The sequence below is a fragment of the Lepisma saccharinum genome, unplaced genomic scaffold, assembly GCF_977018435.1.
Source record: "Lepisma saccharinum unplaced genomic scaffold, izLepSacc3.1 HAP1_SCAFFOLD_32, whole genome shotgun sequence".
Lineage (NCBI taxonomy): Eukaryota > Metazoa > Arthropoda > Insecta > Zygentoma > Lepismatidae > Lepisma > Lepisma saccharinum.
In genome coordinates, this window is record NW_028142898.1 from 5,210,309 (window position 1) to 5,354,487 (window position 144,179).

Below are 144,179 nucleotides of genomic sequence, written 5' to 3' on the forward strand. Positions count from 1 at the left end.
CTTGAGGGCGTAGTTTGTTTCGTATTCCACCACCGGCATTCTCAATTCCATGCTCCGAATGATGCACTTGGCTGCTTCGGGTAGAGTGTTGGCTATCGGCGTGGTGCCGTCCGGACCCAAAGTAGCGTATCGCATCAGTGCATCGTTGTCGTTGGCTGCTCTTCGAAACGTGACTCTCAGTCCTCCCTTCCACATGATCTCCTTGTAATCGGAGAAGAAACCAGGCAGCAGACGCATGGGAAAGAGCACCGTGTGACTTGTTGTCGATATTTTGGTCCCCGCTTCGAATCCCCCGGCTTGGTAGTATGCTGCGTCCGTTTTGGATAATTTCAACGTTCCCACTGCCGTCGACGTGATGCCTGGATAATCTATTCTGTCAATGACGGTGTTGTGTTTCCTCACCTCCACCTGCGAGAACAGGTGAGGCACGAAGTTGTCTACGAGTATCAAGTTTGCTGCTGCGGGAAACGTGTCTCCGCTTTCTTTCTTCACCACGTCGAATTGAAGGTAGAGGTCTGCTCTGTGAGGATGAATAAACCCATCGCCTACGTCAACGTCGTATTCGATCTCCCTGTTCGCTTCGTTCAGATTGGCGAACGTGCGACGGTTGGGAGGGAAAGATTGCAATTCGTAACTTTCGATTTGCTCCATTTCACTATGTATGGTTATTTATTATACGTTGATCTCCACGATGGCAGTAGTTGTTGCACCTGCGAAATCCACCACGTCTCCTTTCTCGTTCGTCACCACCAACTCTATGTCGTCTATGCGGTTGCGACATACTGGAAAATAGATCGGCGAAGAGGGCGTGTAGATGATCGGTTCCATGAACTCGGAACTTGGTTTGAAAGTGGCTATGATTCCCGTCTGCTTGTGACTTCCTAACAATCCGTCCGAAGATTTCGTGATCATACCTTCCGCCACGTTGCAGTGTACGTTCAGAGTCTCTATGGCCAAAAATTTAGGAATGTTTGTTGCCACGTGCTTGATGCCAGCTTCGAGTTTTGTGTTGTTCTCGAAACCTAAAAGTTCTCCTATGGTGCCCAGGTCCACAGTCTCCGTCGCGGATAGGATTTCCACTCTGTGCGTGACCGAATTTTGAGAAAGGTACGTGCCTTTGGGTAATTGAGCTTGCAAAGTGGAAAGATTGTATTGGCCTGGTGTGACGACGATGTGTTCGCTTCCGACGCTAATTTTGTTGTTGTGCTGCGTAACATTAGGTATGAGGTACATGCTGTAGAATGCACGCAGAGCCACGGATTTAGGATAGACAATGTCGTCGTGCAGTGTGAGTTTCAAGATTGAAGATTCACTCGTGAGATGGAACACGCCCATCCTAGTGATGCTGTTTGAGGTTCCACAATGCTTTCTGGAAATCCTCGATCGTAGGGTTATTTATTTTAGAGAGAAACGCGAGCACGGAGAGGCAGAGATGGCCGCAGTTCACGTCTCCGAAATCTTGAATGCGTTCGTCGTTGTAGTATATAGAGGTTTTGTTTGTTTTCAGATAATGAATTAAATTTGTAGGTGGAACACCTCCGAAAGAATCGAAAACGAATGCTTTATCATTGTCGTTTTTGTGGTAACATATCCAATGCGTGCCTGGATTTTCTTGACCGTCCAAGTTGACTACTCCACATTCTCTTCTTTTAACGCTTGAAGGTAGCGAGTCGGACATGAAAACTCCTCTGAAGTGTTTGATTCGTAACGGTTCGATCAGAGATTCAATGTCTCGGTTGGTGAGTGCTTCTGTTTCTTTTTTTTAAACTTTCTCATCACGCCCTTCCCTTTCTTCTCCATGGCCAGGTTGTGACGTTTCTGTTCTTCCAATTCCGCTTTGTTCTTCTTCGAGTCGATGACGGTTTTCGCGATGGCGGCACTTCCGCCAGCCAAACTTCCAACGGCCCCCAATGCTGCTAGGATGGCCGGGATGCTGAATATGAAACCTCCGATCTTTTGCTGTTTCCGCGAACGCTGCAATCTTTTCAATTGAGGTGTGCTGAGCAGCAATTTCATTCCATGTCCTTTCGACAAGCAAGAACGTTTCTTCTCGCGTTGTTTCTTGGTGAGTAACCCATCGAGGGCACCTAGATTTTTAAGATTGGAGTATGGTATCTGGTACACGACACCCTTGGGCTTCATGTTGATGCTCTATGCGTTATTTTCGCAGTATGTTATTTATATATATTCTGAGATTTTTTCTTGTGTAGTTTTTTACGGTATGTTATTTATATATTTTCAAGGCCTTGCAGTCGCTACACAAATTCTATTACGTGCTTTGTTTTCTTGCCAAAAAGTTCCTTTGTCCCCTTGTACACGATTTTTGTTTTGTTCTCGATTAAAATAGATAGCTTCTCGTCCGATAACATGTTAGCGTATCGATCTGGTAAAAATAAACTGTATTGTGCGTTGAGCAACAGGCGTACCTTGGGACCATACTGGGTAGAAACGATTGAACCGGAAGTTATCGTGTAAGATTTGTCGACTTCCAATTCCCGAATTTTTACATACTCAAATGACAAATTTAGCATTTGTTTTAATGCTTGGAGATCACTTATTTTTTCGGTCGTCATATCAAAGAAAAATTTCAAAGTGTTAGAGAGAAATTTAATTGTTTTTCACGATGTGTGTTATTTATATATACCGAAGATTATATTTTTCACGATGTGTGTTATTTATATATCAAGTTTTTTTTTTGACACGTATATATATTATTATTTTTTAACAGAGGAAGAAAGTTCGTGCTTCGGAAAACGCGAGGATGTGCGTAGTGATATCTTTCCTCTCCTGCATAGACTTGTACCAATCATCAGTATACTGTCTTCTTCCCTGCATCGCCTCGTACAGTTCGTCCGACCTATCGTCCAATTTTTGCCCTGCAGCCAAAAGCAGAATGTCGAGATCACCGCACCTCAGGCCGCTGATCTCCCGAAGAAGGTCCTTGAGAACCATTTCACAAGGGATGCGAAATTCCGGCATTGTTCTTGCTATGTTTACAAGTTTATTAACATCTCCGTTAACTACCTTTTTGAATATTTTAGATAGTAGCTCGGGTGGCAAATTAGTTATGCAATCCATGTTGTTTTTTTACGGTATGTTATTTATATACCCCACCCCAATTTTTGTTTCGTGTTCATGGCGATGGTGGTGCCTAGTGCGGCGACCCGTTCACCCAACGATGCGTCTCTACTCACGAATCTTTCGAAAGCTGCGTGCTCTAACTTTCTGTCTGCTTCGTGACGTGCATCCAGATCCGTCTGCGTGGTGTTGTAGGCGATGTCGTGATCTTTGCATGCGGCGTCCAATAGATTCACACCCTTGTCTCCTCTCTCCAATCTTTTCTCGAGTTTGGTACCCGGTCCGCAGTACTGGTAGCCAGGTAGATGCATCTCGAAAGGTAACTTGTTGATGATGTCGTTTACGAGTCCCTTTCCTTCGGCCACGTTCCAGAATTTCGGAGGCAGCGTGTTGATGATTTTGATGAGGTAACCTATGCCCTTGTCGTCGTTCACGATGAAGTTGGAAAGTTTCGTGCTGATCATGTCCACGATGCCAACCTTCTCGTTGTAGAAATTACGGTTGCCTGCATTCTCTTCGCCGGCTATCACCAACAATCGGTCCACGAGTTTCCTCACATCGTCCACCCAAACGAATTCTTTGGGTAACGTGTTGTAGCGTTTGACCCCGCTGCCTGTTTTGACCTGGTTCCAAATCGGTTTGATGAGATTCCTGTACTTCTCGCCGCTGCTCGATTTCACCCTATTCTGCGAGGCGTCGTTGTTTTGGTACAAGGCATCCGTCATGATTAGAATTTCCTTGTAACTCTGGTAATCTTCGTCGGTGTAATCTTTCGGCTGCTTTTTGGCAACGAGTTCCCACAGTCCCACCGTACCCGGATACCTGTTCCAACTATCCTTGTCGCCTAAATTGACTTTAATGTCGTTGCCTTCGAAGGTCACCTTCGATTTCCCAATCTTCCACACCACACCGCCGCCTTCGCTGGTTTCCATGCTGGGATACAATCCGAACACTTCATCCTTGTCGAATTTCCCCGTACTCAGGTAGTCTCGTGCCAAAGGCCCCAACTCAATTTTATCCGAAGACGAGGACGTGCTACCAATAGCTCGACGTCGTGCCGGTGCATCCTTCAGTTCGAACGGCGTCGAAGGAATGCTCGAAATGGGCGTGGGTACGGCGTAACTTTTAGCTGCGAGCGGTACGAGTTCATTAATCAAATTTTTATTTTGTTCCGTGACACTTTTAATTTCTTTACCTAGACCACTGATGGCATCGATCACAGGTTGATCCTGACGTTTCTTCTCTTCGTAGAATCCGCGATTTTCGGATTTCCAACCTTTGAAGCGTTTTGCGAGGTAATCGCGAAGCTTAAGATTTTCGTCTTCGATTTTTCGTTTCGTCATGACGTTATTTATATATGTCGTTTCTCACAACGTTGCAACGTTTAGAAAGTCGTTGATTTTGTTTCTGTATTTTCCGTCGTTGGGTTTCCTCGTCATGTCGATCGTAGCGAATCCGAAATCGTCACCGTTCCAGCAAGTAGAGCAGCAGCCTTCCGAAAATTGATTGTAGTTCATGTCTCCGCCTACGTAGTCATCGTACGCATGCTTGAGGTTGGTGTGATCTTGACGAAACAAACATATGAAATTAGCGTTGTCGCGTACTAACTGTTTTGGAATTTTGGAAAACGTTTGAGCTAGGTAGAAGCAATCCATTCCTTTGTGACGACCTTGCGTGAAAAAGTTGCGAATTTCATTTTGATTTTCCAGGATGGCATCGTCGAACACAACAACTGAATTTTCACGACAATCGTCGAGTGGTTTTATTTCCGAAGCAAACGTTGCAATGTCCAGACCATCGTACAGTTTCATCAGTTGCTGGTATTTGGATTGCTCTAAACTTTTCGAGAACACGTACAGGTGCCTGTTCTTCCAATCTAACCAATTCGGTGCAAGGAGAAAATTGTCCACGAGCAGTGTCGTTTTTCCACACCCCGAAGGTCCTACGATCAGACAGCGGATGCTGTCGGGGAGCAACTCGCCGTTTTTTTTCTTCCTTCCACTTTCCGAATCAGGTAAACGTTTCACAACATTCCACGTACTCATAGAATCACTTCGTTTGAATCGATCCAACTTGTTTCCGGAAGTCCCAGCCATTTCACCAAAAGTTTGTTGCCTCTCTTGCGCAAAACTTTTTCGATAAGGTACGTGTCAGGGTATTTAGTTTTAGAGAGTTCCTCCTCGTAGAAGCGCCCCAATAAAATTTCACCGCCACTGTCTTTTATTATATACGTGTGACGGTTCCCGGGTAGAACTCGAACCACGGTAAAAAGTTCAGTACTCCAGTTTCGTGTGAAACCCCTGTCGAACGTTCGCTTCAATTTACTAACCCTCACCTGTTCTCCAATTTTGTATTTAGCTTTTTTTGTCGTGGGCATGTACTTTGGACAGTAAACGCTAGAAATTAAACGTTGCTCGTCAGACCTGGTAACGTCAGCTGGCTTCATGCCTATCGTTGCGTGCCGTGTGTGATTATAGTCGTTAACAAGTTCCGGGAGAATAGTGACCCACTTGTAGCTTCCCTGAAGCGTGAAACGTGACCACATGCGCGATTTCAGAGTGCGATTGAATCTTTCCACGATGCTGGCCTTGACGTCACTGAAGGTCGAGTAATGATGAACGTTGTGTTTCCGAATAAACTTTTGGAATACGGCATTGTAAAATTCCTTCCCTTTGTCCGTGTGCAGAAACCGAGGTCGTCTGCCGCCGCTTTCGCGAAAAATTGTCTTGAATGCTTCCGTGACGCACGTTCCTGTTTTCGCCTTCAAAGGTAGAGCCCATGCGAATTTCGAAAATGTGTCTATGACGGTGAGGAGGTACTTGTTGCCATTGTTCAATTTATGCACGTTTTTTAACTTGCCGCTACTCATTTCGACGAGGTCGCTTTCCCAGAGGTCATCGATTCCCTTGGTTACCACAGCCAAACGTTCGTAGTTGCGGCGTGCAGGTTTATGCAATTCTTGGACGATGGCTTGCCTAGACATTTTTTATTATTTTTAGAGATTACGTTTCAAAAGAAGCACAAGCGTGATGGGATTCAAAGAGGGTGGCACTTCGCTCGTGTTTTGAATGATCAGCTTATCGCCGGCACTCACGTCGAAAACAGTAAGATCTTCGTCTTCGTGTATTTCATATATGTTGCGCGTTTCGTTCCAACGCGCCAGAGGAATGTTTCCTGCTTTCTGGACACCACGATTCGATATCAAAGTCATGGTGGGAACGCTAGCTTTTCTGCCGTGAGACCAGTACGAAAATTCGTTTATCTGAATCGTGCCATCGAGGAGGAACTTGTAGTACGGATGATAAGGATGTAGCATGTACAGTTTGTTACCTTCGACGAAGGTGGAGATTCTCTGTTGATTGGGAACGCTGTTGATTTCGATGGCTTGCAGAGAATGCAGTTTAGCGAATTTAGTATCGATGCTAACGAGGTTGCTGTGAAGCTGACCCAGTGTGTTTTGTACGGGCACCAAATGCTCGACTATGGTATCCGTTACGGTAGAAAATGACGGTTTGATTTTCACTTCCACGTTCAACTGCTTGTAGCTTTCGTTGAGTTCTTGCAACTTGGCACCGAAAGAAGCTAGCGTCGATTCCTGCGTGGATTCCAGCACTCCAACTTGATCTCTGATATTGACCACAAGGTTCTGAAGGTTCTCGATTTGATTCAATTTCGAGCTCTTCTCGGTAAGATCGTTCACGATGATTCGCATCTCTGTAAACTGCGTGTGAAGGTCGGCGACGCTCTGCGAAGTGGGCAGCGTCGACACCAGCGAAGCAAGTTCGTCTCGAATCTGTTCCACGTTCGCTGTTTCCGTTTCCAGTCGTTTCAGCATACGTGATATGTTCCTTTTCAAAGCGTGTAATTCTTTGGAGGTGGGGAGATTGGCCACTTTACTCTCGAGATCGCTCAATGAATTTTTGATGTCACTCGAATCGGATAGTGCCGTCACCGCCGTTTTCAATTTTTCCAAATCTTCACTTGAAGGCACGCTCGTTCGTAACGATTCCAAGTCACCCTGTATGTTGTCCAGTACGTGATGAAAATGAGCGAGATTCGTTTCGACGTTCAAATTTTCTAAATATTCGATCTTCTGCTGAACCGTGCTCAACGTGCCTTGAATGCTCGTCAACACACTTGCTTCAGCGTGAATATTTTTAATTTCTTCGTTGATCAATTCCAAGGACGCCTGAAGCGTAGCGATGGTGGTTTGAATGTGTTCGAAATCTTGATAAGCCTCCAGTTGAATTTTTATGTTCGCGACGCTTTTACCGATGACCTGCAGTTCGTCCGACGATGGTAGGTTCGTCATTGTATCTTCCAAAGTCTGCAACTTGGATTTGATTTCTTCCAACGTGCCAGTGAATTCTTCTTGTAATTTAGAAACAACGACCTGCAAGCGTTCTATATCAATATCGTTCACGACGGTTTGAAGTTCAGAGAAATTTTTTTCTATTGCGGAAGTTCGCTCTTCGATTTCGAGTTTCAATTTTTCCAAATCTTCATTTTTCGATTGAAATTGCTGTAATTTGGCCAAATCATTTTGAAGCGAATCCATGCTCAACTGTATATTTTGAATGTTGTCGTAAGAAGGTACGTCAACATAATTTTTTATCAGTGTTTTCAGTTCGGAATCGATTTTCAGAATGGGATCGAGACATTGCGTTTGGAGCGTAGCGATCTCAGACTCTAAACTTTTGTTTAAGGTCTCCTGCAAAGCGATCAAATCGGTCCTCAACTTCTTAACTCGAACGTCCAGCATGAGAATCTCTTCTGCATGGTCTACACGCTTAGTGTTGCCGAAAATGTCGTTAATGATTCGTAATTCTACGAAGAGAGGAATAAGTTTGTCGTAATCTCCTAGGAGTTCCACGTAAAGATAATCTCCTGCAGACACATCGTACGACATGTTAGAAAGTAGCTTGTCGTGCTTCATTCGAAAAATGTTCTTGCCGGTAGAAATTTTGATTTCGCCTGCGTTTTCCGGATTCACGGTGATTTGAAGTTTCCCGTCGATCGGAATTTCATAGAAATGTAAATTGTTATTAAAAACATAAAACATCTTGCCCACATCGTTATTTATTTCCGTCCAAATGCTGTTGAGGTGAATGATTAACAAACCGCTGAGTTTAGATAACACGGAAGGTAAGAGGTTATTGGAATTTGGCGCCGCAGTGTCCATGTTGCTTTGTTTGCGAAAACCAAAGAGATTCATTGTTCTTGTTAGTTATTTAACACATCGTGCTTTTTTGCTATTCTTCAAAACATACGCAGGAAGAGAATGAAAGAGGGAGCCCTCGGGCGATGAAAAGTTGCAACCTGTTATTATGTTGTTAAGCCCGCTCAAACCGAGGCTCATTAAATTCAACTCTTATTTTTCATCGCCCGAGGGCTCCCTCTTTCATTCTCTTCCTCCGTCTGCCATTCTTCTTCAAAAACACAGCGGACTTCATGACTATGGGGTTACGGTTAACACACGTCACATTTATCGCTTTTATTGTAGTGCCCCCACTCTCGCGTGTGGATTTGACAATCGAGAACGCGTAACTTGTTGTCTCTGCCATCCAATGCGACCTTGGTTACGCGCGTCGTGTACAAATCATGCAATTTACTTGCAATGCGATGATCGGTGCTAAGTTGCCTTTTACCATGAAAAAGGCATTCTTTGTAGTTTTGCATGCTAAATTTGCTGGTACTTATTTTTCCTACCCCCTTCGCCTTCTTGATCTCTTTTTCTTCTGTAATCTTTACACAGTACATTTTGGCACGAAGCCCCGCAAATTCCCTGCTGTAATTACCAGCCGCTTCATCTTTGAACTTTCCAATCGTCATTTTGTTTTCTGCCGAATGTAAGTGATGGCCTGATGGTAAGTTGCTAAAATCAAACAGATGCTTCATCTTAGTCAGATCATGTTCGAGGCTTGGTGTTTGGATTAGAAAAATGAAGCTATCCGTGTCAATGTAACATATTTGGATGTTATCTCCATAAAAAGGTTGAAACTGATCGTAGTACGATTGGTACATGTGCAATTTTGATAGTTCAAGGACGGTGGCACCTATGGCAATCGGCTTGTTGAGCATCACTTGCTTCTTGTTCCTCTCAACAAATACTAGATTCTCGTCGAAAATAGTGAAGTTTTTGAAGTAGGGTGACGCGACGATCTTCTCAAATTTCTTTTCGTCCGTGACCAACGTTGCGTCGATGTAATTACGCACGTTCTCCATCGTCTTGCCGTAGATGGCGTTATTGAACAGTTTGTACAGATCCTTGTCTGCAGGTGATGTCGATTGTGCTCTGCGGCGCGTGTTCTCGGCTATGTACGGTTCGAGCCACTTGCTCTGTCGGAACTTCAATCCTCTATGAACTTTCTTCAACTGCAAGCCGTGACTTATGTAAAATTGGAGGAGTCGGTAGTGCAGAACGTAATTCCGCTTGTTCTCCATGCTTAGTATGAGTTTTGGCTCCGATCCTCCAGGTGGCTTCTCCTTGGTGGGGGCCAGGGCCAATCCGTGATGTTTCTTGTGAAGCGTTTCGGGATAATCGAGATCCACTTCCAAGAAACAGCCCCATTCATTATCTTCGCTCCAGCTGAGAAAATCTTCGCAGGAGAGTTCCTCTTCGGTCATCCACCCGTAGTCGCTGATGGGAAGACACTGGGACATGGAGTGGCCGTACAGGTTGTTGACATCCCAGTAGACAATATAGGTGTTGGGCTTCGATGCATCGTAACCAGGCGTATGAGGATTGTTTGCTTGAGCATGGCGTCGGGGACATTGGACGATGCCACCCCGTATCGCACTCTCCATGAAAGCATACTGTTCCTTCTCTGCGACGAGGCCCAGTTCCACGTTGGTGTATTTCATCATCGATTCCCAAGTCAATCCCGGCGTGGTGAAGAAATACGCAGGATCCAACTTGTATATCGCGATGCATCTCTTACGAAACGATTCGAAAATATCCATCAGAAGTGTCACATCCAATTTCAGATAAAGATCGTGATAATCGCGAAAAGTTTGGCAATTGAATGCCGTCCACACACTACGAGCGTGTTCGTAGTCCTCTTCGGAACAGACGTCCTCCGTGAGAGAAGAATAAAATACCTCCCGGGGTGGAAGTTCCGTCTCGTCAAATTTGTCGAAATTGTTGACGTACTCGTAGGGGTAGACACCCTTGCGACGCAACAGATTCAAATTCTCATCTCTCCCCGAAAAACATTTTTGCTTGGTGGCCACAAGATCTTCGTCGCCAAGTTGAGATGCAAGGCTTGCGAGGCTGGAGGACAGGAAATTGTAAGAGTCCAGGATTCGCACTTCCACGCTTCCTCCTTCTTGGAGAGGGATCCACACTCTCACCACAATATATTTCTCGCTCGTTCTCGGGATGATGTTGATTCGAGAAGTTATGTTGTGGAGCTCTTTGACGAAGAGATGTGTGTCGTACTTCTCCGTGTAGTGCAGAAACACGGCAACAAAATGCGACTCCTTAATTTTGAGATTGCACGAATTACAGATGGTGCTTAGAAATAATCCATTCTGGTGGTTATGGTGGACGACCTTGTAATTTTCGGCGGTGAAAGCCTGGTTACACTCCTCGCATCTTGTCGCCGCGTCATGTCTCTGTTGTTGTTCTGTTGTGAGAGCAGGTGGAGAAACGTAAGAGCCTTTCAGGCTGGGTGCAAGTTCTCTCGCGCATTCCGCTATCTTCTCAACAAAATGTTTTGCCGCATCAGGTCCGCAATACAAGATGACATCATTCAATTTTTCTCCGTAGATGGAGAAACTGCAAGGCTCGTGGTGAAAAATTTGGGTCGTGCTTGAGGTAGAGGGATCAGGGTCGCAAGACGTCATGGGAACTTGGAAGCTTTCAAAGTCGGCATAAAGGACGACGGGATGGTGGAGAAGAGCCTGGTGTTTCTGAAATTTCATCTTGGTTCCGGGTTCCGGCATGACATCTTCAGGTTCTGCATTCACAGAGCCAAAACACTTGTGCTGTTCTCTCATCTTCTTACCCCCGCGAAAAATTCTCAAACACCGATCGCAAATTTCGATCTTATCGCGATTCTTGCTGATCTGCCTTCCTACTAATCCTGAGAAATTCCGTATCAAACTGTAACGGCCATCTACAAGCAAGAGTCGAATTACATTATTCTGGCTTCTCGCAGGTCTTAACACACGAATATTGTCGCAATCGTCAACCCCAAACACAGAAATATCGATATATTCTCCTTTTTCCTCCCTATAGTTTTTTAGAAATTGATTGATCTTATTCAGGGGCACAGGATAGGAAATTCCTCTCATCATATTCTCGTATCTTCCCTCGTATCCTCTGTAATTGGACAGACGTTGGGGGTCATTATTATTTGCTGGGTGTAATGCAGCGATGACAGACCATAAGAAACTCTTCTGATCATTACTTTGTATGTTCAACACTGCATTTTGCTTTTTTTGTTTTTTTGTTTTTTTTTGAGTGCTGCGTAATGGTTTGAAATTGCAGACTCGAAGTTCTAACATGTGGTTGTGACCGCAAAGACTCCATCCACTTCCTCTACCTTCAAACTCTTCTTGTTTTTGTGTCAGGTGCTCAAATAGCCGTGTCACTATCTCGTCAAGATTCTCGTTATTGTCATCGTGTAAGCTTTCACACCCTACGTAAAAGCTGAAAGTGCTTGACTCGGACGAGACAACTTTCTCATACAGCAGGGTCAAGACGAGATGAATTTTAATTGCAACATTGACGAGGCAATCACGTAATTTATCGACTACCAGAGATTTCACATTGTTGAGGAAGATGCTCGAGTCACATTTTTCATCGCTTCCAGATTTATAAGTCATGATGCGTGCACTTTTATTCAAAGCACCAACTTCATGCCCATCAGTGCGAGATTTCTTTGCCGGCGAGACTACGTCATCATGATCCGGTAAACGACATTTTTTCAAATGCCTAGCAATATTAGGTTTAGAAATCAACTTTCCACAGTTGCAACATGCCACTTTCTCGCCAAGACCGGAGGGACCTGGTTGCGGTTCCATTTTTTCTCTCTGTTATTTATATATATATATATACAGAGAAATTTTTTTGGGGGGGTTGTGGTGATGGTAGTGGAAAGCGCACTGAAACAGAAGGAAAAAAAAGTTGAAAAATGCTAGATATTTTTTCCTTCCACATATATATTAGACGCGAACAGTATGTATGTATGTATGTATGTGTGTGTGCACTGTTGTAGGAGGTTAAAAATATGGGACATGTAAGTGTGTGTCAATTTTTTATGGCTCCTCTGAATATGTGTATGTCAGACGCAAAACAAAAATATTAATATATCATGAAAATAAAAACTTACCTTTCAAGAGAGGTGGAGAGAGACTTCAAAATAAAAACTTGTAGCTCACTAAAACTTCCACGATGATATATATATATATATACTGCCAGACAAACAATTAAGAATACTGAACTGCCACGATTGACGTTCACCTTTCAAGAGAGATAGAGAGACTTCAAAATAAAACTTGTAGCTCACTAAAACTTCCACGATGATATATATGTATACTGCCAGATAAACAAATTAAAAAATACTGAACTGCCACGATTGACGTTCACTATGATAATGATGTACAAAAGAAGAAACTTGTACGTTATATAGGAACTCCTCTTTTTTTTCTCCTTCTCTCCTCCCTACTCCACGCGACTCTCTTTGGTGAAAACACAATAAGGGCTATGGTCAATATCCTAGCAAATAAAACCCTTGTTGACTGATTTATTCATGCTATATTTTTTCAACAAAAACTTTTGTGATATGCACAATATCCTGTGGGGGACAAATAACAATAAACGGGACGTTGATAGTTCTACCCATGTATGTATTGTCGATCATTTCCCCCTCGGCCTCTATTCCACGCCCCGTCAGGGTGTGGTGTGTGAAACAAACGATTCCCAGTATAAAACTCAAAAAGCGGAAGATGCTGCTGTGTTTGCTTCCGCCACATCCCCCTCTGATTCTATTGTTATCGGGGATGTGATGGATTCTTCATTCAGAACCGTGGGAAAGCTGAAAAAAATAGAATCTCTTCGGGCGAAAAAGGATGCAAGATGAATGGGTTCGGGGAGGGGTTGCTGTGGATAGTTTGGTTCGTGATGAAAATGTTACATTGAGCGACGAAACACAATTTCTCCACAGGGACAGGAAAAATTCTACCGGGCGTCGCTATCCACGCAAACATTAGAAATTGCCTGAATGCCTTGGGGGGGCTTGGCATAGGATTATCGATTTTCGTTTTTAGAGAATAATCTATGTAAGATTCTAGCATCAAGAATAAACAACATTGATTAAATTTTTGACAACATTCGCAGTACAAATCTAAACTCGTGATGATTTCGCCGTTACCATGTATCCCTGGCGAGGTTAGGGGCCAGGCATCCTAAAAACAACAATTATTATTTTGTTTGTTTGTTTGCGTTACAATACGGAAATAATAAGAGGCATACGCGCGCGTGCGTGTATGTGTGCGTGTGTGTGTGTGTGTGTGTGTGTGTGTGTGTGTGTGTGTGTGTGGTACATCGTTCCCTCCCCGAGAGAAGAGGTTTACGAAGATCACGATATATATAAACATTTGGCCCCGTTCATTCCAGCACTCCAACTTCATCTCTCTAAAATGTTGACGACAATATTCTAAAGGTAGAGAGAATGAGAGAATGAGAGATTGAGAGATTGAGAGAATAAGAGGATGAGAGAAGAGGTTTACGAAGATCACGATATATATAAACATTTGGCCCCGTTGATTCCAGCACTCCAACTTCATCTCTCTAAAATGTTGACGACAATATTCTAAAGGTAGAGAGAATAAGAGAATGAGAGAATGAGAGATTGAGAGATTGAGAGATTGAGAGAATAAGAGGATAAGAGAAGAGGTTTACGTAGGTCACAATATATAAACATTTGGTCCCAAACTTGGAAAATTACGATAAAGTGCACTCATCTTTCAAAAATAAGAGAATGAGAGAATGAGAGAATGAGAGGAGAGGTTTACGTAGGTCACGATATATAAACATTTGGTCCCAGACTTGGAAAATTACGATAAGGTGCACTCATCTTTCAAAAAATAAGAAAATAAGAGAATAAAAAAATGAGAGAATAAAAAAAAATATAAGAGGATGAGAGGAGAATAAAAAGAGAATGAGAGAACAACGAGAAAGATGAGAAAGATGAGGAGGATGAGAGAACGAGAGCTCATCTTTCACTCATCACTGCCTTTTTGCCCCCGCGAAACGTCGTCAGCGCAATAAATGGGGCGCGGAACAGGAAGAGAAAGTGAGTTTTTTAACTTTTTGTGGTCGTTTGGTCAAGAAATCAAAGTTGCGGTGGGAGTCACAAAAATACTCTACTTAGTAAAAAAATATTTAACCAGAAATCAACCTCTTGATATATTACCAAAGCAATTACCAATCTTTGTTTTTTAATACGGCCGATACTGTGCGTAAATGCAGTCAGTAGCTACCCCCTGCCCCCAAAATGATATGTTTATTGTCTCTTTATATATATATATATATATATATATATATATATGGTTCTAATTAATTACTTATTTGCCACATATGAGAGATGGAATCGACATAGGAATTCGAAGCCGAATTTATTGTGCTAAGAAAATGAGTCGACCGACGTTTAACAATCATTACGCACTTTAACTTTTCCAGGCAGTCTTAACCCTCGAGTACTCGCGCTGCATCCCGTAACACGGATACTCGAGCGGGTGACAGTTGTCACCCATAAGGTATTTTATTTATTTCGAAAAGACTAATTATAGTATGGTGGATTTTTTTGTTTTGTTATATTTACAATCTATTCTAGTGACACTTAAAAGTGGTTTTTGTATTATTTTTGCATCAAACAGGTGTTGTAAGAAAAAAATTACCAAATTGTTCTTTAACAAAATTTTTCATGGAAAAAATATCTTAAACTTTAGGCTACCATAACTTTTTTTAATGCAGGGTAACATTGTAAAATTCCATGCTCATCTGAAAGACAGCTTTATTGGGAATCCATAAACATATATATTAACATATATTTGGCTAATATTACAAGGCAAAAGAAATCGCTAAAGCGTACCCTGCATTTTACATATAGAAAGGGTATAGTCACAACAATGTTTGTTGCTCATAATATTTTTTTTACGCATATTGTAGGTTGAAAATTTCAATGTAATAACTAGGCCTATAATGTCCTTATTTTGTTTCACATTTTGGATATCAAGATTGAAATGAATGTTTAACTACAGAAATACATTTGTACATAAGAATAGGCTACTAAGAAGTCAGCAATATTTTACAGTTGCAATGGTTGTATTACCTTAGTCCCATTCCAAGCATTGAGTACAAACAATTGATGAATGATCATTACAGGTATGACGGTCACATTTTTCACAATGTTTTCTGGTCGTTTTGTCTCTCGCCCTCCCACACAGATAGCAGTGGACTCTACTGTTACCTTGTTGTCTGCGCTCAGACTGAAGAGTTTCTTCGATTACAAGAAGGGCCTTTCCTCTTCTCTTCAGATGTACAGGGATGAAAGAAAGCTGCATTAGACTCTCAATAAGAGGTTTTATGAGTTCCAAAGCCAAACTTTTCAGGAATTCTTGTCTTGCAGGTGGTTTAGCTGCATTGTTGAACTTGTAAATGATTGAGGCCTTGACCACAAGTTTTGCCCCACAAGTTCTAGGACTTCTCTGATAGGCGCAAGCCCTAGGACTTCTCTGATAGGCGCAAGCCGATCCATTTATCTTCGCTGCTGACGATCTCTGATGTCATCAAAACGAAGACATCGCATGAGAAAATGAAATCTATTCTCACTCATGGTAGGATAACAGACTTCCACACCAGTCCCTGCAGAGTTGTCCCGCACCTGCATAGTTTTTTTCCTGTTACTCCCCAAACAGCCGGTTAGTAGCAAAATGCCTATGAAAGCACGAATTTCAACCACATTCGTGTGTTTGGCGTCCCTGTCTCTGCTAAAATGCTCCTTTATATGGTCAATATAAACGTTGGTTGATGAAGCTATAGTTCCAATAACGTTAAAAAGTACAAAGCAATCAAGTGCACTGCGTGCTTCCCTACCCTGTCCAGTTGGTCCTGGGAGCCGCAAAATAATGTTGTCAGCTCTGGTTCGTACATTTCTGGGCTGAGGGGATAGTTCTTCCACTTCATTACATTTTTAAACTGGTCTCTTACCATGCATAAATTTGCAAATGGGATGTCCTCTTCATCACTGGATTCTTCTTCCGCATTTGGCGCCAGGTCATTTTCGACATTTTCCACTTGGTCCTTTTGTGGTGTCAAAGAGATCCTCCTGGACATCTAAATGGCCATCTCCACCATCGTCACTATCATTTTCCACAACATCGTCCTCATCGGAACTCTCACCAAGCAATACCTCTAAAATAAGAGAGTTATTACAGAGTCGTGGACGCTTTGGTGCCTTCATAACGCCGTTAATCGCGCGGGGGACAAGTGTCACCCAACTGACTTTCAAGCGCAATAACACGGGCCACTCCTCACTACAACATACAAACGCACACTAGTCAGGTAGCTGGAAATGTAGGCGGAAGGTACTGAAGCCCCTACCACTTTCCTCCTCCACACTACTTGGCGGTAACGAAAACAAAGGGGCTGGGTGACAATGGTCACCCGCGCGAGTACTGGAGGGTTAACCGAGATATTTAAAACAACGTCTCGTAAGTAACGAAAACGCTTTGATCGTTTCCGAATAGAACCTTTCAATAAACAAATTGATAATTGATAGATTGATCGAGTTCGTGTTTTAAGTCCACTTTACATACAGTATAGTTAATCGGGACAAGACCTACAGTTTAAACTGGAATCCCAACCGTTTTATGATTCAACTGTTTATCGAACCCCCCGGGACCCCTTGATTACAAGGCGACGACGTTACCACTACGCCAAAAGGGAGTACCAGTAACCAATATATATATATATATATATATATATATATATGTGTGTGTGTGTGTGTGTGTATATATATATATATATATATATATATATATATTATGACTACAAAGAAGAGTAACAGTGTAAAATTTTTGCTCTATTAGACACCCGATATTAACACACTTTCAAACAATATCTTGTACATATGAAGCAAATTAAAATTGATATGTGAGGGCATATAAGTGGGCACGGGGGTTGCCAGTGGTGCATGAACATCTCCAAATGCGTCCACAAAATATTAAGAATGTAGAATCAACCATTATAAAAATAATGTTGTTGTCGTGCACGGGCGGTGAATGTTTTAGTCTACAAGACAAAAGGGACCCGTGTCTCTTGTCGATGTGGAAGCACACTGTAGCTTGTCGCCTCCGTCAGAATTCTTCCCCTGACCCCCTTCAAGGAGACTTCAGATCGAAGCGACAAGTGGCAGACGATAATCGACAGGCAACACTGGCATGGATATCAGCAGGATTTTTTCCAGGGAGGGGCAAGGAATGAATTTTTTCCAGGGGGCAACTAAGCCACATTTTCCCCAATGTTCTCTCAACAAATTTTGCTTAAATTTGAATTTATCATGTTCGTGCATTAATTAACACATATTATTGTGGCTGAAATGAAATTATATGTGTGAAATATATAATTTTTGGTTGATTTTCATTTTCCAGGGGGGGCACGCCCCCCTTGACCACTTTCCGGAAGTCCATGAACACTGGCGACTTAAATCTAAAGCAAGAAATTCACCGCTAATGCGCGAAAAACCTAATGCATCGAGCCGAAAGCGATATGTGGACCTATCCCTGTCGCATCGATGCGAAAGATCGAATTGATTACTGAGGGTTCACTTCCAAGCGATACGTATCTCTTGTCGCTTGTTACCTATTGCGTTTCGCTTGGTAGCGTTCCAACAAAATTCACACCGTTGCGGCATGATAGGCCGCAAAAGTCTGATTTGATTTTTGAAATCTTCAAACAACACAAGAAAGTATGCAAAGTAAAAATTAAGAGTAAGCGATTAGGGTAAATGTGATTATTATCTCAATTCCACAGTGAGGAAAAGACTCCTTAAGTACGCCACTGACTGCGCAGCGGTCTGACTGCACCCTTCCCGCGAGAGAAACTCTTCTCCCCCCCCCCCCTTCCTAATGTTCTGCGCCGAGACAGATACGTGCAAGCTACGTGCTCTCAATTGACGCCGTAAAGCGCATTTCACAACTTTTGCCCAATTCGGTATGGCACGTAGCTGCTTACACACAGGAGGAAATCATGTGACCTACAAGATTTGTGATTGGTTCGACGGGTTTTGCAATATTGATTGGGACCCACAACATATGTAATTGTATTAAAATTACAACACGTAAATTAGACAGGTGATATTGGTACCAGGTTCCAACAAGAATAGTAACAATTTTTTCGTGAGGAAAACTGCATAAATGATAATGTTCAAAAACCACGGTGGTATTTGTAATCACATGAGTAGTGTAATTGGTGATATTATAAACCCGAGAAAGTATGAGCCCCCCTCAGGCAGATTTGGCTACACTTAAAACTAGCTCAAGATGTGCATATGAGTTTATTGCTCAAGTGTGGTACTCTGAATAACCCAAGATTTTTGTAAAAATGCACTCGGGAATTTCCCGTGAAAGTATGACCCCCCTCAGATGATTTGCCTACATTTACAAAAGCTGCATCTGCCCGATTGTTGTCCATAAGCTTGTTAAAAATATGCCCTTCTTGATATTGTTTTGGCTACACTTAAAACTAAGCCAAATATGCTTTTAAGAGCCACCCACACCCACCCACACCCACACATATTTACTTCTGGTCCACTTCCGGTCCACTTCCGGTCCACTTCCGGTCACTTCCGGTTCATTTCCGGGCACTTCCGGTCCACTTCCGGTCACTTCCGGTCCACTTCCGGTCCACTTGTGGCCTACTTCTGGTTTATTTCTATTGCATCATGTTGTGCAACAAATTATTATCCAATATTATGCATAAATTATTAGGCATGTGTTGTTTTCTGATTGGTTGGTTATGATATAATGTGATGATGTGGTATATTCTGATTGGCTTATTGTTTCAGATGTTTTCAATGCGGTCCGTGCTTAGGCTATATAAAGAGATTATGCATTACATAACAGCTAGTATTGTGAGAGTGGCTGAGGAGTAAGGGTATGTTGTTGCAGTGCTCCCCATATTTTTTAAAAAACACAAAAATATAGCAGATTTGTATAAATTGAATTATAGGTTTGTTTGATTTAATATACAGAATTTTTTATTATTTATATCAAACATATTTCTAATATATTGAACAATGGGTTTATATCTGCCCCAGTTTGTTATACATGACACATGGTATTAGGTCATTGCCTTTATAGGACATGCCTGTGTAGATATGTATTTGTGGTGGCTTAGTGCTTCTCTAGATTAATACTTATTCTACCTTTGTGCATGTAGGCTATCAGCTTTATACAACCTGTCATAGTTTTATTAAGTATAGAGTTTTGATTTGAACCCCAAGAAATTTTATATAATAAACCAACAACAAAAATACCAAAGCCAAAAATATTAAGACACTAAGTATACACACTAGGTATACAAAGCACACTGCTGAACCCAACTGATATTTTTTATTAAGCATAGAATTTTGATTTGAATCCCAAGAAATTTATATAAAAACCAACAACAAAAATGACAAATCAAAAATATTGTTATCAATGCAATAAGAATATATCCAGCCCTAATTGGGCTAAGCACCAAAGGAATTGTAATCCAGACAAATACAGAACACCCACAAAAATATGCCCAAAATGCCATAGAAAATACAGCATGGAATACTTCACATATAAACATATGGGTACTTGTTCTGCACAGTCATCAACATTGCCTCCACAACCATTTTCATCTGGTCTGAAAAGGAAGCTTGAAACACCTGTTAATGCTAGACCGGCAAAGCAGCCACGCTATGAACCCATCCATACCAGTTTTAATGGCCAACTTAGGGATCAGCGTTTTGTATCAGAGCCAAGATGTGACATTAAGAATTTTTTGAACAGTGTAAATTCTGATGTGCAGGATATTCTAAATGCACAAAATGGCACTTATAAGCTGTCCCTCAAATTGTTTACACAATATAAGAAACCAAATGGCACAAAATTTACACAGCCCCACATAACAGAAACTGTAGCTATATATTCAAATACAAATTGAGACAAAATAATAAGCAGTTTGATAGATCAATTGAATATCAAACACTCTGAATTTGCTAAAAAAAAGAATCAGGATGGAGACTAATTCGGAACTCCACACAAGCTCTATGTTAATATTTCTGAATTCAGCCCATTACAAGGATCTACATATCTGCCATTACCTGCCAATATTAAAAACAAAAGAGCCGTGGTTAGCATAGAAAATAATGATGAGAAATGCTTTTTGTGGTGTATTTTAGCTGCTTTGTTTCCAGTTTTAAGGCATCCTGAGAGAATAACTTATTATAAACAACATGAACATGATTTTGATGATGCTATGGAGGGCTTAGAATATCCAATGTCTGTTCAGAATATTGATAAATTTGAAAAAAAAGGCCAGGGATATCAATGGTAAACAATTATCTATTAATGTATTTATTTGTTCTACTTGCCGTGGCAATTCCTTGATAGCACCGCTCAGAATCAGTACACTTGATGATGATTCTACTGTCCCGATTGATCTGCTCTTAATTGAAGGGGATGACAAATACCATTACACTCTGATACACAGTCTTGAAGCTTTAGTCAGAAAACAACATGGCAAATCCAATACAATATTCAAGTTGTGCAGAAGATGCTTGACTGTATTTGATGGTAGAAAAATGGTGAATGGGGTTCGGGAACAAAATGCAGAAATTGCTAGAAACAAGTTAATTGAACATTTAAAATTCTGTGGCAACCATAAACCTGTTCATATGGTGATGCTTAGTCCAAGTGAAAATGCCAAATTCAAAAAATTTGAAGCCTTGTTGGACGACCAAGCATATATAGTCTGTGATTTTGAATCAAACCTCAAACCCCTTGCATTATGCAGCCCACATCCTGATGAATCTTCAATTACATCATACCAGTTACATGAGCCTTCTAGTTTTTATTATGTGGTTGTACAGGATGGTTTTGTTAGTGAAGAATATTTATACATGGGAGCAGATGCCATCAAAGAATTTGCACATAGAATAGAAAATAAATGCCATGACATAGCATCTAATGTCTTATTAAAATCAAAACCTATGTTGGCTTTAACAGAGGATCAGATTGAAGATTTCAACAATGCAGAAAAATGTCCGGTATGTGATTCTGAATTTTCAGATACAAATATCAAGGTGCGTCACCATTCTCATACAGATGGTAAATTCAAAATGTCCCTGTGTAATAGCTGTAATATTAAGATCCAGAGACCAAAATTTGTCCCTATATTTTGCCATGGTGCATCTAATTATGATTTCCATGATCTGATCAGGTACGGGGGGTTTGACAAGCAGAATTTACATATTTTAGGAGAAAATGATGAGAAATATATTGTTATTAGCAAGATAATTAAAGTTAATGGTGTTCCTATTCACTTAAGATTTCTTGATTCATACAGAAATCTGTCGGCTAGCCTTTCTACACTGGCCAGTCATTTATCTGATGATCAATTCAATATCACATGTGCTTTGCTTCCAAATCAGGACCTGAAATTAATTAGGCGGAAGGGTGTATACCCATATGACTATGTTACAGATTTTTCTAAATTTGATGAGTGTTCTCTGCCACCTCAACAAGCATTCTACAGTAAACTCAGGGCATCCGGAATTACTGATGATGATTATCACCATGCCCAGTTGATGTGGAGCAACTTAAAAAGCCAGACATTTGTTGATTATCATAAGGCATATTTAAAGCTTGATGTGACTCTCTTAGCCGATATACTTCAGGCGTAGCATGGTCTGCAATGTTTTTAAACACTAAAATGCTATTGGATCTGATCCAAAGTCAAGATATGTATCTGTTTATGGAACAATGTATAAGAGGAGGCATGGTGCAATGTTCTCAGAGATATGCCAGAGCAAGTAACAAGTATATTCCCCATTATGATCCAGCACTGCCATCAAATTTAGTACTGTATGAAGATGCCAACAGCCTGTATGGTTATGCTATAATGGATAAATTGCCATATGCAGGGCTTGAGTGGTTTGAAGATTTCAGTATTGAAGATCTTCAGGATTTTGATGGCAGTAACTATGGCCTGTTCTTAGAAGTTGATCTGACAATTCCTGATGATTTAGGCAAGAAATTTTCTGATCTGCCCCCAATTCCTGAGGTTAAGTGTTCACCTGGCTCTAAACAGAAGAAGCTCATGATGACTCTAGAGCCAAAACAGGATTATGTCATATATTACAAAAACCTCCAGTTCCTAATGAATCATGGTGTTCAAGTGACCAAAGTTGGCAAAGTCTTAAGGTTCAGGCACTCAAGATGAGTAGTGTTATTTGTGGTATTACTGGCACGAGAAATGATGAACCCCTCTCAGGCAGATTTGGCTACACTTAAAACTAGCTCAACATGCCCAAATGAGCTTTTTGCTCAAGTGTGGAACTCTGTCTAATCCATTAATGTATTTACTTGTTCTACTGGTCGTGGCAATTGCTTGATAGCACCTCCCAGAATCAGTGCATTTGATGATGATTCTGCTGTTCCGATTGATCTGCTCTTCATTGAAAAGGATGGCACATATCATTATACTCTGATACATAATCTTGAAGCTCTAGTCAGAACACAACTAGACATAACTCATAAAATTTTCAAGTTGTGCAGAAGATGTTTGTCTGTATTTGATGGTAGAAAAATGGTGAATGGTGTTTGTGAAGAGAATGCAGAAATTGCTAAAAACAAGTTAATTGAGCATCTGAAATGCTGTGGCAATCATAAACCTGTTCATATGGTGATGCCTAATCCAAGTGAAAATGCCAAATTCAAAAAATTTGAAGCCTTGTTGGAACACCCAGCATATATGTAGTCTGTGATTTTGAATCAAACCTCAAACCCCTTGCATTCTGCAGTCCAGATCCTGAGGAATCTTCAATTACATCATACCAGCTACATGAACCTTCTAGTTTTTATTATGTGGTTGTACAGGATGGTGTTGTTAGTAAAGAAGATTTATACATGGGAGCAGATGCCATCAAAGAATTTGCACAAATAATAGAAAATGAGTGCCATAACATAGCATCTAATGTTTTATTAAAATCAAAACCCATGTTGCCTTTAACAGAGAAACAGATTGGAGATTTCAACAATGCAGAAAAATGCCCGGTATGTGATTCTGAATTTTCAGATACAAATATTAAGGTGAAACACCATTCTCATACAGATGGTAAATTCTTAATGGCCCTGTGTAATAGCTGTAATATTAAGTTCCAGAGACCAAAATTTGTCCCCATATTTTGCCATGGTGCATCCAATTATGATTTTCATCATTTGATCAGGTACGAGGGGTTTGACAAGCAGAATTTAAATATTTTAGCTGAAAATAATAATGAGAAATATATTGCCATTAGCAAAATAATTAAAGTTAATGGTGTTCCTATTCACTTAAGATTTCTTGATTCATACAGAATTTTATCGGCTAGCCTGGCTACACTGGCCACTCAATTATCTGATGATCAATTCAAAATCACATGTGCTTTGTTTCCAAAACAGGACCTGAAATTAATTAGGCGGAAGGGTGTATATCCATATGATTATGTTACACATTTTTCTAAATTTGATGAGTGTTCTCTGCCACCACAACAAGAGTTTTACAGCAAAATCAGAGCATCTGGAATCACTGATGATTATTATCACCATGCCCAGTTGATGTGGAACAATTTAAAATGCCAGACATTTGGTGATTATCACATGGCATATTTAAAACTTGATGTGACTCTCTTAGCTGATATACTGCAGGCATTCAGAAAATCTTCTATGCAAAATTATAAACTGGATCCAATGTATTTTTACAGTGCTCCAGGCCTAGCATGGTCTGCAATGTTTTTAAACAATAAAATGCAATTGGATCTGATCCAGGATCAAGATATGTATCTGTTTATGGAACAATGTATAAGAGGAGGCATGGTGCAATGTTCTCAGATATATGCCAGAGCAAATAACAAATATATTCCTGATTATGATCCAGCACTGCCATCAAATTATATACTGTATGTAGATGCCAACAGCCTCTATGGTTATGCCATGATGAAAAAACTGCCATATGCAAAGCTTGAGTGGGTCGAAGATTTCAATATTGAGGATCTTCAGGACTTTGATGACAGTAACTATGGCCTATTCTTAGAGGTTGATCTGACAATTCCTGATGATTTACACAACACATTTTCTGATCTGCCCCCAATTCCTGAGGTTAAGTGTTCACCTGGCTCTATACAGAAGAAATTGATGATGACTCTAGAGTCGAAACAGGGATATGTCTTATATTACAAAAACCTCCAGTTCCTGATGCATCATGGTGTTCAAGTAACCAAAATTGGCAAAGTTTTGAGGTTCAGGCACTCAAGATGGTTGAAGCCATATATTGATACAAACACAGAGCTTCGAACATCTGCAATGAGCCAATTTGATAAGACCTTGTTTAAATTGATGGTCAATTCAGTGTATGGCAAAACAATAGAAAATGTCAGAAAACATATTGATGTTAAAATAATTACTGACCCCAGCCGGAGCAAAAAATTGATTGCAAAGCCCAACTTCAATTACAGAAGAATTTATGATGAGAATATGGCACTTTTCAACATGAAAAAACAAAGATTAAGTTTGATAAGCTTATTTATGTAGGGGCTGTGATATTGGAATTGGCCAAATTACACATGTTAAAATTGTATTATGATGTGTTGAAGCCTTTTTATAAGGATCGTGTAAAACTGATGTACATGGACACAGATAGTTTTGTTCTTGATATTCAAACAGAAGATGTTTATCAAGATATAGCACAGCCTGAATTGTTTAAATATTTTGATACCACTGAACATTCAAAAATTAAACCCCACAACAAAAAGGTGCCTGGCAAGTTAAAAGATGAGACACTTGGTGATGTTATTGTGGCATTTGCTGGGTTAAGGGCCAAGATGTACAGTTTTGAAACATGTAGTGGCGCTGTTGCCAAAAAGGCCAAGGGCATTGGCAAAGTGACTGTGGACAAAGAGCTTGAATTTGAAGATTACAAAAATTGCCTCAAATCATGTAGCACAATCAGAACATAAGAATCCAGAATTCAGAGTGTGGATCACTTGTTGACTAGCAATATTGTAAGAAAAGTGGTTCTGGACCCACATGATGATAAGAGATGCATTTTGTCATGTGGCATACATACTCTACCATGGGGTCATTGTGATTTGAAATGTGGCAAACAATGCCAAATTACAGAGCATGATTTGAAATAAATAAACATGCCAATGAACTTATTTGGGTTCAAAAAACAGGCTATTATGGACCTTACAACACCAGCACCCTCTTCTGATATACAATCTATGATATCTAAACTAAGTGGTTTGTTAATTATTCATCTGAACAGCATACTTACAGATGTTGATGATAAAACAGGTAAAATATTGTACATATTTAGCAATAATTTAAATCATTACCAATTACCTGTAGGTGGTCTATTACAATTTATTACAACCCCCGAGGGTAATGTCAAAGTTTCAGTAGGCAAAAATTTTTACAGGATTAAGCACTCAAACATGATTTCTGGCACTATATATACTGTTTCTGCTGGTGATTGTTTATATATTGAGGTCCCAGGATCCTATGACAAGCTTATAACTTTTTTATAGAATTAAGAATTAGATATTTTATAATAAATAACCACTAAAACAAAAATGCCTAATGATATATTTGGCCATACAAGGCATGAAGATCACAGTGATGAGATTCAGATGCTTGATGTCAGAGTCAAGAAATTTAGAAGTGATTTACAAGCTTTACAAACCACACTCAATGCCAGTCTTCAACTAGAAATTACAAATTTACAATCACAATGCATGGACCCTCTTCTTAAAATTGATTCAGAACTCAAACTGCTGCTTCAAAAATATACTGACTTGGCTACATTGGATAATTTTCAAAGTTTAGAGGAAGTTGTAGCAGCTCTTCAAGCCAAATTTAAGACTCAGGCTACCAACTCTGAGCAATTGAAACAACAATTAGAAGAACAGATTAATAATGTCCAGACACAGCTCCAAACAATTGTCAAAAGCATAAAATCACAAGAAGATTTTGATCTAGTAATTTCCACTCTAAATGAACAGATTCAATCACTACAGATACCTAATTTGGACCCCTTGAACAATGCCATTGCTGAAGTTAAAGAAAAAATTGAGACACTTGAAAATTTTATGAACAACTTGCCATCTTCTGATGTTCTGAGTGCTATAACTCGTAGTGTTGCTAACATCAAGCTGCAACTTGAAACATATGAAGATTTTGGAAAAATTCAGAGTACCATAACCCATCTTGAGGGTAAAATAGCAGCAGTACAAGGTGATTTGACAAATGTACAAGAAACTCTAGAATCCCGATTGCCTTTTATTGTAGACACCCTTGTCAGTGTCCAGCAACAGATCACAAAACTTGAAAACATCAACACTGGATCTGAGCTATGTCCTTTTCATCACTTGATCGATGATATCCAAACAAAACTTGAAATTTTACAACAATCAACACCCACTCAGGCAGACATAACCCTGCTCCAAGATGCTGTGCAAAGTGTGGCTGATGCTTCTGAATTAAATAATGTGAAATTGGCACTTGAATCTTTGCAAAATACTGTATCACATCTGCCTACATCACAGGAACTTAAAAATATTAAGAGAGCTGTGAATCGCATATTGAAATCAGAAGATATTAAGAATATCCAAACAGAGATCAAACAACTTACTCAGACAGTGGCCACTCTACCAACTAATCAACATATTAATGAACTTTATGCTTTGTTTGAGGATATCAGAAGACAAGTCCATGATCTTACAGCTCAAAATTCAAAATTGGCAGTTGTTGAAAATTTACAGCAAATTGTAGCTAATATCAAGCAACAGCTAGGGACCATGGAATCCATCCAAGCAAATGCTCTGTCTGTTTTTGCCACACAGCTACAAGAGATTGTGCAACAATACAAAAAAACTTGCTGTGGACATAAGAATCAAACCAGGCCACGATGAGATTGTTAGGACTATCAACGAGCACCTTGAATCTGTAATGAGTAGATTGCTTACAGCAGAAAAAAAAAATAACTGGCCTAATCGAGAATCCTAAACATACAGTAATTCTTGAATTGTACAGCACCATTTACATCAGGTGGCAAAATACATATGCTCTCCCCTGCTCAATTTTATTACAAGTTTTTTGTTGGGGGCACACTTAGACCAATCAAGATCAAATATTGGCTTCAACCACAGGCACACCACTACCCTACTTTATCAATAACAAATGCTGACAACAAACCAAAAGTCATCAGTGTAGAGTTAGAGGATTTTACAGACCCCAATACATTAGAAACATCTTATGCTGAAGATGATGGCTCTCTTGAATTTAATATACAAATAGGAGACAAATTATATTTAGAAAATCCTGTAGTATCAGCTGCTGAACATCCCATAGTTGCAATATTCTTGTTTACATACTATGTCTAGGCAAATTATTGTTGATGAATTACACAGACAAGCCAGACATAATTATAAGAGACTGCCAGTGGTTACAAAAAGCATAGATGATTTATGGCAGTGTGACTTGGTTGAGATGGCAAGTGGACAGCTGAAAAACTTAGACAAGATCAAGAAGGGCTACAAGTATCTACTCACTGTCATAGACACATTTTCAAAATATGCCTGGGCTGTGCCACTCAAATCCAAGACTGGAAAATGTGTTACAGAAGCCTTCAGGACAATCATCAATCAGAGTGGAAGATCACCGTGCTATCTACAAACAGATAATGGCAAAGAATTCTATAATTCGGTGTTCCAACAATTTATTACAGTGATCTCAAAGCCTCTATTGTAGAAAGATTCAACAAAATCCTATAAAATCATATGTATAAATAATTTACCCTTCAAGGTAATTATAAATGGCTCAGTATCCTACCAGAACTTTTAGATAGATATAACAACTCGGTCCATTCCACAATCAACATAAAGCCTTCTGAGGTAACTTAATCTGATGAGCAAAAATTGATCAGTACTGTTTATTATATTAGATAGCAGCCAACAACAAGAAAAGCCAAATACAAGATTTGTGATCAAGTAAGAATCAGCAAATATAAGCACTTATTCAAAAGAGGCTTTACCAGAAACTGGAGCACTGAATTATTTACAGTGGTTCAAGTTAAACCTGGGACCCCTAACACATATATAATAAAAGATCACCGAGGAGAAATTCTCAAAGGCAGGTTTTATGAAGAAGAACTCAGCAAAACTAAACAGCCGGACACATATCTCATAGAAAAAATCATCCGCAGAAAAGGCAACAAGATACTGGTGAAATGGCTAGGTCTCCCAGAACACAGCTGGATCGAGGCAGACAAAGTGATACTATGAACACCTGGGATGTTATAAAAAGACTGCCAGAGCCTGAACAGCAGATTAAGAGAAACGGCAAGCTGCTGCCTGATAATATTTGATGTCCTATTGTTGGGCCATCGGCTTGTGGTAAACTACACTAATGATTGATAATTTTTTATTGGCACCCAACTGGTTAGACTGGAAAAACAAGCACTTGTATGTCTTCTCTAAGAGCTTGGAACAATTAAAATATCAGCAGCTGATGAAGCTATATTATGGACTGGATATAGCCACTTTTGAACCAGATGTTTAGCCAATCCATGAATGTCTCGATAATTCTGTTGTTGTGTTTGATGACATTATACTGGATAATCAAAACAAGGTTAGAAATTTCTTTACACAGGGCCGACACAAAAACATTGATTGTTTCTACCTGGCACAGACTTTTTCTAAAATTCCGAAGCAGCTGATCCGAGACAACAGCAATTTTATATGTGTTTCATCAAGATCATACCAACCTCAAACACATACATGATGAATATGTAGGTGGGAACTTGAACTACAATGATTTTTCCAAGTTTTGCATTAGGTGCTGGAACCAGGACAGCTATGGGTTTGTCACAATTGATATGACAAGGTAACCAAGTAGTGGTAAATACAGAAATAAAATCAACAATTTTCTAGACATTGAAACATATATAAATAACCATGAAAAGGCCAATTATTGATGATCTTAAATTAAGAGATTATCTTGTAAAATTATTTAAGGGATGGAAATCACAGAACCGAGGAATTTATGAACAACACAAACAAACAGAACAGCCTATTATTGATGCTATTAGTGAATTAGGTAAAAATATCAAAAAAGTTACAGAGCAAAATCAAAATTTGATCACAGAGTTTGTACCTGTAGCTGCTAGGAACATATTAGATTATTAAATCACCCCAATTTCTAGTATTTATACATCTAGTCCTGTTCCTCCTCGAAGAATTGAAGCTACTCAGGATCCTATTGAATTGGGTCTTCTTATTCAAAAATATTTAAGCACACCTAAAGACAACAAAGATAAGGTCTTTGGCTTATATGCAGACACAGAGCGTGATGGTAGTATCATACATAGAATTGGCAATTTTAGAGTAACATTTATGGGAGATGATCTAATTGTATATTCAGAATCCCATCTTGGAGAAAGCGGTGGTTTTGTTAAGTATCCTGGAACACGTGGGTTGTGGGAACTGATGACTAGGAAAAGGCCTGGCAGCAATACAGATCAAGATTATGAGCATTACAAAGAAATATTAATAAAATCAGATGCTCTATACCAGAACAATGATCCCACACAAAAACGAGTCAAGTCTAGCAGTGGAGCAAAATACAACAACTTAATCAAGCCCATATGGTCACAGATCAAGACAGGTAGTGGAATCAAAGATTACAACACCCTGCCTAAAGAATTTGTGTGGGTTGATGATGTCAGGAAACTTGTAGATAGGTTGCTGGTGATAGCTGGGGAAGAAAATGCTGGCAACCACAATTTTTACAATGAAAAGGTTGGAATTATGGACATGATAAGCACCAAATTGTCTAATTTTATAGTTAATGACACTAAGGGCAATGGATATCTTATAAAAATTATTAATACTCTACCTCCCAAATTTTGGAATATCTCTGAGGGTCGGGGGCTGTTTAATGACATCATAAACAAGCTGCCATTTGAACTACACATACCAGGCTATCAGTATTGTGGTCCCGGTACAAAATTGGACCATAGATTAAACAGAGGTGATCCTGGTGTTAATCCCCTAGATGCTGCTTGTAGAGACCATGACATAGCATACAACACACATTCTGATCTTGATAGGCGACATGTTGGACAAGAAATTAGAAGAGGCTGCATTTGGTAGATTTGTAAGCAAAGATGCTTCTTCAAGTGAAAGAATAGCAGCATTGGGGACCACCATAGCTATGAACACCAAACAAAAATTGGGGTGGGGGTTGTGATATATTAAATAAATTTAAGCCACTTAATTAAGCTATGTAATCCCAGAATATTTATATATGTAATATTCACGTACTCGAGATTTCATCCGTGAATATTACACGTACCATTGAGTACGATTATAGAGTCCATTTGTTAAATAAACTCTCCAACCCAATAGACGGTAGCTCCTCGTCGTCTGCTTCGTGTCTCCGTCTATTGGCCATAACAAAAAACTACTCTCTCCTTTTCTCTCCCCCCTTTTTTTTGCCCCGTCGATTCCGATCGGGAACACAGCAGTTCGCATTCAGACTCCGCGTTGTGCCTTATCAGCCCGGCAGCAGCGACACGGGGAAAGCTCGCCTTGAACTTTTACTTCCTTCGGAAACCTATTGGGACCACAAAAATGGAACACGTTCAGTAGCAGCTGCAATTATGGTCTCAAGTGGAAATACTTAACTGTAGTTTTTGGTACCAGAACAGTTGAGTGTACTTGGTTTACGACTAGAGCTCCGAAGGAATACATATAAGGTAAATTGGACTTCTATCAAATATTCCCGTTGTCTGCTTGCTTGTGGAACTGTTCCTATTTTTTTTTTTGAATTTTTGCACACGTGATCGACGTATGTTATCCCTCCTTTCAGTTTTTAGACTTGTTCGGTTGTTGCAATAACGAATACTGTGAATTTGAGTGACTGCACGATTATTACTGCTAATTATCGCCGCAACGAAAACTTACAAAATGCCTTCTAGTGTGAAGTGTTCGTTTTGAGCACGCTGCCCGTAGCAAACGACGGTAGTAGTAAAAAAGGGCTTACTTAAATGCAACCACTCCTTTTTTTTATTTTTGGTTGAGCGCGTGTTAAGTGGCAGAGGAACCATTTTGACAGTTAATAGTGTTGTTGAAGAGCTACGGGGAGTTTATCCTGAATTGCTTTAACTACTTCCCCTTTTTTGGTAACTCGTACAACACACCCCGCTCTTTCCGGTTTCAATCCAGTACCACCAAATAACCAACACGGTAGCATCAACGGCCATGCAATAAAAAGTTGTATTACAAAAAAAAAGAGAAAGGAAAATAATTGTAGTCTATTACTGATAAGACTGGTTACCATTCTTAATGCTGTTGGTATTTGTATATTTATAATGCACTTGTTACGATCGTAATTACTCCTTGGGAGACCGAAATGTTAACCAGAGTCCTGATGGACCTTTTTATAATAGTTATTGAGAACTGAAATTAAACAGATTGTTAAGAGGAAGTTGAATTGTACTTATTTGATTAGAAGTTTTACCCCAGTTATCTCTGAACAATCTTTTGCTCTGATTGATTAGACTATCGCATAATAAGTCATGATATGTCTTGCTCATGGTAACCTCATTTCCTTGTGTTTTTTCTTAACAGGACTAAATCTTAGAAACTCCGCATTTAACTCTATTAGCGACGTGTGAGAAAGGTGCAAGTCATTAAATTGATACGCAACTGTTGTGTTGCTGAGTGTTACCCAATTATTTACGCTAGAGTGTTCTTGGTTTTTTTTATTTTTTTTTTATACAAGCCTTAATATTCTTATTTCTTGTAGCATTATTGACAAAAATAAAGTGAACGGAATCATTTGATTTCGACCGTTCCATTGGATTCCAAAGTATACTGGAACCTGACGTGACCTTTCTCTGACTTGCCTTGCGTTTGAGAATATAGGCCTAACAGAAACGTCGCGTCAGATTGTGTTTGTGACCCTTGTGTGGGCGTAGGCGTTGACAATTGTAATTTTCCGCGCGCTTCCAGTATAATTTTACCATCAATTCGGGCAAGTCAGCGTCCTCCCCAACACAAGCGTTACATATAATAAACCTACAATGAAGGCCAAGGGTGTTATGTATCAGATACCTTATGCAGGTCTTAAATCTCTTAAAACTATTGATAGCCTTCTAACCAAAAAGCAGCGCAAGAAAAAAAACACTTGTCTTGCCAAGGGCCATGGTATGAAATTATTACTTAGTACCCCTCAATTAAAAAAATTACAGCAATCTAGAAAAAAATTGCATACAGGTGGCTTCATATTTACTATCCCGGCCATCTTAGCAGCTTTGGGGGCTGTTGGGAGCTTGGCTGGGGGATCAGCTGCTATAGCAAAAACAGTAATAGATGCCAAGAAGAATAAGGCAGAATTAGATGAATTGATGCCCCATAATCTAGCTATGGAAAAACAAGGCAAAGGTGTTAAGACAGCCATGAATAAGTTTTTTTTTTAAAAAAAAAGAGCCGCTTACAAACCAAGATATTGAAGCTTAAAACAAACCACTGGGCATCAAAAATTTTAGAGGTGTGTACATGTCTGATTCTTTGCCAGAACAACCACTCAACAAAGAGTGTGGCATAGTTAATTTGGATGAGTACAAAAATCAGGGCACTCACTGGATCTGTTATCTTAAATATTTAAAAGGTGAGGCATTTGTGTTTGATTCATTTGGAGGTATTCCACCAGAAAATTTAGTAAAATATCTAAAATCAACTAATCTTTATTACAATAATGCCCATGTTCAAAATTTCAAAGATGTTAATTGTGGACATCTGTGTTTATCTGTTCTTAGATATCTGTCTCAAATAAATAAACCATCAATTTAAGATTTTCAAAAGGCCCTGTGGTATCTGAAACATCATGGGAGTATTCCATCTCACCAGCTAAAATTCAATATTGAAACTTAGATTACATGATGATATAGTGTATCCCAAAACAAGCTCTGAGAGCATTTTATGGCATGTACTTGATCCCCAATATTACACACCACAACAACACAATTGCATTTGGTGATCAAAAAATTGTTATCACTCCAGGGCAATATAATCTATCTTCTCTAAATGCTCAGTTACCCAGAGGTATAGTGTTAACTCAAAATTCTGTCACTCACAGAGTAGAGATTGTGTCTGCTATAGAAACAGTGGATCTGGGTACTATAGGAGAGCTGTTAGGCTTTGAGAACAACACAAAACTTGAACCAGCCATTAAACACACTGCTATCAATATACCTAAATTCTTAGCCATAGAGACTCTGAATATTCACTGTAATGTGGCCGAGGGTATGATCACCAAATCAGATGGCATAGGCACTCACAAACAAACTGGCATCATTGCAACATTCAAACCTAACTCTCAATTTATGGAACCGATCATCTACACTCCATCACCAACATTATATTTTCCTGTGTGCCATAATAGAATAGATTACATTGAGTTGATGGTCACTAATGAAAAAGAAGAATTAGTTGATTTTGCTGGAGCCACAACAACTGCAATCATATAAATTAATATTTAAATAAAAATACATTCAAAAAAATGGAAAATATTGAGACTTATGAGCTACAATCATTCCCCCAAACAGGAGGACTTTTGCAAATTTAAATCAACCCAACACAGAGATTGAGGTTGATCTTGATGTAGGAGATGGCTTTATACACCCCCACAGAGCAGATCTATACATCAAATTTGATGTTGTAAAGCTCGATGGTACAGATTATCCGGCAAATTCAAATATAAGATTGATAGACAATTTTGTGCCACATCTGTTCTCTGAAATTGAGATCAGAAAACATGGTGTTGTTATAAACAGAGTAGATTATCCTGGTATTACCTCTATAGCTTTGGTCACACTAAAATTATCCAAAACCGAAGCATCATACTATGACGGTTATTGTCATATGGTATCATAATAATACAAGAATGTAATGAATGCTGAGAACATTTAAATATTTTACTTACGTCCGTAAACCGGTATATTACGAAGTTCAGAAAATAACGCTAGATGGCACTATTTGTAATTCATTATAAATTGCAAAATTCTTAAATCACATTGTTCGTAAATGTTATTTCGAAGTTAAATTCAAAGTCATGGTATTGCAAGTGCCTTTATAACAAGTTTTAATCTCTGGTTGTTGCAGATCTCATTGTCATAAAATTTACCGCCAAAAACAGTTTGCTTTCGCTATGCACAAGGACATTTTGATGTGTCGGCGGCTGCACGCAAGGACAATTTGCAGTGATGGCGAAAACCTATAAAATTTACAGCGTAATATTCTCCATTATTGTGCTTGAATAAAATAACTATAATCAATTAAGTCTTTATTACATTAAGATTATTAATACATACATATATGAATATTTGTACTTAATATTATGTTCAGTAAAACTTCTTGTGTCACGCGGAAAACGTGATATATAAAGAAAAAAGAGGGACGAGTGAATGGAAGGAAGAAGGAAGGAGAGAAATAACGGAACGATGTGGGAAGGAATCCTCACTGATTAACTTACGGAAGATAAGTGTCCGACAGAGAAGGAATGTACTGTACTTTGTACAACAGGAGATCGGCCGTTGGATCGAGCAATTGATGGAAGTAAGGTGATGCGATTAGGCAGTTCCATGACAAAGGTAGGGTGTGAAAAGGATCACGTGACCCACCGTTTCAGGAGGTAAGCTGCAGCAGTTTTATCACTTTTCATGAGCTCATGTTTATATACTTCAAAGGTAGATCTACCTAAAGTACGTTTCGAATAAATCATGCTAGCGTGTGTATCTAGTGTGGAAAATAAATCGAAAATTTAGCGTTCCGTATCTCGTGGTCGACAGCTAATGGCGGGCGATGCCGTTACATGTAAAAATGGAGTTTTCTCCAATAATTTGAACATGATCTGATACAATACATCCAGAGAACCTTGAATAAGTGCTTATCCTTATAATTTTAAATCTGGGTAGTAATCAGAGACAAAATGTATTTTATTGCGTCTGAATATTTGAAGGTCACATGTCGTAATGCAGGTATGTAGTCGGCAGAAAGACGAATTAGTGAAAATTTTGCACGGTTAGTAAGAAATGTGCAATTGCTTAAAATTGTCTGTGTAAAATTATCTGGGTTAATTATATAAACTTGACGAATTATAACCATGAATGAGGCAATGTTGCCAAATCAGACGCACGGTGAAGATATTTAATTCTAATTCAGCTGTTCGTACTAAATTAAGTTACGAGCTGAGTGCAAGTGAATATATAAACAGCTCCTGTTAATGATCAGGGAGAGGTGTAATTTCTCATATGAATAAATGTTTAATTATTTCGAAACTCCTATTTCATTCTATATATGCTTGTAAAATCGGTATGTGATAATTGCATGTTAACATATTTTAATATTGTGTGTTTTCTTTCAGAGGGAAGAACTTTGTGTGTCTTGCCAACGTAACTCATATTATTTCATGCTTGTAATTGGTATGGCAATCAGCTAGGGAAAGGTCAGGTTGTTGGGTTACTACAAATTTTGGTATTCCGTTAGACAGGTTTGAACGGTATGGAAGTAGACTGGATAAAACATGTAAACCGCATCACATACATTTGTACTAGCTCTGAATTTGATATCCAAGACTGAATTATATGGTGGCTGACAGGCATATTCTTATTTGAATATTGATCTTATTGAGTAAACTTATATTGTTCACATAAAAGGAATCCCTTTCGAGGTCAGTTGTCCTCCACAGTATATAACAAATCAGCGCTGCCGGCGTTATACTAGGTAAGACTCGTGGGAGCTATCTGAAACATAAATTTGAAGTTGCTGTAATTTTGGTGTTGAGTGGATTGTTTGGATGCTCTCATGACGTGATTGGTGCAGGTGGCCCTCGCCTCTGATTACGGAGACATTAATTGGGTTCTGGACCATCGTAATACTACAAAGTAGCTGGATTTGAGGCTGGTGATAAAATTATATCTGAAAGCCACACTGTATTGTTCCCCATGCGCCTGTTGCCAGGATTCTTCTCAGATTACAAAGATATTATGTGGAAGGGTGGTTTAAGAATCACATTTAGAAGAGCTGCCAATGATAATAATGCTTTGATGAGGTACAGTACATTAAACTCTACTGGGGAAGCTCTGCCTAATACCCTACCTGATGAAGGCAAGTACCTTATTCAGACTATGGAGCTAAGAATTCCAGTAGTTGAATATGAGGCCAGTTATGCTCTTAAATACAAAGCAGATATCCTAAAAAATCCACAGGTACCTTTACAATTTTATACATATCAATGTGTGCAGAAGCCTGCCACTGGAAGCTATTATGAATTTGATGCTACAAACTCATTCTCCAGTATACAATATGACATGCCAGATTTTGTGGTGGTACTGTTTCAAACTGGAAGAAACAAAAATCAGGAAAGAAATTCAAGTAGATTTGATAACTGCAACATCAAAAACATATATCTTAAAAATGGCAGAAATGAGGTATTTCCTAGAGAAAATTATAATTTAGACATGTCCAAGGATGATTTCCTTAAATTATATGAAGCATTTACAGCATACAAAAGGGTCACTACTGGCAATACTGACATGTATTACACACCAGATGAATTCAAAGCACAGAGACCCATGTTTGTCATCAACACTTCAAAAAGAAAACAAGTTGTGGTTAATGACAGGACAAACATTAAAATTATCTGTGAATTCCATGATACACTCCCTGATGACACCAAATGTAGTGTTATTCTTATAGGTGAAAAATCATATGTTTATGATGTAAGAAATGAGAGAGTCACAGAGCAATTCTAGAAGGCCTCTGCAAAATGCATTGTCTTAGTACTAGATATACAACTTGAGCCTGGAGCCCAATTGAAATATTCGGGTTAACATATTAATACTCTGAACTGACTGTCAAGTATTACACTAGAAGCAATAAGCTCATATGAGCATCTTGGCTTAGTTTTAAGTGTAGCCAAAACAATATCAAGAGGGGCATATTTTTAACAAGCTTATGGACAACAATCTGGCAGATGCAGCTTTTGTAAGTGTAGGGAAATCAATCTGAGGGGGGTCATACTTTCACGGGAAATTCCCGAGGGCATTTTTACAAAAATCTTGGGTTAGACAGAGTACCACACTTGAGCAATAAGCTCATATGCACATCTTGAGCTAGTTTTAAGTGCAGCCAAATCTGCCTGAGGGGGCTCATACTTTCTCGGGTTTATAATATCACCAATTACACTACTCACATGCATGGTCTCGACATTTTAAAATGACCTTGATTATGCTAATTTATCAAATTATAGTGGTTCCAACAACATATGTACACTCACTCGGGCCTTATAAAACCACGTTTACACGTATGTGTGTGTGTGTGTGATTGTGGGTGCGTATGATTGTGAGTGAGTGTATGTGTGTGTGTGTGTATAAACTATCCATAAAGGCACTGATAGGTGCACATTAAAAACAACAGGTTACCAAATTTATAATATGTGTGGGTTACCATAACTACAGGATTTTTATTTTATAGAGACGAGCAACGTCTACAGTTGTATATGGATTGGTTATTATTATTGTGATGAGTCACGTGTAAGTTTTACACAATTAAACCGGTGTTGTATATAAGGGTTCATATTCCTTTTACAATAAGCCTAAGCAAGAGGGAAATAAACGACGTCATTTATGTCTAAGTCTTTAAGGTTTGAACACTATGGAAGATTTAGAAGATGTTCTTCCAGATTTATTTATGTATGAAGTACAAAGTGCAGGATTTGAATCGCATTAAGTAAGGGTACTGATAAGTTGGAATGTCTTAACTTTTCTTTACAACTTAGTGAACAAATGCTTTAGATGTTAATGTTAGTGGCTAATATTATTAAGTATGATTCCGACATGTCCAAAAACATTTGTTCAGTTTCAGTCTGATACTGAGGACTTTAAAGATTATTTGCTTCGTCTTGAACAATTTTGTGTTGTTCCAAAGTGCCTTTGTTGATTTCTACGATCCGTGCAACAACTTTTAAGGTATTGCAAAATGTGCTGGTTTTTGATCGAATATAGTTACAGGCTTGTTCAGTGCGCAAGGATATGTTGTTGTCAAGTTGTAAGTTTTAAAGCAATAACGATGTTGAAATATTTAAATTTAGACGATGCCTTCAAGAATAGGTTGAATCAGTAGTAGACTTACTGCTAAGACATAAACAACATGCTATAAAATGTAAATATGAGCAATATTTAGAAAAAAAGTCTTAGTTGACCAAACGATAGTGGGAATTGGGAATTGTATCCAAGGCTATAAGATAGAAGTTTATTTACTATGCTTCACTGACGTTTAGTGAAACTCAGGATAGTAACTTTGCAGATAGAAGCATAAAAATGGAAGTTAGATTGTTTGTACACAATCACATTTCTAACGATGTTTAGTGAGCAAGGCAGTTGGGATATAGTAAATGTAATATGTCAGGCAACAGATCCACTCCAGTTCCGTTTTGGAACCAATCTGCCAAGCGAAATTCCTTATCCTAAATTCCCCATTCACAGTATTGTAGTAAACATTTCCACTCTTGAACTTGATTGATTTGGTGTTCTAAGTCAACGTTATGCACAGTAAAGATAATTGGAAGTGGACCTACAGAATAAATTAGGACCCGAACCACTATGTGCCTCCACCGGGTTTCACCCTTGTACTAAATGTACACGAAGTCATGGAGTAGGTTTATATTCAGCAATTAAATCTGCGTGTACTTACTGTGGGGTAAAAGGCCACTGTCACTGACGTTGTAGTAAGGAACAATAATCGAAAGATTCTACGATAAATAAGTTTCAACTACTTCAAGATGAACATTTTCTAAGGAAAGCTCATTATTAGGCAAAACGCAAGGCAACGTAGATATCTTATCGTTATATCATTTAGAGGAAGTTAGTCCTAGAACAAAATTGTGACTCATTTTTCAACACAATACATGTAGTTACAGCAAAGCCTCATCTCGTAACTTTAAATATTAACGGTTGTATTATGCAATGTGAAGTTGATACAGGATCAGCTGTTACGCTTTTAATTCAGATTATGCAATAAATGTTTTGAAATACGTCTATTGAGTCTACTTATATCGTGATTACAGGTGTCGAAGGTAATCAGTTATCTGCTTGCGGCCAGGCATTCATAGATCTCAACCAGGTGGCAGCACGTACCACCTTCCGACTGTTCAGAAAAACTACAAAATCATTTAATCAGACGATCGTGGTTGAATAAAATAAATCCTACATGGCGAAATCAATTAGTCAATAGTTATGAGAGTTATGAGACAAAACTCTACATAGTTATATAAAAGCCAGATGAATTATTCTCACAAATAAAAAAAATCTTTAAGTTCAGTGTTTGGCGGAAATTTGTCCAATCCTATAATTTCATTCAACGTAGGCTTTTCATTAAAACCAGGAGCTATTCTTGTTTCAGAAATACTTATGATATTCCCTACGTTATAATCACAAAGGTAGAAGCTGAGATAGAAATAATTGTCAAAATTGGATTGTGGGAACCAATTGCTTTCTAGGATTGGACTTCGGCACTCTTAACTGTATTGAAAAGAGATTAGACGCTAAGATTTTGAATTGCTTTTTCTGCTATGATTAATGGAATAACAGAAAATTTAAAGTTTAACTACAGCACACCTCATGAATTTTTTTGTTAAACTTGTCAGATTTAGATTATTTTCAGTTATTGATTTGAAAATGGCTTATTTTCAGTTACTGCTATCAGATGCTGCACAGAAATTTACTATTGTCAACACAAATATTATTTTATTTAGAATCAAAAAGGTTATTTTTTGGAATCCCTATAAGTGAAGATATTTTTCAAATGACATTGACAAAGATTCTCTGCGAAACACCAGGTTTGCTTTCTATTACGACGATGTCATAATTGCTGGAAGAACGAACAATGAATGTTATGAGAGAACTTGTATAGTCCTCTCTGAGTTACACAATGTGAAAGCTAATTTATATAAATGTATTTTTTTATCCAGCACGTTTAATATTTTGGATACTTAAGTAATGAAGAAGACAGTTCGTTTCCGATGAACATACAGGCTCTATTACGCTGTCCTGAACCAAAATATGTGACCAAAGTTTGATCTTGAAATGTTTTTTTTTTTTCCAATTCTAGCCTCCAAATTATTTCAGATTACTAATTTGCTGAAGGAGAATGTCACATTTAACTGGTCAAAGAACTGCTTAGATGAATTTCACAATATAATTTCAGAAATAAAGAAAATTGAACCAATTGTTCCATTTTATCCGAATAAGCGAATTGTTTTTATTTGCGAATGTTCACTGTATGATTGTGGAGCTCATCTGTGCCATCACATTAATGGTAAACTTCATACTATTGCATGCGCATCTTCTATATTAAATAAAACGGAGAAGAAATACGCTCAAGTTGAACGTAAGGCAATGAGTGTGGTATTTGGTACCAAGAAAATTTATACATTTATACTAGGACAGAAGTTTGACATAATATGTGATGCCACTGCAATAAAATACATATTTTCTTCGGACAATGCTTGTGTCAAAAAATACGACCAATGGACTTGTTCGTTGGTTTTTATTATTGTCAGCATTCAAATACAAAATCACATCCTCATCTAAAGTTCAGTTGTTGATATGTTATGTAGTCTACCATTACCAAAAGGACCCTTCAATTTATGATGATGTTGTTCAGTATTGCCTGGTAGAAGAGATAATAGGACCAATGTCAAGAGAGAAAATCGGAAAACACACTGGTAAATATATTCTACTTAACCAAGTAATTACATTTATTCAGAAAGAATGGACTCAACGCTAAACGTTAGAACTGACAGAGGATGGTTTGTTACCCTTTTTGGAAAGAAGGCAACTTATTTTCTATGATTCCAATTTTGAGATGTGGATGGGCAACCCAGTAAGTCCGTGTTCTCTTAGAAATTCTATATTACAGTAATTCCACAAACATCATCCTGGGGTAAATCAAATTAAGAAAATGCTTACCTCACAATTTTGGTGGCCAAACATGTCTAAACTTATATATATTCTTGCAGAAATATGATATTTGCCAGGCTTGCAAACGTAAAGTTCGGAAGGCACGGAGCAATAAATGAAAACGTGCATCTACTGTTTTGGAAATACTTCATGTAGATCATTTGTTTCTTAGCTGGTCGTAAATTCTTAATTATTGTTGACACTTTCAGTCATTGTTTTTTTTAGGCAGTGCATTATCTCGATTCTTCGTAAATTATAAGATGTATACAATATTGTTATTTGGTGATTGGCTTACCTAAAACATTGATGTCTTTAATAGTCTTAAGTACGCGAATATCTGTCAAGAGTATAGTATTTAACATTTGATCATTCCGCATACCAGAGTCCAAGTAATGAGTTGGAAGAGAGGTACGTCAGAACGGACAAAGATCATCTATACAAGATACGTAAGCAACATCCTCACCTCACGTAATTTTGCATTTCTGGGAAGTCAAGAAAGTGACCAGAGGAAGATTGTGGAAGAGTTTTAGTCTGTTTATTACAATCTCGTAATTTTGCAAAACCTGCGTTTTCACTGAAAGTGGAAAATCGTAAATTTTGTTTCACTTGTCTATATGAAATTCATATGTTGCATGGCACTCACAAAATCTTGCACATTCGATGGATGCTGCAGTGCTGCTTCCCCCGAAGTTCAACAACACTCCCCGCCAATTGCTTATGCAAAAGGAAGGAATGCTACCTTGTTTCTGTCCAATGATGGTACTACTACAAACAGGATAGTTAGAAAACCTACCAGTTACAGAAAACCTCCAGATAGATGTCAATGTAATTACATTTATTTGTAATGTGTTCATATTTTATTTTTATTTTTACTTATTTTAGTGCGGGAGAAAAATGATAGGGGAAAATTACAACAAAAAGGAACCAAGATTATAGTCGGTTTGGGTTCCAGAAGTACAAGATTTTGATTATATAGAGACAAACATAAACAAAGGTGTATATGGATACGATATTATTATTGTGATGAGTTATGTGTAAGTTTTACACAATGAAACCAGTGATGTTATCGTTCGATCTTGTACGTAGTGAGTTTTATATCTCATACAACAATTCTAAGCAAGAGGTGACGAGATGACATTGGGTACTTTATAACTTCAAGTCAGACAACACAACGCGCAATTGACATAAAAAATGTACAATAGCCAATTTGTTTAACCAAAGCATCAGATTCCTTTTGTGTGTACTACTCCACATGAACACGGCCACTTCTGGTAGCGCGTAAAACATGTAATCTGAATTACAACGCTGCCCACACCCTGCTTAGCATATCTCTGACAACTTTGGTAGTACATCTCACACGTCTAAGGCCCAATGTGATGGTTCACCATGTTGTTAAAAAAACTGTTGGCTAAGGATCAGCCAATTATCTCATGAAATACTGCTCCAGCCCGTCGAAATCAGTAGTAGTATTGAGGGCTTTCTTCTGCAAAAATGAATGAGCCTGCACTGCGGAAAAAACAAACATCACCAGATATTAACTTTGGATTTTCGTCTTTCACCTTTGTTACCTATACACCTTCACGGCGTGGTGCATACCAAAGCGGAGTACTTTTATTTACATATGTTACCATATGTAGATTTATTGACACCCATATGCTTGAGTTATCATTATTGACTTTAACACTCACATGAAAAGAGGATTGATCGAAAAATTCTACCTTGGTTAGAACGTTGTTATCCCCATCCACACGTAAGATTGTCGTCACCAAATTGCATATAGTGCGATATGTCAATCCGTTAAGAGGCTGTAGCACTTGCAATCGGTAATGATACAAATGCTGCTGCTTTCGTATTTCCCTTCGTATTGAGAGGTGTCTGCAATACCTTCCGAATAGACTTCTGAGATGAACGTTTGGAAGATAGACGTATCCGTTATTAACTTACTCCTGGCCCGCCTACATTGTGATAAATATCTAAACCACCTGTATGTAGGTTGAACCACGTTGAAATGGATGAGAGGGTGCTGGGTGGCTTCTTACATCGCGTTCTAAGGTTTTTCTGCACCTGAGTGTTCTATTTGGTTTCAATGAACAACGATACAAACAGCCATTTTTCCTGTGCATACGCCAATTTCCAAATATAGAAATGAATCAGCTTCCTTTGTCACCTGGAACATACAAGAATGTTATTCAATACATGCCAAAAAAGCTAGATTTGTTGAATCCTCTACAACAAAGAACGAATTATATTCCTCTTTGTCAATTTTAAGTTGTGCTGTATGATATCAATTTTGTAAAGTTTATATTTACACAATGTGCATATGTACATACACACACAAGTACATAAATGCATCTAGGTCAAAACACACATACACACACACACACACACACATATATATATATATATGTGTGTGTGTGTGTGTGTGTGTGTACACGAGGACTTTAACAAATGATTTGTTTTCAGTGAGCGTAATGTGAGCAAAAGAGAGATGCTCAAAGAATATATACGGATAGTCGCAAACGCGAACATTTCAATATATGAATCAATGAGGAAATTTTCTGGAGAAGCAGACAATCTGATAAATATGACTATGAGTAGCATAAGGAATCAGGTATATCAGATAAGTTATTAAAAATGCATTTGGATGTATGTTGTTATTAAAATAGATCTAGAACATGCATTTAAGTACATAAACACAAGGGCAAGCGCACACTTAAACCCACATTAATACAACACACTTATCCACAGTTATTCATAAGGAGAAGCATTTTGAAACCTTTATTTTGGTCACATGATAAAAAATACAATCGTGTGATGTGCATCACCATAGAGACAAAAAATCGAAATCTGTGTGTTGTGTCACAAATGACAATAATTAGTACTTTTGCAAACTAGTAAAGTAAATATAAGATTTCACATGGGAACAAATGCAACACAAGTGTCTTATGCCTGATTGTGCTGAATGGAATAGTGAATATTATTGCTATTTAAAATCCGCATAACAAATAGTTCAGAAAATACAGAAAGTTTGAAAATGGCTGCGAAATTAAAGCATTTATTACATTGTTTAGAAACGTTCTACATGATCTACAAATGCTTCCATAATCGCTTCCATAATCGCCATCTTACGTGAAACACGAATCAGAGATTACAGCTGCATATGAAAATCTGCCATTTTTTGTGATTTCGTAACATTACTTGAACGATACACTTGAACTAATTCTCTCAAGACACATATAAAACAAGCAGTTACCTTTCGTATGTCAAAAGGAAATTTAGGACGAATGTAGGATTATAATTAGGGTGTAGAGTTAGATTATTGTCTTAATTGGCGCCCAACATGGGCTGAACTCATCCACGACATATGCTCCATACCTCATGAGATTACAACTATGAAACACAACATCACATTATATAATACACCACATAATGAATATTTACAATATGTACATATCCATATATACCAATCACCCTGTTGGACTCATTCAGCAAGGAAATCTCTCATGTGCACCCTTGGCAAATTGATTTGTCTAAATCTCAAAATGCATGACCCTAAGGAGACAGATGATCATCAAGTGTGGTAGCCCTCCGCAACATTATGCCTACTTGACTATTATGTGACTTGACCTACAAAGATAACTAATGTCAATATTCCCCTGATCACACACTCTGTTGAAGCCACTTGTTCATGGAATTCACTCACATGAACGGACAGCGTAGGCCTGTTATATTATGTATCACAAGATCCCACAGATAACTCTATCACGTATACCTAAATTTGATACCTAATTTGAAATTGAATGATTCACCGAACACACCCTACAAAAATTGGTTGGAATACAAATTTCGAATAGCCTAAGTATCCTTACTTAACAACAGTAACAAGCCTGATTCAGGAAGGAATATCTCCATACAAACTCAGAACTGAATTTCTTGCAGTCCAGAGATAAGAGTTGAGAACACGAAATTTAGCTTTCTCATGTGCCGGTCCACCGTGAAATTCTGTCTTCTTGACTAGCTTGCCCGCCGCTGACACAAGTTCACTTGACTTACATAAAGAAAACCAAATACACACTACTCTTATCCACTTGTACCCTCATCTTGAATTCCTTTCAGGAAATTTCCTTGCTAAAAGAAATCAACTAGCTTCTGCAGAAACTCTCCCGTGTGGTCTAAATGCATATCTAGGATCCTCCTTACCCAAAACATCAAATTGTTCCTGTAACAATTCCATACTTTACAATTTTCAATACACTGATTATCATTCCTATCCCATGTTACACAATCGATCAACGAGAACTTTGATTTTTTTGGCTTTTAAAGAAAAGGTAAGGCATTAAGTTTTATTCAATTTATCCTGTATTTCGCTGAAGCTTGTCAAATTGGTTATGACGAACTTGTCATCCCATGTGACGCAACTAGTGTCGAAACTTAACAACGGTATATTTGAGATACCTTTTTGCATATTTAGCCTTAGTTTCGCTGGGGAAAGCGCAGTTTGAGAAGATATGGAACCATTCAGAAGATTTAAGGCTTTCGCTATCTTCTCTGGCCGCTTGGAATGGTTAGAACCACAGAACAACCTCATTAAACGATTTAGTTCTGAGTGATAACGTTCAACTAGGTTCGAGCACGGATGATAAACAGGTCTATACGTAACCTGAACTCCCGAAACTTTCATGCCTTTCTGAAAAACGTTTGATTAAAATTGTGTTCAGTTTCAGAAATTATTTGTTTTCGAACTCAAAGATGTACAAAATAAATTTCAGTTAACTTATTCACCACTGTCACTGCGTTACTATTTACAATAGGGTATGCTATTGAGTACCTAGATGCAGCATCCAAGACCGTAAGCAGAAATCTCACACGTTTAGGTACTATGTCGAATGGACCCTGCAAATCGATGAATAAGACCGTCCTGGCTTATCCGTGATATGGGATCTAACTACGAATTTTGATAAACATATGTTAGGTTTAATGCACTGATATATCTCACGGTATTTTTATGTAAGACTTTGTCAGATTTCATCCCCTTCCTATGGAAAGCACGATAAACATGAGACAATGTTTTAGAAACAATGAAATGTCCCGCGTTGTCATGGAAAGCTATCAATTTTTTGCCAATTAATTTAACAGGAATGCATATCCAAAAATGAGAATAGATGTGAAAGTATTTAATATACTACACGTCATTATCTAAACTCTAAATTTGTCACCATTACCTGGAACGAGAGTTTACATTTTTACTTTCTCCCTTCAAATGATCAATGATTTCCTTTAGACTAACATCATCGTTCTGCAACGTTATGAAGTACTCTATTTTAAAAATTTCCTGACCAGACTGCGAAACAGCAGAAACATTAAAAAGAAATTATGGATCGGGCACATTTAGAAAATTTTATACTTAGAGTATCGGACAAAATGTTGTACATGACCTTAAAATACTGCACCACAAAGGATTACTTTTGAATTTGTAAGAACCATATTCTTAATCTGGAGTTCCGAGATAGGGCAGATTCTAACCACATAAGACATTTGTGGTCAAAAACGACAACGAACTGACAACTTTTGAGAAAATATAACTTTTTTCAATGGTATACAAAATGGCTTAAACCCCAATTTCTGTTGATGTTTAAGAATCTTCACATGCCTTAAGCAATCAACTAACAAATCCTAAAGGTTTCATATTCACCTATCCCAACGAGAGATGCATCGGTTTGAATGTAAAACATACTCTTCAAATCAGGATAGTAAAGAGTCACCTCCTGGATAAATAATGCTTCTAGGAGCTTCAAAGTTGTATCTGCATCCCCAGTTTACTGCCATTTCCTTTTATGCTTTAGTATTTCCTAGAGCGGATGAGCCACAAGTGCATAGTTGGGAATGTACTTGGAAAACACCCTAAAACTCTTTATAGCTGCTTCAAATTGTCATGGTTAGAACCTACACGTTCTAAACTTTCTAACACCAATCTGTAACGCTTTAGTTGTGAGTCAAAATAATTTGATTTGATGATGGTGTCATCTACGTACATACATCACCACAAAATCCATAAATGAAACAAAAATAAACTATATATAATTGGTAAAATATTTCTTCAGTTGCAAAGGCCGTGTATTTGAGACTGCTCTCAAGCAAAGGAACCTGCAAATACGCCTTCCCTAAGTCGAGCGATGTAAAGAATTTACAGTCCAGAAATGAAGTTAAGAGATCGTTGATCTTAATAGGAGGAAGTTACATGAGTTTGAAGAGTTGATTTACTTTCTTTAGATGGACACATATACGAATTCCTCTTTAGGATTTGGATCTACAAGCAGAGGCGAACGTTATTCATAATCCGAAATTTCAATTACCTCCCATGCCAACATTTGATTTACATGTTCCATAACCTTATCCCGATAATCACAGGGAATGGATAATGTGTAGCAACAATTGGCACATCGGTGTCTAATTCCATTCGATGTACATATTTCCGCATAGACCAGTTCGATCCGTAAACATTTGCTTAAAAGTATTTAACATTTCAATAAACCGCGAATTTAAGTCTCTTTCCAAATTCAGTGAATCCCTCACTTTGATATAAAAATTCAATTATTAATTTACTGAAGCCTCATTATTTAACGAAATCTTTGCTACAGACAAGTCTTCTCCAATACAATAAACTTTTCTAAGATTTCTAAGATTTGAAATTCAGGCTATCATTTGTTCCGATCATAACGACCACCTACACACACAACTTTGAACACAACCTACGCCTGTCACTCAATTGTTCTGTGGTTTGACCACTGACCGACAAACCCTATTCTACGATTTCCTGTTCATCAAATTTGAGAGGATAATTGCCAAATTTCTAAGCAAGTCTGACCAACATACTCTCCCCAATTAATTGCTTGTTCTCTACTAACGCATCAACAGAATAAGACACATCTTTAGCATCCGCACGAACCTGAGGGGACGCAGAAGAGACCCTGTTAAAAGGAGGATAAATAACCAACATACCCACATCACCTCCTACGATGTGAGTCGTTCTACGTTTACCAATGTAGAATCTTCTGTCACGAGCCGGCATTAACTGATAAATCACCAAAAAGCAGCCAAGTCCCCGGTGACGAGAGCTCGTCAGGACAGTAGAAGATAGTTAACATTTTGTTAATGGTTATGTGATATAAAATAGATAATTTTAACTCTAAAAAACAAAAATATGAGTTTGTCGTAATCTTAGATACAAAATTAGTTTTCGAAAAATTAAAAATTGAAAATTTTGAAAAAGTAAAAAAAATAAAAATGTGAAAATGTTGAAAAAATTTGATTTTTTTTTCAAAAAATGAAAATTTTGAAAAAAAAAGAATTTTAAAAATTTTTGAATATTTTTTTTAAAAAATGAAAAATTTGAAAATAAAAAAAAATTGAGAAAAAATTGATTTTTTAAAAAAATTTTGAAAAAATGAAAACAAAATTTTGAAAAAAAAAGAAAAATATTATTTTTAAATTTTAAGTTAGTTTTTCGGTAGGACCATATGCTACCATATTACTCTAAGATCAAATACAATTTAAGATGGACCATGTTTATTTAATATAAAATATGTGAAAACTTAGCTATCCTTTATTTTCTAGTTCCTCAAGTACTATTATATTTAAAAATAATTTCTACTTAACATAGTCTCCTCTTTATGGGAATACGCAGACTATAGCTGCTTTATTGAGTAAGTGCATATTACTTTTAACACATCCTCTAGTGTCATCCTACTTTTAAGTTATACAATGTAGAAAAAGGAAATTTCCTCTATGCTGAAATAATTGGCGATTATGATAAACTAATTCCCCTCTTTATCGAAATAAGAATAATCTATCTTGTCATGAATATATAAATACCGAAACAAAAATAAAATAATAAATAAAAAATGAAACAAATAAATAAATCAAAACAAAATGGACATAATTGGAAACAGAAGAAGGTAGGAAATACCGGATAACTCCAGCGACATCGCCAAATTAGACGAACGTCTTAAGAAGCTTAAATCTGATTTATTAATATTACAAAATTCTTTGAATGTAAGCCTGAAATTAACAATCTACAGTCTGAATTAATTAATCCCATAATGAAAATTGATGGGGAACTCAAGTCTTTACTTCAAAAATATACTAATTTAGCGTCTCTCGACAATGTTGAAAATTAAAGAGAATTTAGCTAAATTAAAAATGATCTTGAGATATTCCGTCAAATTCAAACAACCACTTCGGACTATCTAAAGCAAGAACTAAGTAACCAAGCGAATACTATTCGTACCGAACTAATTTCCATAATTGAAACCATCAAGACTCAAGAGCAATATGAACTGCTCAAGCATTCTCTAATTACTTAACCAATTTTTAATTTTGGAATTCCCTCACTGGAATATATTATATCCGAATTGCAAACAGACCAATTACATGCAGCCAAACAGAAGTTCAATCCAAATTAAAAAATTAGAAGACTTTATCAATAATTACCTTCATCTTTCGAAATAAATTCCATTGCTCGCAGTGCTGCCAGTATCAAATTGCAGTTAGAAACTTACGAAGATTTTGTAAGGATACAGGGTACCATAGCTCATATTGAAGACACTTTGACAACCATAAGAACGAATTGACAACTGTACAGGAAACTCTGGAATTTAAATTGCCAAGCATAACCGAATCTTTAAATGTAATTCAACGACAGATCACAAAATTAGAGAATCTCAACACTGAATCTGAACCATCTCATTTTCACCATCTCATAGACGACATACAGAACAAATTGCAAACACTACAACAGTATACCCCTACGCAAGATGACACAGAGAAACTGAAAAATGCTTTAACCAGTGTAGCAGGTGCTACGGAATTAGATACTGTCAGACAAGCTTTGACCACACTTCAAAATACCGTAGCTAATTTACCGACTTCCCAGAAGATAAGATCCGTAAAAAGAGCAGTAAATAGAATATTGAAGACAGAGGACATCAAAAATATTCAAGCGAAAATTGCAGTAATTCAAGATACTATTGCTATTTTGCCTACCAACCAGATAGTCAACAAAATTTAATCATTGTTTCAAGAAAAATGTGTTGGGAAACATATTATTGTGCTTAATTCCATAGAGATTTTTCCTACATGGACCACAGCTGCATTAGGTGGTGAGATAGGGAATCTCATATGATGGATGGTTGTTGTTAAAAAAATATAGTTGCTTTCCGGTATTCTCGTCTACCTGGTACCATATACTATTAAGTTGAATAATGACCAACCCTCTGAATTTACGATGAAGATCGGAAATCACTTGCATGCTGCTGTCTGAACTTCTCTCTATTTGGGGAATATGTTGCTCCTTATAGCCAAATACATTCATTGGCATTTTTTATTTTGGTATATTTTTATCATTTTAATATAATATATTTGTTACTAATTCTTATGATATAAAATATTTTTTTTATGATAAGCAAGATCGACTTTGGTTTCATTTTAAAGAGTACGTTGAGGCGAAGCAAATAAAAAAAAGCACCATTCTACGTTGTATAGTTTTCGAGATATGAGTGTTTTAATAATTTGCAAATAACCACTAAGTCAAGAAAACTGTAAGACAAAATCTATTACTTATTATCTTTCTTTATTACACGCAAAGTAACATATAACAATCTTTATCCAAAGTTGAATCTGTTTAGATTGTCATGTCATCGATCCCCTGTTCGCACACTACATATGTCAGTGTTACAAGCTAACATTGATTTATCTTTGCTCAACATGCATGACCTTGCTCTTCATTCATGTATTCATTCAGTTTTTTGTCTCTCTAATATCGACATAATATTTCTAACAGGGCATTGCATACACCTGCATATTACAGAGTCCCTCCAAAGGGGGAAGAGTAGCTTTCTCTTACACAATATTGCCAACTAGCAGCAAATAATTGTACTTGTAGAAACATGAAAGCAGAATAGAAGCATGTGTGTGTGTGTGTGTGTGTACGTAAGTGCTCGCTATCAAGTTGCAATAGAGAGTACTAATATATCTTCCATAACTGAGTATGCGTAACTTTCAACGAGCTAGTAATATTAGCAATGCCTCATTGTTTGTACATACACTTGCATATTACACTTTTCCAAAAGGGGGAGGGAGGGGGTTACTAACAAATATAATTATGTGTGTGTAAGTGCATGCTATCTAGTTGCAAAAAAAAAGTACTCTTAAGTTGACGTAGCTAAGTTTGTAGAGCCCCCAATGTTACTGCTTAAGATTTTTTTTAAATTAGAAAAAAACACTACGGAAACCTATGACCTTACTTAGATTCATTCATTCTTAACAGTTAAATGCCTCAATATGCACACGCTCCCGTAAGTACGTCAATCTTCACACATACACTCAGGAATGTTTAGAATGCAAAGAATTCTCGTAACAAAACTATTGATTTGTCTAAGTAAAAAAAACTAGATTATATGAGAATTCCTGCATGTCACACAAGTTAGGTTCCCAAAAAATACTTCCCATACAGTGATTTATATCACCAATGCCATCTAGTTGGAAATAAATGTACTTGGAGAACATGAAAACAGTAAGTATCACTAGATGCTGCCATCAAGTTGCAAAAAAATGTACTTGTTGGATGAAAGATTAATTACTCAATGATTTTATATATCGCCCGATAGTAATACGATTAGCTGAAGACATATGACAGAGCGCTCTCGAGTTCACGTAGCTAATTGCTAGGGCCAAAATATTACTAATATATCTTAAACTTGTATATTTCTTGTACCGCCATGATGTTACTGATTAGTTACAAGCACAAACAATATCATAACACTGGAGTTTATGAGAATATGCAAGTACGGTATCTTCGGTTCAGATATAAATGGACCGAATGTATAGTGGGGCATTTTGCAAAAAGATTGATACACACGAGTCAATTATTTTTTACAATAAAAAAATAATGGATTTCGCTTTAGTTATTGGAAAAAGTGAAATTTAAAAAACTGGGTTTCATAGGGGGAAATTATTTAAATCTTAGAATTTTTATGCAATAAAATTGGAATTTAAGCTCTTACGTAAAACAAATTTTCAATTTCTACATTTGGAAAATCAGCTAAAATCTTGATTTTCAATTAAATTACACTAGAAAACACACTATGAAATTGTTAGATTTTGGGGTGGGGTGGCTCTATAACTACTACAACAGCACTTTTTCTACCTCGTTTATTCTAATTCCGTTTTCATCTTTCTTTATTATCGTTATTTTTTGTTGCATTACTTTTATTTTACTCTACTCGCGACAATAAAGAGAGACTTGAAAATAACACGCATTCGAACCCGAGGTCCTCTCATTCTAACGCTTTGTGATAATCACTTCGTGACTAACGTCAAAAACGCGTTTTTTTTTAAAAAAAATTCAGGAATATTTCACATTGACATTGTAAACTCATTTTATTGTAAACGTGGACAGTTCAGTCAAATAATATTTACGCTGCAATCTTTAAGTTAGCCCTTTTCCTACAGCCTGAGAGACACAAAATTATCTTCATTGGTTAAATGTTTGATAGTAAGCAACACTGTCGGCTGGGCTGGTTTCCGAACATTAACTTCGGTTTTACTTCCACATTTCGATCGCCTACGAAGCTGGACTTCAACTGAAACGAATGTGCCACTTTTGTGAACACAAGTGTTCATGTAGTTCAATTATCGCAATTCCATGATCACTGAGTATTTTACTGTTCGACATCATTTTTGCTACTAGATGCTTACATCAACTGGCAGACTGCGAAATCAGCAAACATCCTCGCAAAAGTAGTATCATCAAGGAAGACATATTACATGCTGATGTAATGAGCAAAGTACAATTTATTGCTGAAGCAGAGGCAGAATTGAAGACTAAAAATGTTAAACGCTGTAAGTGTTCTAATAATTCAAACACCTTTTTCTATATTAAACTGTGAAATGTGCCGTGCTCTATAATGTAGTAAACGTGAAATGTGGCTGGTAGCCATCTAAGTTGTTCAAAGGGCGTGTAAAGAGGTCACTAGCGTGCACATTCTTACGGGCTGATGTGTTGAACGATGCGAGTTCCCAACACTTTCGCTTTTTCACTTACAACGTTTACCACTTTTAGTCCTCACTTCATTGACGTTATGCAGCGTGGAGGATTTACATTGCGTAAATGGTGTTCAAACAGCACCACAGTGCTAGAAACAGTTCCACCAGTCATGCATGAAATGAAGCTTCCTGTCGAAATTTACGATTCAAAGTGAAGACTTTAGGCTTATTTTGGAATTGTACTACATATAAATTACTGATCATCAACAAATCTTTTGAAGAAGCGAATTGCAATTACCAAACATCAGTTGTTGCGTCAATATTTGACACTTTATGTTTTATTTATCCTATTGCTAATACATTCAAATCATTTCATGAACAAATGTGGATGAGCAATGTTCAATGGGATGAAGAGCTTCTACAAGACCTGTGTCAGAAATGGCAAAAGTTGCGCAGACAAATCCCTGCAACTAAATATATTGAAGTCAAGAACGTTGTTCTGATTCAAAGAACAGTTTGTAATATCCATATACATGGATTCCCAGACGCATCTTCATATGCCTACGGCGCATGTTTGTATGTGCAGTCATACATACGGCATTCATTCACACGGTGAAACAGCAGTAAACTTACTTTGTCGTAAAGGAGGTAACACTACTTCGTCTTGAATTATATGCAGCATTAGTCCTAGCAAGATTAGTTTACAACGTTCTACCAGTCTTAAGTCTGAAAGTAGACGAGGTATATCTCTGGTCAGACTCACAAATTTTATTGGCATGGTTAGCAACGTCATCCAACAAATGGAAAAACTTTGTAGCCAACCGGGAAGCAGAGATTCAAGACATTAATCAAGGCACCGATTGGAAACATGTTCCTTCAGCAGATAACTTCATGAGGTATTGATACCACTTCAATAGAACAAAACCATTTATGGTGCCATGGGCCACATTGGTTAACAGATATAGATAAACATTGACCAGAAAAAGTAGGAATTCGGAAGGGAATAACATACCAGCAGTATCAAATTTACCAGAATTCACTTGAGCAAACAATCGAACAGTTCTCCAAACTCTCAAAATTAACTGGAGTGATAGGTTTTTGTCAGCGATTCATACATTACTGCAACAAAGGTCTACAACAAACTAAAGGGAAGTCTATTACAAAAGAAATGCAATCAGCATTCCATACATGCATCAAGATTGTTCAGCTATCAAATTGCAAGTCTGACATTCGATATCTTCAAATGATCCAACAAATTGCAGCCAACAGCATATTGGCGAACCTGCATCCATTTTTGGACTGTAAAAACCTTATCCGTGTTCAAGGAAGACACAAGACTAGCAATTTGACTTATGAAACTAAACATCAATGTTTTCTACCTTCGAAAGGTTACCTGACAGCTCATAATAGAATCGGAACATTTGAGACAGCTTCAGGCAGGACCAAAGTAAGTTTGGGCATCACACCGTCAAAAGTACTGCATTGCACGAGCAAGGTGTACAATGAAGCAAGTTTTTCACAATTACCTTGTGTGTTACACGTTGAAGGCAAACATGAACAAGCAATGCAAGGGTCAACTTCTGTCACTTAGAGTCACACTGTCTAGACCATTTCTCAACGCTTGTGCAGATTATTGCTGAAAGTTTATCTTGAAATCGCATTCATCACGCAGCAAGGTTCATCGCAAATCATACGTGTCTTTTATAATTTGTCTAGTCACGAAGGCCATACATGAGGAGCTAGTCTCCAATCACACCACAGACGCATTTTTCTCAGTCTTGCAAAGATTTACATCTCGTAGAGTTAAATGTGCCAATCTGTACAGTGACAATGCCAAGAATTTTATCGGAGCAAGGAACAAACTGAAGGAGCTACTTAATTTCGTGACAGGAATTCACACGAAATATTCATGAGTACGTGAGTGCTGAACCCTTCATTCCACCTAACTCACATTTCGTAGGAATATGGGAGAGTAGAATACGCTACATGAAGTACCGTTTAGTGAGGGTAGTAGGAATTTGAGCACTCAATTTTGAGGAATTAGCAACTTAACTCACCCATATTAAAGTATGCCTAAATTCAAGGCTTTTGACTGTTTTATCCGACAATCCAGAAGATATAAGTGTTCTCACTCCTGCACATTTTCTCATTGGTTCAGCCCTTACTTCCTTTCCCGAGGCAGACCTCACTGGCCTCCCAGAGAAGCGACTGTCCAGATAGCAGAGACTACAAGGTTTTCTTCAAAATATTTGGCAGCGATGGTCCAGGTAGTATTTAAACGGTCTTCAGGAATGTTTCAGTTGGACCAGAGTACAAGAAAACTTCAAACCAGGTTTGATAGTTGTCATCCAAGACGACCATTTGCCTCATTTATCATGGAAATTGGGGAGAGCCACCAGCGTTCAAACAGGAAGATACGGCTTGTTGCTAGTAGCAACAGCACATTCAGCTTTAGGGATCTCAAGAGATCGATTCACATACTAGTTCCAATCCCTCAGTGCAAGAAAGACGAATAAAAGCGAATTACTTGGTCAAACCTCGTTTGACGTAGAGGGTAAAATGTCAGATCACAATTAATATGTTTGACACTCTGAAATCCAGAAAAGCGACTCTAGACCATTGCGCGGGATACGTTATGGCGCACATTTGCAGTGCTTCATTCCGTCCACCACTTTACATTACAACAAATTACTATAAGCATGTAATATTTTGTTTTTGGTCAATATATCTTCGTCTCATATCAGCGACTGTTAATCCACCAACCATCCGAGTTGAATGAACCCAATGCAATACAACATTATTATAGCCCATTCCAGAGGCAAGGGTTTGTACTACAACGCGACGCGCAGTAAGTCATTTCATTTTCCTTTCGCGTGCATTGTACAAATTAGACAAACTCAGCTCAGGCCGACAGACATAGACATTTTGGTACATCTGTGCCGTACCCGCATTAAGTACACAGTACCGACCACCCATCATCTTAAAAAGGACATAACTCTCCATTCAACACATAACATGTCAACGGGTATCTCGAAACGAATTTGCATCGAGACACGACTCTAGATTTTACTTACAGAGAAAAAACGTACCTATATATGTGTGCGTTTGTGTGTATAGTTTACTGGCAAGTGGATAAAAATAAAACCCACAGGAGGAATTGTCCTATCGAACATGCTATTCGTATTTATATTAATTTGGACTATCAACATAAGATAATGCAGGATTCACTGTCTACTCTTTTGTGAAGGGGTTATGACTGGTCACATACGTAGATATAAACGATCCTACGGGAAAAAAATACATTTGAATTGGAGATCTTGATTTATCGTCAAGTAATCAATTTTGTCATGTTTTAGAATACTGTGTGCAGTTATTGTCGACGGCCAACAACGGTCTGACCATCATTCATAATGATCTTCGCTATTGGTCTAATATTGAAAAAAGGCATGTGAAAATAAACATACACGTTGATCCACACACACACGAATCACCTTATTGCCATGCATCATATTGGGGTGTAAAAGACACAGGTTTCTCGTCTCCCTTGTAGATATCAGTATTTCGCACATCATATTAAGTATACCATCTATACAGGTTTATTTGCATATATGCATTAGATGGACTTCTAGGAACCTGCAGTTTTTTTTAAAATATTTATTTACAAGTATAAATTAATGAATGCATAACGTTAAACTATTCCTCTATATATTCACGCGCTGGTGAACTTATCTCTTTTAAGCAAAGTAAATTTCTTCTCATGTGACGGGTATGAGCACGTGCAGAACATTTTTAAGAAAAGTGTAACCACGTAACTTGCCGCTCGATGCCAGGTCTAAATTCGCGGGTTTCAAAAGGTGAAAGCTTCTAACGAAAAAAAAAAATAACTGTACCGAAGAAAGTACAGAGAGGAAAGTACAGAACTCACATAATTGATGCATAGAAACTAATATAGAACGACAAAAGGAGGGTCTATAAAGTTTGTACGTTGAAAGGTACTTGGATAATTTGGTAATATACTGACACTAATTCGACATGGGCACAAGCCAATTTCTTGCAGGTCCCCCTCCACTGGACTCAAACATTATGTATTGAAGCTAGCGCGAATTTTAAATTTGTACACTTATTTGACAAAAAATGTTATAACTCGTAGACAATTTGACCAATCTCCTTCGGGTCCCTTTTTTCAGCTAGAATATCAGGGCATCCAACCGTGCAGGAATCAAAACGCCAAAGCCAATAAGAAGCGCGACGCCCAACTTTCAATGAAAAATTCATAAGAATGTTGAGTTTGCCCCCTCTTCACCCGCTATTTTTGAAACGGGAGGCAAATTTTAAACTTATATTCGAAGAATGGTCCTTTCTCAACCGAATGAAAGTCATTTCATGTTCCTTGGTGCATTACATTATAGAATATGTGAAAAAACTCCCCATTTTTATGATTTTTTTCAATGAAAGTTGGGGGCCGCGGCCCACCCAACCCCTCTTATTGGCTTCGGCGTTTTGATTCCAGCACGGTTGCATGACGTGATGTTCTAAATGCAAAAAAGTTACGCCAAGTAGATTGCTCAAACAGTATCCGAGATATAATGTTTTTCTGAAATAAGTTTAAAATTTAAAAATCGCGAGCAAAGGCGGCGGCTAGAGAGAGGCTACTTTCGAAAACCCGCTCGGCGGTCTAAAGGTTAATAATCATAATTGCAAGCATCTATCAACTAAGGAATCGATTGATTTTTTTTTAAACAAGTTTATTTGCCGCCTTTGGCTCAACGCAACCATGAGGACGAGTGATGATGTCACGATATTGATTAAATGACGCCCACAAGTAACACAAATGCCCAGGCCTAAGTTAGAATCGGGAACCCATGATATCGTAGCACCCTGTGCTATCCACTCCTCCACGAATTTTGGCCAATTTCCATGAAACAAAGCAAATTCTGCTTTGTGACTTAGCGGGGAGTCATTATTCAGGAATCTCTGAAGACATTCATTCAGCATCTATTCTGTTAATTTTACAAGGTTTATCAGCGTTCTTATTTGTTTCTATATCATGGTAGAAAAGGAGTATTCGAACGTAAGGAAAACAAAAAATCTGGTAAATAAGTCACATCATTGGTGTCGTAACAAATAGGGAGACGCTCGTCTAGCTTTGCATTGTTTATTTTCTCCCCTCCGCATTCTCAATGTTGTCTTTCATATTATGTACTTTGAAGTAAGAAAATACCACCAACTTCCACTCCATTCTGCTTCCAAATGACGATGAGCTTCCCCCCGTGAAGTAATTGGATATATTTGCTTTGCTGTTAGATATTGAGCTCTTCAATTATTTTTTTCAGTATGTTCTTCCATCAACTTAGATAGTAAAATTGGACATGTTGTTGCATTATTAATTACAACGAAAGTCTATCCTTAACCTTTACCTTACACGAGAGGAAAAAAAATGTACTATTTAACAACAATGCGGTTGCTGTATCCCGACAATTTTCTTTAGGTGTATTTCCTCACTCGATAGGTCCCGAAGCTTAACTTTATATCATACGAGTGTGCTACTTGATATGAACAAAAGTGCACAATGAAGGAAGTATGTACTAAAGAATAATATAGTACTGAGACGAGGATAGATGTGGATTGAAATTTTGGTAAATAACGTTTGACAATTTAATGTAAACCCATGGTCTTATTAGTTTTATCACACATTATTAAATTGTCTTTTAGTTAGATGTGTAGTTATATAATTTGCAGAGCAGTCAATAGTTATGGGTGCAAAAACAAAAAAAAAATATATATGGGAAAATTATTTCAGACCATGGCTGCAACATGAAAAACCGGATCTCAGATGATAACTTCAATGTCGTTTTTGAAATCAGTGCTCCTGAATTAACATTGTATTAGTGTTTATTCCATAATATTTTGCATGTTGAACAGTTTAGGGGGTCAATCTTACCTGAGATTCCATAAAATCGATTGTTGCTTGAATTCCCCGTGTTACTTCACTCCGAGGATTTTGTATACATTATAAAATATTGGTATTGTAGATATAAATATAAATAAAAGATAATGCTATGATTTAATTAAATGTTGTTGTTTTTTTAGGTCATATCTATCAACGAGGAGAGATACTTACGGTTATGGGACTTCTCCGACTATAACATTTATTTTCTGTACCCTAAGATTATCCACACAGAATATGGGCCTTGCTATGCTTACAACACACTTCTGGGAAATTTCGAATGGTACACAGTAATGTGTGTTTTCTTCTTATAATTAAGTTTACTGTTACACATTGACGCACCCGAGCTAGATTGTCAAATATTCTTCAACACAAAACTTTTCGAAACATGTGAGTGAGTTTGTGTATGAATGTGTGTGTTTGTGTGTGTGTTTGTGTGTGTGTGTGTGTGTGTGTGTGTGTGTTTGTGTGTGTGTTTGTGTGTGTGTGTGTGTGTGTGTGTGTGTGTGTGTGTGTGTGTGTGTGCTTGTTTTTGTGTGTGTGTGAGAGAGAGAGAGATAGAAAGAGACATTACTCAGATATATTCTTGTTGGAACCGGCTTATGTTTAAACACATTTCTTAATGTGACCAAATAAATTTTCGGGACATTTTGCCGGTCCCAACAAGGAAAAGGCCATTGCGAGACTTGTGAGACCCCTTGCGACCTGTAAGCGAAGTAACTTGAAGTTACGATGTAGTCTACATTTGTTCGATTAATGTGTTAACATGTGTGTTACACTCAGCCACCTGCAGCTGAAATATGGAAGCTTTACGTCTCTTTAAAATCGTGGTGTTTAATCGCATCTCTTGGAACCAGAATCTACTTCGCGTGTATTTGTACCTAACATTCTTGGGCTTTGAAGGGCAATCAAAGGTTCGTGGAGCGGCGGATGGGACTCCCCGCTCACCTAACCGTCTTGTTGCTCCCGAGCTGTCAAAGTTGAGAACATAAAATTTTGGAGCTTGATCTGTTATTCTATTACCTTCTAATCCTACAATTGTAATTGTAATTGATATGTGTCATTTTACTTTGTTTTTTTTGCCACTTTTGGCTAATTTTGGAAGATAGGGATGAATGATGATATCATGAAATTGATGAACCGACTCACACAAGCATCCATGGCCAGACTGGGATTCGAACCTGAAAAACCTGCCGATGTGCTTATCACTTCACCACGAAGGTCGGCTTTAATCATGCAATCAAACAAAATGCTACTATATCATTTCTTCCTGCAACTGTGACACTTCTGTATGTGCCTATATCAAATTATTAGTTGGGTTTCATTATAATACTGGTAAATACAGATGAATCCATTTGTAATACCCATTTTCTCCCATAGCCAATAGACAAAGAGTAGTTTATCAGATGTTATCATCAAAAAATCTTTACTTGTCTCCTTTCGGTCATGATGAAGAAATAAATAGTTGTTGAGAAAAATGAATTATTATTATTAAAAAAATAAGAATGAAGATTTCCTGACCAAAGCGACAAGCGATCAGGCAAAAGGGAGGGGGTAGTCATATCGGTGACACAGTTATCTCAGTCTACAAGCAAGACTTTTTATCAAATGCGCATTAATGACTTTCATAAGCGGAAGGCAAGAAGCGACACGTATCGCTTAGAAACGATGATGCAACATTTCGAAACGATGAAGCACGTCTCGCCTGTTGCTTCCGTTTGTCAATATCCTGAATTGGGTCGCCTAGGTCTGGTGTTCTGGCTTTCATAGTTTATGATTTCTTGAAGACTGAAGTGGCTTGTCTTTATATTCGCTTGTCACTTTGGTATGAACTACAGTGTCACTTGCAGCCGGTTTAAAATCACTCTGTAAGAAAGCATTCAACGCGTAGGCATGACCACCAGACCGAAGCAAAACAATAACGTCCCCAGTGAGTGAAACATGCAAGTGGCATGTGTAGTTTATCTGTCGCATTTGTTCGAAAATTATATTTATTTAAGAATTTGGTTTCGAAAGCTATTTATTGCTTCGGTACAAAAGTTCAATTGGGACGAAGCGACGAGCAACGAGGGATTTCACAGTTTGAAACCCGGGCAGCTTTAAAATATAAGCAAGCATTTACTGCAGCTGCGAACAAGCAGATGCCATCATAAAACAACAACAGAATGGGATATTGCACCTTGTCATGTCGCTTCAAATGGTTCGAAAGTTTCATTTATTACAAAGGTTTTTTTTCCACGTGACGCGTGTCGCTTGAACTGCTTGATCGCAATCCTTAACTCCATTTTATTTCATTGTAGTTATTTTATTAACAGTCGGGTTTGGCAACATTCTCGCCTCTGCATCCACGGCGAAACCGTGCATGCCTTTTTGCGACGTTGCTACACGTATTTGACGTCAACTCTTCTCGCTCGCTCTGTTTAACGTGCGACTTCAAAAGAGGGGAAACTCACCACCTTACAACGTTGAAGAGGGAACACAAGCACCTCCCTCTTGCAGTGAGTTCACCGCACATTTTCTCCCTGTGTCTGTTGTCACGGTATCTCACACTTGATCTCTCCATTGCGTAAGTTTCACAAAGTAGGAACTGTGTCCTGCTCCTCACTTCGGTTTGCGTGTGTGTGTTAAAAGTTCAAATGTAAAGATATAACATACAAATACTTACGCAGAGATATTCGCATTATTGCGTATATTATATGCGTATAATGCATTTTACTATACATAAAACAACAGAGAGAACAATGAAATGTACATTTGATAATGATCCCTACGAAAAACTTTGACGAAGGGACAAAACCTCGAGTTGACATTGATTTCATTCAATTTTGATAAATAATGTCTGGAAACAACATGTACTTGCCTTCTATTTATTTATTTATTTATTTATTTATTCATTACGTCTTGTTTATCATGGCGAAGTTAAGGCTTTGTAGCCTTTTCTACCATTTGACCATGTTTACATCGAAAATTGATCATTTGAAAATTTGAAAACAAAATTTAAACCATTACATAGAAAATTAAATATTATAATAAAGAAAGAGAAATATAAAATTACAAAGAAAAAAATACAAAAAAAGGAATAAAAAATAAAACTTATTAACGGGATTAAAAACGTAACCTATACACACGAGCATACAACAAAACACACACACACACACACACACACACACACCCACACACACACACACACACACACACACAGACACACATGGTAATGTTGGAATAAAAGTCGCCCATATTTTATATAGAGTTCCGTCAACCTATCGCTTGGCATGGCCACTCAGATCCTCTAGCACTAATTTCCATACACAAACGTAACTTCCTGTAGGTCAGTGAGACATGCTGACATTTAATATAAGCTACGAAAACCTATGACCCTAATTCGATTCATTCACCAAATCATCTGCTTTGAGTCTCCGATGCTCTGGTGAAGTCTGTTCATGTTCTATCGATCACAAGTGCATCCCCTTGCCAATCCAGAAAAGGTAAGAATAATGGACAGGAACCTTCTATTTATACTCTTAAGCAACTAGTCATCAAGGGTCACATGACCCACCTCGTAAGGGGGTGAGGGTGGGCTTGACATTCTTAACAGGTAAATGCCTCAATGTTCACACACAGCTGTAAGTGCATCAATCTCCACACACACGCACACACTCAGGAATGTTTGGAATGCAAAGAATTCTCGTGACAAATCTGTTGATTTGTCTCAGTAAAGAAACTGGGTTACATGAGAATTCTTGCAAGCTTTGTGTTAGTATTCAATTTGCTTGAAGTTACTGGTTATATAATATATATCATATATATTTTAATATAGCTTTTCTTCTAAAAATACACATATATATTTCATACGTAAATTAATCAGAATATACATTTGAATATATATATATATATATATATATATATATATATATATATATATATATATATATATATATACACATACATACATACACACACACATATATATACATATATACACATACATACATACACACACACATATATATACATATCTACACACACACACACACACACACACACACATATATATATATAAATATATATATATATATATATATATATACAGGGTGTTTCTAAAGGTCGTTTACAACGCTTGGGAGGTGATTCCTCACACGAAAACAAGCAAAAAGTCTAAGTTCCATTTTTACGACTGAGGCTTCGTTTCCGAGATAGGAGCCTCGCAAAAGGTGACAAAGTGAACGTCACACCTGACTGGGACGAATACTATAACAGATAGAGAGGCGGTTCCAAGGGAATCATAAAGGAATCGTATGTGCTCAGTCCGGAAGTCACTATGAAAAGTTCACTGTACGCATGCACAATGGAGTCCTCAAAGGAATTGGGGATTTCCAGCAAGAACAATACATGGAAAGGGTATGTAACGCAGCAAGAAGGACCGTGACAATGAGAAATGATTTCAAGACAACACATCCCGACCTCAAACATCAAAACATGAGCACCGAAAACAAAATCCGAAAAGTTGAGCACGGTTGCATACCCCAGTTACACGCGAGGAATGAACGAATCATGTCATGTGGCATACGAGAGACACATTACTCCACCAGGAGGAGGGAAAGGAAAACAAAATATCAGATGATTGCGACAACGTGTATTTTTACACGCGACAACTACGTAATATCCCCCCCCACACACACAACAAACAACAAATGCTACAATGTCTTATGCACAGACAGTGCGTGTCACTGTACACCAACTGAAGATGTCACTTTCACCACACAAAGGGAGTGGGGAGCAATACCAAAAGTGTTCGCACCCTGTCATTGTGACGTAAAAGAGACCAGTTTTGGAAACGCTGCACAGGAAAGTCTGGCTCTCGTAGTCTACGTTTGACCTTCATGACTGCTGTTCCCGCGAGAGGAGCTCGAAGGGTTGGTTCTCTCCGGCAGTCGTTCCAGTCGTGTTGCAGGTGCTTGGATATGATCAGCAGTTCGCTCTAGGTTATCATAAGCATTGAAGAGTACTAGTATGTTGTATTGAAAGAAGTTGACGTGGTGGAGTGGGCAAGTCAAGTATCGCAACAATTGGTCTGTGGTGTTCGTACGGTGATACGGCCAATTTGTGCAGTGTGCCAGTGTAAGAAAAACAACAATACTTTGCAGTTCCAGCTCTCTATTACACAGATGGCTGCGTATACGACCCAGCAGCTAGCAGACATGCATCTCATGTGTGGGGAGGCACGTGGTAATAGCCGTGAGGCAAGGCGTCTTTATGGAGAACGCTTTCCACATAGACGTTTACCGTCTCACACCTTCTTTCAGGTAGTGGACAGTCGACTGCGTGAAACAGGGTCAGTGTTACCACCGCGGCAAGAAGTTGGAAAACCCCGAAGTGTACGCACACATCAGTTTGCAGAAGATGTGTTAACAGCGGTCGCAGAACATCCTGGCACCAGTACGCGAGTGCTCGCTCGGGCACGAAACACGTCTCATGTGAATGTTTGGCGAGTGTTGTCAGAGGAACGAATGCACCCTTTTAAACTGCAGAAAGTACAAGAACTGTTACCTCGTGACTTTCGCCCTCGTATGGAGTTTTGCCAATGGTTGTTGCATCAGCTGGACACAAACTTTCACTTCGGGGCAAACAAATTGTGGACAGATGAAGCCATTTTCACCAGGATGGATGTCTTCAATAGTAGAAACAGTCATGTATGGGACTTTGACAACCCACATGCACTTTTTGTGGCCCATCACCAGCACAGGTTTTCAGTGAATGTGCGGTGCGGGATAGTACATGATCATTTAATTGGACCATACATTCTCCCTGTTCGCCTGAATGGTCGCACGTATCATGCATTTCTTAGTGAGGTTCTGCCTGAACTGTTGGAGACCGTACCTTTGGCACTGCGGCAAGAAATGTGGTACCAACACGATGGTGCACCAGCTCATTTCGATTGTAATGTACGACATTTCCTGCATGACGTGTTTCGCAATAGGTGCATTGGTAGGGATGAGCCTGTGTCTTGGCCACCGAGGTCGCCAGATCTCAACCCTCTCGAATTTTTCTTCTGGGGAGAAATGAAAACCCTCGTATACGACACACCTGTCACATCAGCTGAGGACCTCGTTGCTCGCATCAACGTCGCCGCCGCGACGGTAGCAGATACACCTGGCTTGTTTGCTCGTACTCGACAATCCTTGATTCGTCGCTGTCATCTCTGCGTAGAAGTAAACGGCAGACATTTTGAAAACCGTCTGTGATTATTGCCCTCGGCAAATCTCAGTGAGAACACTCTTGGTATTGCTCCCCACCCCCTTTGTGTGGTGAAAGTGACATTTTCAGTTGGTGTACAGTGACACGCACTGTCTGTGCATAAGACATTGTAGCATTTGTTGTTTGTTGTGTGTGTGGGGGGGATATTACGTAGTTGTCGCGTGTAAAAATACACGTTGTCGCAATCATCTGATATTTTGTTTTCCTTTCTCTCCTCCTGGTGGAGTAATGTGTCTCTCGTATGCCACATGACATGATTCGTTCATTCCTCGCGTGTAACTGGGGTATGCAACCGTGCTCAACTTTTCGGATTTTGTGTTCGGTGCTCATGTTTTGATGTTTGAGGTCGGGATGTGTTGTCTTGAAATCATTTCTCATTGTCACGGTCCTTCTTGCTGCGTTACATACCCTTTCCATGTATTGTTCTTGCTGGAAATCCCCAATTCCTTTGAGGACTCCATTGTGCATGCGTACAGTGAACTTTTCATAGTGACTTCCGGACTGAGCACATACGATTCCTTTATGATTCCCTTGGAACCGCCTCTCTATCTGTTATAGTATTCGTCCCAGTCAGGTGTGACGTTCACTTTGTCACCTTTTGCGAGGCTCCTATCTCGGAAACGAAGCCTCAGTCGTAAAAATGGAACTTAGACTTTTTGCTTGTTTTCGTGTGAGGAATCACCTCCCAAGCGTTGTAAACGACCTTTAGAAACACCCTGTATATATATATATATATATATACAGCACTGCACTGCACTGCACTGCAAATAACTCAAGACAACTATCAACACATCTATTCCCATACAGCACAACATGGTTTTAGATATGTTACGGATACGTAACTTGTGAAACATTGTAACATTGCAGCAACATTGCGAAACATTACTGTGATGTTTCAGGTATGTTTCAGCAATTTAAAAATGTCCGCGAATCTAACATAACATTCGTAATGTTACAGAAACATGTCAGTGCAACATTACAGAAACGTGTCAATGTAACATTGCAGAAACATGTCAATGTAACATTACAGCTTCATTTCCGTAAGGTTTTTGATATTTCAGCTACATTACAGGGATATAATTTTACATTACGGTTATATTGAATGGAATCAGTACTCTATTCACGAGTGAAATATTTAAGGAGGCTTTTTGGGGTTAAGCCCCTTTATTTCAATATTTATTTGTAAATTATTTCCTGATTATAAAATTCACAATGTTTGATACCTAATTAGGAATGGTATTTAATTATATTTATTTTACCTCTCCTCAAATGACCACGTATCTCAATTTCTACAATTATTCTCGAAGGGGGAAAAAGTGCATAAAACTACGAAATACACATTCACTCACACCAGTCAACAGTTACAACTAAAAAAAGAAAAATACTCGTATTGGCCACCAAATCCTAAACTACCTACCATTTGTGTGTAAAGTTTTACATGCAATAATAAGTTATCCGTTGTTTGTTGCACCCTGTCACAAAGAAGGTGGGATTTGAGTGATGTGATCAGCATAATGCTTTCGTCCCCTCTACTAATAGATGAGAGGCTGGAAGCATTTTAGTGTTGTATGAAATTCAATCATGATTCTATGAGTCACGGCCGTCTGAAAATTCTACTCTAATGTCATATCTGTATAAATGAAAAAATGTTTCCTGGACAGAATACATGTTCCACAGGTATGAGTAGTGGGAAAGGCCATATTATAAACTCGATAAAGTATGAGCCCCCCTCAGGCAGATTTGGCTACACTTAAACCTAGCATATGAGCTTATTGCTCAAGTGTAGTATTCTGTCTAATCCAAGATTTTTGTAAAAATGCCTTCGGGAATTTCCCGTGAAAGTATGACCCCCTTCAGATTGATTTGCCTACACTTACAAAAGCCACATCTGCCAGATTGTTGTCCATAAACCTGTCAAAAATATGCCCCTCCTGATATTGTTTTTGCTACACTTAAAACTAAGCCAAGATGCTCATAAGAGCCACCCACACCCACCCACACCCACCCACACCCAATCATATTTACTTCCGGTTTAAGTTTAATTGGACACCAGGCCCAACTTGTATATCTAGTACTAAGACAATGTAATATGCAGAGGCTTTCTAGAATTGCTCTGTGACTCTCTCATTTCTTACATCATAAACATATGATTTTTCACCTATAAGAATAACACTACATATGGTGTCATCAGGGAGTGTATCATGGAATTCACATATAATTTTAATGTTTGTCCTGTCATTAACCACAACTTGTTTCCTTTTTGAGGTGTTGATTACAAACATGTGTCTCTGTGCTTTGAATTCATCTGGTGTGTAATACATGTAGGTATTGCCAGTAGTGACCCTTTTGTATGATGTAAATGCTTCATATAATTTGAGGAAATCATCCTTGGACATGTCTAAATTATAATTTTCTCTAGGAAATACCTCATTTCTGCCATTTTTAAGATATATGTTTTTGATGTTGCAGTTATCAAATTTACTTGAATTTTTTTCCTGATTATTGTGTCTTCCAGTCTGAAACAGTACCACCACAAAATCTGGCATGTCATATTGTATACTGGAGAATGAGTTTGTAGCATCAAATTCATAATAGGTATCAGTGGCAGGCTTCTGTACACATTGATATGTATAAAATTGTAAAGGCACCTGTGGATTTTTTAGGATATCAGCTTTGTATTTAAGAGCATAACTGGCTTCATATTCAACAACCGGGATTCTTAGCTCCATAGTCTGAATAAGTCACTTGCCCTCATCAGGTAGGGTATTAGGCAGAGCTTCCCCTGTAGAGTTTAATGTACTGTACCTCATCAAAGCATTATTATCATTGGATGCTCTTCTAAATGTGATTCTTAAACCACCCTTCCACATAATATCTTTGTAATCTGAGAAGAATCCTGGCAACAGGCGCATGGGAAACAGCACTGTGTGGCCCTTGCTTAATATTTTATCGCCAGCCTCAAATCCACCTATTTTGTAGTAAGAAGCCTCGGTTTTGGATAATTTTAGTGTGGCCAAAGCTGTAGAGGTAATACCGGGGTAATCCACTCTGTTTATAACAACACCATGTTTTCTGATCTCAATTTCAGAGTTTTGACAACAAATTTTGAGTATGTTGTTCAGTAGGGCACCACAAGTTTATATCCCCCTGCTGGAGTGGCACAGAATGCATAGTTCTCAAAATACGGTTAATACTGCACTTTCTGAAAAATTCTATTTATAGAACAGACATAAATTGGACATTTGCAGCTTAAATATTGCATCTATCAGGAAAATTATAGAGACAAAAAATGTAGAGAATCTTTCCTAGAATATGCCTGCAAAATTTTAAGTCTCCAGCACTGATAGTTTTTGAAATAATCACAAATTCAAACAATTATTGATTTTTTAACAAAACTTCTAAACAGCCTCTAGATTTCAAATATGCAACCCCCATGCTCCTATCTTGAAAAATAGGCAAGTTTTTCAAGATCTAGAGAACGGCAAGAGATTTTTGAAAAATTATAGAGATCAAAAAGTTGCATCTCGGTATGCCCATGTTAAAGCAACAAACCCCATGTCTCTAGCATTCATGGTTCCAGAGATAATCAAAATTAATAGTTTTTCCAAAATTTAAGTATGTTGCTCAGTGGGACCTAACAAGCCTATACCTGACTGCTAGAGTGTCTGAGCATGCATAGATTTCAAAATATTAACAATTTTGTTAATATTGCACTTTTCAGAAAATTCTATTTATAGAACAGACATAAATCAGAGATTTACAGCTTAAATATTGCACATATCAGGAAAATTATAGAGACAAAAAATGTAGAGAATCATGCCTAGAATACGACTACAAAATTTTAAGTCTCCAGCACTGATAGTTTTTGAAAAAATCACAAATTCAAAAAATTATCGACTTTTTAACAAAACTTCTAAACAGCCTCTAGAGTTGAAATAAACAACTCCCATGCCTCTATCTTGAAAAATAGGCAAGTTATTCAAGATCTAGAGAACAACAAGATATTTTGAAAAAATTGTAGAGACCGAAAAGTTGCATCTTGAGATGCACATGAGAAATCACGAAGTCCCATGTCTCTAGCATCAATTGTTTCAGAGATATCAGAGAAACAAAATTATTATTTTTTTCAAAATTTGAGTATGTTGTTCTGTGAGCCATGCCGGGTCATCCCATCGGCCCAGAATGAAATTATTTGTATATGGGCACCTGTGTTAATACTGAAATTAAAACTGTAGGCCCTAACTGAGTCTCTGGATTGAACATGTGTCAAATTACACAGCAGGCAGTTTATAATATTTTAAGACAGAACTGAGAGTAGAGTATCATGTTTCTGGATTGAACATGTCTCAACATTATTACAAAGCAGGCATGTTATAATATTTTAAGACAGAACTGAGAGTATCATGTCTCTGGATTGAACATGTCTCAACATTATTACACAGCAGGCAGGTTATAATATTTTAAGACAGAACTGAGAGTATCATGTCTCTGGATTGAACATGTCTCAACATTATTACACAGCAGGCAGGTTATAATATTAGAGAGTATCATGTCTCTGGATTGAACATAGATAAACATTATTACACAGCAGGCAGGTTATAATATTAAAACTATAGGCCCGGACCGAGAGTATGATGTCTCTGGATTGAACATGGATAAACATTATTACACAGCAGGCAGGTTATAATATTAAAATTATACGCCCGGACCAAGAGTATCATGTCTCTGGATTGATCATGGATAAACATTATTACACAGCAGGCAGGTTATAATATTTTAGAACAAAACTGTTTCTGGATTGAACATGTCTCAACATTATTACACAGCAGGCAGGTTATAATATTAAAACTATAGGCCCTAACCGAGAGTATCATGTTTTTGGATTGAACATGTCTCAATATTATTACACAGCAGGCAGGTTATAATATTTTAAGACAGAACTGTTTCTGGAATGAACATGCATCAACATTATTACTCAGCAGGCAGGTTATAATATTTTAAGACAGAACTGTTTCTGGATTGAACATGCATCAACATTATTACTCAGCAGGCAGGTTATAATATTTTAAAACAAAGCTGAGAGTATCATGTCTCTGGATTGAACATGTCTCTGGACTGAACATGCATCAATATTATTACTCAGCAGGCAGGTTATAATATTTTAAGACAGAGCAGAGAGTATCATGTCTCTGGATTGAACAGGGGTAAACATTATTACACATCAGGCAGGTTATGATATTTTAAACAGAGCTGAGAGTATCATGTTTCTGGATTGAACATGCATCAACATTATTACACAGCAGGCAGGTTATAATATTTTAAGACTTTGAACATGCATCAATATTATTACTCAGCAGGCAGGTTATAAAAACAAAGCTGAGAGTATCACGTCTCTGGATTGACATTATTACTTAGCAGGCAGGTTATAAAAACAAAGCTGAGAGTATCATGTCTCTGGATTGAACATGTCTCAATATTATTACTCAGCAGGCAGGTTATAATATTTTAAGACAGAGCTGAGAGTATCATGTCTCTGGATTGAACATGGGTAAACATTATTACACAGCAGGCAGGTTATAATATTTTAAGACAGAGCTGAGACATGTCTCTGGATTGAACATGTCTCAACATTATTACTCAGCAGGCAGGTTATAATATTTTAAGACAGAGCTGAGAGTATCATGTCTCTGGATTAAACATGTCTCAGCATTATTACTCAGCAGGCATTTTGTTATAATATTTTAAGACAGAGCTGAGAGTATCATGTCTCTGGATTGAACATGGGTAAACATTATTACACAGCAGGCAGGTTATAATATTTTAGGCCCGAGTATTAGGGATTTACACAGCAGGCAGGTTATAATATTTTAGAACAGAACTGAGAATATTATGTTAGGATTTAACAGGTATAAATATTATTACACAGCAGGCAGGTTATAATATTTTCGAGTATTAGGGATTTACACATCAGGCAGGTAATAATATTTTAGAACAGAACTGAGAATATCACGTTGGGGGATTGAACATGTTACCCAGCAGGTAGGTTATAGTACAACAGGCAGGTTAAGAACTGTAGGGCAGCATTGTTTTAGGATGGCCATGCAACACTGCCCAACACTGCAACTATAGGGAAGATAGGGTGGAGGAGCAGATGGAACTAACTCTTCCTTGTATTCCATGCTTGGGTGTATATAGAATATTTACCTGCTCTAGGAAGGCACAACCACTCGGTAGGTAAAATTGTGATGAAGTGAATTCAAACAGAGCCACGGCCTTATATTAAAGTACCCTGCAAAGCTCTGGAAATCAATTTATGTTGCATGTTCTGAACAGAAAAGCCATTTCTGTGGACACTCTTATCAGCCACATCTTGAGGCTTGAAACAATACCTTCCGTGTTGGTGCCTCCATGATTCATACATTTTTGTGGACACTCTTATCAGCCACATCTTGATGTGAATCAATACCTTCCGAGTTGGTGCCTCCATGATTCATATATTTCTGTGGACACTCTTATCAGCCACATCTTGAGCTGTGCTGGTGCCTGAATACAATTGTTCTGTAGAAATTTTTATCAGTTACATCTTGAAGTTTTCAATACATATGATTCATACACGCACAGAAATGCCTGGCTGTTGTACATGTTTTTGAAAAAATCGATAATTTTTTGAATTTGATTATCTCAGAAACTATAAGTGAGGGAGGGAGACCTGGAATTTTTTTCAGATTTCATGCATATACAATTCTCTATGTTTTGTGCCTCTATAATTTTATCAAAAAACTTGTAATTCTACTTATGTGCTTGAATAACTCAAAAATGATGCATGTGACAAGCACGGGGGTTTGAGATTTGAACTCTCCTGGCTGTTATACATGTTTTTGAAAAAATCAGACAATTTTGTGCCACATCTGTTCTCTGAAATTGAGATCAGAAAACATGGTGTTGTTATAAACAGAGTGGATTACCCCGGTATTACCTCTACAGCTTTGGCCACACTAAAATTATCCAAAACCGAGGCTTCTTACTACAAAATAGGTGGATTTGAGGCTGGTGATAAAATATTAAGCAAGGGCCACACAGTGCTGTTTCCCATGCGCCTGTTGCCAGGATTCTTCTCAGATTACAAAGATATTATGTGGAAGGGTGGTTTAAGAATCACATTTAGAAGAGCATCCAATGATAATAATGCTTTGATGAGGTACAGTACATTACACTCTACAGGTAAAGCTCTGCCTAATACCCTACCTGATGAGGGCAAGTGCCTTATTCAGACTATGGAGCTGAGAATCCCGGTTGTTGAATATGAAGCCAGTTATGCTCTTAAATACAAAGCTGATATCCTAAAAAATCCACAGGTGCCTTTACAATTTTATACATATCAATGTGTACAGAAGCCTGCCACTGATACCTATTATGAATTTGATGCTACAAACTCATTCTCCAGTATACAATATGACATGCCAGATTTTGTGGTGGTACTGTTTCAGACTGGAAGACACAATATTCAGAAAAAAAACTTAAACCGGAAGTAAATATGTGTGGGTGTGGGTGGCTCATATGGGCATCTTGGCTTAGTTTTAAGTGTAGCAAAAACAATATCAAGAGGGGCATATTTTTGACAGGCTTATGGACAACAATCTGGCAGATGTGGCTTTTGTAAGTGTAGGCAAATCAATCTGAGGGGGGGTCATACTTTCACGGGAAATTTCCGCAGGCATTTTTACAAAAATCTTGGATTAGACAGAGTACTACACTTGAGCAGTAAGCTCATATGCACATCTTGAGCTAGGTTTAAGTGTAGCCAAATCTGCCTGAGGGGGGCTGATACTTTATCGAGTTTATAATATGGTTTTTCCCACTACTTGTATGGTTTTCAACCTATATGGTGTTCGAACTTTCACAATTACAAAGCAATATTACAAATTAATTGAAACATCACAAATTGAGCACAGGTCTTCAAATATAACTTTCGGATACTAAAATTTACTATGTTGCATTCTCAGCATTTACGTATCTCAAATAAAAATTCAAAATGAATTTAATAATTAAATAACAAACTTGAATGCTTGTAATTAGCAAAACCTTGTACATAGCTAATGGAAACTCTGGTAGAGGCACTTTGAAGTGATACGGATCCCATTTTGAATTGTAGGTCACGATTAGCCTATTTGTGCAAAAGTGGACTTAAAAGATCAATTCAAAGAACCAAATAAATGTAAATGAGCATACTTTGATACATTTTTTTACACCAGCGAGTGATCAGGCACTATCCATGTCACCATTGGACTCTAAAAATTGGACATGCATCACTTCAAAGAAACATTATTATAAAAATAATATTTTTTCATAAAATATATTATTTATTTGTCTAAATTTGTCAAAACACAATTGCTTCTGTTCTGTTAAGAAGTATTTCATTGCAGGTTCTCCGCTATAACCTCTTGTTGGAGTGCAGTAATATTCACTTTTTCCCGAAAGGAAATAATGTCATAATATCAATTCTGGTCAGAATTTTCATTTCAAAAAAACAATATTTTGCACAAGTAAAATAAACATCTTAGCCTTGAAAAAATTACAAAGAAACATCAAGAATTTACATTCTTCATGTCAGCATCATTCAGTTTTTTTTAAATAAAAATAACCTTGGAGAATGCCGTAAAACCGATTGAATTTTGGCAAGAAAATTGCTTTTACTTCATATTATTTGCTCAAAACTAGCAAAAAAGATTTTTAGTGAATGCTCAATATGTTATGTAATATCCAAATATTTAATAATAGTGAAAATCAGTGTTTCCATCTACTTTTTTAGAAAATTCCTCAGCATTCCGTAGAAAAAACGTCATATTTCATCTTTCTTTTAACATGCCAAATTAAATCCAACATCTGCAACGTGTGCAATCGTGCAGTATCATAATTAGATTTTAACCTTTTATTTTATTTTTGTCAATAATCCATAATTCTACCTACCTAATTACGAAGAATTGATGATTGTATGGATGTTTAGCATAAATAAACTAAATATTAAAAATGTTTTACCTCTTGAAACTTAATAATAACAATTGAACCACAAATGATCTAGATCTATTATATTAAACTTGAATTGTTTCATAGATTTAGAAATATTGTAACTTGAAATACAAATTTTGTCCAAAAATGATCATTCTTGCGAAATAAACTAATCTTAAATCAGCCATAAAATACTCAATTATTGCTAAATCTGCATAAAAACTAACTGTTAGAGTCATAAACATCAAAGCCTTGAAGAAAATTGCAAAGCAGCATCAAGAATGTACATTCTTCATGTCAGCACCTTTCAGTTTTTCTATAAAGGTAACCTCGGAGAATGCCGTAAAACCGATTCAATTTTAGCAAGAAAAATTGCTTTAACTTCATATTATTTGCTCAGAACTAGCATAAAGATTTTTAGTGAATGCTCAATATGTCATATAACATCCAAATCGTGAATATTAGTGAAAATCAGTGTTTCCATCTACTTTTTTAGAAAATTCTTCGGGATTCCGCAGAAAAAAAATCATGTTTCATCTTTCTTTTAGCATATCAAGGTAAATACAACATTTGAAACTTGTGCAATCGTGCAGCATCATAATTACATTTTAACCTTTTATTTTATTTTTGCAATAATCTATAATTCTACCTACATAATTACGAAAAAATTATGAATATAGTATATGGAGGGCATCACAAGCCTCATGAGAAACAAAACTAAACAAGACTACATTGGAGAAAAAGATAGAGAGGATTAACATAACTGAGTAACCTAACAAGTGATTAAAAGAGAAATATAATTAGGAATTAAGTTTTGTCACACAAAAAATTACCCATGTGGTGATTGGTGGCTGGAAATTTTGGAAAAGCTAGCTTTGCACATTATCTACCTAACCTTATAAGCAGCATGAACAGATGAAAGTATTTACCCATGTGGTGATTGATGACAGGGAATATAGGAAAAGCTAGCTTTGCATATTATCTACCTAACCTGATACGCAGCATGAAAATATGAAAGTATACAACAAAATCTCTTCTGATTTTGCATGTATTTCATAACAAGAATTTCTCACATTATAGTGGATAATGAGACAGGTCAAAATACTTATATAAACACTAGCTTGATAGCCTGGCATAGCTAATCATTTTTTTATAATATACACTGTCTAGTCATGGCACTGTGACACAACTAGTAGTCATGGCATACTGTCACTTTCAGAGGGCTGTGCTTTTTTTAAAGACAGTATCATGTTTGTTTTGTTTATAATTGCACTTCATTGTAAACCGAATTTTGATTATGACTGCTATGTTCATTTGAGCTATTATTAAAGGTTTTTCAATAGGATAATTTTATTCTTGATAGTTTGTGCAACCAATCGAGAGCTGATCTAACAAGTATGACCGTGGCTGTGGTGCTGCCGTAGACTTACATTTCGTAACGATGGCGCAGAACAAATTTGTTGTTTCGTAATTTGTATTAAATAGAGGCTCTGAACGTAACAACTTACGTGGTATTCTACGCCTCTTCACTACGCACAGGGAAGTGAGAAACAACATTTTTTTAAAAGAAGAGGACAAATGTTGTGCAAAATTAGGGGGGGGGGTCATATACCGTAAACGAAAACTATATAGCTTTTTTTTAACAGTAAAAACATGCAGGGAAATACTTTGAGTCTCGATCATTCACTTTTTCACTACACAAAACGCAGGCAACTTATTTCTCGGGATTATAGTTTCATGAGGTGGAGAAGTTCAGTGCTTCCTTACGTCCACATATTTTAATTAAACAAACAAAACAAAATAATTCTTTAAACACTGGCTTGAACTGCCTTGTTTCCACTCATTTTTCTACACACGTTACACAACACAGATCAAATATATAGCGTGCATAAGTATAACACAGATCAACACACTTTGGCATTAATAATATTCAACTTACCGCTCAATAAACATTATTCTTCATAACATGTGCACGACTCGCGGTCAGCGGTGAAGGTAACAACATGGCCGCCACAGAAAATGTCCCGGATGGCCGCCACTCATGCATGATGACTGAATCCAACGTTGCGGAAATGTCTCTGAAACATGTCTCAGAGATGTAAGAAAAATGAGACTTTGCAGAAACAAGATGTCACGGGCTGCTAATTTAATAACTAACTAATTAACTCAACTGACTCAACTGAGCTGAGCTTAGCAACGCAACAACGAAGAATCTCTCGCCTCACCTGCTGGGCGAATTAAACATTACATGAAATATAATACGGTCAGGATAAGTGCCTAACAGTCGGAGTTACCAAGAATAAACCTAGGAGGATTTGATTTTAAATACCTGAAATGACGTTACATAATACTACGGTGTTTCTGAATATACACATATATTAAAGCACAGATAAAAACACAGTACATCTTGCCCTCTTTCACTCGATCTCACATTCATACTCTCATTCCATGGCATATGGCGACAATATGACAATTACAAAGGTTAGATTAATTACTACTTTGACCATACTCTTGCTATGTCTGGCTACATTGCCTTTTACAATTTATCGTTTAGGATTTTAAGCATAAAGTGAATAATTGTTCCTTGTGCGAACCCCTTCTATCTTTTCTGAAGGTATAAATATATTCAATAAACTATTGTTTGCTGTTAACATAAACTCTCATCTTTAACATTTGATTACTCCGCCGGAATACAGATGCCTAGGGATGCCATAGCACTGATTTAAGTTAAGCAATGATTTGATTCACGCAGATTCGCGGTAGATAGTCGTCATCTTTCTCACACACGCACATGGTTGGATCTTACCTTCGCTGCATTCCCTCTGACCTGGGTTGGGTGAAAGTGGTCCTACAGTTTTGGAAGGCCTCCCCACACTCCATCGTTGCACCTCGCGGTTATCCTGGTTGGCGAAAGTGGATCAGTCGGCAGCTCCATCTGGCCTCATCGGATCCTGGCTTCACTCGTTCACTGTCGACTCCATACGACAACTTGCGCCATAATAGGTCAGTTCTTCGCGGTCACTCGTAAGTACAGATACGTGACTTGGGCGATGAGACGAACATACGCGATGAGCCATTCGCGGTTTCACATGGATATCAAATGTTATTAACTTTCACTACTTTGGACGTTGTTTCGGACGATTGACACGGGTGGACGTGTCTGGCGTTATTCTCACATAACCACACGTATGTGCACGGATGCGTTGACGGCAAGGGGGAGAACAACCCCCTGGTTCTATTCTGCTCTACTCCATGGCTCTGAAACACTCACTCGAGGAAAAACAAATCCAGACCTCGAGTCTGCTTGCAACTCGCAGCTCGGTCGCGCGTAGCTCACACTCCGGTGGCGATTGTAGGCAAACTGTGTAAAACTGTTTCAAATCATCCCTTTTATTCCAGATTTGAACGTAGTGACGCGCTACCCTCTATGATCAGGTGCTTGTTTATTGTTTCTGGTGCTTTGACCGTTGTCCTCCTATCCTGGTCAATGCTCACTCCGGTCCTTAACCTTTGGTAGCAGCCCCTCGCGCAGAGATTAGGCTAACTCTTCCTCCATTGTAGTCGGTCACGAAAAGCAAAGGCATCTCAGTAGGGTAGCTTCTCCCTTTCAATTCAGCGATGAATCTTTAATAATTCATAACTCCCGTAGTTCTGTTCTGATTAGGCTCAAATCTTGGAATCAGTACTTTCATGAAGTGTTCCTCCGCTGGTTAAAATCTCATCCAATTCGGTCCATTGGTTTAGAAGTTGCATTTTTCTTGTTATTCCCATAAGAATGCATGTAAATCCGAATTCGGGCGAAAAACGGTGGTTGAGCAAGCTAGTGCTGGCTAAGACAGTTCGCTAGACACCTGTATTCGCGACGGATATTAATAATACCAATTGCAATTAATTCCTACTAACGGGCAATTAGATTAATTACTTGTCACTCAATATTTGACCGTTATAAAGACAATGAAACTATAACATTGCAATGCTTCAGAAACAAAACTGGGACTTGTTGTGATGCTTTCTGTAACGTCAACGCGAAACCAGAATGTTAGAAACGTATATGAAACATTGTAATATTTCTGAAATATGTCTGAAACTTGGTGTGCTGCATGGGATTTATCTTTTAAAATCTAGATAATTGTAAATGTATGCTTGAAAATATACTGATTTAGACTCGTAAAGTGAATTTTGCCCTATAAAAATGAGTAGTCGAACTTTAATAAAAAAATACATAATTATTTTGTATGCTATAAAAATAGTGAAATTTAGATATTTTGAATATATTTCCCTTGAAAAATTAGCTGAAATCGGTGCAAAATGAAAAAATACAAAATAAATGTTGCCAAACATAGCAAAGTTAAATTAAATAATTGAACTTTGATAAAAATAACATGATATATTTTTTAATCTATAAGAATGGTAAAATGTGGATTTTTTGAATATTTTCCAATTGAAAAATTAGCTAAAATCGGGGTAAAATGAATAAATACAAAAAAAATGTTCCATAACACAGCATTATCTCTACTGGGGAGTCTGAGATAACATGGTTCCTTCGAGAAATACGCTTAAATCGAAGAGTGTGCATGGTTACTACTAAATGTTCGGAAAAACAATTACAATCCCAGCTCAAAAATTACTTACAGATTTTCTATATCCGGAAAAGTCCGGATATATGTATAGAAATTATTACTTTGTGAAGTTTTATCGATACAATAAGTGTCGGTAATTTGTTGGAAGTAACAAGTTTCATTAAAGAAATTACATAAACAGTCATAATTGGATTGATTGATTTTTGGTGTTTTAAGTCCACTTTATGCACAGTAAGGCTAACCCTAACTGGACCTAAATTTTTAAAATGGAATACGAATCACTATGTGCCTCCATCGGGTTCGAACCCGGGACCCCTTGAATACAAGGTAATGACGATACCACTGCGCCATCAGGGAGGCTATCAGCCCCTTATTGGAGAAATAAGGCACAAAATTCTGTTTTTGCCCAGTGTATAGCAGTTTTCTAAATTTCAATAAAAAATAACTCTCAGACTTTGTTTACAAAATTGTGAACTTTTTTCTTCCCGAATTCATGGATTGTTTTCCCTTCCTGGCCCCGTTTCGACGAAAAACGTTCTGTCTTGCATACAGAAGTTGATATCACATACGGCCTTGCTATTAATTAGAAGTTGAGGAATTTTGAACTCAACCGTTCACTACAATATTAATTTTTGAGCTGAAGATATGTCTTATTGTCGTTATACGCTAAGCTGTTCTAGTAAACTATTATATTTATTGCAAATGAGTTCCTGTCCAATATTTTGAGACAATTTGTCCTACTTTCCGCTGGAGAGTGATCTGATAGCCCTTTTTCTGATCAAAACTGTTTTTACACAATTTTTAATATAATTTATTCCAGCATATCCTTCAACTTTTATTACCTTGTTATTACTTCCAATGCTTACACCACTTTTTCGTCGTGCTCGACATTTGGGTTCAGAAATGCTTACAACACCCCATCTCCCGCGTGTAAATAGCAGGCAACAACACTCTAGAAGACCATAATGTATGCAACTTGTTTACTACATATTTTACGAAAATATTATAATGTAAGATTGACATAACTGTGGATTGGAACGAATTAAATAATATGCCTGTTTTATACACACACTGGAACGAGGGTAGGCCTGCTGTGATTCACTCTGGCAGTGAATGTCACGGATCGAAGCACTTGGTGCTTGATTGCTACAACCCGGCGCCTTATTTTTGCTCAAGGAAACACGGAAATCTGCGTTACTTTTTTTTTCGCCACCCTAATCTTGAAAATTTACAGGAACGTGAGGAGTAGTATCGTATGCTATTGGAATTAGATTTCGTGACGTTTAAATTATATCGTAACAATATGTAAATCTCTTCTGTGGCTTACACTAATCTTATGTTAAGTTTCATTGACATGTGAATGCGAAGATTTAAATAAACTTCTTCCTTAAACCGAAGAGTGTGGTGAACGTGAAAATTCTTATTGTTCGCAACACAGATATGTATTATACAAATCGTATCCAATAGAAAAAAACCTATTACATCACTGGAAGTGATTTTCAAGACAATTCTACCACGCATCCAACGCACCCAATATTCAGATTGTTTCCAAGCTTCTGTTTGGCTCTTTTTGTGTCGCATTTTTACCTCTTGCGATAATCGCGAAGATGAAGATTATGGGTAATGATACCAATGCAATGCTACATATAAGCCTCGACAGGTTTCGAACCTGGATCCTCTGGCTTTGTAGAGAGTTACGGTGATATATATTTTTATTTTCATTTGGTATTTGAAGTCCACTTTATGCACAAAAAGGCTAATCGAGACTGCATCTAGAGTTTAAAGTGGAATCCGAACTACTATGTGTCTCCACCGGGTATGGAACCGGTGACTCCTTGATTACAAGGCGACTCCTCTACTACTGCGCCATCGGGAAGGCTAACACAGAGAGAGAGAGAGAGAGAGAGAGAGAGAGAGGGAGAGAGAGAGAGGGGGGGAGAGAGAGGGAGAGAGAGAGTGTGTTACGGTGACTAAGGTAATGAAGAATTGAAAGTAGCAGATCTTCTAAGCTATTCTTTAAATGAATATTATGCATGTCAGTCCAAATAGGATAAAAATAATACGAAATTTCCAGAGTGCGTTACAAACCGTTAATTTTTGTCTTTCCACACATTAGTTTGCTACTAGATAATTGCATGTTAAGATCTAGAAAGTGATACATTTTAAGTGTGTCGAACTGATATTTATTTCTGAGAATGGAGTATTGGGAAAGATCACCTCAAATGTTTGGATTATACACCCCACCACACACACACACACACACACACACATAAAGTATATTGGCTGTTGTTGTTATAACGAAATATAACATGTATGAATTGAGTCAAGAATAATTGGAGAATATTCACATCCCTATGGAACTTGGAAGAAAGCCCACGTAGAAATTGGGAAGTTCTGTTCCGACAAAATCGGGATGTATAGTAAATTAAAAAGCGAAGTGCACCGTGTGCTTTGCACAAAGCCATGAAGGCGTATATGGGGTGTTGAGGTAGTGCCCCAAGCTTACTTCATCAGGCCGAAGGTGGTGATGATGTGATCAGCACCACCCCCTGGCCGCCTTAACCCCCAAGTTTCCTCCAGGAACCCACTTTATACGAAGCTGGGTGGGCCCCGTCGGTGATCGAACCCAGATCTCTCGCATAACAAAACGCCCTAACGACTGAGCTACTGCGGCACATATAATATAGTAGCTTATGTAATTAAGGCAACAGTTGTTTTAGTGTTTCGTTCAACGTATTTAGGCGAATCATTTTCGGAGATATAACGTGTAGCTCTTGTCGGTTATGCGACCTGGCTTCAGAAAAGGCGATATTCTGACAAACAACATTAAACCTGACAAGTCCTACACTTCCTGTGCCTGTTAGCTTTTGCATGAAAGACGAGTTGCTATTGAGACAGACAGGATCACCTGATCACCTAAAGGTGCCATGTGTGTTGCCTATTCTTCCAGCATTATTTATTGTCATTAAAGTCTTATGGGGAAGAATTTTTTCCACCATTGTACTCCACTCCAAACGAATTCAAAGCAAAGAGACCCATCTTCGTCATCAACACGTGGTGGTGGTCAACGAACGCACCAACATCAAAATAGTGTGTGAATTTGACGACGCCTTCCCTGTCGACGCCGTGTGCAGCGACATCTTGGTGGCAGAGAAGTCATTTGTCCAAGTTGTCAGAAATGAGAGTGTCACAAAACAGTTTTAACGTCAAGAAGTTTCGAAATTAAGAACAAGTATCACCATTTTAGAAATCATAAAAATTCGCAAAAAATTGTCAAAATTAAAAAATACTAAAAAAAATGTTGACGTACTGAAAAAAAAAGTCGACTGAAAATTCCAACATCCGAGCTTTGCTCTGTCGCCGCTTATCAAAAATTCGTCTAAACTTATGACTTTTTTTTTTTTGAAAATCATAAAATTGCGACCGGAAGTGGCTGTATCTCGAAAACGGTAAGAGATATCGGAAAATAATTCGAAAAATCTCCCCCGTTTACACCCTTGTCGATCTCGATGATGTACAGTACAGTTGTAAAATTTGGTGGTCCTAAGGTCAAGGGAAGGACCAACTGCCAAAAATTTTAATTTTTCCATCGGTCGTAACTTTCGAAAGGGTGATCGTATAAACATGGGTTTTTATCCAATAGCATCGTCTCGGTGACCTGTGTCCTATCGGATTTCCGAAATTATAAAGAAAGGCGACCGGAAGTTGACGTATCTCGAAAACGGTAAGAGATAGCGCAAAAATAACTCCAAAAATTTCCATCCCTTTAACCCCAAAATGTCCATCTCGGCAACATAGAGTATGTGTAAATAAAATTTGGTGGTCCTGAGATCAAGTGGTAGGCCAATTAACAGAAAAATCATATCTTTCGGAAGGATGATCGTAGAAACATGGGGTTTTCTGCGTTAGCACAGTTTTTTTGTCCTGTCAGATTGGAAGAAATTCAAAATGGCGATCGGAAGTGGACGCATCTCAAAATTGTAACAGATATCGCGAAAATAACTCGAAAAATCGGTTTTCTAAATTACAGGGACATGCATACGTACAGGTCAACTGTTTCCCAATTAGGTTAGAGAAGTCCGCAAAAGATTGTAAAGACACGCGCACACACACACACACACACACACACACACACATACGTGCATATGCTACCTTGTGGGGACTCTGTTAGTGCACATACACTGTGGGGACCGGGGGAAATCACAGTCGTAGTCTGATGCGTTTGTTGAAATTATGTGACAAATAACACAGTAAAACTATAAACTCCCGAAAATTAAAAGTAACCTACATTGTGAGCAAATTATACAAGAAAAACGTTTCCTATCCTTGTGGGGACACCAGTACCCACAAGGCCTGTGAAATCAGGTGGCCTCGGGTCCCCACAAGGTCCATTAGATTCATGAAAATTTGCACATACACTCCATACACACGATTGATTCTGTACAGACGCTGTGGGGACCGATGTGTAAATAAGTTTGAAAATGCTACCCTGTTGGTACTTGACAATAAAAGAGAGGAAATACTTTTAGTCTCTGTCGATTTTTGCAGTTTTTGTCGTTTATGATATTTTTCTTAAACAAAATCGTAAATACTTGTCCTGCAGAGAATAAATCACTGGAAAAGAGAAACAGATGTTACATGAAATAGGAGACATCTGACCGTGGATGTAATTAAATGACTGACAAATAAAGTTAGCAAAATAATTATACTAACGAGTGTTGTGCTATTTTGGGTAGAAATGCAAACTTCTGTGTTTTAACATCAAGACAAAAAGTAAAAAGCTACATAGCACGCGTATTACAAATAATAATAATGATGATGATGATAATAATAATAATAATAATAATAATACCACCACCATGTGATATGATGTGGAAATCTTGCAGAGGGATATAGGACTTGAAATTGATTCAATAAAGTTCCGAGTTCGATTATTTTCGTCCAGTGTCCCTTCATCAATTTTATCTAATCGTCACGATTAACCCACAAAGCCAGAAAGATAGGATGCAAAATGTGATATATATGCAAAGTATCTTCCATTGTTCTCACAAACTATTTGTGTTTAATTTATATTCATTTCGAATCATGCTTTGCTTTAAGTTAAATGTTAATTTGTATCTAAATTCAATTAAACATTACAATGCTGACCAAGGCATGAAACAAGGCTCAACAGTGTTACTAAATTAAATTAGTCAATAATTTAAAAAGTGCTTTTACAAGGGATATAACTTCTGATGGAAAATCGAGTAGTGTCCCTACAACGTTGTCATCTTCCATTGAAGAATTATATAGTGCGCTCAAGGGTAGAAATTTCCAAGCGGAAGCGGGAGGGGTGTATCATGGGCAAAGTCAATATATTTTTCAAGGAAGCTAAAATGTAACTTTACACGCCATGAAAATACTAACAGTAACTGTTATTATTATTATTGATTTATGTACATTTCTAATTTATGATAATATATTATTCTTTTATGCATTATTTACATCACACAAATTCAATCAATTTACTTTATGTGCTCGGATGCTTTGAAATAAGGAAGTCATGGCTTCAATTCGCGATAGAAATTCGATATACGTTTAAGAAACTTTTCGCTCCACAAGCTTACCTTTTTGTTGTTGAAGTGTATTATGTGCTCACAAGGTATATTACTGCCGATCCAAAGCGAGTAGTGTCCCCACAAGGATGATATCTTCTGTTGAAGAAGTGTTTGATGTTCTCACAAGGTTTATTACTTCTGATGCAAAGTGAGTAGTGTCCCCACAAGGTTACCATATTCTGTTGAAGAAGTGTATGATGTCCCCACAAGGTTTATTACTTCTGATGCAAAGTGGGTAGTGTCCCCACAAGGTTGTTATCCTCTGTTGAAGAAGTGTATGATGTCCTCACAAGGCTTATTACTTCCGATACAAAGCGAGTAGCGTCCCCACAAGGTTACTATCTTCTGTTGAAGAAATGTTTGATGTCCTCACAAGGTTTATTACTTCTGATGCAAAGTGAGTAGTGTCCCCACAAGGTTTATTACTTCTGATGCAAAGTGAGTTGTGTCCCCACAAGGTTACTATCTTCTGATGAAGAAGTGTATGATGTCCCCACAAGGTTTATTACTTCTGGTGCACAAGTGATTAGCGTCCTCACAATGTTGTTATCTTATGTTGAGGAAGTGTATGATGTCCTCAAAAAGTACAGGGGGGCTTAAAAATTTTCGAAGGAAGGAGGGGCGACATAACACATGGGTAAAATCAATATTTCAGTCAAGAAAGCTACAAGTTAGATAAAACTAAATTAATGCTTCCTGGAAGAAAACAATGTTTCGTTTATTTTCCTTATGCCTCAGGCCTCCCCGATGGCGCAGTGGTAGCGTCGTCGCCTTGTATTCATGGGGTGCTGGGTTCGATACCCGGTGGAGGCACATAGTGGTTCGGATCCTACTTTAAACTGTAGATCCAGTCCAAATTTGCTTTACTATGCATAAATTGGACTTAAAACACCAACTCAATCAACCAATCAATCAACACTATGTCAGTGTTATATTTAAGGACAAGGCAACTGTGAATTCATTATGGCGGGGAAACAAATATGTTTTTTTTTTCGCTTTGGAAGATTCCTTCAACTGCAACTGCTTACTCATGATATCCGATTAACTGTAAACATGTTGAAGGGAAAGAACGGCGCCACATATCATGGAGGAAGAAGAAGGAAGTGCAGACACAGTGAATGATACAGTGGGTAAAGCAGGCTGGTCATAATGATCTTTTTATTTTAATGCAAGTGTCATTTTTCTCTTCGGTGGGTCCTTTCGGCGGTACGAACGTTCTAAAGAGTCCGTTTTTATTACATTGCTCTCTGTGGTAAAACCACGCGTGCTAGGGGTGCAAGGAACACATATTGAGACCAAAGTAACGTCATCAAAACACGAAGCCTTCGGTTGGCAGAACCGACATTTCAACTGATTCAAGTACGGATCGGCGATATATCGTCCAGACGATATATCGCGATATTGAGGAACTATCGTCCAGGCGATATTAACTAGACTATATATCGTCACGATATTTTTGCGATATATATTGTAGAGAGGGAGACGATATATCACCCATATCACGATACGGAAATAATATCGTATCGTCTGCGACGATATTTTCTTGACGATATATCTCGATATCAAAATTCCGATATTGTACATCCCTAGATTCAAGTCCAATTTATGCACAGATGTTAATCAGCCCGCCTCTGCATCGGATACGATATTTGTTTATTAAAGTTTACGTATTCTGGTTATTTCACGTCAGGAACATGGTGATTGAACAAACACAATGACGAGGATTCGAACCTGGGACCTCTGACATACTACCAGTCGCAACGGAAAGAAGACTTCAGTTTGCGGATCCAGAAGTCCTGTCCCGGGAAACTTCGGGAAATGATTTCCTTACTTTCGGGATTTCCGATAGGTCAGGAATTTAAAATGATCGCGAAATAAGAATTCTGGTTATACTTAATTATCGGAAGGGAAATCTTCTAGAAATGGCATCAAAATTCCGAAAATAATTTCTTTGGGGACAAAATGTGCGTGGAACTCGATAATTTCAGGAGTGTTTGGAAATTCTGAACATTACCCATCCATACAATTTTCTGAAGTAGTCGGGAAATGCGTGAAATTTTCTGTCCTGAAGATCGGGATAGTTTTATATACCGTGTCGATCCCGTCCCGGACCCATAAACTCCGATCACTCACACCCATATAGTCAAAAAAACAGTTTTTTAAGTCCACTTCATGCACAGTAAGGCTAATCGGGACTGGAACTACAGTTTAAAGTAGGATCCGAACTACTATGTGCCTCCACCGGGTATCGAACCCAGCACCCCTTGAATACAAGGCGACGACGCTACCACTGCGCCATCGGGGAGGTCTGAGGCATTAGGAAAAGAAAGGAAACATTGCTTTCTTCCAGTAAGCATTAATTTAGTTTTATCTAACTTGTAGACCTATTTCATTTGATGATTTTTGGTCTTTCCATTAATTTACAGTGAACGAAAATATTCTCTAAATAATTTGAAAAATGTAAATAGTTTGGTCGTCTTCTGTGGCAGAGAAGTAAGTGTAGCGCCAGAATTCCTGAATTCGAATCTTTGTCAAGGCATAATGTGTTTTTGTGTTTCCATCTATTTCACAATTTTATCCTTGTCGTCGCGATTAGCTAAATTGGCAGAAAAGCGACGTAAAAATACAGATGGAATTAGTTTGATCTTTTCTCAAACAGCACATTTGCAAGGGTCATTCAGGGTTAACCGACCAAAACTACAAGTCCTACAAGGACAAAACTACATGAGTTTTTTAAAGGAATCTCCCTGAGCATACAGGCATAACTGCTATCAATGTGTCAGTTCCGTGAGTTATTTGGCGTTGAAGAAAATAGACTGCTGTCATAGCCACCGCAGGATATCTTAATTTTTTTTTTGTCAGTGCTTCATCTGTCTAAAATTTCTTCTCTCTCATATTATCTTTAAGTGGTTCAAATAAATCTGATATTCACTAAGAGCTAAGCCCGGAGTGTAAGAACATGAAGCAAAACCCTTTCGGAGAGTTATTGCTGTCAAATTGACCATGTGGGGAAATTATGGTGAAGGATAACATTTGCAGACAACATCAACGTCTTATTTATACAAATGTCATTATACGGCACCCTTCATCAATGTGCAGGAAAACTTGGCATAAATCATGACCCTTTCCCCAAAAATTTACATAGAGAGCACCTTGCATGTCCCAGTCGGACAAATGTGTCCACGCTGTTTATTCGTGAGCAACTAGCGTTCTTCGCCAAGCTGTTGAGATCATTCGTACACTCTTGCCCATTCTCCGGCAGTTTTATCGTTCTCCTATTTATCATTGCACATTACACTATACCGAAAGTCACCGGTAGATGAATTTGCTTAGTTTCATTGATTGATTTGTTGTTTAAGTCCACTTTATGAACAGAAAGGATAATCGGGACTGGAGATACAGTTTAATGTGGGATCCGAACCACTGTGCCATGTGAGTAGGTGGAACGGTACGTTCTGGAAGGGTCTTTTGACCTACTTTCTCGCCTTAAGGGATTTCTCTCGTAAGGCATGAGCAGTGTTGCCAACTCCTCACTCGAAAAATCACCAAGGTTTTTGTTTTACGCACTAACCTAACCTACAATGAGATAAAAATGGATAGAAAAAGCCCTGATATTACTTTTTAAGCTATTTTTTATGCTAAACTCGTTTTTTGACCTACATTTGAAATGACTTACGACATTTTCCTATAAGGCTGCCTCCCTCTTACTGTAAGGCCCCCTCCCTCTCAGTGTAATCTACCACGACCTACTAATAGGCTTTTGCTCTCAGCGTAATTTGTTTTACGAACTAAACTAACCTACAATGAGAGAAAATTAGACAGAAGAAAAGCTCTGGCATTAGTTTTTTAAGCTATTTTTTACCTTCTGCAAATTTTGCTAAACTCGTTTTTTGACCTACATTTGAAATGACTTACGACATTTTCCTATAAGGCGGCTGTCTCTTTTTAGTGTAAACTCCCCCTCAGTGTAATCTACCACGACCTACTAATAGGCTTTTGCTCTTAGCGTAATTTGTTTTACGAACTAAACTAACCTACAATGAGAGAAAATTAGACAGAAGAAAAGCTCTGGCATTAGTTTTTAAGCTATTTTTTTACTTTCTGCTTTTATGCTAACCTCGCTTTTTTGACCTACATTTGAAATGACTTACGATATTTTGCTATAAGGCTGCCCCTCTCTTACTGTAAACTCCCCCTCAGTGTAATCTACTACAACCTGCTAATAGGCTTTTGCTCTCAGTGTAATTTGTTTTACGAACTAAACTAACCTACAATAAGAGAAAATTAGACAGAAGAAAAGCACCGGCATTAGTTTTTAAGCTATTTTTTTACCTTCTGCTTTTATGTTAACATTGTCTTTTGACCTACATTTGAAATGACTTACGATATTTTTCTATAAGGCTGCCTCCTCTTACTGTAAGGTCCCTCAGTGTAATCTACCACGACCTTGCACTCTCAGCGTAATCTGCCACGATGTTTTTTGTTTTTAAAACTCTCAGGTGTGATCTTCTACAATGTGTGTGTGTGTGATAATCAAAATTTATTTTTGTTAAGGAAATCCCTGGCCCCCAAAAAAAGAAAATATCCCGCCAGGGGTGCGTGGTGCCCAACACAGTTCTAATGGCCACGGCTAACAAAGCCATGCCTTTGTAGAGTTTCATGGGTTTTTTTTTTTTTTTAAACTCCCCCATGACTCCCTACAGAGGACCTCCGTGTGTAATGTGTGTGTTTTATGATTGAAGAGAAGAAAAATTTTTGGTTAAGAATGGAATGTGTAAAAACTAAAAAAGTTTCCGTAGGGGGTGCAGCATCTGAAAGAAATAAAAAAATATCCTCAAAATAGTGTACATAATATGATAGAAAAATATAAAAAAAAAAAGTGTGAATGCAAAAATTAGTGTGAATGATTGTTTTTTTTTTAAAAAAAATGATAGAAAAATATAAAAAAAAGTGTGAATGCAAAAATAAGTGTGAATAATTGTTTTTTTAAAAAAAAAGTGGTGCAAGAAACAATACGTACTTTTTTGATGAAGAAGTCTAATGGTGCGAGCAGGTTTCTTCCTCGTCATAGTATCCCCATTCTCGGGTGTGGATGTTGCAGTCTAGCAGTCTCAATTTGGTGTCGTGGGGATCAAGCGCCACTTTGTTTATCGTGGATGTATGCAACTGATCGATGGTGCTCGTGATCCGATGTTCGGTCATACGTTTGATTTTTTTGTCGAACAAGCACGACTTGTAATCTTCTACGGTTAGTTTGTTTGTGCTCGAACGCCCCACCCCCTTTGCCTTTTTTATTTCGGTCTCATCCTGAATTTTGATAGCGTACATTTTCGCTCGAAGGCCAGCAAACTCTGTGATGATGCGGCCGTTGACTTCATCCTTCATCTTCCCGATCGTCATTTTCTGGCTGTCGTCGAATAGAGTGTGATCTTTCGGATAATTGGAGAAATCGAAATGCTGGCTCATGCTTTTGAGATCTTCGTATAGATCATCGGTGCGGATGTTGTACACGAAGCTGTCCGTGTCGGTATACGCCACCTCGATCGCCTCTCGATAGCGTGGTTTCATGACGTCGTAGTGAAACTTGTACATGGCCAGCTTCGACAACTCGAGGATCGCGACTCCCACGGCGATTGGTTTGTCGAATGTTATGTGGCGGAGAGCACGTTCGATCAATACCAACGTGTCGCTCAGTATCGTGAAGTTCTTGTACGTGGGCTGAGCGACGAGCTTGTTTATTTTCTTGGGGTCGGAGACCAAGTTGATATTTCTTCTTTTCCTGGCATCTTCCATGCTCTTGCCGTAGATGCTGTTGTTCATCAATTTGTATAGGTTTTTGTCTGCGGAAGAAGAAGCTGATGCTCGACGTTGAGTGTTACCGTCGATATAGGGTGCTAGCCACCTGGTCTGTCTAAACTTCAATCCCGAGTGCACGCGCTTCAAAACCAATCCATGCTGGAGGTAGAATTGTAGGAGACGATAATGCACCACGTAATTCTCTTTGCTCTTGAAGGTGAGCATTAGCTTCTTCTCCGGAGTCGATTCCATCACAGGTGCCATCGCAAATCCGTGGTGTTCTCGATGAAGCGATGCAGGATATTCCAAATCTACTTTCAGAAAACATCCATTTTCATGATCTTCGCTCCATTCCAAACAATCTTGAAGTTCCTGCTCGCTCATCCATTCGTATTCTCCGATGGGCAGAGACTCGGACATGGCATAACCATACAGGTTGTTCATGTCCCAGTATGCCAAGAAGTTTGTCGGTTTCCCTGCATCGAAATCGGCAACATATGAATTGTTGGCCTTGACGTATCGAAGGGGACACTGGACGATTCCACCACGTTTTGCCTCTTCGACAAACAAAAGTTGATTGACGTCCTTGATGAGTTCTATCTTCACCTTCGTGGATTTTAACATCGCCTGCCAAGAATAACCCGGTGTGGTGAAGCTGAAAGCGGGGTCCAAACCATATGCTGCCATTCCTCTCGAGCGATGGAGATGAAAACGGTCGCTCAATAGCGTAACATCCAGTTTCAGATACAGATCGTGATAGTCGCCCATGGTTTGACAAGAGAATGTAGACCAGACGAGCTGAGCATGATGGTAGTCCTCTTCGGTGCAACAGGTGTCGCTAAGACGACTGTAGAATGCTTCTCTCGGTGGTAACGATGTTTCTGAGAATTTGGAAGCATCCGTCATGTATTCGTAGGGGTAAACACCCTTGCGTCTCAACAGTGCTAAATGTTGGTCGCCAAAACATTTCCTGGTGGCGACCAAATCATCGTCGGTGAGTTGAGACGCAAGTGTCGCCAAACTCGAAGACAGAAAGTTGTAGGAGTCCAAGAAGCGAATTTCTACGCGATTGTCATTTCCAACGTCCACCATCTTGCTGAATGAAATGAATTTCTCATTGGTGCGAGCTATGACGCTAATGGGTTGAGCGTCGCATCCCATCTCCTTTATGAAGATTTTGGCGTCGTAGCCCTCCAAATTGTGAATGAATACAGGAATAAAATTCGGTTTCTTGATTTGTATATTACAGTCGTTACACAGAGGGCCCACATATTTTCCCGTGTGATGATTGTGGTGGCGAACTTTGACATTTTCGAGGGTGAAGTTACATTCGCACACGCCACACTGAGAGGCAAGGTCGTATGCTTCCTTCTCTTCCTGGGTAAGAGGCTCCATTGGTTTGTCTTCTCTTAGTAGAGGAGCGAATTGTATGGCCATCTGTTTCAAGGTTTGAACGAATTTTTGTGGAGCATCATTGCCACGATATAAAATAACATTGCCTGTGTTGTTGACCATCAATCCAAAAGCGCAGGCTTCGTGATGTAGAATTTCAGTGGTGCTCGATACGCTGGGATTCGGTTCGCAGATGGCGAGTGGAAGTTGGAAACTTTCAAAGTCGGCGCATATCACCACGGGATGCCAGAGTAATGCCTTGTAGTTGGAAAATGTCATGTCTCGAGAAGGCATTTTGATAGCCGTAGCCGGATGTTTACTACACATTTCATGATGATCTCGGAGTTCTTCATTAGCATTTTTTTTCCTCGACCGTAGAATATACTCAGGCATCTGTCGCATACTCGAATTTTATGGTGATGTGCGGTAATTTGACTTCTTATTAATTTTGGAAGATTCTGAATTAGACAATAATGATAATTATCATCATCTTCGATCAGAAGTAATCTGATGACACGATCACTTTTAATGTTGCTATGTCTGAGAACGTAGATGTTGTTGTTTTTGTCTAATCCGAAGATGTGTACTGCTATACTTTTGTTTTTATCTGTCTTGTACTGTGCCTCAAATTTACTAATATCTCGCAGATTTACAGGGTAATTAATGCCGGCCATAGGTTTTTCAAATTCTGAGAGATGTTCTGGCTTGTTGTAGTGGTATAAACATTGTTTGTTATTATTGGCTGGGTGATGATCGGCAATGATGCACCACAAAAAGCATCTGTTATCCTCATTTTGAATGTTGATGATTGCTTTCTTACTGGCTATTTTCTCGGGCAAATCGATGAAGCTGGATCCTCCCATCGGGTTGTATCGTGCCACCTTCAAAGTTAAAGTGTGAGGCGAACCGCAAAGTGTCCAACCCGATCCACGTTGTTCGAAAGTCTCGTGCTTGTTCAACAAAGCGTCAAACATCTGGTTGCAAATGGAATCCACCTCATCGACGTTGGCGACGTGGAGACTCTTTACACTAGTGTAATGATGGAAAGTTTCTCGCTCTTTTTTCACGTTTTCGTAAATGACGGAAACGATGAGGTGGATTTTCAACGAGCATTGCAACAAAGCTTCGGTGATAGACGAAATTAACTTGCTTTTGACCGAGCGAAAAAAGATGTTTAGATCAGATGTTTCTTCAGATTCGAAAGTCTTCTTGGTTAAAATATTTCGAATACTTTCGCCGGCACTCTTCTGCTTCTTTCGTGGCGCTTGATCGCCATCATCGAGCTCTCTCTTACTTGATCCTTCCCCATGCATATTTTTCCGATGTTTACTCAAGTTTGAAATGGATATATATTTCCCACAGACGTCACATGCACGTTTTGCTTCCTTCTTCTCCATTTTTTCGCTAAGAAAAAAAAATGAAGTTACTAAATTGCACACATTTTTTGCGGTGTTATTTATATTAGACCCCAAAACCATAAATGATCTACCATAGATAAAGTTACTATTTGTGGTGTTGTTTATATTAGACCTCCAAGCATAAATAATCTACCATAGATGAAGTTACTATTTGTGGTGTTATTTATATTAGACCCCCCCCCCAAGCATAAATGATCTACCATAGATGAAGTTACTATTTGTGGTGTTGTTTATATTAGATACGTTCTCAATTTTTTCTTAAATAACCGGCATGAATCTTTTTGGTTTCCGAAAGCAAACAAACATGGAGACTGTACATCGCACGACGACAGATCTACCTTCCATGTTAACTAAACTCAACGGTCTACTAATTGTTCACCTCAATAGTATCTGGACGAAACTGAATGACGATGTGGGAAAGATGTTTTACGTCTTCAATAACAATTTACATTTCTACGAAATTCCGATCGGTGGGAAACTTCAAATCAGCGTGAATCCGGAAAACATAGGCGAAATCAAAATTTCTACCGGCAAGAACATTTTTCGAATCAAGCACGACAAGATACTTTCTAACATTACGTACGATGTTTCTGCAGGAGATTATCTTTACGTTCAACTCCTAGGAGATTACGATAAACTCATTCCTCTCTTCGTAGAATTACGAATCGTGTATCCTATTATAAATAACCGTTAACCAAAAATGCCTAATGATATTTTCGGCAACACCAAGCGTGTAGACCACGCAGAAGAGATTCTCATGCTCGACGTCCGAATTAAAAAGTTGAGGAGCGATTTGATCGCTTTGCAGGAGACCTTAAACAAAAGTTTAGAGTCGGAAATCGCTACGCTCCAAACGCAATGTCTCGACCCCATTCTCAAAATCGATTCCGAACTGAAAACGCTCATAAAAAATTATGTCGACGTACCTTCTTACGACAGCGTTCAAAATATACAGTTGAGCGTGGATTCGCTTCAAAATGATTTGGCCAAATTACAACAATTTCAATCGAAAAATGAAGATTTGGAAAAATTAAAACTCGAAATCGAAGAACGAACTTCTGCAATCGAAAAGAATTTCTCTGAACTTCAAACCGTCGTGAAGGATATTGATGTAGAACGCTTGCACGTCGTCGTTTCCAAATTACAAGAAGAATTCGCCAGCACGTTGGAAGAAATTAAATCCAAGTTACAGACTTTGGAAGATACAATGACGAACCTACCATCGTCAGACGAACTGCAGGTCATCGGCAAAAGCGTTGCGAACATAAAAATTCAATTGGAGGCTTATCAAGATTTCGAACACATTCAAACCACCATCGCTACGCTTCAGGCGTCTCTGGAGTTGATCAACGAAGAAATTAAAAATATTCACGCTGAAGCGAGTGCGTTGACGAGCATTCAGGACACGTTAATCACGGTTCAGCAGAAGATCGAATATTTAGAAAATTTGAACGTCGAATCCAATCTTGCTCATTTTCATCACGTACTGGACAACATACAGGGTGATTTGGAATCGTTACGGACGAGCGTACCTTCGAGCGAAGATTTGGAAAAATTGAAAACGGCGGTAACGGCACTATCCGAATCGAGCGACATCAAAAGTTCGTTGAGCGATCTCGAAAGTAGGGTGGCCAATCTCCCCACATCCAAAGAATTACACGCTTTGAAAAGGAACATATCACGTATGCTGAAACGACTGGAAACGGAAACGGCGAATGTGGAACAGATTCGAGATGAACTTGCTTCGCTGGTGTCGACGCTGCCCACTTCGCAGAGCGTCGCCGACCTTCACACGCAGTTTACCGAGATGCGAATCATCGTGAACGATCTTACCGAGAAAAGTTCGAAATTGAATCAAGTCGAGAACCTTCAGAGTATTGTCGTTAACATCAGAGATCAAGTTGGAGTGCTGGAATCCACGCAGGAATCGACGCTGGCCTCTTTCGGTGGCAAGTTGCAAGAACTCAACGAAAACTACAAGCAGTTGAATGTGGAAGTGAAAATCAAACCTTCATTTTCTACAGTAACGGATACTATAGTCGAGCATTTGTTGCCCGTACAAAATACACTGGGGCAGCTTCACAGCAACCTCGTTAGCGTCGATACTAAATTCGCCAAACTGCATTCTCTGCAAGCCATCGAAATCAACAGCGTACCCAATCAACAGAGAATCTCCACGTTCGTCGAAGGTAACAAACTGTACATGTTACATCCTTATCATCCGTACTACAAGTTTCTCCTCGATGGCACGATTCAGATAAACGAATTTTCGTATTGGTCTCACGGCAGAAAAGCTAGCATTCCTACCATGACCTTGATATCGAATCGTGGTGTCCAGAAAGCAGGAAACATTCCTCTGGCACGTTGGAACGAAACGCGCAACATATATGAAATACACGAAGACGAAGATCTCACCGTTTTTGACGTGAGTGCCGGTGATAAGCTGATCATTCAAAACACTGGTGAGGTGCCACCCTCTTTGAATCCCATCACGCTTGTGCTTCTCTTCAAACGCAATCTCTAAAAAAATGTCTAGGCAAGCCATCGTCGAAGAATTGCATAAACCTGCACGCCGCAACTACGAACGTTTAGCTGTGGTAACCAAGAGCATCGATGACCTTTGGCAAAGTGACCTCGTGGAGATGAGTAGCGGCAATCTAAAAAATGTGCATAAATTGAACAAGGGCAACAAGTACCTCCTCACCGTCATAGACACGTTTTCGAAATTCGCATGGGCTCTACCTTTGAAAGCCAAAACGGGGGCATGCGTCACAGAAGCATTCAAGACAATTTTTCGCGAAAGCAACAGACGACCTCGGTTTTTGCAAACGGACAAGGGGGAGGAATTTTACAATGCCGTATTCCAAAAGTTTATTCGGAAACACGACATTCGACATTATTCAACCTTCAGTCACATCAAAGCCAGCATCGTGGAAAGATTTAATCGAACCTTGAAAACACACATGTGGAAACGATTCACGCTTCGAGGAAATTACAAATGGGTCGACATCCTGCCGGAACTCGTCGACACCTATAATGATACGGTACACAGAACGATAGGCATGAAGCCGGCTAACGTTTCGAAATCTGACGAGCAGCGTTTAATTTCTACAGTTTACTGTCCAAAGTACACTCCCACGACTACCAAGAAATCAAAATTCAAAATTGGAGACCAGGTGAGGATCAGCAAATTCAAACGCACCTTCGAGAAGGGGTTCACAAAAAATTGGAGCACGGAACTTTTTACGGTGGTTCAAGTTTTACCCGGAAACCGACACACGTATATAATAAAAGATAGTAGCGGTGAGATTTTGAAAGGAAGATTTTACGAAGAGGAACTCTCTAAAACAAAACATCCCAACACGTACCTCATCGAGAAAGTATTGCGTAGGAAAGGCGACAAACTGTTTGTCAAATGGCTGGGACTTCCGGAAAAAAGTTGGATCGACGCGAACGAAGTGATCTTGTGAGTACGTGGAACGTGGTGAAGCGTCTACCGGATTCGGAAAGTCAAACAAAAAAAAAGAACGGCGAGTTGCTCCCCAACAGCATTCGCTGTCTGATCGTAGGTCCTTCGGGGTGTGGGAAAACAACACTGCTCGTGGACAATTTTCTCCTCGCACCGAATTGGTTAGATTGGAAGGTCAGGCACCTGTACATGTTCTCGAAAAGTTTGGAGCAATCCAAATACCAGCAACTGATGAAACTGTACGATGGTCTGGATATTGCAACGTTCTCTTCGGAAATAAAGCCACTCAACGATTGTCGTGAAAATTCAGTCGTTGTGTTCGACGATGTCATCCTGGAAAATCAAAATGAAATTCGCAATTTTTTCACGCAAGGTCGTCACAAAGGAATAGATTGTTTCTTCCTAGCTCAAACGTTTTCCAAAATTCCAAAACAGTTAGTACGCGACAACGCTAATTTCATATGTTTGTTTCGTCAAGATCACACCAACCTCAAGCACGCGTACGATGACTACGTAGGCGGAGACATGAACTACAATCAATTTTCGGAACGCTGCTGCTCCCACTGTTGGAACAGTGACGATTTCGGATTCGCGACGATCGACATGACGAGGAAACCCAACGACGGAAAATACAGAAACAAAATCAACGACTTTCTAAACGTTGCAACGTTGTGAGAAACGACGTGTATAAATAACGTTATGGCGAAACGAAAAATCGAAGACGAAAATCTCAAGTTGCGAAACTACCTCGCGAAACGCTTCAAAGGTTGGAAATCCGAGAATCGCGGATTCTACGAAGAGAAGAAACGTCATGATCAACCTGTGATCGATGCCATCAGCGATCTAGGTAAAGAAATTAAAGGCGTCACAGAACAAAATAAAAATTTGATCAACGAACTCGTACCACTTGCAGCTAAAAGTTACACCGTACCCACGCCTATTTCGAGCATTCCTTCAACGCCGTTCGAACTGAAGGACGTACCGCCAGGACGTCGAGCCATAAGCAGCACGTCGTCGTCTTTGGATAAGATCGAGTTGGGACCTTTGGCACGAGACTACCTGAGCACGGGCAAGTTCGACAAGGATGAAGTGTTCGGATTGTATCCCACCATGGAAACCAACGAAGGCGGCGGTGTGGTATGGAAGATTGGAAAATCGAAGGTGACTTTTGAAGGCAACGACATTAAAGTCAATTTAGGCGATAAGAATAGCTGGAACAGGTATCCGGGTACGGTGGGACTGTGGGAACTCGTTGCCAAAAAGCAGCCGAAGGATTACACCGAAGAAGATTACCAGAGTTACAAGGAAATTCTGATCATGACGGACGCCTTGTACCAGAACAACGACGCTACGCAGAATAGGGTGAAATCGAGCAGCGGCGAAAAATACAGGAATCTCATCAAGCCGATATGGAACCAGGTGAAAACAGGCATCGGCGTCAAACTCTACAACACGTTACCCAAAGAATTCGTTTGGGTGGACGACGTGCGCAAGCTCATAGACAGGTTGTTGGTTATTGCAGGAGAGGAGAATGCTGGCAATCGTAATTTCTACAACGAGAAGGTGGGAATTGTGGACATGATCAGCACAAAACTTTCCAACTTCATCGTGAACGACGACAAGGGCATAGGCTACCTCATTAAAATTATCAACACGCTGCCTCCGAGATTCTGGAACGTGGCCGAAGGAAAGGGGCTCGTGAACGACATCATCAACAAGTTACCTTTCGAGATGCATTTACCCGGCTACCAGTACTGCGGACCGGGTACCAAACTCGAGAAAAGATTGAAGAGAGGAGACAAGGGTGTGAATCCGTTGGACGCCGCATGCAAAGATCACGACATCGCTTACAACACCACTCGCACCGATCTGGATGCACGTCACGAAGCAGACAGAAAGTTAGAGCACGCAGCTTTCGAAAGATTCGTTAGCAAAGACGTATCGCTGGGAGAAAGAGTTGCAGCACTGGGCACCACCATAGCCATGAACACAAAACAAAAACTTGGGTGGGGTATATAAATAACATACAGTAAAAAAAAAACATCATGTCTGGTATAACCGACTTGCCACACGAACTGCTGTGTAAAATATTCAAACATGCAGTAAACGGAGATTGTGAGGATATAAGAAAATTTTTGATCATAGCCAGATCAACGCCGGAATTTCGCACCCCTTGTGAAATGGTTGTCAAGGATTATCTTCGGGAAATTAGCGGCATGAGGTGCGGCGATCTCGACACTCTTTTTTCGGTCGCAGGGGAAAAATTAAACAATAGGTTAGATGAACTGCACGAGGCGAGGCAGGGGAGAAGACGATTCTCAGATGATTGGCATAAGTCGAAACAAGAGACGGAAGATATCATCACGCACATCATCGCGTTTTCCGAAGCACAAACTTTCTTCCTCTAACACAGACAAAAAAAAATCTTCGATACAAAAATCTCGTGAAAAAAAAATATATAAAATAACACACATCGTGAAAAAAAATAATCTTAGGTGTATATATAAATAACACACATTGTGAAAAAAAAAATTAAATTTCTCTAACACTAAACATTTCTCTTCAATATGACGACTGAAAAAATGAGTGACCTCCAAGCATTAAAACAAATGCTAAATTTGTCAGTAGAGTATGTAAAAATTCAGGAATTGGAAGTCGACAAACCTTACATGATAACTTGCGGTTCAATTGTTTCTACCCAGTATGGTCCCAGGGTGCGTCTGTTGCTCAACGCACAATACAGTCTATTTTTACCGGATCGATACGCTAACATGTTATCCGACGAGAAGCTATCTATGTTAATCGAGAGCAAAACTCGAATCGTGTACAAGGGGGCAAAGGAACTTCTTGGTAAAAAAACAAAGCACGTAATAGAATTTGTTTAACAACACTGCGCGAGTATATCCTTGAAAAAAAAATTGCACGAAACAAAAAAATCTCGGAACATACATATATATAAATAACATACCGTAAAAAAATTACACAAAAAAATCTCAGAACATTTATATATAAATAACATACCGTGAAAAAAAAAACATGAAGCCCAAGGGTGTCGTGTACCAGATACCATACTCCAACCTAAAAAATCTAGGTGCCCTCGATGGGTTACTCACCAAGAAACAACGCGAGAAGAAACGTTCTTGCTTGACGAAAGGACACGGAATGAAATTACTTCTCAGCACACCTCAATTGAGACGCTTGCAGCGTTCGCGGAAACAGCAAAAGATCGGAGGTTTCATATTCAGCATCCCGGCCATCCTTGCGGCATTGGGGGCCGTTGGAAGTTTGGCCGGCGGAAGCGCCGCCATCGCGAAAACCGTCATCGACTCGAAGAAGAACAAAGCGGAATTGGAAGAACAGAAACGTCATAATCTGGCTATGGAAAAAAAAGGGAAAGGTATAACCAAAAAACAAAAAAGCAACCTCGATGCTTTGAAGAAATATAAAAAAAAGAAGAAGCCCTGTCCAACTTCGATATTGAATCTCTGATCGAACTGTTGGGAATAAAAAACTTCAGGGGTGTTTTCATGTCCGATTCTCTACCCACTGCTGTGAAGAAAAAGGAGTATGGCGTGGTCAACCTGGATAGTTACAAAAATCCTGGTACACATTGGATATGCTACCTTAAAATTGACGATAACAACGCATTTGTTTTCGATTCGTTCGGCGGCACACCACCTGCCAGGTTGGTAAAGTATCTCAGTGTTGCCAACCTCTACTACAATGACAAACGCATCCAGGGTTTCACCGATGTTAACTGCGGCCACCTATGCCTTTCCGTTCTCGCATACATGTCTAAAATAAATAACCCGTCGGTGGAACATTTTCAGAAAGCATTGTGGAATCTTAAATACGATGGGCGTGTTCCATCTCACGAGCGAATCTTCAATCTTGAAACTCACGCTGCACGACGACATCGTCTATCCTAAATCCGTGGCTCTGCGTGCATTCTACAGCATGTACCTCATACCTAACGTCACGCAGCACAACAACAAAATTAGTGTCGGAAGCGAACACATCGTCGTCACGCCAGGCCAATACAATCTTTCCACTTTGCAAGCTCAGTTACCCAAAGGCACGTACCTTTCTCAAAATTCGGTCACGCACAGAGTGGAAATCGTATCGGCGACGGAGACCGTGGACCTGGGTACCATGGGTGAACTTTTGGGTTTCGAGAACAACACCAAACTCGAAGCTGGCATCAAGCACACGGCAACCAACATTCCTAAATTTCTAGCCATAGAGACTCTGAACGTTCACTGCAACGTGGCGGAAGGCATGATCACAAAATCCTCGGACGGATTACTGGGAAGTCACAAGCAGACGGGAATCATTGCCACGTTCAAACCCAGTTCCGAATTCATGGAACCGATCATCTACACACCCTCTTCGCCGATCTATTTTCCAGTATGTCGCAACCGCATAGACGACATAGAGTTGGTGGTGAGGAACGAGAAAGGAGACGTGGTGGATTTCGCAGGTGCAACGACCACTGCCATCGTGGAGATCAACGTATAATAAATAACACACATAGTGAAAAAAAAAATGGAGCAAATCGAAAGTTACGAATTGCAATCTTTCCCCCCCAACCGTCGCACGTTCGCCAATCTCAACGAAGCGAATAGGGAGATCGAATACGACGTGGACATAGGGGATGGGTTCGTTCATCCTCACAGAGCGGACCTCTACCTTCAATTCGACGTGGTGAAGAAAGAAAGCGGAGAAGCGTTTCCGCCCAATGCAAATTTGATACTCGTGGACAACTTCGTGCCTCACCTGTTCTCGCAGGTGGAGGTGAGGAAACACAACACCGTCATAGACAGAATAGACTATCCAGGCATCACGTCGACGGCAGTGGGAACTTTGAAATTATCCAAAACAGACGCAGCATACTACCAGGCGGGAGGATTCGAAGCCGGGACCAAAATATCGACTAAAAGTCACACGGTGCTTTTTCCCATGCGTCTGCTGCCGGGATTCTTCTCAGACTACAAGGAGATCATGTGGAAGGGAGGATTGCGCGTTACTTTTCGAAGGGCGGCCAACGACAACGACGCACTGATGCGATACACCAACTTGAATGCCGACGGTACGCCGATAGCCAACACATTACCCGAAGCGGCCAAGTGCGTCATCCGGAGCATGGAATTGAGAATGCCGATCGTGGAATACGAAACGAACTACGCCCTCAAGTACAAAGCGGAGATCTTGAAGAGTCCGCAGGTACCGATTCACTTTCACAGTTACCAGTGCGTACAGAAGATGGCGTCGAGGAGTCACATGAAATTCGACGTGACAACTCAGTTCAACAACATACAATTCGACATGCCAGATTTCGTTATTGTACTTTTTCAGACCGCACGCGATAACAATCAGGAGAAAGATTCCAGCAAATTCGACGACTGCAAAATCAAGAACGTTTATCTGAAGAATGGCAGGAACGAAGTGTTCCCGCGCGAGAATTACAACCTCGACATGACCAAAGATGATTACCTCAAACTTTACGAAGCTTACACGGCTTACAAACGCGTGACCGAGGGAAGCGTGGACATGTACTACACCCCCAGCGAATTCAAAATCCGCAGGCCGATGTTCGTCATCAACGCCACAAAAAGAAAACAGGTGGTGGTCAACGATCGAACCAACATCAAGGTCGTCTGCGAGTTCCACGACGCGCTGCCTGCCGATACTCTGTGCAGCGTCATCCTGATTGCAGAGAAGTCCTTCGCGTACGACGTGAAGAACGAGAGGGTCACAGAGCAGTTTTAAAATATATTGCCTTCATCGAGCAAAAATGGTTTTTCTAAAACTTATTACAAATTTTTTTAATCTAAAACACATCCAAAACACTCCAATAGGATGCAGAGTGTTTTTTAGGATCAAATCGAATTTCTTAAACAAATTTAAAAAAAAAAGGGAGGGGGGGAAGCGCTTGCTTGTAGTTGAGTAGTTATCATCAAAACCTATCCAACAAAGCCACAATCATCATCCTAGCTCAATTAGGAGCTGAGAAAATCAATGTCTTAGAAAACGTCTTAAGATAATTGTCTTAAGAAAATTTTCTTGACAGACCGGAAGTAATATCTTGACAGACCGGAAGTCGACTTTCTTAAAGATTAAGATATTTGTCTTAAGACGTTATCCAAGACGTTGATTTTCTCGGCTCCTATGGGGCCTAGAACCATGTAACTTTGATCTATGTATATAGCAGTACTTGCCCAACCCTGTGGCCGAGTGGTTAGCACATCGCGCTGCGACGTCAAGAGTCTCGGGTTCGAATCCCGGTCGAGCATGGTTGTTTGTGAATATCTATTCACCCATTTTATCACTCATCCCCAATCTTCGCAAATTAGCCAAAAGGTACAAAACGCGAAGTAAAATAAACTAAATCAATAAATCAATTAATATACCAGTACTTTTCCTACATGTTCACTCACCTTACAACCCACCCGATCAAAAAATAAAATTTACCCCCCTGCGCGCATGCGCACATGTATAAATTTAAATATAAGCTCGATATTAAAACAAAATATTATTCCTGCAATTATTTGCAATCTTGGCCAGAGAGAAAAGAGGAGGAGAAAAATAATATTTTGAACTGTAGGTCTAGGTCACCCGAACCGGACAACATTTAAGTTGGCATTTTTTTTTTTTAAGTCCACTTTATGTGCAGTAAGGCTAATCGGGACTAGACCTACAAAGTTTTAAAGTGTTATCCGAACCACTTGTACCTCCAGCGAGTATCAAAGCCTTGAATACAAACCTACCTACCACTGCGCCATGGAGGAGGTCGCAGACGACATATTTGCACTACAACAAGCAAAAAAAATAAATTCATATCTGTGCATATGGGAAGTCCAATACATAGTTGGTAATGTGTGATGTGATCAGCACCAAACATTTAATTTTTATGTATGTCCGTGTTTGCCCGACCCTGTGGCCGATTGGTTAGCACATCGCACTGCGACGCCAAGGGCCCCCGATTCAAATCGCGGTCGGCCTTGGTTGTTTGTGAATGTCTATTCATCCATTTCATCACTCATCCCCCAATCTTCGCAAATTAGCCAAAAAATACATAACGCAAAGTAAAATAAACTAAATCAATAAATCAATCATTAAGTTGCATGTGTTGCAATCATGAAATTAAATTTTAATTAACTTTTTTTCCTATCCATCTCTCTCTCAAATCTATATAGCCTGTTCATATTTGGCATGTCGGCCATTTTGTTTACGTGGTAAAATAAAAAATCTCAAGCCACTTTTTTACGAATGCTCGTTCTGTAGCTATAAGTTTAATTGGATATAGTTGTCAGATTTTATTTAATTTGAGGTTTAATATCAATAAGCACGCATAAAAACTAAAATATTTTAAATAAATAAGATTCGAATAACTTTGTATTTTCACTAGCCTTTGCAATGACGTAGCTGTAACATCGTTACCATGTAATCAAGGGTTCGATACCCCCACAAGTAGTTCTTGAAACTGTAGCTCCAGCCCAATTAGCCTTACTGTACATAAAATGGACTTAAAACATCAAATCAATCACTACTTCCACTAGTCTCTGCGATGGCACAGCGATAACGTTGTTGTCTTGTAATCTAGAGTTCGATATCCAGCGAGGGTACAAGTGGTTCTTGAAACTGTAGGTCCAGTCTCGATTGGCCTTACTGTGCATAAAGTGTACTTAAAACATCAAATCAATCAGTATTTCCACTAGATATATATAAAAGCTGAGAGAGACATGAAACACCTTCTATATTCTCTCTCTTTTTTGCATGTTTTGTGAGTATATTTTCTTCCACAATACATAAGAGCTATTCGGTTTTCAAGAAGTTATACCTTCCTTCCACTATCTCTTATATCTGTTTGGCTAGTTTCAAAAATCAACTCACAAAAGCAAAGCCATACTTATAAATCAAAGCCAACTCATGCAAGCTAAGAAATAAAATTACTTACTTTTAGAAAATACTGTAGAAATATTCTTCACTATCGTTCAAAATAAAACAGAACTTTCTACACCAGTGCTGTAAGTTTTATACGGTTTTCTAATAACGTCAAAAGTGAAATGTTAGCCAACGCAACGTGGACCAATAGAAATCCGAGACAATCCGTTCTAGAAGATTCTCCCCCCTACATTTTAGCCACATCATTTTGAATAATATATCATATTGTATTATTGGTATCTATGCTGCTAACTGACGTCACTATATATACTTCCGTCATCCCAAGGCCTACGTTGATAGCACGCGAAATCCCTTTCGCGCTTCGAGGCACGAAGCACGCAGCAGGCCGGCCGGATGATGATATCTCGCTTCTCGCAAGCGGTCGTCACCTTCCGGAGCAGAGCGGGGGGAATTTCCACGCAGGCCGGCTACCATAAGATAACAATCGTACGAATTCCTGATTCCAAACAACTGAATTTCTCCAGGCTAAACGCGATCTCTCTTGTTTACCACATTACAGGTATTTCAATATAATAAAAAAGCTTTAGAATTTCATTAGAGATAAGAGAACTTGCATCACTGGTATCTATGCTGCCAACTGACATTACTATATATATTTCCGTCATCCCAAGGTCTACATATTGTTGAATTTGTGTTATTGCGTCAATGTTGATAGCACGGGAAATTCCTTTCGCATTACAGGTATTTCAATGTAATAAAAGGGCTTTAGAATTTCATTAGAGATAAGAGGACGGTATTTCGAAACCAACACGATGTAATTTCCTGTTCATTCTCGTAACCTACTCCATATTCGAGTGAACATATTTTTGTTTAATGTCGTAAGTCATTTCAAATATAGGTCGAAAAGCGAGGTGGCATAAAAGCAAAATTTGCAGAAGGTAAAAAATAGCTTAAAAACTGATGCCAGAGCTTTTCTTCTGTCTAATTTTCTCTTATTGTAGGTTAGTTTAGCCCGTAAAACGGATTACGCTGAGAGCAGAAGCCTATTAGCAGGTTGTTGTAGATTACACTGAGGGCGCTTACAGTAAGAGACAGCCGCCTTATAGGAAAATATCGTAAGTAATTTCAAATATAGGTCAAAAAGCGAGGTTAGCATAAAAGCAAAATTTGCAGAAGGTAAAAAAATAGCTTAAAAACTAATGCCAGAGTTTTTCTTCTGTCTAATTTTCTCTCATTGTAGGTTAGTTTAGCCCGTAAAACAGATTACGCTGAGAGCAGAAGCCTATTAGCAGGTCGTAGTAGATTACGCTGAGGGCGGCCTTACAATAAAAAAGAGGTAGCCTTATAGGAAAATATCGTAAGTCATTTCAAATGTAGGTCGAAAAGCGATGTGGCATAAAAGCAAAAGGTAAAAATATAGCTTAAAAACTAATGCCAGAGCTTTTCTTCTGTCTAATTTTCTCTTATTGTAGGTTAGTTTAGCCCGTAAAACGGATTACGCTGAGAGCAGAAGCCTATTAGCAGGTTGTAGTAGATTATACTGAGGGGGAGAAAAAGAGGGGGGGGGCCTTACAGTAAGAGGGCGACAGCCTTATAGGAAAATGTCGTAAGTCATTTCAAATGTAGGTCAAAAAACGAGTTTAGCATAAAAAATAGCTTAAAAAGTAATATCAGGGCTTTTTCTATCCATTTTTATCTCATTGTAGGTTAGGTTAGTGCGTAAAACAAAAACCTTGGTGATTTTTCGAGTGAGGAGTTGGCAACACTGCTCATGCCTTACGAGAGAAATCCCTTAAGGCGAGAAAGTAGGTCAAAAGACCCTTCCAGAACGTACCGTTCCACCTACTCATGTGCCTTCACCGGATATCGAACCCGGGACTTGATTACGAGGCGACAACGTTACCACCGGGGAGGCCCTGAATTTGCTTAGTGTCTCGTACAGTCGCTAACTAGTCAACCGACCGTTCCTCACAAAAACGCGTCGCAGAAAATGGAAAAACTGTAGCAGAGGGAAGTTTATAATTGCATAACGTTGATCCCCGTAACTAGCAACAGTCACCTGAAAAAAGAATCATCTGAAGCGTCGCCACGAGTACTGTTGGCTAAATGTGAGATGTTAGGGAGGAGAGCTCTCGTTTTATGACAACTGTAGAGGAAATTGCAATTTAGTCGCATACGTCCTTCGATATTTTCTTCTTGTGCCACAGTAATGATATCCCCCAGTTAAGAAAATTCTAACAAAGCATCCACGACAAGGATAATTTGCATAGGCATTCCTTCACCTACCGCATTTTCTCAAAATTGATCCATACAACTACAAGCATCCCCATATCTTTTTCCCAAACTGGGCAAGGATTTTCACTTCGAGCACTTGTGGGCGGGGTAATATTTCATATCATAAAAAATTACCGTGACATTTTATTATTATTATAATTATTGTTGTCGTTGTTTTACAAATCATAAAATTTAAATTAAATTGAAAATACCGTGGCGTTGTTGCTAAGTTCAGACTTGAGTCCACTATTTAAATAGAACTGGATTCGACTTGCTTCCTTTTTATAAACTTTAACATTTATTTTAGGAACAGTTCAGTGTCTTTTTGTATTTTTTCACGATGTGTATGTCAGAGACTAGGGTCAACCCGATGGCGTAGTGGTAATGGCGTGGTCTTGTAATGGTGGGGTTCCGAGTTCGGTAGTCGGCGGAGGCAACCAAAACTTTGGATCCCACTTAAAACTGTCGGTCAAGTCCCGATTAGCCTATCTGTGCATAAACTTAAAAACAAAAACTCAAATATCAGAGACCACTAAGTCTGATATCTTTCAAGACACACCTTGTCCATGTTTTCACGCAACAATTTCACTATTCAAATGATATTAGGTGTTCCCAGACATCTCAGTTAGGTCAAGTGCTTCACTGTCCCCCCCTTTCCCAATATGAGCGCGAATGCTAACATCCTACAAATTTTGGAGTAAGGAAAGAAATAAAAGCTCATTAAAAATAATATGGGTTATATTTAAAGATTCGTATTTAGCATTTGTGATTTTAACAAGAGTTTTAGCATATTTAAGAATATTTTAGTCAGAGGCGCAACCACGAATTTTTGTTTGGAGGGCAACCACTAGGATGAACGAATCAATAATAATAACAACACGATTGTAATTAGTATTACTATTTTTATTATTAATAATAGTAGTAGTACCAACATGGGTTTTACCCGAACAGAAGTACTACAACTAACTTGATCACATTAATCCAATTTGTTTTTGACTCATTTAATGAGGGATCCCCAGTAGATGTAATATATATTGATTTTGCCAAAGCTTTTGACAAATTAGACCACTCAATTTTGCTTCAGAAATTATCAAACTTTGGCTTTTCCATAAGTTTATTAAAACTAGTAGCTTCCTATTTAAGTAATCGAACCCAATTTGTAACATATAATCAGGTAACCTCTTTTCCGTTTATTGTGCACTCTGGCGTACCACAGGGTTCAAATTTGGGCCCTTTATTTTTTCTATTATATATTAATGACTTACCACGAACAATTAAATACTCCAAGTGCTTATTGTTTGCCGATGATGTAAAAATATACAAGAGAGTAAATCATGAGACTGACTGTCTAGCTCTCCAATCCGATTTAAATAAATGTTGCGTTTGGTCACAAACAAATAAGCTTTCTTTTAATGTCAATAAATGCTTTGTACTTTCTTTTGCTCGACGACATATGAGATACACTCACAAATATATAATTAACAGTAATTCTTTAAGTAGAAAAAGCATTACCAAGGATTTAGGAATATGGTTAAACAACAAACTCACCTTTGATACTCATATTGAAAAAGTAGTTAACGACTCTTATAAAATGCTTGGCTTTGTTTTAAGAAACTCCAAAGATTTATTTAATATCAACTCTTTAGTATATTTATTTAATAATCTTGTACGAGCAAAATTAGAATACGGGAGTACGGTATGGAACCCATACATCTCGTGCCATATCAATAAAATTGAAAAAGTTCAGAATAAATTTTTACGACATATTTACTACAAAAAGTACAAGAGATCTTCATATGCAAATCGCATCTTTTATGTTAAATTACTAAATGAATTTTCATGTGATACACTTCAACGAAGACGCGAAACGGCTGACCATATATTCCTATACAAACTTATCAATGGTATACTTGAGTGTGAAAATCTTATACAGTTGATAAACTTTAACGTCAATTATAAGGTATTAAGAGTAAGACAACCATTTTACTGCAATAAATCAAACACAAAATTCCATCAAAATTCTCCAATCATTAGATTATTAAGTAAACATAATAATATTGTCCCGAATGGAATTGATTTGGATTTTGCTTTTAATATTAAAAACTACCTATATAGTTTAAACAACATATTAGATATAATATACAAATAAAACAGATGTAATTCTAGAGTGATTTATTTATAGTCTCAAATACAATTTATAGTTTTCTAAATTTTGTATACATATAAACGAATTCAAATTTGAACTTTTGCTTTGTATTGATTATTCCTGTTTCCTTTTAAATAGTGGTATTCGTATAATTTCTTTATTCTTCTCAAGCTTTTATAGTTTGTTACTTGTTTATGTTTTGTTTCTTCTGTCCTTTAGTTTTCTCCTCTGTTCAAAATTTGTAATATGTATATGTATGTAATTTTTTGTATTTGTGTAACTTTTGTATTTGTATAACTTTTTGTATTCATATTTATCTAATGTTTTGTGTAATAATTACTATGTGTTTGTATCATGTATTATATATTTATGTAAATTATATTGTATATAGCAAATTGTAATGCCTATTGTAATTGGAGCATTCGCTCTGTTATAGGCGATTGGTTAATAAATAAATAAATAAACATTATTATTCACGAAATAAGGGGGGGTTAGAAGTCGGCGCCCAAGCAATAGTGTTGGATCAAACTATTTGAAATATTTTTTCAACACTTTCATTTTCATTAGCTAATAATGAAAAACAAGCACACAAACTGAATTTTTGAACGACAGAGAATGCATAACGAATATAATTCTTATGGCGAGCGAAATGAGCAAGAAAATTTTTAGAACCAAAATTGTGAAAACTGAAAATAATATAGATTCTCTTTTACATTTTTTTTCTTTCATTTGGATCGTTCGGCTCCTAGGGCTGACTCTAGCTACCTACGGCTCTGAACTTGATGAGACTAAGAAAATTCGGTATTGCGAGCAAGAAAAATACGAAATGTATTTTTATTTGTATAAAATTTGAAATAAAGTGGCGTAGTTGCCCTTTTTCTCCCCCGCTGCAGGTGCCTTGGCCGTTTAGAAAAAAAAATGCAAGAAATACATACGTGAAAACATATTCCATATTGAGCATCCTTTGTCCTGTGAATCTTAGAGCCTGCCGGTCTTGCCTTTCTTCTACTTCAATGTTTGACCCCCCTTTCCCCCAGAATGGATTTTCGTCCAAGGTTGGGGGTAATGCCCCTGCCCCCTGTCGTTGCGCCACTGATTTCAGTTATGTCTGTAGAGGGGAAAAAATTCAAGAAGCGCCTTCTGTGCATGGCTCCCTAGTCCCCCTTTCCTATCCCTCACTAGGGGCTTGAAAATAATAAACGTGTATTCATATCATTAACTTACAAACTATGTTGCGACAATATATTTCATTTGTTTGCTGCGAAGAAAAACACAACGTTTATGTGCGAAAAAAAAATAATTTATATGTCACTCACAAAGTACTACAGGGACTACCCGGTTTGAAATTTTAAATACCGAGATCCGGAATTTCTTGCACGATGAATAATTGATATCTCATTGTTTTCAAAGGAGGTATGAGTTCGACGGGACGATCCCGTCCCCACGATGTCTAAAATTGACAAAAAATCACATATTATGCAAAATGTCGGTGCTTGGGGGAGGGTAACCGTGGGTAAGGCGCCAGAATATCTTGCTGGTTATATTTTTCATTATTGACAAGGTAATTGTTTTTGGAAAAAATAAACTCGTTGCAATCATTACGAATATTAAATATCTGAATTCAAAAACATCTGAAACACTTGAACGTGGATCGATCTCAGAAAGAAACCCATTGGAACAGAAGCGCAAACACGAATTTTTGTTTGGGGTGGCAAGTGCCAGGATAAATATGCCATATTAATAATAGTAATAATGCTAATAATAATAATGTTAATAACGTTATTATTATAACATTATTATTATTGATTTTGCCATATTTTACTTCGCTTATTGTGCTACTTTTGGCTAATTTGCCAAAATGGGGATGAGTGATGATTTGATGAAATTGATGAATGGACACACACTCACAAACATCCATGCCCAAGCCGGAATTCGAACCCGGCACCAACATAATTATTATTATTATTATTATTATTATTATTATTAGTAGTAGTAGTAGTAGTAGTAGTAGTAGTAGTAGTAGTTTGGTTTGAGTTGGTGTTTTAAGTCCACTTTATGCACAGTAAGGCTATAGTAGTAGTAGTAGTAGTAGTAGTAGCAGCAGCAGCAGCAGCAGCAGCAGCAGTAGTAGTAGTAGTAGTAACAAAGACATTATTACCCTCGTAAATTATGCAATAAGGGTGTAGAAGTTGGCGCTAAAGCATTTGTGTTTGAACAAACGATTGAATTATTTTTCAACACTTTCAATTTAACATTGACAAATGCATTCCAAATATAATTATTTTTTACATTAACATGTATAACTTTAGTGCACGATATATGTTTCACATATCGTCGGTGAAGGGATGAAGTGACGTATCTTGATTTTTATGATTTTTTAAGAGAGAGATTTAAAGTTTTCGTTCAACATAATACCGTCGTGCTCATTTGATATTTATTATATCAATTGCAAATTTTGTACAATAAGTGTATGATTGTTGTTACATCTGGGGAAAAAGTTACATTATGAACATGTTTTCATTGATTGATTGATTGATTTAGTTTATTTTACTTCGCTTTTTGTGCCTCTTGGCTAATTTGCGAAGATGGGGATGAGTGATGAAATGATGAAATTGATGAATGGACAGTCACAAACAACCAAGCCCGAGCGGGATTCGAACCCGGGACCCTTGGCGTCGCAGCGCGATGTGCTAACCACCCGGCCACAGGGTCTGGCGAACATGTTTTCATTTCTGCTGGAAGAAACATTTTGGAATGTGCTTGAATCACTTACGGCCCTTCGCCTTTTTTTTCAAACATTGTGATTAAAGTTACGCCCTCCTTACATTTCTTTTTAAAATGATCTTTTTGGTATGTAGAGTTACATTTATTAATTTTCCCGTTAATATAAAGTATTTAATAATAGTTGTATTGATTTCATACCTTTATTTAAAAGTGATCCATACATTCACGTCTATTTATCCATTGCTGTTGAAAATAGTAGTTAAGAGAAGTTAATAAAATACAGAAACTTAATAATGGTTTATCTTTAATGCAATTCAAGATATAGTAACTCTTCACTACAAAGAAAATATGAATTCTGGTTGTACTTGTAACTAAGAATAACTATGGGACCTTGAAGGCTCGTACAATATAATATTTTTAATATTTTTTCAATGATATTCAGAGTGGAAGATTTTTGTAGAAATACACAAACTCAGGTTCTCTGACTACAGGTGTATCTCCTTCACATAAAGACATCAAACCTGCATACATCTGTAGTGAAATCCTTGGTGGATGTGAGTGAAGACACTTTGGAGTTTTTGTGAATATAACTTTCCTTTGCAGCGAGGTACTTCGATAAACCACATTTAAATGGCTGTCCTTGAAATAAATTTTATCTGGTTGATCCTTGATCACCATTAGTTATCGTATGCCTGTTCAGTCAATTCCTTCACCATTATCATCCTTCCTTACAGATAGGATCCTCAGATTTGATGCTACATCTCGGAAATCTAAGAAATTCATGCATGGAAGTGTATGGTTTATCAGATCGTGCAAGTCTAAAAATTGGTAGCAGCTGAGCTGGAATGAATACATTTCCAGTTGATTTTAGTGCCTTCATTCTGTCCGTGGTACGATTCAAAGAAATTTAAATTGATGACACTGATATGCTGAGCCATAGTAACAGTGTAGAGCATCATGGCTGCAACTATCGAGTTTTTATTTTTCCCTGTACAACCTTCAGCGAACAAGTAAATTTCTTCAACCTGTTTTACATCCAATTGATGAAGAAAATTGTTTAGGCAAGTGAAGATTTTCGCATGCACCTCTGTGGGTCGTTGGTCACTCCTTCGTGCCAAACAAAACAATTGCATTCCCTTGTCTTCAGATCATAGAGTGTAAAATTGTATATTCATAATCGTATTTCATTTGAAATGGGAAGATAAATGACTTGCTGCAACTGAAACACTGCAGCAACAGTCTTGCATTGAAAGTCGGATGTGTCTTTAGCTTCCATTTTCTTCTTTCTTACAGTATCTATCTCGGTGATATGTTTTTGATACTTATCACCTAGTTCGCTCTTCTTCGACTCATCTCCTTCCAGAAAGTTGCTACACAGACCGCACGTATCCTTTTTCGGTCAATGAAAAGAAAGGTTCATGCTTTTGAATATCTTTCTGTATGTCTGATAAGTTGGTAAAGGGGTGATGTTCTCTTTATGATCCTAAATAAACATTCTATACATTTTGCTTTTAGGCAGATCCGAATGAAGACATTGTCTTTTTGTATCTTTCCTGCAGTAGTGAGATTCGACTCTTGGGGCCGGACCCTTTGGTCGAGTGGTCGGCCCCCGTGGCGGAGTGGTTAGCACATCGCGCTACGACGCCGGGGGTCCCGGGTTCGAATCCTGGCTCGGACATGAATGTTTGTGATTGTCTGTCCTGAAAAGTCCTGAAATTGAAATATGAATGAAATAATATGAGTGAATGAAGTGTGATGGGGTAAGCTTCCGCATAGGGGCTTTCCTTTTAAAAAAAAAGAAAAAAAAAGGGGTTAGCACATCGCGCTGCGACGCCAAGGGTACCGGGTTCGAATTCCGCTCGGGCTTGGTTGTTTGTGAATGTCCATTCATCAATTTCATCACTCATCCCCATCTTCGCAAATTAGCCAAGAGGCACAAAATGCGAAGTAAAATAAACTAAATCAATCAATCAATCGACTCTTGGGAATCTCTTTATGAGTTTTACATCATATTCTCTATTATTTTGTCCCTTTCCAGTAGGCTCTGAAGTTTTCCTCCTCTTCTCTCTTTCTCAATGACATCTTCTTTTGGCTAGAGCAGTTCGCATTGTTTTCTCTGATATTAAAAATGTGTTTAGAAACATGGTTTTACACACTGATACTACTTCTCTTTCCTTCTATGGTAAAAAGTAATGATTTGTTTTTAATCTTCGAGATTCTTCATTTTGCGTAGTTTTGTGTTTACCGTCTGAAACCTTTACATATGTGTTGACGAATTCTCGTTGAAGCTGAAGGTCGTCACTTGCATAAAAGTCCTTAAAAAATTCTTGTCTTTCCGCATCTGTGATTTTAAAGCATTCTTTACCAAACTTTTCACATTTTCCATCACATTTTTCTTTCAGATTTCTCCCTGGAACTAACTTTTTTGTGCATGGACTAACGTATGATTCACCTTTGTTTCATAAATCTTATATAAATTTATATAATATTTCGTAAATGGTATATCTTGTTTCCCGATATAAGCTTACGCCAGTACGCGCCTTCATTTCTTAGCAGCCACTGAAGAAACTTCGCAGATATCTTTATGCAGAAAATTTCAAGATACGCCAATTGCAGGGTGCTTAAATCTCCGGAACCAGTGGGAATTCAGCCACGAAATATTGACAGGTAACAGAGGAGGTAGTCATAAATCAAAAACGCAATTTTTCGAGTTACGCCACTTCGCCCCTTCACCGACGATATATGCAACATGGAGCGATGTGGACACTAAATTGTGTGCATATTCAAAGTTTATTTAATACATATTATATACAACTTATATTATTTAAATCCATTAGGCAACCAATTCATCCATCTCACAATAAACCAACAGCAAAAATTACATAAATTGTCTGCACGCTCCCTTTCCTCGAAACAATTGTTCATGCATTTAAAACAAAATCAATTAAGACAAATCTTATTTCTCTGTCTGGTAATTTACAATGCATTACAGAGAACAATGATATATTGCGAGCAAAGCGAACAAGAAAATTTTTGGATTCAATTTTATTGCAGGCTGAAATCAATATTGGTTTAATAGGGCTCAAACAATTTCACGAGACGCCAATGCATTCTCTCTCTCTTACAACTATTGTGCCTCCCCGACAGGGACGGCGACAGGGGTGGGCACGGATGGCCAATTGCCTACCCAAAAATTGCTGTGCCAACCCAATCAAATTCAATAAATATATACTCTTGGGAGAATGCGAAAGGTCTCATAAATAAGTTTATTATGGTGTTCACTTCATGTATATTTTACTTGTGAATATTATCTATATTACAGACAAGTTCACATATTATCATTCAATAAAAAGCTTTGCAGAAACTCTGATTTCGTGAATAGGTTTACAAAAGTCAGAGTAAATAATAAGTTGAATGGGATTAATTTAAGCTTTTCTTTCAACTTCCTTAATTTTATCATTGGAAAGCGAAAGGAATTTCCAAATCTTTTGAAACAAAAAATGTGATCTAATGCCCACTTGTATGCTTAAGCAGCCAGCAGGCTTAGGAGGCTTTATGAGAGGAGCAAAATTGTGCAGAATATGATCAAGATTAGAACAGGATTATGGGCCTGAGGGCTGCAGCTTCTGACCTTCACAGGGATGATGCATCAAATTGCTTTGAAAATGTGCCACATAATGAAAAGAAATAGATACTTGAAAAGTGGCAAAAATATAGAAATATAATTAACTGTCTGTCATAACTTGGCCAAAAAGTTGTAACTGAAACTGAGTGTAGAAGGGGTGGAGTGAAGTTGCTTGATGTCAACTCCGGGCTTCCGGCCTGGGTATGATTAAGGTGATCTGTTAAACAAATAAAAACCTCTTCTTCGCGTTGCTTCCTCCAGCAACACACAAAGTTGTTTAGTTAGGTCTACATTGAAATACTAAGACAGAGGTAATTTGATACGTCCCTTTCATCATCACGATTTTATATACCTGTAATTTCTAATTTCGATATCGTATCCAAAATAGATAAAAAATATTTTATATTCATTCTACTAATAAGAAGCAATCACAAAAATAGATTTTGATAAACAGCTCTGTAGGTTTGAAAAATAGCTGCAGAATTAGTAATGACTTGATGAGTTAGCAACCATATTAGGAATCTTCTTAAATGAGTTGTTGTTTTAAGTCCACTTTATGCACAGATAGGCTAATCGGGACTGGACCTACAGTTTAAAGTGGGGTCCGAATCACTATCTGCCTCCACCGGTTATTGAACCCGAGACCGCTTGATCACAAGGCGACGACTTTACCACTATGCCATCAGGGAGGCAAAAAATCATCTTACAGATACATTTTCCCTATCAGTTACGTAATCATGTGATTTTTCTTGTGATTAACTAACATAGAATAGGGACACAATTTTAGAACTTCGTTCTTCATATCATAATACATACAATTTTATTTATTTATTTATTTATTACATTTCGGTGATATTTTGCCAAAATGTCCTTCTTTAGCTTAGGTAAATATTATGCAGAATGAACTAATAATTTGATTTATACCCGGGTTCTTGCTTTTTTAAAATTTTGCTAATAAGACATTATTCATACTTATGTCAAACGCTGAGCTGTATTGGGCGCTCGGAATGCACACGTCAAGTAGTGACACCCTTATACAGACCGGATTGATTTCAGTTATTATGTATTAGTTTTAATCTGCGAATTAATTAATGTTTAAACGATATTTTTCATTTCATTGCAAGAGATTTTACCATTCATTATTTTTAGTAAGGGGTTTGCAGTCTGCGTGTGAAATAAAACAAGGTGGCGAACACACTATGTTTGCATTTCTCAGTTCGTCGATTTCATCAACATGTCGTAAGTGTATCTCGCGATTCACGATTATTGGTACTGCATGACACTCGAAACACGATGGGGACATTTTAGAATGAAGCGTCTTGAATTTCAGTCCGTATCTGTTGGTAATTCTATGTCTTGGCCAGTTTGTAAATGCTATAGATACTTCTTACAGGCAGGTGTGCACACGGAGGTGCCAAAGGTACCTGGTTACCCCAAACGTCTTCTAAAAAATAAAGAAAATATGTTGAACTACCATTAAAATAATGAAAATAATATCAGTGGTAAAAAATAAGGAATTTCGTTTCATTTGAGATGACCAGCTCTCTCTCTCTCTCTCTCTCTCTCTCTTTCTCTCTCTTTCTCTCTCTTTCTCTCTCTCTCTCTCTCTCTCTCTCTCTCTCTCTCTCTCTCCACAAAACAATGTGATATTCCTTTACTATAGTAAGACAGTAATCACGTAGTAAATAAATTATTTTTTTCTTGATAAATCGCAGAGCCCCTTCACATATCGGACCGTAAATATTCTTTTCCCGAGGACCGACTTGTCTGTTAATGCAACCTTCTAACATTTCCAACAAGACTTTCATGTTCAAATACTTTCATGAATGCTCTCTCCCTTCTCATTCAATGACAAGTGCATCAATTTTCAGATTTTTGCTTACATCTGAATTCTACGGTTTTAAATGATATGTAACCCATGACATTAACTATCGAGTGACCAGGTACAGCAATATATTATATGAAGTAGGCTAATGTGCATTAGAAACCATGGTAAAACTGAACCTACAGATGTACTTCGTGAGAGTGATTCAGCTGATAGTACCCGTAGAGATTTAGCCTTGTATTTATCATTTTCAATTGTTTACTTTCATTACTTAAAATATCGACACGGTGATAGTAAAACCTGTGCTAAAGTGATAACAAATGCTCATTCTATAATGTTAAAATTTCATGTTCTTATACTTAATAGTTTCTGTGAAAATAACATGAAGTTACGACTATAGGCTAGCCATGTCCAGGTAGGTAACTGAAACTTCTCTTAAGGGACCCCCAAATAAATTATTCTGCGCGCACCTATGCTTACAACATGGCAAATAATTATTCTTTTGTATTTTGCCAGATAAGACTCCTAAGTTTGTTGTTTTCAATTCAAGTGGCAATCTTGTTACGCGTCCCTGGAAGTTACGTCAGAGCGATCGTTTGGTGAGTTGGGTTGTATACGTACAGTCATGGACACTTCTGGGTTGTAATGATTGCATTGAAAGTTAATGGGATTGTTATAACCCAGACGTGTCCGTGACTGTACATTCAGGTTAGATTTTCATCGCTCATAGATCAGAAACTAAGCACTTTCGAGGTTATGAGTATGAGGAAAAGTTTCTTGTTTTATATATATATATATATATATATATATATATATATATATATATCAGCATCCAACCGTTGTTGAAGTTGTTTTAGGACACCCTGAATATGTTGGAGGGGGGGACGAGCATGAGTGCATGAAAAACTCATATAAGGTCTTAGATTTATACTGCCCACCCTAATTTATGAATATACAGCTTCTGCCCACCCGGTCGAAAATTTTTGGCGCCGCCCCTGCACATCGATGGTATAATGATAACATCGTTGCCATGTGATCAGGGGGTCCTGGGTTCGATATCCGCTGGAGGCACATGGCACAGTGGTTCGGATCCAACTTTAAACTGCAGGTTCAGTCCCGATTAGCATTTCTGTTCGTAAAATGGACGTAAAACCACAACCCAATCAATCAATTTTACAACTTATTTTCCTTCAAGTCGTTCGGCGTCCAGGGCAGACTCCCTCCGCCCCCTAGCTACGGTACTGAAGACTAAGAAAAGCAGGTAATGCGAGCGAGCGATCAAGAACATTTTGCGAAAAGTATTTTTATTTGCATAAAATTTCAAGTTGTGGGCGGTAATTGCAGGTACACTTAGCCGTCAATGTTTTCCCCCCTGTCCCCCCAATAACTCATTTCCGTCCAAGATTGGAGGGCAATGCCTCCCCTGCCCCTCCCCCCCCCCCCACCCCATGTGGTCGCGCCACTCCATCGGAATGAAAGTGGCGACACGTGAGCTGCGTTCGCGCTAAATCTTTCGTTGCTGAGTCACTTGATGTGGACAAATAAACTCGAGGTCAACAGATTTAGGGTCGCGTAGGTCATGCAGGGAAACGTGTAAACTGCTTACGTGCCAGCTATGATGTAAGCGCTCTCATTTTGATAGGAGTGTTTGGGATTGATTACGTCAGGGGGAATGATTTCCTTACGCTAACCTGATGTGAGGGTAGGAAGTATCAAGTAGGAACGAAGTTAATGGCAAGCACAAACACACCTGTCGTATGCACAGTAAGGCTAATCGGGATTAAACCTACAGTTTATAACTATGATCTGTATGTCTCCACCTGGTATCGAACCAGGGACTTCTTGATTACAAGGGAACAACCCTACCACTGAGCCATGGGGGAAGCCGAATTAAATATTATCATGAGGATTCATAACATACCCAACTTACAGACCCTATTTCCAAGATGTCTCAACTACAATTTTACATTAAACAACTCTGGGAATAATTGAATGCCGATGCTAAATGAAGATGTAACACAATTCAAACAAGTTTCGCATGTAGCAGTTTGCTAGCTTCTTCCTTGCTCAATTCATTCAACTTAAATTGACAATTTGTACTAGGTGGTTAACCGTGGCGACAAAGTAAGAGAGTGACGGAAAATGTGGTAAACAAATAAGAATAAATGCAATATTTCCGCAGCATTTGTCTCATGTGACGATGGAAACTTTAAGTTAAACACCCACTGAGACGCGGCAACAGAAAGCAACAGAACTTCTGTTGTCTGCTTCCACTATAGGGAAACACACGGAATTTCCATGCCAGAAGTCTGCATGTTATCTTAAAGGTTATCGCCCGCTGAGACGCCGGAAACGCGTATGTTGCGTTCTGTTGTCGCGTTTAACAACGTCTCAATGGGCGTTAAGCTTAACGCGTGAATTACAACCGGCTACTTCCAAAAACGAATCCGTTATCTTAGACGTTGATAGGTAACGAGGGGTCCGACAGCCCCGAGTGAAACTTAATTTGTCGACCATTTTGTGATACAAACTGACATGGCAATCCTCTTGAATGTACCCCATGCTAGGTGCTTGCACTTTGGACGTATTTCTACGCTCTCTCGTGTGCGTCTAAATGAGTTACACTTCTTGACACAAATATCACTGACTTTTATTCCACAGAAGTCGAGATTTGTTGAACTTTAAGTTTTGAAAGTGAAAGTAATTAGAAAATATTAACTAACTCTCTGACATTCCTAAAGCGGAAAGTGCGAGCGTCCTCTTGTAATCGAGGGATCCCGGGTTTGAACCTGATTGAGGCACATAATGGTTCGGATCACAGTTTAAACTGTAGGCCCAGTCCCAACTAGCCATACTGTGCATAGAGTGCACTTAAAACACAAACTCGAACTTAAATTCTAAAGTGGAAAGTTTATTGTCACAGCAACCTAAACTTTTTATCCGTTCCTACAATGGGTAAGATTAATTCAGGTTTCTCCATTGTTACCAGTTTCCTTATAAGCGTCTTATTTATTGCCATTCCATCTTCGTCTTGGCCTTTCTATAAGTTTCCTACAATTAGGTTTCCCAACCAGGATTCTGTAAGTTTTCTTTCTTCTCCCATTCGTGCTTCATGACCTGCCCACCGAAATCGTCTTTATTTAATAATTCTAATAACATCTGGTGATGAATATAGATTATCAAATTCATTATTTTTTACCCATCATAATTTTTCCTATTTCCGACATACGACTCGCACAAGACCCTGAATGAAAAAGAGGAGGTCAACTGAGCAACACATGAACATTTGAAAATCCTTGGAGAGAACAGTTGTTTGGCAAAATGCACGACAAATAACGTTTTCATTTGTTTCAACCGGAGACACTGGCACAGTTCCTCTGTAAGACTTAATCCAACTCATTAATAATGGATCGGGACACTGAGGGACGAGGTCCTCCAGCCTCCTCTCGCCACTCACACTACGCATCCCTCTCTCTTGGTATACTTTTGCGTAGATTGCTGTTACAAGAGCGAAAGTGTCCCGTTTAGGATTGGAATGTGGAAGAGGATTCTAGTACATGTAGAGAGAAGTTTCTGACCTTGGTGCCTATTAATAAAACCAAGGTGTGTGTATATATGTTTGTGTTTTCTAAGATTATTGTACTTGAGGAATAAATATAATAAAAGAAAAGTATATACAGAATATGAATATAAAATATAACAAACAAAATCATATATATGTTTGACCAGTGTTTCCAAAATTTCTAAATAGACTTGTATATGTTAAGGAATTGGTTGGTGCTGATTTTCAGCTTGAAAATCTTACGGAAATTTATAATGAAAAATATAATAAAATACTAACTTGGAATGTATGATAGTATCTAGTAAATTTATTGAGTAATATAAGTCCTTAGACCTTAAGCCTCCCAAAGGAACAGGAGTTGCAAGTATCTGGTCTTCCTTCTTTTAGTCCCTTTTTCCACCAGTAACAAGCGGCACTTTGTCGAACTTCAACAACAGCTATTATCAAAGTCTTGGATGTTGTACTAAACGCTCCGAGGATCCTTAACAGGACATTCCGTTGTACAGATCTGAGACTATCTCTGATTTGTTTCTGCGCTGTGAGATGCGCCCAGACTGACGCAGCATAGCATATCACTGGCATATCATTAGTATAGTATGAGCAAGTAATTTCAATGGTGCACAATAACGTTTTGTGTGAACAACAAATCACACAGCTTTTCACAGTGATAGTCGCTCCTGCGGCATCCAAACATATTTTTTAGAAAATAATTTTAGGCATTATATGTTTCAGAATAGCGTTTCATATATTTACATTACATATATAGTATTTTACAGACTGAGCTTTACTCTTAACTTTTGTAGTCAACAATCATAACTAATTGATATATTACCTACGTGTAAAACGCAGATTTTCAGTTCTGAGATGGATGTTCATTGTATGTTTTAAGTCCAATTTATCCTCATATTCGGCGTTTGTTGAAAGCTCTTTCTGTTTCAGTGCACATACTCTGCGTTTACAATAGACTTTCCCAGCTATATTTTCTGTTTCCTATTCTTCCGTTATTCTAACAGGCTTCTGTTTATGTTTTCTGATTCGTGTGTTCCGCTCTTGCTGCTTTCTGGTTTCCCATTAATTCCAGCCCCCCTTCCTCCCCCGTTGACAATTTTCTTCAAGACTCCTTGAACAAAATAAGCAAGGAAATCGTTAACTGGAATATCCTAATATAACAAAAGTCTGAATGGAATACATGTACGTACCCTACATATTTTTTAAATATTTAAACAAGTACACAATTCGAACAAGTGTTCTCGGGTTACCAGTCAGGTTAAATTGGAGTTGGCTTCCAACGTTTCGAGGGCATACATTTGATAGCAATGCTAATTTTTAGATTGCCACAGAATTTCCATAGTAAGGAGGGAACGAACTTTGAAGTTCGGGGAGGGGGCCAATCAATATTTAGCGCTTTGGCATAAAATTCGTATGATGATCATTATTTAGACACCATACCATTTGATGATAGTATGGTATAAAGTGGATTTTACTCTGGATTATTCGCTAAGCGGCATTGCGGTGGGTGTCATAGCCATCCGCCTCTCTTTCTTCTCTCCTAAAACAAACATCTGATGCATGAAAATGTAGTGAAGTAAAATAGAACACCGCCTACTAAATAAGAAATCCACGGGTAACTATTCGTTATTTTACGTTACTTTTCTGCCACTTTAGGATAATGAAGGTGAGAGAGGTGGTTTGACACAGCATCAGGTACGTGGGCGCCACGAGCTCAGAGACAACAAAGCGGGTGCTGAAGAAGCAAGAAGAGAACAATTTGGAAGGAGTAAAGGTCGCGGGACCGTGTGAAAATATTTACTCCTTATTAAATTAATATTATTGCCGGTTTCTTAATTAATGCCCTAATTATTTTCTTGCTCGATTCGCTTGCAGTGCATTGTACAGTGTAAAACAGCGGATTGAAGAAAAGGGGCATAGAGCGCTGGAAGTCACCACTATAGAAAAAAATAATTAAAAAAGGTACAATTTTTACGGTTCACATTATGTGATATTATATACGAAAAGATTATTGTAGTTCTTGTCTTACCATTTACATGATATTGAACCACTTTTCCACCCCATTTCTTAGTGATGCACCCTTTTCGTTTTTGGCGCCCATGAGCAAGTGGAGAATAATTTGGGAAAGAGTAAATAGCACGGCATCCTTTGAAAGTATTTGAAAATTAAATTAATGTAATATTCTTGTAAGTATGCAAATAAATAGATATAAACATTTTCCCGCTCGCTTCGCTCGCAATTATCCCTATTTTGGTCTTGATAAGTTGATTGTGAAGGATTATACTGTAGCTACATTACGGTTTGATTTCATTTTTGTCATTTAGCGTCGATTTTCTTTCACTTTGAGCTGATCGCGACGATGAGAATAAATGATGATATGATAAAATTGATGAAGAAACACTCACAAATAACACTCATGCCCAGCCCGAAATTCAAACCCTTGGTCTTTGGCGTCGTAGTGCGCTGTGCTAATCACACCGCCACGAAGGTCGGCTACTACATTGCCAGACACGACCAATATTCTTGGTGTTGATTGAATATTTTAGTAAATTTAGGAGATGATGCCGCAGTTTATTAGGTGAATCACTTTCCAAAAAGCTCAAAAAGTGCTTTTGCAACAGGAAAACGCGCCATCCCACAAATCGAGCGTCCCGAAGGCAAAATTGCACTAATTTTGCTTCGAATTTATTCCCCATCCAGCCTATTCACAGGACTTGGCCCGTGCGATTTCTTCCTGCAGGTGCACCATTTCAACGAAGTAGTTCTATTAAAAATACTACTGTATTGTCTGTTCCGTGTGCTGTCATAAAATTTACTAAATATACTACATACTAACGTATTGTAAAGAAGCCGATACAACAGGAAAATATGTAATGTAAGATGTGCATATCAAACTTGTCGCAGAAAGTGAATTTTACACGTGAGATACAATCCAGATTTTTTTTACTTTGAAATACTCTAAGCCTAAGAGGAGAATTTGTTGCAGGAGGCAACAAATACTATTTTCACTATCTACGGCTCTGTGTATGAAACGATAATTGAATCAGTCATAGGAACAAACAAGTTCTGGTTAAGACAACTGCAGCATGGTTTTCCCCACTGGTGTACGCAGGGTATGGGTTGGGGGAGATAATGGTTCTGCAGCTTCACAATTACCTATGAATTTTTGAGAAAATTTGAAATTCTGAAATTCTGAGAAAATTAATTTTTTCAAATGAAAGCACTAAAAACTCTGGAAAGGTCAAAATGATAACAGCAAACTTCCCTTAAAACGACCCCCCGATATTTGTCTTTGAACAACTTTAAAAAGAAAGGCAAAAAATAATATTTATGAAATATTTTATATCCCGTCTTCTCCCAGAACACAGTGAAGCAGCTATGTAATATCCACCTCTACAATTCCGGCCGCCTCCGAAACGAAAAATCATGCGTATGCAAGTGGTGTGCCCAGTTAGATTTTTCTATCTTATCATTCAGTTGTGGGCTTTTTAACATCTATTCCCGACCAAAAAAACTACATACACATAATTTATTTTCTGACATTTCAAATTATTTAAGAAATCAATGTACTAGCTTTCTGCGTGTCGAAAATATACATTTTAAGATATAACTATTGATCACTTGACAGCTATTGCATCCAAATTAAAATCAGTTACTATATTTATCAAAATAATATTGGAGGGTTATGATGATCGAATTTAGTTCTGAATTTTGGACTATTATCCTTATGCTTGGTGCCTTGAAATTCTTTATTTGGGAGACTGCGTTCAGGACCTTGAGGGGGATGAACATTCCTGGTGTAGGGAATCATAGTCCCTCTTTGGCCCAGTAAAAAGAATGTCTAAAGCAGGAAATGGTGGCAAAAAGATGGCTAACGAAAGTCCTTGGTACGTCACTGTATGTAGAGTTCGGTAGAGTTTTATTTTTAAACCCACTTTATGCACATAAATGCTTTTCGGGGGGACTGTGGTCTTGTAGTTTAAAGTCGAATCCGAACAACTTGTACCTCCACCTTGCATTAAACCCGGAGCCCTTTGATTACCAAGAGGTCGCATTACCACTACGCTACTCATCAAAGAAAGAAAAACTGAAACTTTTCCACAACTTTTCAAGAGAGGAACTGTTCCATTTGGAACATAGAAGGGTAGGAGGAAGGTCTGTTCCTCTTTCTGATAGCGAAGGAAGTGTGATAATTTACATTGACATTTCTTAACATTTTGATGTTTTCCCCTCAAAAATAGGACGAGGCCACAATGATTTTTTTATTTCCATGTGTTAGTACATACAGCGTAAGTCAAAATGTTTTTATCCGATTTCAGTGTCTATTTATTTCATTGTAATGATACGTAAATGACTGATATTACACACACAGATTGAAAAACTCAAAATGTTTTTCCTGGCGTATTATAAATGTTCTCTGTGTGATCCACGTGTTATACGACACACATCTAGTCTATAATCAAGTTCCTGCCACACTCTTCCTAGCATGTCAGGGTCCACGTCGGCTATGGCTGCAGTGATGCGCTCACGCATTTCCACCAATGTTGTAGCATTTTCTAATTGACTTGCCAGAAGGCGGTTCAACCACAGATCTTGTTCGGAAATGCCGCTGAACGAAAATAGAGAACGCTTTCTGCTGTCCAGGGGTAGCTATTTTCTTCACTGCTACTAAACTGCCTTCTGGTGGCCGACAGCGCAACTACGAGTCTTCAATAGAAAGAAGAAGAAGAAAACTTTTTGAGATTTTATTCCATAAAAAAATTACATATGCAAGAAAAGCTCGTTACCTTTCGTATAAGAAATGAACGAAATCGGGAACATCATTTTGACTTACGCTGTATATTCAGCTACAATAAGGTATACCAAGTTTTACTCTTCCCTTTTGCTGTTTTTGAGAAAAGCCTAATTCTAAAGTTGCGGATTTCGCAATAATTTAATATTTAAAGGGTTATATCTACTAACAGCGTCAGTATCCAAGTAATGTGCTATTTCAGTGAGTGCTAATAGTGAGCTTTCATGCCGAGTAAAAAAAAAATGGTAGTGTTGTTTAACCAAGATATTAAGGGCCGAAATAAGTAAAAATACAGTGGAAACTTGTATTTTGGGCCCTCTTTATTGCCGCATAACAATGGAAAGCAACAATACCTCATAAAACAATTGACTATATACAAGCAAACAGTCTTACACTAACAACATATTTTTAAGAAGTATAGATAGAACCTCAGAATCGCATGTTTAAGGCCAGTGGTGGCGACTGGGTTTCAAAACCTGAGGGTGGGGCGGTGCAATGAAAATTTACTTTCTCTTGGTAGACAAGGCTTACCATTAAGAGGCTATAGTGAGGAGGCAAAAAAATTGGGAGCAACTATCCCTTAAATCGTCGCCACTGTTTAAGGCTGCCATTTTAATTAGAATGTGAAATCGGAACATTTTTTACCACACGACTCCTCTGTTTCCAAGCATTAATATCGTGTGCCGGAACCATCTGAGTATACGTGTTTGCCCATTTCTTCTCATCAGGCATCAAAACATCTGTGGTATTTTAATTTTTTTTTCGAAGCTGTTACAAATGCACGGAATGGTCAATCGATTCGACAACGCGAGATTCTAACTGTGGGCTGCCAACTGAACGCAGGCAGTTCTCGAACATTTCTATCTGATTCGAACCAGAACACCACTAATGTGTCTTGTCCTCCCATGTTTGCAGCTCTTATGAAAGCCGAAACCCACCAAATTGTCCATATTCAGGCACTCGCAAGTGTTCAAAATTGTGATTGATTCATTGATCTGCTTTATTTTACTTCGCCTTTTGTGCCACTTTTGGCTAATTTGCGGAGATTGGGATGAGTGATGGTATTATGAAATTGATGAATGGACACTCAAAAAACATCCATGTCCAGGCCGGGATTTGAACCCGGTACACCTGGCCTCGTAGCGCTCACAGCTTCCTCAGTCTTGTCATATATCGGTACGAAACAAAGGAAGTTTTCTCGAATATAGCCGGATCGAGAAACAATTAATGCACAGTTCCGAACACATCTAATGTTTCGTCTCCCAATGTGATCAAATGCTTGTCTACAGTGACGTGCCCAAGGGAGGGTTGGTGGGGTCATAACCCCATTTGACAAAGTATTCCTTAAAAAAAGGAACGTCAAAGACAGACAAATATGGCAAAATGAGGACTGACCACCAAAAATAGTATTCATAACTCTCCCTTCCGAAAATTATGGGGATACCACTCTTTATCTCGGACACATTATTTATAATGAACTCACCAGAAGTTTTTATCATTTCGTATTGGAGACTTAAGTAGGATCGTTCTTCCCGCAGGTTTGTATATGATCCTTTAGGGTGTTGTCGCCTGCCTTCGCACCTAACCTTAACAAAGCCCTAATTTTCCATCCTTGTGACTTGCATCTTCAAGACTTTAGAAGATTGATTGAATTGCTTTATTTTACTTCGCTTTTTGTGCCACTTTTGGCTAATTTGCGAATATGGGGATAAGTGACGATATGATGAAATTGATGAATGGACACTCAAAAACATCCATGCCCAGGCCGGTATTCGAAACCGGAACCCCTGGCGTCGTAGCGCGATGTTGCAACATCCTCCAGTTGGACACCAGTCGTCACAAAGTTAGTCTGCTACTCCATTTGTCGGCAACATTAGACTCTTAGTAACTCATCAAGGCTTGCTGGGTAACAAGTATAAAAAAGCCAATGTCTGAAATATCAGTATCTGCTGTAGGTTCACACATGCATATGCATTTTTCTATTATATAAGGTTACAAACCGCATACACGGAATTTGGTCCGGGCACAACTAAATCATCACTCAGAACTTTGTTTTTCAGTTGAGTTGTGCAGTTTATTTCTTTCTTAATAAACTGCTCCAATACCCGGTATTGCTGAAATATTAACTTTAGAGAAAGGGACCTTCGATCTCTTCAGCCCTCGACCCGAAATAGCACTACACTGAGGCTCCAGAAGTTCCGCTGTCGTCATTGTCTTCGTCTTTGGACCCGAACTGGAACTAGATGTAGACTTCGTTACTTTTCATTTTCAAATCACTAGATCTTCTAAAGCCACCAATGGACACTGATCGACTGTATGAGTTGCCACACTTACCTCTGAAGTCTCATTAACCGATTCTATTGTACAGATCAACCGGGAAATGAATATTCTCATATTCTAGAACGTTCAGCAGGAAAACGATTCGTTAATATAGCCAGTAGTAGTTCGACTCCTTCTCTTATTCAAGAACGTTCCCTCTCGCGCTTTCCAGAGATTAAAAATTACAACGAATCGTCCTACTTGTGGCGCTACCTTTGTTGTGCAGCTTTCAAATGCTGACAAGTTTTTCCATAGTGCTCAAGTTCGCTGCGACAACACCGAAAGCGCAAGAAAAGTTTACGTGCAATATTATGAACAACAGGGTTATAAAACATTCTTCGTCTTGCCTTGATAGTTATTTCTCTCTTTAAGTCATCGTCCTATTATTCAAGAAGACAAAAACCTATTTTTTTTCTAAAGTAAATTGAAAAATTTCAGATCCTCACCTTGGATACGTGCTATTAACAATAAGAGGGTTATAGAGCATTCTCTGTCTTGTCTCGATAATCATAACTCTCAAATTATGATCACATTATTCAAGAAACTAAAAGCCTCATTTTATCTAGTGTAAACAGAAAATTTTTGGTGGGGGGCTCGAGCCCCCTTGGATACGTGCCTGATGTCAGATTAAGATCGATGACTTGCCTGTTGAATGCAGTAATACCGATCTCACTTCAAAACCTTTCTACGCTGGATATGACATGGTTTAACAAGTTGAACAAGGGATGCTGGACGGCGTGAGGAAGAAAATGAAGGGGTGATGAAGCACCCTTCCCTACCTCCTGGCGGCCCCCCTGATTCTAAGTAAACCCAAACTGATACACGAAAATAGTTATCGAACTACTAACACCAAAAAAGTTACCAACTGTATATTGCCAAGTTCATAGTTAATGCCAATCTTACATACCTACAAGTTTTTTGTGAACAATTTAATAAGTGTAAAATATCAGCACTATGCCACGAAAATTTGAGTTTCTGTTGTCTCGGCACGGTGAGGTTGTCAGTTTCGGAATGGTGTCCTTCCTTAATCCACAAAGCTGCATACTTTGGGGCAGGGAAATCTTATGACTGAACCATAAATAACAAATGATTTTTCAATGGTGTCTGTTACATAGTTAAGACATGGAATAATATATCCTTTCAATTTCATTTTTCTTTAAAGGGATAAAAACACTTCTGGCAGGGATAAAAATAATTTTCTTTTGCAGGAGATAAAATTTATTGTGGTGGGGAAATCACCAGCACCCCCTTCGCTTAATTCGCACACTGCTTAACTCATTTAATTATTAACCTTCCTAAAATACCACTCTTTCTCCCCTCTGTCTTAACACATTCTCCCCGCTCCCGAACTTTCGTTTCATTACTAACATAAAAAGTAAAGTGTTCCCCTGTGCTTTGCACCAAGCTATGAAGGCGTATACGGGGTGTGGAGTTAGGGCCCCACACTTTCTTGATCACGGCCGAAGGTGGGGCCGCCTTTATCTCCCAGAGTATCCTCCACGTACCCACTTTATACGACGTTGGGCGGGCGCCAGAGCCGCTTGAACAGGTGGAAAAAATCCCGGGTCTCTCGCATGGTAGTCAGACGCTAGCTGAGCTACCGCGGTTTTCATTACTAACAATGCAGATGCCATTAATTTAATTCAATTACTAGCAAGTAAGATCTTACAACCAAGTTCGTTTCTAGAACGCCGGAACAATCTTGGTCCACTATATCCATGATACGTTAACTAGATTTAGCTTTAGTGCCTCGTACATACATATAATTGAAACCGTCAATACATGGACGAAGAGAAAAACGGGGGAACCGAAATTCCGCTGATCTGACGCCCTTGTTTATTTTAAAGGCAGCAGGGCACTAACCACTTACCCCTGAACATATGCGGGTGGAGGTTGGGCGTCTTCAGGAATTTCCCCTTTTTCTTTCCTTATCTGTTTATTACTGAGGGAAAATGCAGAGCTTGAAGCTGAACGCTAGTTGTGGAAGCATTCCCTTTCATCCCGTGCTGCGGCGACCTATTGAAAGAGAAATTATTTTCTACAGCACGCTGCATTCTTTATGGAACCAAAACACAATTATAGTCAGCCCCTTCCAAGGTCAAGTGGAAACAACCTGAATTTGTTTTCTAAACATATGAAGTCACGTACGCGGTCACGAAGACGACGTGGGCGACCCAATGCTTTCCGTATCAAGTTATGTTTATTCCATACTGAAAGAGACAAGCAATATCCAGTCTGTAGACCACATCGAACCAACGAAAAGCGACGTAAAATAACGAAGAAATAACTAATACCACAAAGAGCATATAGATATCTCACATATTTAAGAATAATAATAGTAATAGTAGTAGGTAAAATGTAAAGTTTCCCGCGCATATAGCACCGTGCATGAGGCAAATTTAGGGGACGTGGGAGCACATATTCTTGATCTCGGCCATTTTGGAGGTGATGTGTTCAGCACCACACTCCGGCCGCCCTTACTCCCGAGGATTACCCCAAGGTACTAATTTTTTTGAGTCAGGGTGAGCCTCAAATAATAGCAACAATAATAATAATAAACTTCTGTATCTGTATAATAAACGAAACTTTGTATCAAGATACTTTGAGAGTTACTTACAGATATGTACTTAATTTTACATTCATTTTGGAAGACAATGTATGTTTCATAATTCCCGGGTCTCTTTGGTTATTCCTAGAACACCCTTGTTTATGAGATGGGGCCTAGTGTTGTGTAGGCGCACCAGATCAAAACAAACATTGGAGGAGCAAGGGAGTTTGTGCTTTCTTTATAGCATTGCTAGCGACTTCTGCCCTGTCACGAATTCACAACTCTCATAAACAAATGCGTGTGAAATAATGTGTAACTGTAAAGACAAGAGAAGAATTCGCACAAAACCTAGTGGTGTGAAAAGTTGGATAAAGTAAGGTTGAACCCGCATTATTTTATTTCTTAAGAAATAAGCTTGAAATGATAGTGAGGAAACAAAAATACGAACAACAAAAAGAGAGGTTAGGCAGAAATATTGAATTGCTTTCCTGATGATACATGCCATATTTCATTTAGCATAACAGAGGGCTTCCAGCCATTGGATGTAACCGTCACTTGAACCTCACATCCATGCATATACCTACCTATATGTACATATGTATGTATGTATGTATGTATGTATGTATGTATGTATGTATGTATGTAAATATATTTATGCATATTCACTACTTATCCATTTTTGACATTTGCAACGCTCTGTAGAAACTAAATATTCAGAGCTTAATCATCGAAACTCAACAAACAATAGATGTACAATTTGCCAGTAAGAAATTTACTTTTGAGTGCATAGGTGGGGGGGGGGGGGGAGCGGAAACAAAATAGAAAACTTACAACTCTGCTAAGATGGTAATTACTGTAAATTTAGAGCTTTTAGGCAGATTTTTTTACAGTCGCTGTATACCTTTGAGGACTAGAGTGATAATTCATTTGAGGAAAATTGGGTCAAGGCCTTGAATAAGGCGGGAGGAAAATGAATTTTCGCTATTTTGCGCGATTACAAAATGCTGTAAGTTGAGAGATGTTTAGTTTTTCTTTCGGCGAAGTGACGAAATTGATTGATTGATTAATTTGGTGTTTTAAGTCCACTAAAGCTAATCGTGACTGGACCTACAGTTTAAAGTGGGATCCAAACCATTATGTGCCTCTACTGGGTAGAAGTGGCGAACTTGTTTCAACAAGTTAAACTTACTCTAACCTCTGGCGCAACTACTCTAACCTCTGGCGATATCTTGAATTCTACAAACATTGCCACAACAACAGAAACAGTGCTTTCATGTCGCACAAATATCTACACATTCAGTTGCTTGCTATAAGCGAGTGGTGTCAAAGCTACTATTTTAAACAGTGGATCTACAAGCTGATGGTCGATTTGCTGACTGGATTGGTTTTCGTAGACACACCCGCATAATGTCGTTCGAATCTGTGCTTCAGGACAACTCAGGGCATTATTAAATGCCTCGATACCCATGGTGAACATGATAAGCTGCAACCCTAGCTCCAACTTGTTCAAACACAAATCTAGAACATATTTTAAAAACGAAGATTAATTGCTTCACAATGAAACTACTCGTGACGACCCTGTTGATTACCATTTTACAACTTTCTTCACTACAATGGTAACAAGCAATTGAGGATTTGAGGAATACAAGGGTGGAGGAGCGGCACCTCACGGTCGTACACATGCTTGGCACATGCGTACATGAACATACCTTAGCCTACAAGAAAAATTGTCCCTACAAGAAAAATTGTCATTTAACCAACTTTTACCTCAAGTATGCATTTTGTATGCGATATTTAATGGGAATAAAATTTGACTATTCCTAAAAAAATATTTCGGTCCCCCCTTTTTCTTCTATCTTTCTCGGCGACACTGTAATGCTGACAGAAGCTCTTTGATATTTTCAAAATAAAATGTTTCCTCTATTCGGAGGAACGTTGTTGTTCATACCTTACTTTCTTCTGTTTTGTTATTTTACGTCCTTTTTTTTACCTCTCTAGGTTAATCACAATACAATGAGGATGAAGGATGAATTGAGATACATGACGGAACAAACACATATCGATTACCCAAGATTCGAACCTAGAACCAGTGTGTGAAAGTGCAACCCCCCCTCTTTGAAAGGTTAGCCCCCAGTCCCTGGCTTCTATCCGGCCCTCTGGATTACTTCCTGCTTTCATGCTTCAAATCCCTCCTTTCACCTCACCCTGGGTGCCAAGCGAGCAGATTATATTTGAGCCGGAAATACGAAAGGGGGGTTTCACATAACAATTTATATTTTTAGTCCCTGGTTCGTTACGCATGTACATCAAGTGAATAAACAACTGGTTTAAAATGGACAGTACTGTAGTTCTTAGAGTTAATTCAGCAAATCATAACATTTTTAGTAGTGCCTCCTCGATGGCGCAGTGGTAGCGTCGTCGCCTTGCAATCAAGGGGTCCCGGGTTCGATACCCGGTGGAGGTACATAGTGGTTCGGATCCCACTTTAAACTGTAGGTCCAGTCCCGATTAGCCTTACTGTGCATAAAGTGGACTTAAAACACCAAATCAACAGCAACAACATTTCTAGTAGGATTATATTGTTTATTATACGTTGTTATATATATATATATATATATATATATATATATATATATATATATATATATATATATATATATATATATATATATATATATATATATATATCTGCAAAACTATCTCTGCGGGCCTACCCTCAGCTGAAATGATATTCCGTTCATTACAAATGCGTTTCCTTACGCCTTTACTCTTTCTTTTGGGCATCAACTATTCAATACGGAAATATCCAAATATTCAAAACTTTTCTAAAGGGGACTTGGGACAGCAAACAGGGGTTGGCGTACACCAAATGCTACATTCTTATAATAGTCTAGCCACCAAAAGTGGACTAAACTCGAGGAGACATTCCTCGTCGTCGAAAGATGGGGAAACACTGTTTTCTATAAAAGCCCAATTGGCTTTTTTATAGTCTGGGTAAACGTCCGTGGACGTGGATCACGTAGCGTTGGAAAATTCCACTGTAACGGTCTTTGGAAAGACATCTCCCCCACTGGGGTGATAAAAAATTCTAATATCCAGCAAAGCACAATCCAATGAGCACATACACTTACATCCAGTAATAACATATAAGTAGTGAGCGGTAACCCGGTCGAGAAGACCTACATCGGCTGGGGGTTCGACGGGCTGACCACCCGTCACCCCAATACTAGTCTAAGATCGCCACGCTATAACAGGTGACGGAGGAACAGTGTGGGAGGGAGACCAGCAGTCGGTAGGTAAGCCAAGGCTCTCACGGGCTGTCGCGCTATGGGTTATTATAATAACATATAAGTATGCACATGGAAAACATATTACTTTACCCTACACCTTGTAGCTGGCCAGCAATTAATTAACATATTTCCAAAACCAGTAATGCTCAATCCGACCATTACAAGTGCTCCGAGGTTTTTCTTGGCTATGACATTTATGTTACGAAGATTTCATACAAAAGATACAAATAACAAGTACGTACAGGAGACAAGCAAGTTGCTTGAACCAACAGAGGGTTTCGTACCAAAGCAACAAAATGCAAGGGATACAACACCTGGATCTTCTTTGCAATCTTCAAAACAGCATTCACTGCACGTGAACGGTGCAACTAGACTATAGAAAAAAACGAACCTTTCCGAGAGTCACCCAATCTACAGGCAACTGAGCTGCTTATTGCGTCGCCCCGGTGTGGAAGGTCACACTTGCTTCTTATTGTTCGTTTCAAACGACACTTGTTTCTTGTTTACTTATTCTTCTGAAATCTGCTTTTGCCTGAATCTTCCTTAATGCATCAAAATATCTGCTTTCGAAAATTTTAATGAGTACGTTTTAAGAACATCTCAACGACCAAAGTCAAGAATTAGTAGAACTTTTGACTGTCTTCTAATCACCGCAAATTAGCAAATATATTTCCAATAATGGATTGTAAATTGATTATGTACGAGTTACATGTAAATATATTTTGTAAACTTCAAGTTAGTATATTTCATTGATTGATTGATTGATTTGGTTTATTTTACTTCGAATTTATGCCACTTTTGGATAGTCGCGAATATGACGATGAGTGATGATTAGGTGAAATTGATTAAGTGATACTCAGAAAGAATACTCATGCCCCTGGCGCTGACCACTCCGACGGTTAGTGTATTTCATTTTACATAGAACTTTAAATAATATTTTTCTTCCATGTGCAGCAAGTTGTACCACAGTTATGTACGGAATTTGGCAACTTCGACATTTCCGTTAACGAAACAAATAGTTGATGAAGGTACGATGAATAAAAGCGAACTATGGAGATCACAGTTTATGTATTTTCCGTCCATAATTATAATACATGAATAAAGTTAACCCACAGTTTTAAATTTTCACATGCAAATTTGCTTCATTATTCGGGCTGGTTGATTAGAGGATAACAGCAGTGTACGTAAAAATGATCAAGCATAGCGTTATGGACCTCAGGTTGAAATTCTAAGTAAAGCATGCAGGTGCAAAAATCCCTCCACTTATTTCATGAGTTCATGATTCATGCTAATGTCACGTCGTAGATATGTAAAAAGAAATTAGAGAGGTGTTTACAGTGTAACTGCGAATGGTCTATGCTATGTGTACTAATCAGAAAGTAGTATATCCATAGTTGAACTCACATTGACAGACAAACAATTTTATCGACATGTCAATTATTCCATAATACTAGACTTAAGACTACATTCAATCCAATTTGCAATTATTTCTGAGCAATCGACAGGTATATGTTGTCAAATTGTTTACCCTCACTTACAAACAGAACATTTTGCTGAGAGAAGTTGCCATAGGCATAACTTGGTGGAGGCAAGGGCGGGCAACCGCGCCCCCCTCCAAAATCATGTGTTGAGTGAAAGAGAGGTATATTCCACACATAAAATGTCAGAGACAGAAAATAGTTCAGAACTCAATGTGCTATCAGGAATGTGTGAATTGGTTTGAGTTTCTGTTTTAAGTCCACTTTATGCACAGTAAGGCTAATCGGGACTGGACCTACAGTTTAAAGTGGAATCCGAACCACTTGTGCCTCCACCGGGTATCGAAGCCGGGACCCCTTGATTGCAAGGCAATGACGCTACCACTGCGCCATGGGGGAAGCCCCAGGAATGTGTGAATATAAGAACACTGATCATGAGTTTCAACCCAGAACTTTCTTGTGTGTGAGGAACAACATTTACGAGAACATTTTCCAAATTTGAAATGAAATGTTCAAAACATTTAATTTAAAACCTCCATGAGTTCAGGATGCTGTGAGCATTCTTTCTTGCCCTCGAAGGTTCAGGACCAATACACTGTATACTCAAAGCTACTGGGCATTAAATACTTCGCCTTATTGCTGTTTTGTATATTTAACAAACGAATGATATTAATAGGTCCAAAATGATAAATGAATTTTACTCGGACGCAACTCGTCAAGGAAGGAAACTGAAGCTTCATTAGATTTTTGATTGATTGATCGATTGATTAGGTGTTTTAAGTCCACTTTATGCACAGTAAGGCTAATCGGGACTTGACCTAAAGTCTAAAGTGGGATCCGAACCACTTTGTACCTCCACCGGGTATCGAACCCGGGACCCCTTGATTACAAGGCGACGACGCTACCACTGCGTCATCGGGGAGGCCTGAAACTTCATTAAAACTAGAAGCTTCACTCATACTTGTGTGCTATATGTGGTATGTGGCGGATCGGATTTATATGCTATATAAAGATCGAAATATGCTATGCATAAAAACACCTTCGAAATTGTATTATGGTCTATTTAGTATGTTTATGACCTCACGGATACTCTTGGGGATGCCACGTCTCACATGATTCCAAATACTGAAGGAATTCCCTTCTAAAGCCCACATTTATTGCGTGGCTGGGTACCATCATTTTTGAACATAGATAGCGCAAAACTATTGCATTTCTATCACTTGTATTTGAAGAATAGATATCGTTTACAGAGGAGGAATTGATGAGTTGCTGGGCTCATTTATAGTTTTCTTCTGCAATAATAGAACCATTATGCACTAGAGGAATTAACTGCTCAACATGAGTGACAAAACTTGCTGCAAACAAATTGTAAAATTTACACGCTAAAAAATAGTTTAACTGTGCTAGATGAAACTAAATTCATGCAAACAACCTCACACCGTACTTCATACTTTGCACACCATGGTACAGAGTTTTCAAAGGCCTGAAACCCAAAGCACATGACCAGTTTTCTTGAAATATATTATTATTTAATGAGGATACAGGGGTAAAAATGATGATAAATAATTCAGAATCACCCCTTCCCCTCTCCAGGTACACTTTGGACTCATCGTATATTCATGCTTTAGCTCTGATTCTTGTTCTTTAAAAAATGGCAGAAATACAAAGAGCGAACTATCGCGCCGTCTCACAGAAAAGACTACAAAATTTAGAAAGAGAACTACATTGGTTAAATGTCCAATTTATAAAGTAGGTATTGTCCAGGTTTTCAGGGCTTTGCAAATACTGTGTGGTCCTTACGGCATGGAGGAAGTCCTGCTCTTCACGGCCACCGGAAATCATATGAAACCGTGGAAGATTTATGCGTGTGAAAATTTCCATACAAGTCGATATTTCTGTGCTTGGACGTACACAGTGGATAGCAGAAAGTCAACGAATCTGAAAAGTTCATACATGCCGTGTGACGTATAAATTATCTTGTTAAGTTGTTGTTCTAACCTCACTTTATGCACTAATAGGATAATCGGGACTGGACCTACAGTTTAAAGTGGGATCCGAATCACTATGGGCCTCCACCAGGTATAGAACCTGGGTCCCTTGATTACAGTTTAAAGAATATTGACAACAATTGTATTTGTAAATTCGCACGTGAATAACCAGATGTTACTTTAAATATAAAAAATATTAAATTTAATACTTAAATGCGAACAGTTTGCTATATATTAAATAATTCTGGCATCAGCGTATGTGCATGATCATCATCTATTCACTGTTGAAACAGTTTGACCTTAACTCCTTCAATATTAAAATTTCTAACATGTACGATTTGAAACAAGTATTTTCAGGTGGGGAAGGCCACCTTAAAACAAGCCCCCAAGGACTAATATTTGCAACCAGAAAGAAGAATGCTCTTTTATCTCCTAAGTTTAAATTAAGTATAACAACAAAAGTTTGCTGTGTCTTTAAAATTTCTATTCGGCTTGTCAATTTTCCAATAAATAATTAATGGTTTTAAAAGTTTAATTAAAAATTGATTTTATATTAATATAACTTTATAATTTTACAAATACAGTAGTTATGTGATGAAAAAATTTTGATCCCCCCCCAAGTTAGATCCCAAGGTACGCCCATGGAAGTTGCTATTTAACATATCTATCAAATTACACGTTCGTAGCTTTAATTGAGTCCAAGATATTTAAGTATAAGAATATTTTCATTGTTGACTTTCGATTCATTGCCTCCCATAAATAGACGGATACTCACATACAGATACTTTATACCGCTCCATGCTAGTATTTGATAGGTCTACCTATCTACGCTTCTATTTTATGGTTTTTGACTATCTATCCAATTATTTCGTGAATGACTACAACAATTAAATGAAAGACCCAATGGAGATTTTTAATATCGCGTCCGGTTGGTTTGACAAATTTCAATTTATAGCTCGAACCGTTTCGATCACGTCACCACTTTAAAATTCAGGGTGATTCGAAAGTCGAAAGAGAAACACGCATATAATTTCTACAGATATTATAAACCGTGAATGCAATCACGTGCAGTATGTAGGAGTCTATGTGTCCATACCTTACTTTCTTCTCTTGTTTTGTTATTCTACGATATTTTTCTACCTCTCTAGGTTAATCGCAACACAATGAGAATGAATTGATGAAAGTGGATAGAAAGTTTTTCTTCTTTTTTTTCAAATGGGAATAGGCAAATGACATATCAAATTCATGTAAAATTTTCTGAAACATTGAATGGTGAAATCCGGTTTTAAGATATCTGTATTACTTTCGAAGTTACGGGTTGTCAAAAAGTACCGACGTATAAACAGGCAAAAACATGGAACCACCCAATTTCATGACAACGCATAACGTTAAACCAATAATATCATTACCATTATGTCTTGGACTAAAGAGTGCAACAAGAATACCCGCTCCAACTTCAAATCCGCTTATTTTTTTTAATTGGAAAGGGGATCATGTGTCATACCGAAATAACGTGAAATTTTCTGAAAAATCACATTTTGAAATCCTTTTTAAGGGATTTTTATTCGTTTTTGAGTGTCTGCATAATATAAAATTACGTACTTAATAATGGTTCTCCTGAACTCGAAAACTGTCAAAGATGTTTGATGTGTTACTTACCCCTATTCTCATTTGAAAAAAGGTTAGATCAAATATGGCGAATCCAATATGGCGTACGTAACATGCCTCAGAGATGAAGCATTTTATCTCCTAATACCGCATATGGCTACATTAATGGTCCATGTTTCAACTCAAGCAGAAAATGTAAATTTTCAATAAAACTTCAAAAAAGCGAACTTCCAGTCTTTATGTCGAAAATTAACAGACTATAACTGGGTAAATCTATGCGATATTGAGGATGTAAATACACTAACTAATACGTTTTATGATATTTTGTATAATATTTTGAATGACTGCGTACCACTGAAACGCATCAAGGTGACAGGTTCTAAAACTAACTTATGTATGTACGCGTCGTATTATTTTACTATTAATATTAACTTAATAATATTCAGTGGTGAACGACGAGACTCGGTGAAGTACACAGACTCCTCTCAGGTACAGGGATAGTGTTAGGCAGAGACAATATTCACAGCACAGAGAAATAAAACCACATTACTGCCGTATGTATAAACTGAAAAGTTGTATTCTTTATTTATTGCAATTATAATGCAACTATACTTGAGACGAGGGCGAGGATTTCGCTTTGTCGATGAATTGACTCAATTAAAACGCATAAACTCAATGCGTGGCTATCGGCAAGCCTATGATAACATAGACCTAGCTTGCGCCCCGAACTACAACACCAAGAGATATGCAATGATAACTGAGCCAATATTTGCTCTTTAGCATTTTATTTCCAAATTAATCCTTAGGCTAACTTTATTATTTGACGTAGAATGGTTGCAGTATTGTGCATATCATCAATGCATGGCTATCGGCGTACCTATGATCGCCTAGGCCTAGCTTGCGCCCCGAACTACCATACCAAGATGTATGCACAACACCGAGGAGTTCTTTTTAAGTTTAAAAGCTTCGTCGATCCGTGGCGAAAAAGTGTGATGATTTCTTACGCGATATCCTCGCTTTTATACTCTTTTCGAGAACACAGATTAAAGTACAGATGAATCACTCCCTATCTACAAAACTGACATCTATACAACTTTAGAAATACAAATTCGTATAGTGCACTCTTGCAAACATGAAGATACATTAAACTACTTATAACAAAGCATAAAATACAATAAACATTAAACAAAAGATATACATTAGAAACCAGGTGCGTTATTACATATAATAACTATAATAACAAAGAAATTACTCTTTCTTTTACAAAAATAAATACATTAGTGACATATTTTCTACTGATGACGTCACATAAAAATATGGATCATATCATCTGCCCCTTCCTTTCGAAAACTAAGTTTCAGGTAGGAAGTTATCTACCTGGAGGAAACTTAGTTTTAAAGTACGAAGTCTTTCTTTTTATCCTCCGAAAAACGCACTAGTTTCAGGTTATCCAAGTTAACCTTATAATATAATTCTTTAGTCCTTGGAATTAGCAATGTCACAACATTATTTTCCACTTTGTCCACTATATAAGGTCCAATCCACAACATAAATAACTTTTGAATGGTCCTATCTAGTGAGGAGCTTAAGGAATGGTTTTTAACCATCACGAAGTCTCCAACTGTCACGGTCTTGGCGTTTCCCTTCTGTTTTAAATCTTTCGACAGCTTCTTCTTCTCCCTGACTTGGGCTAAGAATAATTTGGACTTCCAATCCGGTTGGGCTTCTTCCCGTTCGGGCCAATTGAAATGTGTTAGGATCTCTCTGGGTATAGGATGATTGAAGAATAGTTCAGCAGGCGAATATCCAGTAGTTTCGGAAATAGAATAATTAATTAACCAAACAACTTTTGATATGTATCGCGACCAAGTCTGATGTTCTCGATAACAAAATAAACGAAGTAATCTTACTATCTCTTGATTTGCTCGTTCTACTATGTTCCTCTTTGGATTGTAAGCTGTTGTGCAAACATGATGGATACCACGGCTTTTGGTAAATTCTTTCCACTGCTTAGAGGTAAACTGAGCTCCTCTGTCGCTCAGGGTAAACGTAACGTTTGGATAGTGAGCAAAATATCCTCTCTGAAGCGTATTTATAATTTCTGTGGTGCTGGCAGTCCGTAAAGCATATGCGGAGACAAAACGTGTACCCACATCAATAAGGCTCAAGATGTACTGGTATCCATTAGAACGAGGAAGCTTCCCAATCAAGTCCAGAGAAAGCATCTCATGAGGTTGCTTGGGACTGATATGAAGGGTCTCCTTGAGTATCCCCAATTTGTCTGGTTTACTCTGGGCACAAATTTCACAATCTCGGATGTACTGTATCACGTCATCCTTCATGCCTTTCCAGAAGTATCGTACTGCAAGTCGCTTCAATGTCTTGGATACTCCAAAATGTCCAGCTTCATCATGAATTACTTTCAAGAGAGGTTTCTTCATTACCACCGGAACACACAATTTCCAAAGGGACTGATTGTCTGATCCTCTCTTAAATAAAATTCCTTCTTGAATGCGATAGGAACGATGCAATCTGAGGTTAGGTTCCTGAGAATTTAGAGATTGGAGTAAATTTTTGCAGAATTCATCTTCAGATTGTGCCTCTCTCCACTTGTCGACGTCATCTATTTCTCCTCTTTCGGCCCACAGGTAGTTTATTCTAAATGTCTGCTGGCTATTTTCAGGATGAATCTGGGGTATATCATCAGCAGGATACCGAGATAAAATATCTGCCAGATCGTTTTGGCGACCAGAGACGTATACTATTTTATACTGGTACTGTTGGAGTTTTAGAGACCAGCGAGTCAAACGACTGTTCCAGTTACGGGCGTCTTGTAACCATACCAACCCTTTATGATCACTGTAGATAGTGAAGGGTCTACCTTTCAAATAAACAGCATACTTCTCAACTCCAAAGATTATGGCCAAACATTCTAACTCATGGATGGAGTAATGGCGTTCGTTCTCCTTCAGTTTTCGGCTTGCATACTGAATGACCTTTCTCTCTTCACCATCCATTTGGAAAAGAATACTACTCAATCCTTTCCCAGAAGCATCGCATTGGATACAGAATTCCTGTTCAAAATCCGGCTGTGCTAATTCAGCATCTCTTACAAGTTCATTCTTCAGTAGCTGGAAACTTTGTTCTTCCTCGTCTCCCCAAATCCAACGTTGATTTTTACCTAACAGCTTGGTGAGCGGTTCAGATTTTGCTGCAAAATTTTCAATGAACTTCCGCCTCCAGTTGGCGAGGCCAAGAAATTTCCGAACATCCTTTCTAGTTTTAGGTTTAGGAAATAGCTTAACGGCTGAATTTTTGTCTGGTTGGATTTTGATCGCATCTCCAGAAACAACGTGACCCAAGTAGGTGATTTCCTTTTTTACAAATTCACACTTTCGCAGCTTTACAGTCATCCCCACTTCTTGGAGTCGCTGCAACACTTCGTCCAGATGTTCGAGATGCTTGGAGAGTTCTTTGTCGAAAATCAGCAAGTCATCCATATATTGAGTTAGATACTCTTCGGTTTCAGGACCAAATACAGCATGCATGGCAGCTATGAAAATTGACACAGCACTAGAGATACCAAAAGGCATTCGAGCAAACATCCACTGACGTCCTTTATAGGAGAAGGCAGTACATGGTTGGCAGTCAGTTTTTACAGGGATCTGTAAATATCCAGAAGCCAGATCCAGATTTGTAAAGTAACGAACACCTTTAAATTTTTGTAAGGCATCCGAAATGGGCTCAACTGAATTTCGTGGAACACGTACAATTTTATTCAAATTTCTGAAGTCAATGCATGGGCGTACTGTACCGTCAGGCTTGTCGACTACAATTAAAGGGTTCAAGTAAGGGGAATTACAAGGCATTATAACACCCCATTGTCTCCACTTTTCTAATTCTTCCTCCAGGAGTTTTCTTTTTGCTATAGGTATGGGATATGGAGATCGATACACAGGTTCTGTGGTGGTGAGTTCAATCTCACACTGGAAGTTTTTAATAGTACCTGGTCTCTCGGAAAATACATCTCTATGCTTCAGTAAGACTTCTTTCAATTGGCTTCTACCCCTTTCGCATAAAATCTCATTCGCATTGACCTTCTGCAGAATGTCGTCAGGACTAGCCGTCCACTGATCGACATGGGAATCTTCACGGACCTTTCTTACATACGTCCCTTTCGAAGATTCATTATTCACGAGGTCCTGCTCTACCGGAACTCCGTCTACGGTGAGGGATAACTTCTCGCGCTGTAGGTCAATTCCTGCTTCATATTTCCTGAGGAATGGGTAGCCCAAAATAAAGTCAGCTTCGAGACCCTTCAAGACAAACATGTCCTCCAATAAATTTCTTCCAGCAATCTCCAGATATACTTGTCTACATCCCACAACTCTAGTTTTGTTTCTCCCAGTGAAATCAGTCAGCCTAACATCTGGACAAGTTTGTAGCTGCAATGACGGCAGCTTCTCTTTAATCTTCTTTCAAATGGCGTAGCTCATGAGATTACATTCGCTGCCAGTGTCCAGAACACAAATAAAATCGACGCCTGTTACAGTTGCTTTAATTAACGGAGCCCTGGGTAGTTTTTCCTTTCCAACTGCCTGTTGTAGTGCTCTCTCTAAACTTTGTTCTCCTTCATTGAGAGTCAGCACAACGAAAAGATGATTATCTTCACTATCGATAACGCTGTCATCGGTTCCCAGAGAAGTCCAAGATTTTAGCCCAACCGTGATCGGGAACGAAGAATTCACGTTGGGCGACTGGCTAAATCCGACTGCATACCACTCGGATTAGCACTAGTCGATGGTGCCCAACAAAAGTCTCTTGTCATGTCGACGCTTTGACGTTGCTCGTTCGTCAAACGTGAAGCAGAAGGTTCAAACGGAGGCGCCGTTGCTCTGAAATTACTGGGTTCAGAGGCGTTACGTGAAGAGTCACGGGAATGGTCTTCTGGATCAGATCTGGAACGACGCGGCCCACGTGCGTAGTTGTTCCTGCCATCCCTTCTCGGAGGATTACGTCGTCTGTTGTAATTGGAATATCCATTCCTCTGGTTCTGCATAACTTGTCTGACTCTGGGTTGTTGGTTTCCAATTCTATTTTGTCTGGGAGCATTTCCCTGGCCTGCACCTTCCCTATTCCACACAGGTTTCCAACTGTCCTGCTCTTCAAGCACCTCGAATCTT